A 142,209-nucleotide genomic window follows, 5' to 3' on the forward strand; every position below is an offset into this window, starting at 1 on the left:
ACTACAGCGCTATCGGTTAAACATTGACAATGGGTCTCTGAATTGATTTGGACTCTGTGAATGAAGACGGCAAAGCCTCACATATGCCTGCCCTGCAATCATGCCAACAACATATCAGCTACCATTTGGAGCACTCTCATTCAGGCAGCCCGTCCAGTATTTGCACTCTTTAAATAAATATAGGCAGCAAATTTTCAGTCTATTGTTGCTACTTGAAATTGATCATTAATGAAAGCATTTAAATATAAAGCTGCAAACTATATGAGTTCTCATCACAGTCATCCACACACTGACAAATCCTTAAATAAACAGCATGCATGTCCTTATGAAGACCTCAGAATCACAAGACTAAAATAAAACTTTCTGCCAGGAGGAAGAAACTCCCATCGAGCAAAATGTGCAAAGGTGCCAGCTGGCTGGAATCAGCCATAAGACAATATCGCTGCGAGCCAACTTCACTCTGCAGATTTCTGCTGGAAGAGAAAAATGTAACTGAAAGAATGTGAAAAAATCTTTAATGCAATCATCCTTCCCAAAGTCTACAACGAGATTTTTAAAAGGAGTCACAAATTGAAATAGTTCAGTTTCCTGGGGAAAAAAAATCATATTTGAAGAGAGCATTTTTATACAGTAAAAGAGAGAGACAAAACTTTAATTTACCAGCTGCTTTATTAGGTAGGTGGCTTTTGCTCGGACAACCTTTTACCTTCAGAACTGCTTTAATTCTTTGCAGCACAGACAACAAGGTAGATGGGTTGAATCTGAGGGGGGCATCAGAGGATGGGTACACCACGGTCATACAGGAATGAACATGGTCAGCAACAATACTCTAGTAGGTGTGGTGTTTAAATGATGGTCATTTGGTGCTACGAGACCCATCAGCCTGATACCAGGTAGGATGGATCCATGTTTGTGCCAAATTCTGACACCCACTATCTGAATGTCACAGAAGAAATCAAAACTCATCAGATCAGGCAATGTTTAACTGACTCTAGCTAATAAAACTTCTTCTATTGTCCAATTTGGTGAGCTTGTACTAATTGTAGCCTTAGTTTCCTCTTTAGCTGGCACAAGCACCACCCAGTGTTCTCTTCTGCAGCTCCATGTTCAATGTGCACTGAGAGATGCTCGTCTGTGGTTGTAACAAATCAGGAGATGAGTTGGCTTACCATCGCCTTTCAGCCAGAACACTACTGCTCACTGGATGTTTTCTCTTCTTCAGACCATTTTCTGTAAAGCCTACAGATGGCTGTGTGGGAAAATCCCAGCACCAACAACCATGCCACCTTCAAAGTTACTTAAATCCCAGTTCATTCTCACTCAGATGCTCAGTTTGAACTTCAGCAGGTCACCTCGTCCATGTCTACACGCCTAAATGCACCGAAATGCTGCAATGTGATTGGCTGATCAGATATTTGCATTAGCGCACAGCTGATCAGGTGTACCTAATGGAGAGACTGTTGGGTGTATAACTGCACCCCAATCAGTTTTACATTTATTTGCAATTTTTCTTCTTCTAATTAACAAAAAACCCAGGTGACCCTATGGTGATCAGATGAGAGGCACTGACTGATTTTTCACAGTCTGAGTCTTGCGTCATTATGTCTTCATACTTCACCAAACTACTGTATGCACATACTTACATTCCACTGAACCGTGTTCGGTCACTGATAGCTCAGACAGACTGCAGCTGGTTAAGTGGAAGAAAATGGTTGGATTATATTTTAATGGTTTTAAAGCTTTATTTCCATTTCTGATGAGTTTAAATCTCTCTGTGTTTAGTGGCTACAGGTGCAGATTCAAATTCCCTACATTTGGACCATAATCATCATTTTTGGACCATTACAGGGAAGTACCAAATCACCAGAGGTTAAGGTTTGGCCTTCATGACGTAGGAAATACGGGGGACTAAATAAGTACCTGATCTTTAAGGTACAAAGTGTAAAGATAGAATCCAGCTTGTCTCTCACATCCAAGAGAGAGCAATTTTAATCCTGTGATGATTTTTCTCCCTATAGCTTTTTAATAAATATCCATAAATGCACTTACATTCTGACTTTCACTCTGCGGTAGTGTTGATGTGACAGTTCTGGGTCATTTATGAGGTGACCACTACCAGGTTTGTCCTTCAGAGGGGTGGGAGCAGCTCGTCCTGGTACGTTAGGGGATTACACCTGAGTCGGTGACTGTGTCATGGATTACAGCTTCACCTGCACAGCACACTGTCTACAGCATGGAGTGCAGGGACAGCTAAAGACGGTGGGTGCTTGTGTAGGCTATGGTTAGTGCAACCTTACGGCAAAGAGATTATCAAATGTCTGAGAGAACAAATTACATTAAAAACGAAACTTTTTCATCTTAAAAAACAGTATAAAACATTTTATTGAAACACTGTAACAGAAAAGAACTTAAAAAAAATTACATGGTTTGTCAAACTGTTGTCACAACTAACGCCAACCTGCTCTGTTTGTGCTTCTCTAAGTAAAGGTCATTGGTCCTACAGGTTAACTAATCCCCACTCGGTGTTTACAATAGCTAAAGCCCCCTAATGGAGCTGAGGAGGAGCTGGAGGATGGTGGAGCTGCGACTGAGCTGCTAAAGCCCGGTTTACTGACGTCAGACCACAGTTGTAGGAAGCCCAGGAAGGTGCTTAGCAGAAGACAGCTTTAGACCCAAGCGCAAAGTCTACCACAAACGCGACATTTAACTCCAGTTACTCACTACTTGACTCTTCTCGCATATTTATAACACGTCACAGTACAGTATATAGTACATCCTTTGTTTTATTATACATATTAAAATCATTTCACATGGGATCAAAAGTCCAACAAATCAGAGAAACAGCTGGAAACTTGAGACAAACCCTGAAAGATGCTACAGAGAACAACACTGAATTCCTTCCTCTTAGATTAAAGACAGCCTGCTCGGCCCTCAGTAAGCACTTCATACATCAACGCGTTCGTCAGTCTTTGTCAGGGGCACAGTCAGGGGGTGCTGAGGGAAGCGGATCGCTTCGCTGTTGCGGCGCATGTACGCGTGGCCGCTGATTGGGTACCACATCTCGGTGAAGGTCAGGTTGGCCACGGTGATGGCGCATCGCCCCAGCACCTTAAAGCCCGACTTGCGGTAGAAGGGGATGAGGAAGTCTTCGCACATCAGCACCGCTCGGCGCACGTTGGGCAGGCAGCGGAGATACTGCAGGTAGCGCCACAAGAGGATGGGACCTTTGCCCTGCTGCCTGAAAGTGCGATGGACAGCCAAGATGTGGATGTGCACGGTGGAGCCGCAGGGCTTGTGGAGCGTCAGCGCTTCCTGGAGGGGAGCGGAAATGGGAGGTTTAATAATTAGTGATGATTTTTAACTGTGAAAGGACAGAGAGAGAGAGAGAGAGAGAGAAAATGCAGGATGTCTTACTGTGGTGAGCCTGTCCTGGTCCCACAGAGAGCCGATGATAAAAGCCACCAACCGACCCTCCTCAAACCAGCCCATGGATAGCTCTGGGCACAGTGTGAGGAAGTGACGTACTTCATCCAGGTGGAGGGGGCACTCACCTGACACTGAGATAAATGCTGAGAGAGAGAGAGCGAGAGAGAGAGAGAGATTGGTGGTCCGTGCGCAATAGCGGTTTGGCACAACTTTTACGCACACATTTAGACGGACCAAACCGATCAATTAATCGACTGTGGAGCAATCACAACATCTTTAGTTCATACACCAAAGGACAATGCATCACGTGACGTCGTTAAATAATTCAAATCTCCACATGAAACCACACTTTAATGTAATTATAGTAACAAAATCATTATTTCCACTCAGCAAAAAGTCCAGAGCGGATTTCTGCGTCAGCATAAGACCCACAGCAAGGATCACTTACCCTCTCGCTCGATTTCAAAGACGCTTATGGCATCCTGCGTGTTGAGCGGTCGGACTTCACTCGCGGGAAGCGTGTGTCTCCTTTGGATACCGGGCGAAACTGAAGGTGGGGACTGCATTGGCTTGATGAAAGGCTGCGCGCCCACAACTGACATTATACGACACTGCGCTTTCCTCCCGGAAAAAAAGTGTTTCTGCGCTCTCCTGCTCTCCTTCCTGCTTCGCAGGATCACCTCTGTCGGGCCCTGCGAGGACAACAGGGGGGTTTGGATCCGTATTTATAGAACAGATCTCCCGGCTGTGATTCACAGGCTGATTTGCATTTGAATATTTTGGCTGTCAATGAATGAATAAAAAAAAAACGGTCACAACAGTGTAGGGCCAATTTCTGAACCCTGTAATCAACAGAAGCCATTGTTGGTATTTACAATTAAAACCGACAGACAATGGTTGATGACTCACTGAGTCACCACTGCTGGCTTTTTTTTTCTTGGCTTGTGTACAGGGAGCCATGATGCCCCTGGAGCAGCTGCAGGTGGTAAAAGTTTGCTTAAGTGCTTTTATAGCATTTGATCAAACTATCCAGTGCGGTCAAGTCTGATAAGAAGCAGATTATAACGAAACAAACCTCTGTCATCCATCACTTGTACACTTTCCAAAGCAACAACCAGGCTGTGAGCGATACTTACCGGAAGGTGTTGACGTGTAAGTCCGTTAAGTTTGCGGAGTGACTGCTGAAGCAGCTTTGCGTCTCTCTTTTTGCGTCTCACCTGCTGCACGGCGGACAGCTCTCTTCATTATGGAGTGATTATTACTATGAGTCACATGATGAAGGATTACAGAAGTTGTTTCCACAACTCGGCGCATTACAGGCACTTTATCTCCTCTCTCACTGAACACACACACGCACACAGAGACTCCGCTGTGTGTTTTGGATAAAAAGGGAAACACTGTACTGTTGGTTCCCAACGCTCCATAATTTTATGTTTGGGCTTTTGATTGAATCACCTAAAAATGTTTAGGGGTGAAATGTCTCAGCTCGTCTGAGGGAGAAGGCTGCTCTGAGGATGGCATCCAATGCCTGGCATTGGATGGTCCACATATGTTAGTTCAAATGTTCATTGTCAAGGGGCAGCCAATCAGAACAAAGTTGGCATGAAAGCGGGAGGAACTTGTTTCACACAGAAGATGATCTGAGAGGAAGCAACTTAAGACCCAGTGTGGGATAAATAAAGATTATGTTGAACTACTAAGATACTTTATTAGAGCCCCAAAACCAAATAACTGAGAACATAATGGATCCCCTTTAAACACTGTTAAGGTACAGCACTGGAGTAAACTTACTGGACACTGTTGGTGTTCGCAGTTTGGTTTCTGTGACTTTAAAAAAGGTTCTTGTGCTCAAAAAGACGGACAGAGATTAAATTACCTTCTAGGACTGGAGGGCTTACAAAAAAGGTGTAAGATCAGCAAGACAAATTTATAAAAACCTTCTGCTGGGCTGCCGAAGTGTTAGAAGTGCTCCACCATTTTGGCTTTCTGAGGACATTCATCATACTTTACCTTCTTTGTCTTTCTGGTTTTGTTAAAAGATCCCAGCAGGCAGGTGTGTATGGGTTTGTTCTGGTTTAGATTTTCTTTTTTTTAAGGATCCGTCACTACAAACTAGCATTCACAAACTCACCACACGATGTTCTTCTTTCTTTCTTTTTCTTAAAAGCGTAGATACATTTTGGTTCTGTTAAACTCTGTTATCTCCGTTGGCATTCACCCTTTTTATCTGACCTTTGAACCGGTTCATGACTGTATTTTGTAACACTCAACCCTCACAGGTTCTCATCCCAAACACAAGTAAATTGGTTAAACTGAGGAAACACTGGCAAGGTTCTTAAAACGAATGAGTGGAAAACGGACACATCCTTTTTCTTTTCTTGAGACATCTAAAGCTGTTTATCATCTGTTCTTTAAACAGATCATTCATGAAAGTAAATCTTCTCGTTTTTATATTAGCTGTAAGATAAAAACACGGATGTGTTATTAGTTATTATGCAGTTATTTTCCTGGGCTATATGTGACTCCCAAACTAATAGAAGTTTGATGCCTCTGGCAGGGAAGAAGACATCTGTAGCATCTCATCTTTGAGTTCATCTAAATGCTCTTTAGTCAAAAGACAAAAAATAGACAAAAACATCAGTGACTGCTGAGGAAACCAGGAACGTATTGGGCTCCATAGACTTTAATGCATTATAGAACTTCTAAAGACTCATAAACTGTACATGTCATGAGCAAAGGTACAGTTGAGCAATGTGCAATACTGAGCATTTTGAAATATGAATGGAGTTTGTCTCGTATACAATAGCAGAGATATAAATACAGTTGATGTCTATTGGATTGTTTTTAACTCTTAATAACTCAAAAAGTATAAAAGTTACTGATAAGAAAAGTCATAGCACCCATCTACAAAGAACCCCACACGGCTGACATATCAATCATCGTGGCAACATACACGCTGCAGGAGGACATACACGCCAAAGAAAATCAGGTTTCCACTAATATAATCCGTTACAAATTTAATTTATGATTTTTGCTTTATGAAAATACCTTCATGAAATTAAGCATGTTTCAATATATGAACAGTATATGTGGCATAAATGGGTTTAGAGTTTAAAGAGAGCGAAAAAAGGCACAGAAGAAGAAGAATGAAGCGAGAGGACATGAGTGTGATTTAGCGCTCACGCCAAATAATTACAAGTCAACACTGACCTACTGTCGAACGTAAGAGAAACCAATGCAAGAAGCAGCTTACACTCACATTTTATACTCATACGCAAGCAAGCAATCCTAGCATAGGACTGGAAAAGCAAACAATATCAGTTCCAGTTCATAACTAATATAACTAAACTGAGTCACATGGTGCATGTATTGTAGATCGGTGAAAAAAATAGCATCTGTTTTCATTATGATGCGCTCCTTTCAAATATTGCAGTGCTATCGTTTTAGCATTTGGAAGCATTCTGAACAGCAGGGGTGTCGAACTCCAGGCCTCGAGGGCCGGTGTCCTGCAGGTGTTAGATCTCACCCTGGGTCAACACACCTGAATCAAGTGATCAGTTCATTACCAGGCCTCTGGAGAACTTCAGGACATGTTGAGGAGGTAATTTAGCCTTTAAATCAGCTGTGTTGGATCAAGGAAACATCTAAAACCTGCAGGACACCGGCCCTCGAGGCCTGGAGTTCGACACCTGTGAGCTAAACGGTGGTCCAGCAGAAGAAAATCAACTAGAGGAGCTGAGCACAGAGCTGGAGTAGTAAGGCGTTTCTTACAGTCTTTAGTGGGGCGGTGGTGAGAGCATTGGGGGTCAAACTGCTGGTGTCTTCTAAGGTTGAACAGGAAAGTCAGGATGGCTTAGGTCATGCTGCCTGTAGTTTGAAGAGGGAAATCTAGTCAAACTGGGGATGTCTTGGACTTTATGTGCTAAAGTGGCCACAGGGATGAGAAGAGGGTCCCTGTTTAAGCTGTGAGAGTCCCGCTGTGTCTGTTAGGGCTGACTGAGGGAAGGCAAAGGCTTTTCTTCTACTCTGTTTGTGGCGCTGGGGTCTCATTGGCATTGTTGTCAGTGATCTTGTTTTCCAGCTCATCGTCGGACAGGAGGTCCAAAGAAGAAGTTCCCTCGACCTGCAGCGGACGTCTGCCTGAGCGACTGGAGGAGAAGGTGATGGGGCCACCACGCCTGTAAGAGGGAGAGAAGCAGAGAGGAGGTAAAAAACAGGAAGACACAAATTAAAATGGAAAATGTCTGCTGCTGTTAGCGACAAATGGTTAAAGTAGCAATGTCACTTAAAAAAAAAAAGATCAAGCAAATGAGGATCCTGTGACTGCAGCCACTTTCTTCCTCCTCACCTGAGGCGGTTCTTGAGAGTGTGGACCTCACGGCTCAGGCCCTCGCTGGCCTCGGTGGCGTCATCCAGTTCTCTCTGCAGCTTCCTACGTGAAGCGTTGGCCCTCGTGGCCTCCTCTTCAGCCTCCTCCAGCTGCCGCTTCAGCTGCTTCATACGGGAGTTGGCCTTCTCCACCTTCACACACACGGAGACGCGAGACATAGAGCTGTTGTTAAGCTGAAGCTGAGAACACGCGCAGTGAGTGATAAATGCAGCTTATTTACAGCAGCAGTAGACATACTTGCTCTTTAAACTGGTCGGCATGGCGACGCTCATCCTCCACTTGCATGCAGACTTCTTTTAGCTTCTTCTCGGTCCTTCTGACGATCTTGTTGGCTGCCGCTCGCTCCCTTGAGTGGAGAAGACGTTCCACGCGTTAAGCTTTCTGACTGGTTTTGTTCATTAGCTAGAGCAAGAAGAGCGGTGTAGTAAATTCCTACCTTGCCTCCTGCTCCAGCTGTTCCTCCAGCTGTGCTATTTTGGCCTCCAGGGCAGTGATGGAGGCCTTGAACCTGTTCTTCACTGAACCCTCCAGCTCGCCCAGCTTGGCCCGCAGCTCCTTGTTTTGACGCTCCAGTTGCTGGCGAGCATTTTCGCTTTTCTGGGCTGTGCTGCGCTCTGCGCTCAGCTCTGTAGTCAGAGTGTCCACCTGATGGAGGGCGAGAAAGGTGGAGTAAAAAAAAAAAAATCGTCATGGAGAAACAGAGAGAATCCAAGTGGACAGGGATGGTGCACGACACAGTTTATGGTTCCTCTCTGATAGCCGAGATGGGTAAAAACCTGCCCTCCTCATCAGTGCTGCCAGACTGAGGTTGACAAAACCCCCCCAGATATTTTCATTTGGAGATGACATCTGTCGATCTTTGGTTTCACATCGATTTGTTGGCTTTTTACATTTACTTAAAAAGCTGCAGTCAACTCAAGGCAAACTGATACACCTCTGAAATGAAACAAGGGCCCATCCATCTTTCTTACATTCTTACAGCTTCCTGGAGCTCAGTAAATGTTTTAGTCCAATGAAGACTCGGATGATTAAAGACACTGAATACGCTCATACTGACATAGCGGTATGAAATCAAACCTGCATGGTTGTCTTTCTGAAGCGGTCATTGAGTAGCTCCATGTTGCCCTGCTCCTCTTCCAGCTCCTCCTCCAGCTGGGCGATGCGAGCCTCCAGCCTTCTCTTCTCATCCATCAGAGCAGTCCTGACACAACGAGAAAAATAACATGTCCTCGATGAACAGAGCAGCCGAAATACGACTGTCAGGGTCATTTTGGTTTTTCTGTAAATTATTGGTTTGGTTTTTGAGAATCATTTGTTTTGACTTTTGCACCTTTCTCGTAAGGTCATTTCCTAGAGCAGGTGAACTTACTTCCCAGAGGTGCTGTTTGAGATTTCATCTTGCAGCTCATCGCGCTCCTGCTCCGCGTGGCGTCGTCCCCTCTCAGACGCTGCTAAGTCCTGCAGGGCAGAAAAAAAAAATCTATCAGCACTTCATCAAACATTAAGAGGGACTCTTGAATGTATAAACTGCTGCTAACTGTGAATTACCAACACCCTGCATAGCAACAAACATCTGACCTCGTGTAGCTGTACAATCTCTGCCTCCAGGCTCTTGAGCTTCTTCTCGTTTTCCTTGGATAGGGCAAAAATATCGTCTCTGGAAGCTCGAGTGTCTTCCAGCTCCCTCTGGTAGTCTTTCATTTGGGCCTGAAGGAAACAAAACCAAGGCATGACTGGAGAATAAAGTATAAAAATTCAGCTGATGCAAACACGTGAATAAAATCTGCACCTGTAACTTGCGCAGCTGTTTGATGGCTTCGTCTCGAGCCTTGTTGGCTCCTTCTATGTGACCCTCTATATCCTTCAGGTCCATCTCCAGCTTCTTTCTAGCAGCCACAGCCAAAGCTTTCTGCTTCCTCTCATCCTCCAACTCCGCCTCCATCTCTCGCACCTGGAAGGAGACATCACAAGTCATCAGTGTGGAAATTATGGGGAACGAACCAATGCAACATAGTTAGATTTAATTTGCACCTGCTTGACCAGTGCTCTCTTCTTCTCATCGTTCTGGTCGTCCCGGCCCTGCAGGTCTCTCTCATACTGGGCTTTCATGGCCTGCATGTTGACCTCCAGGCGCAGCTTGGCGTCCTCTGTGGCCTGCAGCTCGTCCTCCAGCTCCTCCAGCTGAGTCTTCATCTCCTCCAGCTGCTGCTCCAGCGTGCGCTTCGACTTCTCCAGCTCATGGACCTGACACGTGTGTGTGAGATATGAAAAAGAGGAGTGAATGAAAAAAAAAAGACGAAACACTTGGATTTAAACTTAAAAAGGTCCCCTTCTAAAACACTGTGCCACTCACATTCTTGCCCACGTCGTCCTTCGAGCTCATCAGATCCTCCATTTCAGCGCGGAGCTGCTTGTTAATCCTCTCTAGCTCCTCTTTGGCTTCCAGTGCCTCGTCCAACGCTCTGGCCATGGACAAAGCTTTGGTCTCCTTCTCTCTGGCCTCAGCTTCAGCACGGTCACGCTCCTCAGCGTAACGAGCCGAGATGCTCTTCTCCTCAGCCAGCATCTATCAAGAGAACAGAGTTGTTATTTCAAGAAATAGAAAATTAATTAGTGATAACATCTATACTCTTAGCTTTAAAACAAAAAAATGTATGTACAACAAACTTGACTTGAAATGCATCCACTGACATGTTCTCACCTGGTCAAACTTCTTCTGTTTCTTCTCCAGGTTGGAGACGATCTGTCTCTGGTGGTCCAAGTCCACAGTTAGATCATCTAGCTCCTGCTGCAGACGAGTCTTGGTCTTCTCCATTTTTTCAAAAGCGATCGTCTTCTCCTCCAGACGCTGGTTGGCCAGTTCCAGGTCCTTCTGCAGCTTCTTCTTCGTCTCCTCCAGACCTTCAATTGTTCCAACATCGTCTTCAAGCTTCTTCTTGCTCTCTGACAGCTGCACCACAGAAAATAAACTTATTTAAAGGACAGTCACATTACTTAAACTTTGTTTCCTATAGCAGAAATCATGTCCTACCTGAGCCTGTAAGGTAAACATCTGTTTCTCCAGATTCTTGCGTGCCTCCTCATCCTCCTCCTGCTGCTCCTGCAGAGTGTTTTTCTCCTCTTCCAGCTGACGGATTCGACTGCTGAGGTTTAGTTTCTGGCGGGTCTCCTCCTGGAGTAGCTCCTAATAACAATGAATATGGATACAGTTATTTTAAAAGAACAGTTTCACTTAAATGACTTTGAGGCTAAAAGAGGATCCATTACAGCGTGTATATACACTCTCCAGTAATGGAGACTGGAAAAGTTATAAGCGGGTGCACCAAGGCCCAGTATAAGACAAAGAAACATTCTGTACTTGAATAAGAATAGAAATAGAATAGAATAAGAATAGAAATACTGAGCTGGAAATGAGCATAGGAGGTTCCCTTTAATATCACAGTTAACTTTACGATACCTGTGTGTCTTGCAGTTGACTCTCTAGCCCAGCGACATCTTTGGCCGACTTGATCCCCTTCCTCTCTGCATCTTCCAGCATGGTAGACACATTGTCCAGCTCAGTCTGTGTGAAGATTTTAAACCAGATTATCTGCTTTGGTCCAACAGACTTGAATACAAAAATGACAAGTGGTGAAACAAAATCTCTGCGAGCTTATATTTACAGTTTTTTAAGAATCTGTCCTTTAGCAGTCAGTATGTACTATAAACTCGTTAAATGAAGCAGCTGTTGTCCAAAGTAAAGACTAAACAGCTACAAAAGAATTCTTACAACGTCGACTTATCGTCAAGAGAAAAGATAAAGAGTCACACAAATAAATACAACTGAACAGTTACACTACAATGAAAAAGGTTAAAAAAGGTTGGTGGTTCGATCCCTGGCTACTTGAGTCTATATGCCAAAGTATCCTTTGGAGTGTGAACGATAGATAGAAAGCACTATAGAAGAACCAGTTCATTTACTTTAAGCTTGTGTACACGAACAAGAGGATTTTGCTTCTAGAAGAATCCAGATATTTTTGATAAGCTAGCACATTTAATAAAAATTTATTTTTCCTCTGCTCTGGTACCTTAAACCAGTTTCACCACCACCAACACCACCTCACCTGCAGTTTGTGTGAGCGCTCAGCCAGTTCTCCCTTAGCCCTCTCTCCTTCAGTGACCCTGGCCATGAATTCTTGCAGCTGAGCCTCCAGCTTCTTCCTCTTGTGTTCGGACTCTTGCTTTGCCTGCTGCAGGCTCTTGACCTCGCTGGTCAACTCCTTGTTGGCAGTCTCTTGGCTCTGTTTGGTCTTTTCCAGGTTAGCCTTGAACTACGTATAATCCATAATAAACATTAGTAGTATAAATGACAGAGTAGCACCTATAGTAACTTGTGAATCTGCTGATTAGAAAAAGGTCAGTTACCCTCTTTGCCTGTTCGAGCTGTTCGGACAGCTCTTCTAGGGCTGTGCCATGCCTCTGTCGCATCTCCTGGATCTGAGCCTCGTGGTTTTTAGTCTCCTCCTCGATGGCTTTCTTCAGCTCTGCAACCTCCTGTTCACGCTTGGTCCTACAAAGAACATAACAAGCTCCCCTAAATGCACCACTCTTTAAAATATGGATGAGAAATGTAGCATACAGTACCTAAGCTCCTGCTGGGCTGCAGTTGTGTCGAGGGTGTCCTCCAGTTCAGTCTTCAGGGCCTCAAGCTCTTCACTCAAGTCCCTCTTGAGTTTCTCAGCCTTGTTCCTGGCCTGTTTTTCGGACTCGAGGTCCTCCTGCAGCTCAGACAGCTGTGCCTGCAGCTCCCGAATCTGCTTCAGAGCATTGTTCTTATGGCTGACTTCTTCCTCGCTCCTGAAATCAAAGTATAAAAGTGGCTATAATAAAAAAAACACAATGCCTCTGGAGATATAGGACAACCTCAATGTTCCACTAAAAATAAGCACTAGAAACTTTTTCAGTCATTTCCTCTCTCAGGAACCTCAGGAAGGGCAGAGCAGACCCAGCCCCACTCTACATCCACGGGAACCGTGTGGAGAGGGTACACTCCATGAGGTTTCTGGGTGTGCAGATCTCTGATGATCTCTCCTGGACTGCAAATACCACGGCGGTGGTAAAAAAGGCCCAGCAGCGTCTCCATTTTTTGAGAGTGCTCAGGAGGAACAACCTGGAGGAGAGGCTGCTGGTGACATTCTATAGAGCCACCATAGAGAGCATCCTAACGTACGGCAAAACAACATGGTATGCAGGGTGCTCAGTTGCAGACAGGAAAGTACTGCAGAGGGTCATCAACACAGCCCAGAAGATCACTGGCTGTTCTCTGCCCAGCCTGGAGGCCATTGCAAACTCTCGGTACCTCAGCAGAGCTGGCAATATCATTAAGGACTACTCTCACCCCAGTAATCAACTGTTTGAACTATTACCGTCAGGCCGACGGTACAGGTCACATAAAACCAGGACAAACAGATTCAGGGATAGCTTCTTTCCCAGAGCTATCACCATAGTAAATAAGCACAAAACAACTGAACCTGCTTAACTATACCATACTTGCCACTGTCACTATATTATGCTGCTATTCATACTATCATTATATGAATGTTGCTATTCTGTATATATCTACTTATTATTGTCTGAGTACTTCGGTTGTTTTATTGTACTTTTGATATTTTATATTTATATTTATTATTGCATTTTGCACCAAGGGAGTGGCACTCCAATTTCGTTGTACCTTGTACAATGACAATAAAGGCTATTCATTCATTCATTCTTCCTTCAGCCCGTCTAATTATAAAACAGAAAAACCATTGGTTGAATGTAAGAAGGTTTAGACTTGAATAAAAGTTCCAGTGCTTATTCAGATTTGGTTCTCCAAAAATGCCGTGCATGTAATGAAACCATTGGTCCAGTGGGTGGCAGCAGAGGCAGGATCACTGTTGATTCTAATTAAAATAAATGTATGAATGTAGTATGATCTCACACTTATAAATGACCAATAATACCTCACAAATAACAATCGCACACATTCCAGTGCTGTGAGAGTCACGTAGTAAATATCAGCCGGCGCCGGGTCACCAAGCAGAGCAACAAAAAGTGAACTTTAACAATAAGACCACTGTTGTACACCGGTCTGCAGTGTTGGGAGTCTAATGAAACGCTCCATATAAAATGGCTAGTGTGAATGTTTCCAGTGCGCTGACTGCTTCGTAATGCTATGCAACACTTATCTCACTCCTGCTCTAATCACTTTAGAATTTCTATGACTCTGAAGCCCATATTTAGCTCAGTCTGTTGAACTGATCAGGACTCATTCTCCTCCGTCGTCGAGCTACCATCTCCTACCTCGCCTGCATCATCTGCTGCTCATCGTCCTTCTTGCTCAGCTGCATTTTAAATTCTTCTATTTGGGACTGAAGCTCTGATATCTGGTCCTGGAAGTCAGACGTCTCCCCATCCAGCTTCCTCTTAGCCTTCTCTAGCTCCTGTCGGGTCTTCTCCTCTTTTTTCAGTCTCTCTGATTATAAAACACAATAAAACATCGGTTTAATATAAGACAATTCTTTTAACAATCGTGCTGTAGAAGGGATAGTTTGCTATTTTACGGATGCTATGGTTCACTTGTTTACCCTCCAGGTCGACCATCATCATTTCCTGCTTGTTTTTGACCTTGCCCAGGTTCTTGGCCTTCTCTTCCTCTTCAGCTAGCATCGAGGTCACCTCATTGATTCTGTCCTCAAGCAGCTTCTTTTCCTAAACATGAAAAGAGACAGACCCCTTAATGCACAGCTAACTTCCCAACTCAAACATGAACCCACCCTTTTAGAGGCATCTTCCTCTCACCTTGAGGAACTTGGAGTTCTGGTCCTCCAGCAGCAAAATGTCCTCTTCGTATTTCTTCATTTTAGCTTCAGCTGTCACTTTCTCCAGCTGCAGCTTCTGCCTGGCAGCCTCCTCCTCATCCAACTGTTCTTCCAGGTCCTACGCACAGCAACAAACATAATGAGCAAACATATTTTGCACTGAGTAAGCCAGTTATATTTTAAAATATACTTGTTTTTTTTAACATTCCCTGCTGTTACATAAGTAATTGAGAGACAAATAATCTATTTCTCCTAGCATTAATGCCCTGATACCTGGATATGGGACTGCATCTTTTTCTTTTCGTTCTGCAGCTCTTGGCTCCGCTCTTCTTCTTCCTCCAGCCTGGACTCCAGGTCGTGGAGGATCTCCTCCAGCTCTTGTTTTTTGGAAGCAAGACGAGCTCTCATCTCCTCGGCCTCTGCGAACAGCTCTGTCTCCGCTTGCAGCTGCTCGGCTAAGATGTTCTTCTCTTCCATTAGCTACACATCGATAATGTTACTGTGTCGATTGTGCACCTCAGAGAGTTCAACATTAAAGCGAACATTTGATGATATTGCTGTAGTTATAACCAACCTGCTGATGTTTTCTCTCCATCTCCACCAGCTCACCCTCCACCTTCATCTGCTTCTCCTTCACTTTGACCAGCTCTTCATCCTTAGCCTGCAACTCTTCTTCCTGCCTGGTCACCTGCAGCAGGGGCTTCACCTGTGGGTACAAATGAACAGTAGCAGCAAAACCAGAGGGACTCTGCTTCTGCACAACACTGACTACTACAAACTCTTAATAATTATCAGCACCGAGAAATGACAGTTACGCACCTTAGTGAAGAGTCTCCACCACTGCCAGTGACGCAGCTTTAAGTAAGCAGCACAGTTTCTCTGGAGAACCTTTAGCGCACTGAGCTGCTGTTGTTTCTTAGCGAAGGCCCTGAAGCAAACAGAAGAAGAAAAGAGAGACAACAGTGAGATTTGTGTGATCAAATATATAGAAACAACTCTGTTTCTACTTACTTGCGTGCCAGATATCCTCGACAAACAGCCTGGAAGTAAATGATGATGTCCGTGATTTTCAGGTCTCTCTCTTCCTCTAAGTGGGCGAGGACTCCGGCCCTGAAGAAGATCTTACTCTGGCCAATTCGGAAAAGGTTGCCATCCAGCTCTAGGGCTTGAATCTACCATTTAGAGGAAGATGAGGTGAAGATGTGTGTTGTCTATTCATAATTTATTTATAATCATTTTAATAACAAGGTGACCTTTACTTCTTAGACCCCTCCATGTAAAGATAAATCACCGGAGTTTGGACGGGTCCTTACCATTCTCTCACAGGCCTGCTTGCCATCCATGAAGCCCTTGGGAATGGCGTTAGGAGTGAGGATCTCATACCTTGTTAAAAAGCAGAAAGAAACAAGCACCATCACTGAGTGACAAAATGTCCTTGCTAATATTATATAAAACAGAATGAAAGACAGGACCGAGTCCTTTGTTTCCCATCAGGTAGAAACTGCACACATGAATCCCTTTTTTTTAGTTACATCTGTTCAACTTCTCGTTAATACAAATATTTAATCAGCCCAAGAATAACGTGACTTATTTGAGCAGAGGCCTCCACAGTCACCAGATCTCAGTCCAGTAGAGCATCTTTTGGATGTGGTGGAACTTAAGATGCACATCATGGATGTACAGCCGACAAATCTGCAGCTGTGCGATACTATCACGTCAATACAGATGTTTCCAGCACCTTGATGAAGAATTAAGGCTGTTCTGAAGACAAAAGGTGCTCCCGCTCATTACTAACAAACTGTACCTAATAAAATGTCCAGTGAGTGTGTATTTTAACATGTAAATCACACTTTTTATAGCTGTCTGTCTCTCTGTATTAGCCCTGTGACAGAATGGCAACCAGTTCAGCCTGTACCCCACCTCTGACCCAGTGACAGCTGGGACAGACTCCAGCACCCCCAAAACCTTGAACTGGATTAGTGTTTAAGAAAATGCACGGATGGATGGATTCATATATGACAAGTTTAATTCCTAAAAGAGCCTTACACGTTTTTTTTTCTCCAAAGTAATAAATACATTTAGCTTATTTCAAACCTTAGTAGGAAAACATTAAGGTGACAAACTGAGACATAGATTAAAAATGACCTTTGTCTAAACTCCTGGAAGACGATGCGGTTGGGGAAGCCCTGTCTGCAGATACGGATCCCCTCAAGCACACCATTACACCTCAGCTGGTCCAGAACCAGGTGGGGGTCCAGTTTACCAGCCTGGCAAAGCAGGAAGAGGAAAAATAATGAGATCAATAAAAAAAACATGAGACCATGAAAAACATTATGTAAAGCTTCTGTATAAATAGCCCTTAAAAACAAAAGAGGGTTTAATGAGATCTGTTTCCATGACACTGCAGTCAGTGCACGTGTCATCCTCTCAGCCAAAAGCATCAGTGCTTCTTGCCTGTACTCACGACGATCAGTGCAAATGTTTCCCATCTCAGTGCATAAATAAGTGAAGGCATTTAAAATTCCCACAGAATTTGCACATTTGTTTGTAGTGACGCTGAAGCAGGACATTTTGCTGATGGTTAGATTTTAGATTTTAAGACTCACCCTTTTTTCATGGTTGGGGATGATGCAGCGGACAAAGTTGGGGTTGGTGTTCCTCAGTGTGGCCATGAGCTTAGACAGTTGCTCCTTGTACAGCTGCCCCACGGTGCGAAACATGCCCTTCTTGGTCTTGTAGGCAGCACCAAACGCTGTCTCATTCATGCCCGCAACCTGGTCCAGTCCCACTATCCGGTCAACTGGTAAAGAAAAATTAGTTAAAGAGGATTACGGATAACTAGATTAAAGGAGGAATCCACAGATGCAGATATGATTGATATGATCTGCTATTTACATGAAAAGAAAAGAGAAAAGCCGGCAATTTTTCTTTGATGTGTATTTTAAATCTAATGTAAATGTTTATCATGAGACGCTGCCAATAATGGCTGACGTGTTAAACTCAGCTGGGTTTGCTCTTTTCTATTTTTATAATACAGCATGAAGACAGACAACACTGTTACCAGACCAGCTGTGAGCGATGACCATCTCAGTTAGCACACTACTTAATTGTCTTCTACTCTTAAATGCTTTAAAAGCTTTTAATCTAATGGATTTGAGTCCACAAAGCAGGAGTAATGTATTTCAGATGATCTTCTAAATGCCGCACACACATGAAAATATAGCTAAAAAATGGGGGTGTGGTAGAGAATAAGAAAAACTAGGATCACTATTCCTTTTTTTCTGTCGGGTAAGATCTGGATATGAATGTCTTTTATAATTTTCTGCAAATTTCTTCTGTAAATTTGGCCAAAATAAATCAATATGCAATCACATTTCTTGCTCTGGGTGTAGCTCGGTGGTTTAGTAAACCAAAATTTAAATATGTGGTGGCACGCTGATGTCATCTAATAAAGGGAAATTCCATATAATAAACAAAAAGATCAAGGTGCTCATAAATGCTACACAATATTTCTTCTGGATGAATCCCACACACACTTCCTTCTGCATAAGACATTTGAAAAGCAGATTTTTAAGAAACATTTTCTTACATCTGTAGTTACTTACTAGCAGTTTCTGTTCTTCACTCTGCTTTTAGATTAAAGCACAGCTTAGAGGCACTATGTGCACATGATCACCAAAGGTTGCATAAAACTTCAGAAACAGACCCCATTTAAACATATTTATTCACATGTTTACAAACTGTGGTATAAACATCACCAGAGGAATTATCAGTGCTAGAAATCATATTCAAAATGTAAACAAACAAAATGAAACAAAAAAAATTCATGAATTTTCACGAAAACATCACTTTGTTCTCAGGATGCTGGCTTACTTTGCCGTTTCTTTTTTTACCTCTCTCTGCATTTAATCATTAGTTATTATTAATCCTTTTCTCACTTTCTTCGTCACCCCCAAGTGGTCACATCAAATCGCTGCCCCTCCCTGAGCCTGGTTCTGCTGGAAGTTTCTTCCTGTTAAAAGTCAGTTTACCCCTCCCACTGTCGCCGAGCGCTTACTCAAAGGGGGTCGTTGGGTTTGGCGTTTTCTCTTTCTGTGCTATTTTAGCGTCTTCACCTTACAATATAAAGCACCTTGAGGTGAGTGTGATCTGGCTTTATAAGAATAAAATGAACTGAACTGAATCTTGTCATTTTACAAAAGCTTCAGTCAGATTCACACACGTCATCACAAGAAAAAAAATAAAACCCTCATGTTGAAGAGCTATTTGAAGTTGAAGAGTTTATTTCTTTTATTTTCATCATATCTGCTTAATATCTAAGTAAACTAAACACTTTTTGTTAAACAGTACATTGTTAATCACAGCCTCCTATGAGTAATAAGGATTGACGGGATGTAGTTATTTTTCCTTTTGAAGTGTTGACCCTAATTCTGAATATGCAGCCCATTAATCCTTCATTTGTACACTAGAGCCTGAATCAACTTTAAAATGCATCCCCCTGATCAGGCACAATCCGATTTAGTGTCTAAGATTTTCGCAATTTGTAAAATAAGACTTCACAGACAATAGATGTCAGAGTATTAAGAGTGGCAGTAAACCACCAGCACCAATAGAAATACGTATGAGAGGTTTTAAAGCCATGCAAAGCTGGAGGAGAACTTTTTGGACAGATGCACGGTGCAGTCATGACAGGACAGGAAACCAATGAGACCGCCAGTGCAGAGCAGGAGAAGCAGCCAGTGGTTTACAAAGGTTAAGTGTTACTATCATTCACCTGGAGCTTCATGGAGCCCAGACACATTGTCATAGAAAGAGGCTCTCTGAAACGTCTGAATGTCTACAGCAACAGAGACACAGACAGAAGACAGGACAGTGAGAGAGAAAAAGAAAGACAGCAAGGATGCAACACACACACACACGCACGCACGCACACACGCACACGCACACACACACACGCACGCACGCACGCACGCACGCACGCACACGCACACACACACACACACACACGCACGCACGCACACGCACACACACACACACACACTTTCACAGCACTGATTAGCTGTTATTAAAGAAGACAGAAGAGTAAATATCAGTGTTATTACCATGTTATTAAGCTTCTCATTAATCAGATTGTTAATTCCACAAAATCAGAACAACAATGTTAAGGGCCACAGTTAGCACCTGAAAAACTAATAAGGTATTTACTGGTACAATTGGCAGTTTTAGCACCAAATGTCATTCAGCTCATTCGACTAAGCGGAGTGGGCTGTGGTTTAACTCACTTACCCTTAATGTTTCTGCTGGCAAAGCCTTTCCCCTCATTAGTAAAACCATAAAACACACTAGCTCTGAGAGAAAGTGTGAGAGGAGAGGAAGTATACTTCCCTCCATGAAATATGACATTCACTCAGTTATAGCATGTCACATTGGAACTTGTGGTGTGTAATGTCAGTCTGAAATGGTGCCGAGAGCTGGAGAATACATATAAATACACACAGGTGAAGACTCAATGGGCTTTTTCAGGCCACTACAAACTTCTAAATGACTTACCATCTTTCCAGAGCTCGGCCACAAACTTGTCAGTTGACTGGTGCAACAGCGTGGCTACATTGTCATTCAGAGGATCCATGTTCTTCATTAGCCATTCATCAGCTTTATAGTCCACCTAAGCAAAAACAGTGATCGGCATTGTTTAAGCACAAAAAATGCTATCATGTGTTTTTATATGTGCAAAAAACAAAAATCAAAGATGAGAACACTATGAGGGCTGTGACCTCCACCTAAAACCCACACAGGAAAAACAGCCTCAAATCAGGCTTTATTTATGCAAATTTGGCTCTAGGCCATTCATTCTCTATCCTGTCTTTTATCTTATATCCCAGTGTAACTGTATAAATAATAAAAAGGCTTTCAAAATCCACTCTCAGAGGAATGGTTTTCAGGCTCTGATTAACTGTCTCTGCTCTGTTGCTTCACCTGTCTTAAGTGACAGCTAGGTCTGGCGCTGTTTCCAGGTACCACGCAGCAGTTGTTTTAACTTACAGGCAGCACCAGATGTGCTGCGTGAGTCTATTTCAAACCACAAACTGATATAATACTGTATATGATGAGATTCACAGTTGGATATTATATTTGACTGGCAGCACAGTGAAGAATCGCGGCGGCACAGTTGGGTTGGATTAAGTGTCTGAAACAGGATAATGACCTGTATGTGTTTTTCAGAAATGTGACATACTACGAACAGTGCTGGACGAGAGTGGAACATAACAAGCAAATTACACGCCCGGCAACCTAACATGAAGAATGTAAGAGCCGCATATGGGTTTAATCAAAGTCCAGGAAAAGCAAACTTGCTATGTTTGTACTTATTTTCCTCTTCGGTATCACTCTGTCACAGAGGATTTGTTTGCCTAAGTTCAGATTTAATGTTGGATCCAGTTTTGTGAGCTGGATGTGAAATATTTATCTGAATCACCCGTTTCTCATAAGGACTAATGTTAAACTGACTGGTGGTCTTCGATGAGCTTGTAAAAATATGTGCAATTCAGAAAAGAAGCAGGTAAATAGTATTCAACACATCAGGGTAGCTGTAATATCAGATGTCAAGCGCCCCCTTTGGAATGCCGCGGAGGATCATTTTTTCCGTACAGATGGCAGAATACCACACAAAGGTGAAAGTTCACATCTCAGTTATGCAACCGCAAGGCATCAGGCACTCAATCTCACACCAATGTGAACCAGATGTGGGGTTCCAACAGCAGCGGCAGCAGCACAACAACAGCGCTATTGTTTTAACGCAGTGACCTGGTTAAACTACGCAACCACAAGTCTGTGCCACAGAGAAAAGCAGCAAAGTTGTTGGACGAGGAATGCACAGAGCTCCCAGAAGGATTTAAAGCTATAAAAGAAACAAAGATAATTGCTTTCGTTTTGATTTTTGTCTTCCAAGCCTGATATACGTACCCTTCCTGCATAGTGGATGATGCAGAAGTCAGCTTTGTCTTTGAGTTGACGTGGCTTCTGAAACTTGCTATGTGTGCCCAGCTCCTGCAGCACTTTGTCTACAAACGTCTTGTCAGTGGCCTTGGGAAACCAGCACTCCTCATCCAGCAGGGCGAGAATGCCAGGGGGGTTATTCTGAGGAGATATATTTAGCGAATAACCGTGTATTTAAAAGCAGACACGTATACACACTGTCATACATGCACACAAGCACACTGACCGGTCTCTCGATGAGGTCGATGCAGGGTTGCAGGTCGAGGCCGAAGTCAATGAAGCTCCACTCGATGCCCTCCCTCTGGTACTCCTCTTGCTCCAGGATGAACATGGTGTGGTTGAAGAGCTGCTGCAGCTTCTCGTTGGTGTAGTTGATGCACAGCTGCTCAAATGAGTTCAGCTGGTAGGAAAGTGAATAGCAGAAGGAAATCTTTTTACATGTGATTTATCCTTTCGCTGGATCATCTGTCCTGTCTGTTTTTATACTCTTACAAGGGAACAAAACTACATCTGCCAGACGTCACTTTGTATGTTGTAGAAAAGCATCTGTCACTATTAAAAGCACCACGAGCACCTCAAAGATCTCAAAGCCAGCAATGTCCAGGATGCCAATGAAGGACGCCCCCTGCCGTTTGGTCCTATCCAGCGCCTTGTTGATGCGATGGACCAGCCAGCGGAACAGCCGCTCATACGTCGCCTTAGCCAAGGCTTCAACAGCAAAGTCAGCCTGAGGTAAAACAAAGAGAGCAGAAAAGTGCAGAGAGCAACATGAATTATACACGAGACACACACAGACTCGTGTTGTTGTTTTAGTCTAGAGTGTTGGAGCATGACGTCAAACAGTGGGCCACAATTAGGACAATCCATTAGCCAGCTGGTGGACCAGTTCAAACATATGGTTTGAGTTCGCAAAAACGAAGTGTACCCTTAAGCACTCTGGAAATGAACCTTTTCAGCTGCAAACAAAAAGACAAAAACGGAATACAAACATAGCTATTATAAAACATTTAGTTTATTAAGTTCTTATAAAAACAACTTAAAATTCAACTAAACTGATTACTGATTTGGATGTTTTATAATCAGGAATCTAAAACGTTTCCAGACTTTGGTTTCCAGCTCTGAGGATTTTAATGCTGCTCATGCAATAAAAACTACTTGAAAAGTTTGAGATTTAAAACATTTTTAAGAAAATCTGTCATGATTTCCTGACATTCAATTAAATAATGAGAAGATTTGCTTAATTATTCTCACAGTTTTACATTAATCTTCTGGGACGGTGCAATGGTCCGCTTGGGACAAAGTGACAAAAACGTCATCAGAGGTTAAACGTGACGCTCTGTGTGGATGTCTGCATCTTCTCCATTTTGCTTTGGTCTGGTGATCTGGCCCATACACTACAAGGCTAGAACTACAAATATATCCTCCAGGTGGACTTCCTGGTAAGCTAGTACAACCTGTCCATAGATGGCACCTTACCTGTTCTTTGGTCTGTGCCTTCTGCACATAGTCTCGCCCCACTTTGATCCTCGGGGTGAGGATAGCTCTGGTAAACTCCATAACATTCATTCCAAGCAGGTGGCAGAGCTTCTGTGCCGCTGGGAGAAGTAGGGAAAACAAACCATGCCACTAATTTATATACAACAGAAATCAAATCATAAAGAATACAGTGAAAGTTTTTTTTTTACATAAACCTGCTGTATTTAACAGCTTTTTAAAATCAGAAACTGTGAGAAGAGTTATGTTTGTTTATTTCGACTGGATGTCGTTTACCTGTATTCTCAGGCATTGAAGCTTGATCTGTGTTTCTCTCCTTTTTAAAAACAATGTTTCCAAACTGCAGCACTGCAGAGACCACCTTCAACATGCCTGACAAAAACAGGAGGAGATAAAAACCTTACTGAGTGCCAGACAACGCCTGAGGAAAAGCAGTGTCTGAGGAACCTGGATTTCCAAAGGAATGGAGCACAGATGGAACTATAACTCACAGACAATCTCGTCATGGGAGAAACTCATGATGTGCATGGCCTCCATCGTTTCCTGGAAATTATCCTTGTCCTGCTGGCCCGGAATGGGAATGTTACCATTTGACAGGAAACGGTAGTTGTTAAAGCCTTCGAGGAGCAGATCCGCTAAAGAAGGAAAGGAAAAAAGAGATGTTCTTTATACCGTAGAACATATTTTCATTATACTGCCACTGTTCTATCAAACATTTAAACGAATATCCTCATACGTGGCTCTCATTTTTCTTAAAAACAAAAAGAAGGTAAAAACAAAATCTGGTAATTCTTTGTTTTTACATTAATTGGGCCCCAATATGCCCAAATATCAAAGAGAAATCAAAAATGCATGCTCTGGAAGAGTTTGGGTCTTAGGAGGTTAAATTAAGGATGATGGTAAAAGCAACTTTAATTGTTTTTTCTGGAGTTTGGAGGGCTCTGGAGCAGTAAGCGTGTTGGGGCTGGACTTAAGGTGATTAAAAACATCTAAGTGCTCCTTTCTGAATATTAATGATCAGTGGGTATCTGCTTAATTTTGCACAATAGGCATTTGTTGGTGTTTTACTGTGTACATCTAAAATGCATCTGCAGAACTCTGCATGGAAATTTTATTGGATGGTGATCCAGGGCAGGATGATACTATCAAACATTTCATCTCTTTCCCCCATAAACACAACATTTGATGACCTCCACTCTACATTTAATGGCAAGTTTTGAAGCTTTGGTATTAGAATAGTTTCCGTGTTTTTCCAAGAGTAGCTGCATGGGCATCTTTGTTAACTTCTGATTCCCAGTCATTCTGTTATATAAGCAGGCGTAAAATATGACAGAAGCTCTCAGTTCAGAAAAGAGCTTCAAGGGTTACTCATAGTTGGCTTTCAAGCGGAAAAGAGTTAAACAAGATTTTACTTGGAATTTGAAAGTTCTAACATTTGTCTCAGATGTTTTAGTTTTATGACATTCACTAATATCTTGAGCTTCCTAATGCTCTTATTGCAGTATCAAGGCAGGTGCAGCTTATCCTGTGTTAAGTTATTATTTATGGTGAATCTGTTTATATTAGTTTTTTAAATATTTACTGCGAGGTCCCAGTTCTGACACAATTTATGTGTCCGACTGTGGCTGTAATCTTCGTTCAGTAGGAGACAGAAGAACAAGGCGATCAGAATAAAACAAAGATTTCATCTCTTAATCTAAGGGGGAAAAGCCAGGAACAGCACAATGATCCAGCTGAATAGCAAGTTCATTTGTATACATATAAATATATATTAAATGAAGTCAGACTTAGAATGAAACTCTGACCAACTCCTTGTTTGTCTACAATTTTAACAGCACGCCAATTAAATCAGTTCACTCTCACTATCCGTGCTTTGAAAGCAGTGCACAGACACTCACTTCGAAGATGCTCTCCAGCCCCTGCCAGCAGGCGATAGAAAATGTGAAAGGTCCTCTCATCTTTGGCCTGTCTAATGGCTCTTGACTTCTCCAGAAGATCTGAGAACAAAAGTTAAGTCCTGACAAGGAAATCACAAAACTAAAACATGACTCTGTGGTCCCACTAATGAGGAAGCTCCTGTTTTGCCACATGCAGTTTGACCGGAAAGGTTTACCTCTTGCAATTTTTGGTAATCCTCTGTTTCCAGCAGAGGCCTTTTTTTTGTGTTAGAACACAGAAATTTCACCTAAAAAATTTGACTTGTGTATTTGATTTCTCACCATGAATAACAACACATAAAAATGAGGATTAACAATAACAGTGTTGCTTCTCTATAGCTCAGTGTCCTCGTGTTTATTCTGGGAAATTACATTCTTGTGGCTAAGCCCAAGCTCTGGTGATACATACAACCTTCACTGCTCTCTTATCTCACTGAGCGTCCTATGTTTTAGCCCTGCTCTGCGTTGTTTTATTTTTAAACATTGATTTATGCCTTTGCTTCTTTAGTCCTTGCAAATAATAAGGATACAGGTTTCAATATTGGCCCCAACAATGTAGCCTGTGACGTCAAAGTTGATTCTGATGAACTTTCCCTGCAAGAAACAAAACACTGTTAAGAGAAATTAAGACATTTGTTGAACTTCGCAGATAATCACGAAGCCTGTGATGCATGAGTGTTTATACGTTATTATGTATATGTGTATTTGCAGCTGTCCTCTCTTTATTTGTTCTCTCTCTGGGCACAGCTGCGTTTTAAGTACCACCTTGTAGGTCCTTGCAGATGACAGAAATGTGGTGAAGAACAAAATGTCTATATTAGGAAATACCAGGTTGACAGGTCAGAAAGAATCTCAGGCATGTGTGCGGTTTCCTGACAGTGATTGTGAGCAAGCGTGCATGAATATTTGTGCCCATCTGTCTCCTGGTATTCACTGCTCTGCATCCCAGACAGAGGGTGATTCACGAGGACCCAGGCTCCATAGTGGTTAATCTTGACCACATTGTTTACTTAGTCACAAAAAAATGTTAAATGTTTAGAGTGAAAATTGTTGCGATTACTGTAACTCATCTCAACATGATCTAAAATAAGCGAATATTAGAAGCATGACATCAGTCCACTTACGAAACAACATTTTTAATTTTAATAACTCTTCCAAAGTTGCATTAGTCAAACTGAAAAGCCCCAAAAATGTATTAAACAGCTTTGTGAGTTGGATTAGAAGACCGAGACTGCTCTCATCTAGATGGAGGAATATGAAGAAAACTTTGCAGTACTCTGCAAAGGTAACAATATTCCACCCACCGTGCCCATCAAAATCTCACAAAAACCTCATTCAGAAACGCACCCCTCCTATTTAACCTGACAGAGCCTGAACATGTGTGAATGTGCTCTTTAGTAATTTGTCTGAACAATCTGGATCTAGTAATGTTTACATATTGCTTTCAACACAGTACAAGTCTGTAAAGTCACTGCACCTTTATATACTGTATAAGCAGTACAGTATTGTGCAAAAGTCTTAAGCCAGAATGTGTAAAATTCTAGCAATATGGAGAGTCAGTTTTGGCATGACTACATTTATTCTTCAACACAACCTCAACTCTCTTAGGCAGCTTCTTTGTAATTTCTATTGCTGTAATTTACTCCTGAAGTTTCTGGAACAGTTCTGCAGGCTTCTTGACTGACATTTAAAGCTCTTGTTGACTAATACAGTTACATTTTGTCTTTTTCTATCCAAGTACGCTTTTACTGCATTGGCACTGTGTTTGGGATTATTGTCATGCTGAAAAATAAAGCCAGTGCCACCTTCCAGACGGTACTGCATGGTGAAACAAAATCCCCAAACCGCAACAGAGCCTCCACTGTGCTTTACAGATGGCTACACACACTCACTGATGTACTTCTCCCTTCACCTCCTCTGTACATGCTGATGGCATTTTTAACCAAAAGCTGCTGTTAGTATCAAAGTGCCTAAAGATATAATTTGAAATTGTGCAGACTCAACATTGGCTCATCCCACGTGGAGTTAGGTGACTCTTATATGCTTGAATGATTTACAGGTGAGTGTTAAGTAGGTCAGCAAACAAAAACATTCCTCTGAAATGGTCAGGTACAAGGACTGGACTGAAGCCAATGTCAAAAGAAAAACTCTAAAAGAGTTAGAAAGCCCGGAGAACTATTGCTTGAGACCACTTTAAAAATGCTTCGTTGAAGCAAAATAAAAATAATAAATAAAGATTCAAATGTTTGATGTTTTTGCATGAAACATTTTGAATAGATTCTGTAACTAAACATATGTCAAACCTAGAGTGGGATCTAACATTGCATGCTAAAGCTGTTTAACACGAAGACACAATGTTTTTATAACCTCATAACAGACTCGATGTTTTTCCCTTCTGGATATCTGTTCATGCACATGTGTTTAAATCTGGAAAATTATCATTTAAACAAGAAATGTGAACTCACAAAGCGAGATGAGTTGTCATTTTTCACTGTCTTGGCATTGCCAAAAGATTCAAGGATGGGGTTGGCTTGCAGGAGCTGGCGTTCCAACTCACCCTGTGGAGAAAGAAAGGGAGGTAAGCCAACTAGCTGTCAAACGCGTGCATTATGCAACTGAATATTTTCTTGTTATTGCTATTTTTTGTGTCTTCCAAAATATCCACAAATTGGCAAGGCAAAATCAAATCTTCTCAAGAAGCAGAGAGAGGAAATGTAGCAAAGTCAATATGCTAAACCAGTCTTTAGACAACCAGCTCTTTACCATGACTCTGCTGGCTTTACTTTAGTCAATTGCAGTACAATGTGAATTTTCTCTGGGGAACTCGAAAGGATTTTAGGGGGCCAAGACAACCAAACGGTTTTAGAGAACTTGTGAAACCACAAAGGCACTAAAGAGACGGTGTTTCGCCACATATCCCAAAGTGAGTGATTAGCTTGGGTTGATGAATGAGATGCTTCCTCCGGCCTTCGCATTCCTCTCGTTGTTATAATATACCCTGTAACGTATGTCTGAAAAGTCTGCCAACACTGTGATAATGATGGCTTCCTCTCAGTTTTGGAAAAAGACATTCCTATGAAACCTTTTACTCCCGGAGAAATGAGATAACCTCCTATATCCAGGGCATGACAGCCCAAAAATAGCCTCTACTGCAAATCAGAGAGTGGTTAAAATCTACTGAGGATATTCCTCTGGACTTTGATAACTCATGGGGAACAGATTAAGTTATTCCTTAACTCTAACTTGCTGCCAAGCTGGCTCTTGTTGTAAGCTGGTCAGTAATGGCCATTAAAGAAAATATGGGTCCACCTGTAGCCATCTTTGTTCTTAAAATGAAGTTATTATGCTTATTTCAAGAGCCATAATTTCATTCTTGGACTCTACTAGAGTAGCTTTTCTGTTTTACTTTGTCTACCAAACATGATTTCTAGCAAACCACATTCACTAAATTCAGCAGACATCCAACCTGGCCTCCCTCCCCTTTCCATGAGGTCTTGGAACGACATGGATTTTTCCCAGCCAATCAGCAATCAGGCTATGTTACAGATCTTGACTTTAAGGCATCTAAGAGCCCAGCCTAAACCATAACCTCATGGTAAGTGCACTGAAGTTGATTTTTGACATAAAAATGAAAAGTTTTGAAAAAAAAAATCACAAAAAAAGAAGGAAAAAAGAACCTCAAACTCATATCTTACAATTAATTAATTATATTTTGAATTTTCAACAAATTGAATGAATGAATGAATTTATAATTAAATTAATTTTTGACCAATTATTTCAACTAATTCAATTGAATTTTTAATGAAGCCAACTGGGTGGGGCTTCTGCGCTCACAGCTAGAGCCGTGTGTCTGAGATGACCAAATTAGGGACATCCCAGCTCTGTGACATCATACAGAGCCCGGTGTTTGAAAAAAGTGAACAAAACCAAGAGCAGTCAGACGCCTGAGCCTTTGGCTCAAAGCCATTACTTATGAAATTGCTGACCTCATTAGAAACTATGACCATTCACCACTCGAGCAATCTACTGAAAACAAGGACAAGCACAATAGGTCTACTTTAAATAGAAAAATGAAACTGACGCAAAGAGAGACAACAGGGAGCCAGCAGCTTACTGTTTAAAGGCGGATACCACATAACTTTAACAGGCACGGCTTGACTCATGACCCATGTCCACTTGCCGCATGTCTCTCCTCATTTCCTGTCTGCATCTTAGCGACATTACCTAATTTAAACAAAATGCCCCACAAATATATTTCAAAGACAAAGAGGTAATAGTACTTTATCTTATAGCACGGATGGAGGAAGGAAAGAGTAAAACAGAACAAATAAGGTAAATCAAAAAAGATCTGAGCTGGGTGACTGAACAAGAGCAACCTGATCCTCTATCCTATATTCCACAAAAAGCAGTCTCAGTGTTGCAAAAATTATGAGCAGAATGAGACAAATAAGTCAAAATGTGGAAAAAAAACCCATTTCTAGTGGACCATCTTTTAAGCTTGTCGCTCCATATAATACCAAAAGGGAGAAAAAGGGTTTCTGAACAAAAATACTGAGCTCGAGTAGAGTTAATACTAAAGTTTAAACAATCTGAGCAGACATATGGGCGACACATGGAAATATAATATGTGCAAAAATATACAAATATCATGAACTGCTTGAATCTTCATATGCCGCTTCAGTATGCGTGTGCAGTCTGCTACATATATCTGCCTAATGAGCTGTCTGGAACTGTTCTCCATTCAAGTATCCTGACAGGCATGAGGTTCACTGAGAAAAAGTGGGAGTAACTGATTCCAACCAGTACATACATCCGTTTACAAATGGCATTTCCATTCATATTTCTTACAGAGAGAATTCATATAGTCTCCTCCCTTGAGGTCTGCTTTACCTCTTCACCACCTCCATCTTCACTCCTCTTACAGTCTCTCCTCCTGCTTCATATCTTTGCTCCCCCTCAATCCCTGGCTCTACATTCCTGCGCTCAGAGGCCACTCTAATGCAACGCAGCGGTAAAGCGGCATTAAGGAGGTAAGCGTGGATGGTGTACACTGGCAAGGGAGGCTACTCACTCTCAGCGACTGAAAGTATATTAAACAGGCATTTACTCAGATTGCGTTTGCACAAGCGGGTTATTGGACTTCTACGAGGGCCTCTTTTTCTACAGTTATTAGATTTTCTGAAGACAAAGAAACATCAGATATTGGTTTAGGGGGAAAGATAAATAGCTACCAAATAAATCAAGCAGAGACAAGGAGAGCCAGAAAATAGTTTTGGAGAAACCACAACAAACAGAAGATGGAATTTGGGAGTTTTTTGTACTTTTCAAACTTATCTGTGGCTTAATATTTGAAAATCCATGTGAGGCTGTAACATTCAATCACAACAGTGATCATGCTCTTTAAACTACAAACATGCATCAAGGAACGAACGAAAGGAAAACATGCAGAAATATATATGCAACATTTACACATTGATATTTGAAATAAAAACATTTGCTCTGACAAAATATGAAACACGAAGTTTGAGGAGAGATGTTTAGTGTGGCCGTCATCTGATTTTCACAACGCTCTTTGTGAATAAGAACACAAAACTGTGCCAGAAAGGGTTCATTTAAGCTCCCGTAGCGCTCAATGAACAGCTTTAACAACAGGTATTTGACTGACAGATGTTTCTAATAAGACCTCTCAGTTTTCCTCAGTTCTAATAAACCCAAACCAACTGATAAAACAAAGTGTTTAATATCGTGAGCCTGCACGCTGACGGACAGATTCACTTGGTTTCAAATAATTATGTGAAAACACGAGCCAGCACAAACAAATACCTCATAAAGGAAGAAGCTTAGATTAGTCCGTCATCATCATTACAGAAGTAGCAGAGATTTAGAGAGAAGGGCATGCAAATACACACAAACATAGACAAAACGGACGGCACACTGTTTTTGGAAAAAGCTGGAGATACACTTGCCTGTAGTTTGAATGCTTTGGGAGAATCGGGCTGTTTGTTATGGATAAACAAATACAAGTGTTAAAACCTGAAGCTCTTATGTCAGACAAAAGCCATGAGAAAGAGAACACCAGTGCAAACTTAGCCCAACGCTCGAGCAAGAGCCAACATTTTAGCTTAACTTTTACTGAGGTAGGCACTTTAGGATTAAGTAGAACACAACAGCATTAAAAAAGTTTACTTTACAGCTGAGCGCTAAGCTAGTTTCATGTCTCCTGAAGCTAGCTTAGCTTCTTGAACAAGAAAACAGTTAGCTTAGCATTGGCTAAAGCTAAAATAAATGGCTAGTCACACTAGAGTAAAAACAGGATAGCAATCTGTGTTGACAACTGCATTAAATTTTTTTCACGTTCGATAACTAAATGCAAGAAGATATGGCAACCAAAGTTGACTGCTAGGTGACTGCATTTGTCGTCTAGTGGGACATTACAATCAATCTGAGTCAGTCGGTTGCAGAAACTGCAACTTGCTTCTTTGCTTTAGAGGCCTAGACTCAGCTGGTTGCTAACTGGTTGTACCCCAACAGAAAAGAAAGGTTGTTGAGTACGTTTGTTATTTTGCAATTCAAGCACCATCCTGCAGCAACCATGTCACTATTTTGTGGAGGAATTTCTGAGATTCACATCTATGACGTTGTGCCCAGATTCTGAATGCAAATAGCATGAATTTCTGTGTATGTACACTACCGCTTCATTTTTTGCCAATTTACCACTGACTGTTAATTACTGTGTATTATCACAAACAGATTTCCTGTAATTGCTAAATACACCCAGTTAACATAAATTGATGGCAGGGTGCTTTATTGCCATCTTATTGCTGCTTTATTGCTGTCTTGATCCACCAAAGTAACTTTTTATACAGCAACTGAGTGTATATGTTCACCCCCCAGTGCCCTACATTGAAGCAACCATTTCAAAGGCAGTGAGATCACAAATTTCATTGCACCCAGACACAATTACTTTGGTGCCGCGGTCTCCACTGTTTTCTCTAGTGTGACTGTACCTCACAAATGAACTACTCTGTGTGTTAATCCACGCAGAAACCACAATATAATGACTTTTCACCTTTTAATGGAGCATTACATGCTAGACTACCATTTGCCTCTGAGTAGAAACCAGCAGAGGTTCATGCAGGTTGGTGGTAACAGCCAAGAAAAGTGTTACACATAAATAACTCAATTACACTTTAGTTTTTGCATGGATTAAATAAATGAGAGTCAGGCTGTTGCTGTTTCCTGATTTGTGCCAAGCTAAACTAATGGGTTGTAAGATAAAATCACTGTATGACAGAAATCAACCTTCTCAAGCTTTCTGACATTTTTTAAAACACAGCAATAATTTGAGAGATAATTCACACAGTGATAAAGCCAGCCAGTTTTTCAATGAAATTTGAATTTTAGAGGAGAGGGGGCCATGTTTAGTGTAGGAGAAACGTAGGCAGTACGGCTCTCACAGGAATGTTGTGATCTTTGCGTCCTTTGTGTGAGGAGGCAACGTGGGCCAGGTACTGGATGACCTTCTTCGTGTTCTCTGTCTTGCCAGCGCCTGATTCACCTCTGAAAAGTAAAGACAAATACACATGAGTAGAGTGAGAAAATGTGAGCCAATACATGACAAGGGAGAAACAAACAGGTTTTGTTTCTGACCTGAATTACAAGGTTTCCCTTGTGAAGCACAGCCACATAACAGGAAATATTATGTATGAGTTGTCCACAGTTTACCAAGGTACAGAAAAAACAACCCTAAAACCTTAACCAAGATAATGTTCACTCATTTTTATTATGGTTAAGAGTGATTTGATGAACTCCAAGGACACAATTAATAGAAACAAAACAGAAAACAGAGAGAGTGACTAAACATCAGGCTATCTTGTTGTTTTTGTAAAAATCAATCCATTTGTTTGTCAGTCTGTTTTGCTAGAGAACCCTGTGGTTTGGAGAGCCAGGCTCCAAAGTTTCCAGACCCCACTTTTGGGCTGTCCTTAATGATAGCTGTGTTCAGGCACGGCCATCCGCAACTCCCACAGTCGGGTCCTGGAGCTCAGAAAACCAGGGCCAGCAGTGAAAAGAAGCCAGTGACACTACATCCATCTACATACCAGTGGCTTTAGTCTAACTCACTATTAGCTGCGCACTGCAGTTTTAGCTGCAACACTAGAACTGCACGGGCGAGTCCTCGAGTGCAGTGTACGAACATATGAATATAGGTCAAGCAGGTACTCATACAAGTGTGGTTTGATGTCTTCATTGTTTTACTAGGAAGACATGAATCCTCTTTGAATAAGTCTCCCAGAAATCATTCATTGGAATTCTCGTATATTCTCTCTTTCGCCAAGCATGTGGTTCAAAAGACCTTTGACTTTGGGAACTATTTTTATGTCTAGCTTCTCATTTTTTCACAGATCTCAGTGCTAGAGAGTCGAACTAGATTCTGAAAACTTAAATGAGAGATTCTTCAAGGTCTCAGTCTTCCTGGATATTCCCTCTTCTGTCCTATGATATGTACCATATGGACATTTTGTAACACAGTGGCTTTTGAATTGGCGCTACCTAAAGATGAATCCAATTAAAAGAACATTTCTGTGGCTTGTTTTCATGCAGTTAGACCGTACTTTTACAGTCAACTCCAGTGACTGGAAAACATCATACATAGTTAATGCATGGTTTCTTGCCACATTTGACCATTTATACAACAGTATGCATCATTACATACCAGACGCTGACTGTTCACACAAGGCCTGGATCTCCAAATGTTATTCTAAACTATGCACTATATAATTCTGTGCTATGCACTGTTATGCTTAATGGCATGGTGGCCTTTCAACTGGATCAAAGTGATCTATATTACAACAGAGCTGCATAAATGTAGGTCATAAGCAACCTTTTTCATCTGTGTTTCTTCAGGAGTAATTTTCCTTAGAGCAGGAAGGAGAGGAGGAGATGTTTCTCTAAACTGGCTGACAATCTAAACCGCAGGTGTCGAACTCCAGGCCTTGAGTGTCCTGCAGGTTTTGGATGTGTCCTTGATCCAACACAGCTGATTTAAATAGCTAAATTACCTCCTCAACATGTTTTGAAGTTCTCCAGAAGCCTGGTAATGAACTAATCATTTGATTCAGGTGTGTTACCCAGGGTGAGATCTAAAACCTGCAGGACACCGGCCCTCGAGGCCTGGAGTTCGACACCTGATCTAAACTGTGGGGCTAAACTCTTAAAAGGGCGCCTTTTCACCAACAGGGGGTGCAGTTTTCTGAATTTAGGGCATACTTTGCAACTGCTTCTCATTTGTTCATTGGCAGCATCAAACCCCAAGAAAGACAGTGGCACTTAATTACCCTCTGCCAAAGAAGATGAAGGCCGGCCACCAAACCACACTCATAACTCCCTCGGTATTGGGTAGAGCCGCTGTAAAAGCCCAGCATCCGCAAAAAGCTATTTGAAACCAATTTTTAAATAGAACATGGCAGAATAAAGGGAGCTGGCCAAATGACTCAGGACGAGAGGAAGATAAAAAGACACGGGAAAAAAATACTATAAATAATCCTCGTAAAGTACTCATAACTGTAAAAGATATTTATATTTAAAGGCATTTCAAGGACAAGCGGTCTTTATATAATGTAACTCTATTAAGGTGAAGCGATATAATCCTTGTCTTGAGACAGTTTCATTTTCCAGTCCATGAAGCTGGTTGATCTCTAGAACCACCTTAAAGACCAGTTCAACCATCTGCCCTAAGAAAGAAATTAAGACAAAAGTAGAAAAGAGAAGTTAAGAGTTGCAGTACTCACGTGCAAAGAATTGATTGGTCCTCACGGTCTGTTCAGAGAAAACAGAAAAAGAAAGAAAGCATCTCTTGTTTAGTCATTCATTTTGACTTACAGAGATAGCATTCAATGGCTAAGCTAAACATACAATGGAACATAACAGTTTAATAGTTTTCACCAGGCTAATACTGGAGCTATCCTGACTGCGAGTACATACACGTACATAAACACAGCTTGCATTTTCCTGAGAATTTCCTGAGAATAACAGGACAAACATACTGCTCCGTGAACACTGAGGTTTATAAAGGAGGTGTGTTAGGAATGTATTTTTCACCACAGCCAGCAGGGAACTGACATGCTTATCATCAAACAGAAACTCTGGGCTAATTTAAAGACTTGAAGACACGACATGTTTGGTAATATGGCAGGTTTAATCTTCCAGATGACCAGGCAGCAAATCCAGACTTTTTTAATATGATCTTGTGAAGAGATTTAAAATTTTTAAGAGATGTTAACTAACACTAACAATTTACTCTACAATACCCTTTGTATCATATATGATACATGAGTTTTTGAGACCTCTATCTCATCAACATGATCAATATTTGCCATAATTTCAAAATGTTATGGACAAAACTCTGCCTAAAATTAACATTGTTGTTAAAAGAAAGTTGCCAAAAATGCCCAATGTATCAAATGTGATAGAAAAAATATATAATAAATATATAATTAAAATATATCATATACAACATGATACAGCAAAAAAAAAAAAGAAGCGGATTTTATTATAAGGGTTAATAAAAATCTCATTTGATGGGTTGGGTCTTACAGGGTTACTCATGTTTTTTCAGATATTTTTTCAATTTTCTGACATTCAAGTCATAATCTAACCCTAAACCTAAGCAATGAGTATATGTTATTTTTATATTCATTAAATTGTTCTCCCAAGTCTTGACAAATGGGGAAGAAAAAGAATGACGTTTTTGCCTTTTTCCAAAATACCATAAAAAAGAAGAAGAATTTATTGTGAACCTTTCATAGTGTCAAAAACTAAAATGAAGTACAAAAGCTGAATCTATTTAAAGTCAAAACTGATGTACGGTGTATTATTTTTAGCCATTTCATCTAGTTTAAATAATTACTTTAGGTATCTAATGTATGTAATGTATCTACTTCAAACATTTATCAGTTTCATAGCATACTACACTTTCTAGGAATCTTCCCTGAGGTTTTCTAAGCTACAGACACCTGGTTTGGTGAAACTGAGGCCTTTGTGACTACAGGCCAAGAAGCATACTTCATCTCAAGAGACTGAGAACAAGAAATGATGAGAAAAAAACTTTAAAAACCGCAGTCATCTCTGAAGAAACAAACGATTTGCAGTAAAAAAAGATTTTTCTTGTTGTTTTAAAATGATAGCAAACCATAATTTTTCCTGACACTTATTTAGAGCCTCAAGTACAACTTCAAATATACAAAGATCACTCACCATTTACTAGTTCATACGAGAGCAGCCACTTAATAAAAACCATGCTCTCTAAGTAGCTGTTTACTGTGACTAATACCTGCAGTCATAACCTAAAACTAAACCTAAAACCATCTGCTTGTGTACCATGTGAAGAATGAAGCCTGACATCATCGCTTTGCCCTTTAGGAGACAGAAAACACAGAAGAAATTACCTCATCACATGTGCCTATGACAAAGGCCAGGGGGTAAAAACGTGCACTGAGCCGAGGAGCAGCTGCAGCATAAGGGTGGATGCCTTACTGCTAACAAAATATCTATAACACACATTTAATTATGACACGGGGACAAAACATGTAATTTTATTCTTATTTATTGTTTTGACATATGACTTGATCAAGGAAGCATCTGAATAAATTATGTTTTTAAAAGTGAAACTGAAAGGAACGTATCACAACTACAAATGCTGTGTAGTTGTGCTGGGGAAACAGCAGCAGGTTTACTGTTAGACATCACAGAGGGTCTGTTTTGCTGTGGCTACATTAGATGCTTGCAGGTAAAGTCCTGTTTTTCTCACATGTTTAAAGTACTCTTGTTGAGTGGTTCTTTTTTATGTGTGAATAAAGCTGGTTCACAAAAACATGGCGATTAACTAAAAGCTCTAATGGATAATTACAGTGGTCTCTCTAAAAGCCATCCGCTCCGCAGAGATGATAGTTCAGCTTATAGGACTTGGCACAGAAATTTACTCACACCTTGTTGACATGACTCAGTTTTCACAGGTGGCTCAAACAGTCTTTAAGGTGTTATATTTCCCTAGAGAAATGTCCTTTTGTTGTGTACTAAAGCGGAAACTTCCTTTAAGTGACAAAAAGCAGGTGGCAAATGAGTTTATGCGAGTGTGTTCATGTGAAAACATTAAAAGGGGATTCTCTTTTCTCTCCACGGAAAATCCGCTTTGTTTGATTATAAAAAAGAATTACGGATGTAAATGTAGGGCAGATAAGATGCAACACAAACATTCAAGCCTAATGTATGCAGATATAACTGGCATCATCTCCCCTGACAGTCAGGCTGCCTTTAAACTCGGGTCAAAGTTTGATAACTCATCCTGCCTGTGTTTTATAGTCTGAGACCTGATGCTCATCAGATTTACCCAATATTGGTTTAAACAAGCCCAAAAGTCCCATCGGACACTCACGCAACAGCACATAACCCCTCATGAAAATTAAAACCAAACACATACTAACTACACAGCTTCTGAGCAACATCAGGTGTTTACAGGTTTAAACAGGGGAGGTGCATGACCTCATGTTTCTGAAATTAACACCTGATGGCAATTTGAACAGAACAATCTCAAAAAATTCAGCGTGAGGTTGGATTTTTGTGTTTAAATGATGCATACAGTACAACTGTGACAAGACCAAATGGCAGTTTATGACCTAAACACCATGTGCCGGGTTAGTTCCCAGAAACATAAGTTCTGATACACAGAAATTAAGTTTTGTTCTTCTGGCAGCAGCTTGTCAGTAGTCAGTAGTAATACAATCAGACCCAGATATTTTAAGATATTGCTGTATGTGTCTGCTAACGTTTAAAAAAGAAAAAGAATAAAGCAAACTCTGCACTTGTCAACTGATGTGATCCAACACAAAAAGGCAGACAGGCTTTTTTTCTGCACTGTGTCTTTATAAGGTAACAGATGGGGCTGATGGAAGTGGTGTTTAGATGTGTGAGTGTGTTTGTGGACAAGCAACATATACACAAGCTATCAGTTCTGTCAGATGGAAAGGGGATAAAAATAACGAATCTTGTTTGTACAGGAAAAAAAAGGGATTGGCAGACACACACAAACACACACAACCTTGGACTTCCACTAGAGTCGCAGTTACTTCATTCTCTGCTTATCAGACATCTATTTACCCATCACACCTTTGATGCTCTCCTGTGATTTTTATCCAGCCATGTATTTTTCAGTCGACATCCTACACCTTTCAGCTTTTCCACTGATTGACAATCATTCCTTTAATCTAGTGTCCTCTTTCTGATTTCTTTCCTCTGTGAGGCCACACAAAATAAAGGTAACACTGACTTCACCTGCCAGAGGGGAGCTTTGCACAAAGCCTCATGTTCAAGCACACAGTGATCCATCAAGTAGAGAGTATGCAACAATATATCTGCTGCATTAATGATGGTATAACAATACGGCTACTCAGTGACACTAGATACATTTTGTGTGTATCACCATTATTATGCCTAGACTCCTGGAAGTCTAATGAGTGATAAAGCTATGCATGTAGCGCTGGTGTGTTGATAATTTTATCTATATTTCCATTGTGTATCCACCTCTAGTACTGAATCAAACGACAAATGGAGAATGTCCCTCTAAAACGTGTGCCTCAATGCTGTAACCAGCACATTTCAAAAGGTGAAACTTTTACTTTGAAGTTGAACATTCTGTTTTCACAGTTTCACTACTGCTCATAATGTAGTCTGCAGACAAGTTGGTGTTTTCCATGCAAACTACAGGATACAATGTGTCAACGACCAAAGCAATCACAAGGAGGTTTCCACTGAACCACTGTATACCTCTTTGCAACCAATTTTCACCTTCTGACTGCCAGCAACCATTCTCCAACCAGGTGAGAAAGTATGCCTTGTGACCTAGCAACTGGTAGCTGCCAGATATTCGCTGACTGCTCTCTAGGCCTGTGTGAGTTTGGGTTGCACTGAGTGTTAAGACTGCATGTAGTAAACTGTTAGAAAGATTATGTGTCACAGTTCTGGGTCAGTTTGACCCAGTATTTTGAGTTATGTTTTGGTGTGTTTTTTGCAATATGGATTGTTTTCTTATTCTCTTGTGGTGCTCTTGTTGGTGATGATGATGATGATTATGAATCTATGTTTCAGTTATTCTTGTTTCGGGATTAGTTCTTAGGTTTTGTGTTCCCATGTTTATTGCAGGTTTAGTTCAGTGTCTAGTCTGTCTCTCAGTGTCGTGTCTGCGTCTTTGTTTAGTGGTTTCTTGTTTCCTGTTTTATTGTGAAAGTCTATGTCTTATGTTAGTGTGTGCAGCTTTGCTCCCCCTGTCTCGTTAGTCCAATCCCTCCCAGCTGTGTCTCCCTCCTGTTGCCCATTCCCTGATTACCAACCTGTGTATATAAGCCCTGTGTTTTCCCGTGCTCGGTGTCGCATTGTACCATCAGATTATGCCTGTGTGTTTCTTCATGTTTTGTCTTCATGCCAGCAATAAAGCTGTGGTTTTGAGTTGCATTTTGTCTTCGAGTCCTGCATTTGGATCCTCATCTCCGTCTGCCCGCACACAGAGCCCTGACATTATGTGCATACTATTTAGTAGTCTATTTGTTATAACGTATGTTCATTGTTTCACTGTAAATGAAATGTTTGCGCTTTTGTTACATTTTAGTTGTGGTCTTCTATAAAAATCACCTGAAACAGTTTACTGTGACCTGTACTATCTGAATGAATTAGTGGGTGCATTCACCCTGCCTCTGCTGCCACCTTGGCCTTCTTGGCAGCTCCTGTTTCCTAAATCACCACAGCAACCAACGGCAGGGTCATATTTACCCAGGATGCCATGCTGGCTAGGCGTAGGTGGACCAGTCAAACTGAACATGCGCTTCCTTTCCAGTAGCTCATTACTGTCTCACTAAATCTTCACCCCCTTTGTGCTTCATTTTCTCTCAGTTGCTCTCATTTCCCCTTTTACCCCCCACGAATGCGGCAAAGCCAGATCACTCACACCACAAAAGAGGGGGGAACTTGCTGGAGAAAAAATCACTTTTTCACAGTAACAGATGTTTTTCATTTAAACACCTCATCAACTTAGCTTTTAGTTGCTTTAGTTATTTCCTCCACCACAACTCAAAGGTCATTAGTTGATGTTAATGTGAGTCGGAAATAAAATAGGCTGTTCATTCAGCTCAGCTAAGGTGAATAACGAGTCAAAAAAAGCAGATTTTTATCTGTATTACTACAATGACATATGGTAGTTTACTGAGAGGTGGAACGCTTCAATACCAAGGTAGAAAGAAGAAAGCTAGAAAAACAAATGCTTGACTGCACTATAAAAAATTTATTGTTGTTTTCACGCACACAATGAAACATTTCTTAAGACTATTTTGCACTCCAGTTAATTTAAATATGTCCACAGTGCAAACTGAGGACATATAATGCTGGCACTTGTATGCATGAATGTCGCTTAACGTTCCTGTCTTGCACAGCAGGGTTTCCCTTTGCTGCTAATAATTTATCCCCCATGAGGATTAAACAAACCCTCATTCCACACATTCCAAAGCTTTGCCCCCCTTTCCCTCCGTCTCCACAAAAGCCTCAGTCATTATCATAACCCCCCTATTATCAACCTTATTTAACCTTATGCAGCCTTAGCGCTCCTCTACTGGGTCAAGTTTTCAGTTCAGCTTTCAAACTGTGAAATATTTTTTTTGACCCCACGTTACTTTAGTTAAAAGGAGACCCAAATATTAAAAGAGTCAAATATGGTCCATCTTTTGTTCACAAAGCTTCATAACAGCACTGCTTGGAACACATAAAACATTATATAACCTTAAAAAAACCCCTTGCAGTCATCACCTAAAATGATGACTTGTAGTTCGAGTGAAAAGATAAACACTGAGACTTTCGTTTAAAGCTGTGAGTGAAATGGGTTTTCTTAAAATACTGGGCAGCCATGAGCATTACTCTGAGGGCAGAAGAAAATTTCTCATTTAAACTCCAATCTTCTCACCACAGCCACCAAAAACACTCCACATCCCAAGCTGAAACCAGACCTTAGTGTACAAAAACATTCTTAGTGCAAGAATCATAATTGTGCCCATTTATTGTCAATGGTCCTCAGCATTGTGGCTTCAGTCCAATGCAACTCAAGTATAAATCAACATAATGTGCTTACAACTGCTGCAAGCTGATGTTTTAAGTTTATGCACATGAATCAGACAGCTATCAAACACTGCACACTTGTGTTCATTTTCAATAATCCAATACTTGCAGTCATCACGTTGAAAAAACAGGAAAAGTTGACACCTCTTTGCACTCAATGCTTTCACACGCATTTTGACACAAATCACAACTTTCTGATTATGAATAAAAAGCAACGAAAAGAGTATTAAAACAGGGGGTCTTTGCAACTGGATGTAACACATTTTTTTCCACCCTGAAGCACAAGCTCCCACAATTTGCTTCATAAAAGAAGTCGTAAAACGCAACTGCACACAGTGAAAATCATAGCACCATGGCAACCACTTCACACACATTAGAAATCCTGAGTGACGGCCAGTGAGCTGCTCTCTCATAAACTGTTATATGTTGTGGGGATTACTCATGCACACTTGCACATGCTCATGCACACTCAACTCCCTGCTCACAACAGATATGAAGGTAATATAAAAATGGAGCTCTGATTACTCATAAAGGAGCAGAGAGAGAATCCAGAGCTACTTGAAACAAAAGAAAGGCTCTGGCTGTGTGTGTGTGTGTGTGTGAGAGAGAGTGAGCGCTCATTCACATTCCCAGACAGTGGAAGTAGCAAACAGAGTGATCTGGGGAGTGTCTGTGGGTACCTGCAGTGTGTAACTGTCACTTGGAAGCTTCCTAACGATTATGAGAAGCACACTTAACACAGTTAAGTAGATGATTAAGGAAGAGTAATATGTAATGTGCCACATCCTCAAACAGCAACTTTGATAAAGCAGACACATTTAGACATTATATATTATCTAAAAGGCAGTTAAGGTAGTAAAAACACTCACTTAACACAATCTCTGGTGTGGAATGGAGTAAAGAAGAAAAAAGAAAGAAAGAAAAACACACTAGGCCACAAAGTCAAGCCAAGATAATACATGAAATCATCAGGGTTACGTTATCACATATTCCCTCTAAACATGTGTTCGGACAGAAAGCGAAGTGAATGTTCGTTTTGAGCCAAAAAGAGCACTGAACCTTTTTGAAGTCTGTGTGGATTGATCCAAGACAACCAATAAACCAAATGTACAAATATTAGCTGTAAAGTAGCTAGAGACAGACGCACCAACAGTGTGTTTGTGTGTGAGGGAGAACTGGACTGTTTTCAGGGCACTTTAGACTCTGGCTTATATCAAATTATAAGGTTATTTCCATCTTAATTCCTTTTATTTCTGTATACATGTCAAGCATTTAATGTTATATTTTTATGTTTAATGGCTTAATTTGAATGTTTAGCATAGCAGTTTTCACCTCAACTTTGTGCAAATGTTCACCTACTCTTTTTTAACATAATGACAAAACTTAAGAGCACAAAACAATAAGAGAGGAAATAAACAGAAGATTTAATCCCGACTTTCTCAAGATTTAAAGGAATTATAAGAATTTCTTCACCAAATGCTCACTTTACTGTTACAACTGTTCAACTGCTCGTTAATATAAATATCTAATCAACCAAACAACTCAATGTATTTAGGCATGAAGAAATGGTCAACATATCTAGTTAAAGTTCAAATCCAGCATGGTGAAGGGACTTTGAATGTGGCGTGGTTGTTGGAGCCGGATGGCCTGGCCTGAGTACTCGAGAAACTGCTGACCTACTGAGATTTTTCCACTTAACCATTTCTAGGGTTTCTAGAGAAAACACCTTGTTTTTGCCAGAAGTCAAAAGAGAATGTACAGACCGCTTTGAATTGATAAGAAGGCAACAGTAACTCAAACATTTACTGGTTACAACCAAGGTAACAGAAGAGCATCTCTGAATACACCTTGAGCTTTGGAGCAGATGGACCACAGCAGCAGAAGACCACACTAGGTGCTGCTCCTGTCAGCTAATAACAAGAAACCGAGGCTATAATTCAAGAGGCTCACCAAAAGTGGACAACAGAAGGTTGGAAAAACATTCCCTGGTATGATGCAACATTCAGATGGTAAATGAAAAGCATGTTGTTGCCAAATGCGGTATCAACTGTTTAGGCTGATGGTAGCTATAATGGTGTTGGGGATATTTTCCTGATACACTTTCAACCCCTTAGTATCAACTGAGCATTGTTTAGACTCGAGTATTGCTGCTTACTGTGTTCCTCCCTTTATGACTACATTGTCATAAAGGGATGATTGATGCAGTGTATCCGTCTGACGGCTGCTTCAAACAGGATAACACAACACATCATGTCACCAAGCTCAAAGCACAACAAACTGGTTTGTTAAACACGAGACTGAGTTCACTGCACACAAATGGCTGACAAAACTGCAGCAACTGTGATGCTACCATGTCATGGACCAAAATTTCAGAGGAATGATTCCTCTGAATTCTGGCATATTCCTATTTCACAAGCAAATAAGGCAGTACTAGTACGCAGTACAATAAGTGCAATAAGTAGTACTAGTACACAGTACAATCAAGACATACCTAACAAAGTGTCCGTTGAGTGTTTATTGACAGTATTGTTTCCCTGGATGGGTATAGAGCAGAGTAAGCTGCAGTCAATGGATGATGGTTTAACAACATCCCACTAACGTTGTTAAGACATTGATATAGTAAAATTGTGAGCTCTGCTACTATTTGGCATAAAACCAAATTGTTAACAGGCACTGAAAAGCTTTATGACTCTCAGCTAAGGACAAAAAATGCAACATTTAAAGACATTCCAGCTTATATTTGAGCTACTGACGTTCGTAGGACGTTCGTTCGTTTACATATGGCCATTTGTAACTGCTGAGTGACTAAACAGCTCAAGTGCATTTCTCAATGTAATGCTGTTGAACCAGCTGCCAGTTAGGCATTCACAAGAACAGAAGGGCAGAAAGCCCCATCGAGATGCCAGGCCCTTTGCAAGTACCAGTCAGTGTGTGTGTGTGTGTGTCCTGGAATTTGATTGCTCCTGGTTTCCCTTGATTCCAGCACTGGGGCCTCTTGGGTGTGGAACAGGCGTTGTTTTTAGCAGGCTGGTGGTGCAACAGAGGTGGCATTAAAGGGAAATGAGGCCTGCTTTCCTACTCAGAAACTGATGTGCTCCATCATCAACTAAACACAATAATCAAACCCTTCTCCATGCCAGGAAAAAACAATTTAAAATGTGCCAGTGAGATGCATCATTTTCACACCATCAACAAATGAACAAAAGGGTGGAGACTATACTAGATCCCATTGACAGTCACAGGACATTCCCCTGTGCATCTGGCATAGGCGAATACTTCCCATGAGAGGGAAAGAGGAGGGTGTGGTGCGACGCGACCAGATAGCAGAATGAAGAGGAGGAAACTGAGATAGGAGGCAGACAGAAAGAAAACAGTACTGAAACGGGAGCTTTCCAGCTTTAAATACTGACTCGCTTGCAAACGAAATCCTAAGGATGTTTCTGTGTCACTCGTGGGATGGTGATGACAGTTGGCAGCTGAGATCACAGACAGAAATAGATTGTCTCCACCCTCTTGGAAATAACACCAGTGTGTGAGGGACCACCTGGGAGTGGCAGAGGAGGTGGTTTTATCATCATTTACACCTTCAGCTTCCCTTTCTGGAGCATGTTAGGCATGTTAGACATACATATAGTTAGGAGTGTGAGGACACAATGGGAAAGAGTGGAGTATGTAACTACATTTGTGTGGCACGTGGCTTATTTACTTTGGGATACCGGCTGATAAGAAGTGTGTTCAACTGTCTTTGGCATGAAAGGAGGAATTTGGATTTTCACAACAGCCACAGGTTCAAGATGAGACAGAGCTGCAACTAACAATTATACCGTTTTTCAAACACACTACTGGAAACTGAAGGACAGAAAATCTACAACCCTTTGTAAACAAGATTCTTGGGAATAATACCCACTTAAGCTAATCTCATAGAAAGCCTTTTTCATGGCAATATAAAATCTATCCATCCACCTCAGCTTATCCAGTTCCAGGTTACTGGAGCCTATCCCAGCTGTCATGTGGCAGGAGGCAGGGTACACCTTGTATTATTCACCAGTCTATCTAACAGAGACACACTCACATTCGCACGTGCTGCCAATTTAGAACTGCCAGTTCACCTAACATCCATGCCTTTTGACTGTGGGAGGAAGTCGGAGAACTCCGCAATGAAAGGTTCCAGCCAGCAGATTCAAACCGAGGATCTTCTTGCTGTAAGGCTAACCACTGCACCAATATATCAACCTATAAAATATACACTATTATTATTTATTAGATTACCTAGCAGGCATATTAAGACTGATATATCTAAAGCATTTTAGACTGTATCGACAGACAGTATCAGTGCGCGCTCATACTAAGAGCCAAGAAAACCTTAGCCCCAAAAACATTTGTAACACCGCATGGCTGTCTGTGAAAAAATGGTTAGAGGAAGTCTGAGAAAGTGTTGCATATGATTGGAATGTCGAGACTTCTGCATGTCAAATTAATATTCACGGCCCCACGTCCCGTCGGCTTGGGTTTGACATGTAGAGCCTGTGTTATTCTGTCTGAGCTGGACTCCACAGGGAGTAGGCTTCTGGAATCTTTCCTTTGTTGAGTCCCACAAAGCACATTTTTCAAAGAAGAGAAAATGAGGGGTATCGAGATAGACAGAGAGATAGAGACAATGTGAGAGAGAAAGGAGTTTACACCCAGTTCCCACATGTTTCTCATGAAGAGGTGCTGGAGTGGTGTGGAGCACATCTGTGGGCGATCTGATGATCTTCTATCGTGTATGATCTAAATTTGGCATCAGCTTTGAAGAGTAACCATTCAGATTATTAAATAAAGAACAGCGCTGTCCAAACAGACCATGACGAACGAGGAACAGCAGTTTACAGATCAACATCCTTTTGTAATGGTATCAGAACATAAACAGGATGAAGACGTCTGTAAATTGAACCTTTAACCAAATTGAGTTGAAATGAGAAGCACTGCATCTCAGCATCCATGGACACAGCTAATCCTGTGCTTACATGAATTCACCTAAATATGTTTTGAAGAATGATTGCAACCATAGTATGTGTTGATGCATGCTCAATCATTCAGGTGGGTAAATCTGAAAAAGTTGATCCTGTTCATCTGGATGTAGACTTTTCAGTGGGGGAAACTCATCCAAGTTTCTTCCTCAGTCTTAGACTGAAAACGCTACGTCCACATGAACAGAATCAACTTTGTGGGGCACAGTATGTCTATGAAACATGAACTACCTGCCTATTGGTGAATGGAGTCTGCATCCTGAAGCCTCTGCTTTGGTATTTTGGCTGCTGCCATGTTGGTTTTGGAAACAGGAGTGGCCATGTTAAGTTTAGTGGGTGGAGTGCTAAGTAACAACCTGTTAGGATAATAAAGTTTCACTTAACCAAAACTAGTCACTTGTCAACCAGGCTTAAAGTTGTAGGCCCATAATAATATGTAAAACATTAGGCTTTAACAAATTTGAAAAGGGTAAATTATTTTAAAAATTATCCCTTGTTCAGTTACTATGACAAGAGAAATGAGTAAACATGCTATTTTCATGAGTCTGGTCAGTTTAACATATGAGCCGTTCCACGGGCCTTCTGCTCGACCATCTCCAATTTGCATAAAAAATTTTTGGTTACAAAGTTTGAACATTTACAATTATTGGTATACATTTATGCATTATATATCAATACTATTAAAAAGATATTTTTTAAAAAATGGTCTGTTGACCCACTTTCAGGCCTTTTTTGTACACTGAAATCTGAAGCATGAATATCTTGAAAACTATTAAAGATAAAAGCCTGAAATTTTCATTGGCCTTTATTGCTATCAAAATGAATCAGAATCTGTAATTTAGTACAAATACATCAAAAAATGTTTCAGTACTGGCTAAACTAAAAGCTAAAACAACAGTACATAGCTTAATTGGCATAAAAGTTTAAAAGATCTTTAACTATAACTGAGAAAATCAGTTTGTTTTGTCATTCATATCATTTTTCTTTTATTTATATTTTAAATTTATTTATACTTAAATACATTTTTTAATGAATGTGTGGTCAAATATGATACTTTGTAGAAATGCTTAAATTTGTATTTCATATTTTAAGTAGCCAGTACTTGAGATACATATCCTGACTCATTTTGATGGTAAGAAAGGCCAGTGAAAAGGAGAGGAGATATTCATATTCAAACACTGCCTGAAAATTCCATTTTGGAAAAAACTGGTCCAAGCGGGTTGACAAAAGAAACACAACACATTAACACTACATCCATACACATGGGATACTACATGGAGTAGAGAGACATAGCAACACTGAGACTTAATCTACTTTTTTGGTTCAGTGAACACAGTGGCCATACCAGACAAAGTACTAGTGCTGTCAAATAGCAGAAACACACAGTCATGTTCCCATTTCCAACAATAGCAAATGAGGGTGGGGTTCAGGGCTCTTCCGATATGCTCAGTCACTATTTAGATCATCATTGACTAAAACAAGATTATCGCTGTTCTAGAGCAGAGTACAAATGAGAAACCTGCGATTTCTCTGAAGTCCACAGATAATGTTTTTAGTGGACCAACCTGCCTGTTTACTATTAAAACCTCTATTGCATAGTAGGGAACATAATATAAAATAACTAAGACGTTTTAAACCTTTCTACTTCTTCTTCTGTGGAACATCAAGGACAACTCCCTCATGATCATCATGGCTACCCACTGTCAAAAATCCCTCAAACCACATTATCCCTAAGACAAATTTGCAAGACAGTGGATGCACTGAGCTGCATAACTATAGATGTGACATACGCACAGGTTTGTTTTTCCCAACAGAGCTTAAGTGCTGCATAACAGTTTGCCTACAGTGAGCATAAAATTAGCCTTGTCCTGTTGGGTGTTGCCTTTACACCAAATGAAAGGGGAGAGAATGCAGTTGCGGAAGATATGGCAGCAAGTATTTGGCAATGTAATCGATTGCAGATGGCAGCCGTCGGGGGGGCTTGTGTGGTCCACAGTGGTTCTTTGTGATGGCTAGGCCTGCCATAATCCAACAGGACAAGGCGGTTTTCACGTGTTTGTGTGTGTGTTTATGCTGGTACCTCTGATATCATAGCACTAAGCTCTGCAGCCCCACAGGAATTCCAGACACACAGGGGGGAGCAGGGATTCAATCATAGGGAGGAAAATGTATCAGTGTGATGATGACTGACTCTGATAAAACGAGTGAAAGAACATGTTTAAAAAAATACAATAAATCTGAAAATGTAACAAGGTTAAGCAAACATCTAGTGGGTGTAACTAATATAAGTCAAACTTAATGTTGTGCAACAGCAACAAGTAGAAGTGGAGTAAATTCTCAAAAGAGAAATTATGAGAGTAAATGTTAACTCAAAAATGGAAAAAGTGATTTGCAGCCTTGTACTGTAGCTACACTGCTGTGCATATATTTATCTTACAGATCAGTAAATATGCACATGTAATCAGTTGCTCATTAAACCCAATGATGGAGCGGATGGAGCAGTCAGCTGCTTTTCTCTCTTGCCTTCAGAGGGTTATGAGTTTGTCAGAGAGAGAGAGCAGTGACGGCAGGTAATCGTATCTGTACTGCTGAGGCTTCTGGCATCAGTGCTATGCTTCTCTGATGACAACACTATCGAAGAACGAGGGGAATATATGACAGTGACTCCACCTTAAATCATCTCCTCACCACTCTTTTCAAACATTGGCACCGTGTTCGGGCTGAGAGTGTTAGCTACACATAGTAGACTAATGCCTATCTCACGCTTGAAATAAATACAGAGCTATAAAAACTAGAGATGCATAGGTAGGCCAAAAACAGGACTTTCACCCAGACCGAGGTAGTAATTGTGTCAATGTTTTCCAGATGCTCTTTGGTTATGTTTAGTCAGCAAATCTATTTGGTTAGGTTTAGGAAAAGATTATCAAACCCAAGAGGTTTTGGTATCCCTAAAAGGAAATCCACAAAACTGTAATAAAAAATATTTGAACAATTTTAAGTAGGGATCCATTTACTCAGGCATATGATGCATCTACATTCCTGCCAAATAAAGGCTAAAAAGCTCAAAAAATATCCTTTTAGAAAAGTGACACTATGGCATTGGGCAATAAAACACAATCCACAATTTCATTGTACATGTACAATGACAATAAAAGGCTATTCTATTCTAAATCAGTGCGATAAAGTCAAATCAGTGAACTAAGCAGAAATAATACATTTATTCTTCTTAACATACACAGTTAAGGAATTTTTACATTTCTGCCAAGACTCTGAAGTCCACCAACTTGTAGTTTAAAAAAAAGAAGCCGTGTCAGACACCAAGGATACCAAGATGACTGACAGAGAACAGCTTTTCGGACCTTGTCCCTGTCCAGGTTAGGTAGGAGAAAACTAAGTGTTTACACATGGAGGGGACTGCAACCATAAATCAGATATGATGTATGAGCCCCAAACAGAAAAATGATTTTATCATCCACGAACTCCGCAGCTGCCTGTCATTAAAGTCATCCCCTCACATATATTTGTGTGCATGTATGAGTCGGAGTATATTTGCAGTACACTCATCCAAGTATGCTGTTTGAACAAGCTTCACCCTTTCCCTGGAAGTTATAGCTTCAGTATGTTTGGAGTATAGACAGTCATTTTGACTGCCCCCCCTCCTCAATACACACACACACACACACACACACACACACACACACACACACACACACACACACACACACCTGTCTTGTCAGTCAGATCTTGGGTGTGCCCCTCACCAGCCTGCCACTCAAGCCCTCACTGCCCCAACAAGTGGCCCCATTTCCCAGGGAAGAACTCTGTACTCCAGGCCTCCCTGCCTGCACCCACACTCACAGGGCCTTGGTCCCAGCCCCCTCCAGACTGCACAAAGCCCCCATTGTGAGGCACAATGCTAACCACCCCCTCTGCCTTTCCCCTGTACCCTCTACTCCGTTTTCCCCCATAATCTGTGTCGCTTCTGCCCCTTCTTCCTTTTTGCCCATCTCCATCACTGACTCCTTTTCAGTCTTTGCTGTCTTTCCTCTTCCCTGGTAGTTATTCCTCCTTAAACTTTGATCCTGTCTGTTGGACTCTGCCATCTTTTATTCTCGTGCAACCCTTTCCAAGGATCCCCTTCAAAATTAAAGCCTCCCCCCCCCCCCCCCCAAACTCTTTCAGCACAGCCCACCTCCTTCACATCTCTGTGTTCCAAGACATTTTCCACTTCTGTGACTGTTTTGTTACCTCTGAATCTTCCTTCTCTGCTTTGCTAGGGAGATATTTCATATATAGGTGTATCTGCAACTCTGGGGAGGAAGAGAAACTAAACATATACCACGACAGCACTTTTTCCAGTATCTGCAGACCTGTTTTTAACAACACTACATGTGCTTTGGATACACATTTCAAAACAAAAAGTAAAACACACTGGGGCGATAAGGTTAAGACATTATCAAATCTCCTCACACAGCAGGAGATGGTTCTCATCCTCTGTGTTCTCATTAATTGGACAAACTGATTAGACTTTTTCCAGCGTTGTTGTAACATCAGCACAAATCAGTGCAATATAACATCACACAGATGTATTATACTGGGAAGACGGCAGATTAAAAACCTAATTAATGTCTACTATGACTTCAGACATTTGTGTTCTCACTTGCACCTCTGCTGAGAAATGACTAGGCAAGTTCAGGGCTGCAGTGCATGTGTATACATCGCAGTGCAGCTATATTTAGATGTCCCACAGTTTGTCTTACAGAGCTTAAAACCAATACAGGTGCAGCTGTGCTTCATCAAGTAAAGGGAAAATTCCTCCTAAAAAGGTTAAATAAAGGGTAATGCACTTAAATGTCATAGTTAATTAAGAACATTTATGTGCAGTTTTAATTGACAGATTTGATATAAGTAAAGTATAAGTATAATAGCTATGAACTAAAAATAGGAGGACGTCAGCAACCAATAGTGAAAAAAGCTAAATATGTCTCCTCTTCCTCCCTCAGTTATCTACATGACATTGTGATGGAGACATTCCAGTCTATCTGACTCAGTGTCGCCTGGTTTTAATATGTGATTTGTATTTGGATAAAAATAACCTACACCAGGGGTGGCAACCTTTCTGATGATAAGTGCCATCTAAAATGTCCTCAGAAGTCAATGTGCCATATAACTGCATTAGCAATAAATTTAATAATGCTCTATATTAACAGTTACACACTATATAGAACAACTTTATAGAATTACATTTGTTTGCAGATGTTTGCAGATGTTTTCAGCTATCAGCAAATAGTTATCAGCTATTTTGAAACAAAAAAAGACACTTTTTATCCATAACAAGAACTCCGTAACAGCAAATGAACTATACAACAGATCTCACAACAATGATAAGAAAAATAAACTGGGCCAATATGACATGTTTGTTAATACAGAGATACACATGTTAATGTGATCTCTGGTCTCCGAGTGTCCAGCATTCAGACGGCTACCTAAGGACACTCATGTGAGAGAAAATCTGCTCACACAGATATGTAGAGCCAAATACTGCCAATAAGCCTCTGCAATGTTTTGAATACAGTTAAACTTGTCAGGTAGTGATGTCCAGCAGGTGAAAATGCAAGCTCCATGAACACGCACAGCTATGGATCCCAGCTGCGTTCGTAGTTCTGCAAACTTTGACCCCCACAGAGTCGAGCTTTTCATTTTAATCAGCTGCATTTCGATGTCACATTAATTGGCATTAACTTAGCCAGTTAATGCCAGTTAATGCGAAACAAATCCAGCTGCTCATTAAAGCGTTCTGGTTTGGTCAGTAAAGAAAAAACTGGTCCATACGCCTGAAAGTCCCAAAAACGCATTGTGAATTCTGTCTCGAGTCTACGGATTTATACGTGTATTTCCGCGGTGCTCTTGAAGCATTTGAAGTGTCGTAAATGTGGAAATTTCAACATCGCTTGAAAAAACTGCCAGCTAACAACGTCCCGTTCACTGGTAGGCTAAGTTATTTTTAGGCAATTACAAGTTGAATCTGGTAGTTGGGGTTGTTAGCTAAGATACCGTGATAAAGAAGCTGCAGAACTAGTCTGTCTATGCAAGCTAATTTGCGATGTGCATCGCTGGCCCGGCCATTTATTTTTTAATCCACATTCTCAGATTAACTCACTGCGTGTCATGCCAACGGCTGGACTGGGCCAAAAAAAATCTGCCCAAGCATTTTGACTAGAGACCGGCCCACCAGGTATTACAGGAAAAGCCATAAAGCCTTTGAATGAAGACAAACGCTGTTGTGACAGTGATGTACACTGTCTTGTTGGTATATATATGATTTCTATACATTTTACATCAGATAAAAACTATTATTATTTATTAAAAGCTAGACATTTTAAATGAGAATAAGAAAGAAAGGTATCTCTTTGTGCCCCCCTCTCCCTGTTAATGCCCTACCTGGCCCCCTGGCAAAGCTTTGCTAGACCCACCCCTGCACAAGTTACCAGCTGTCAGCTACATAAAAAAAGGATCCTGATGTTATTTGTCTCTCAGAAACAGTTCATAACTTCCCTTCAACTCATTCATGTGACCTAAAAGGTAAACCTGTTTCTCCATCACCTGTTCAGCTCTGATGATTCAGTAAGGACATCTCCTGGTTTCATGTTTCCCTCTCACCAGATATCCAAACCGATATCAGGACCAGCAGCTTTTACAGCTGTGGCTCCAGCAAACATCAGCTGATGCTAGAAATTAATATTCAATAAATTCTAACAACAGCTGATCAAGCTTAACATTCTGCTGTTGTTTAACACGACATCCGCTGGTTTTCTCTTTCTGGCACAAAGTGGGCGATAAACAAACGAGAAAAAACCCGATCAGCTGATCATTGATCAGTTTCATGATTGAAGTAGCAACAGGACAGGGAGGGGGAGAGAATGAGAAAAGAAGAAGCAGCTGATAGCGTAAAGACGCAGAAAAACTCCAGCTTTGTGCCTTTTTTCCATTGTAGCTGAAGTACGGGACAAACTGTGTTCCTTTTCAGCGCAATACGAAACACGTAATATTTTCTCTGAATGAGGGACCATTCCATTTTTTACGGGAGTTGGCAACTCTACTAACTAACTTTGTGAATTAAATAAAGTTCAACATCAGTAATATCAAAGCACCCACCCAGCTGCATAGAAAGTCCATCATGCTAGCTAGCACGCAGTACGAGTTATTGTAACCGACTGTAAAAAGTCAGCAGAACTAAAATAAATTCCACATAAACTTGGTTTATATCTGACCCAGACAGACTGCAGGTCATAACTTCTTACCCGAAGTTCAGTTCACCTGACACTCGGACCGGCGGCCGCCTCGCGTCTCTCCTCCTCCTGCCTCCCCTTTCCCTCACCCACCTGCTGCCCTCTGTGGGAGCTCCGCCATAGCCACCAGCAAACAACTGAGTTATTTTTACACATTTGCCAGCATCTGGCCAATCCACCACCTTTCATTGTTCATGCCGTTACAAGAAAAAAAAAATCATCCGCCCATAAAAACTAAAAATCACCATCGACCCACCGGGCCATCAGTTAACCCTGGCACGCGTGCCCAGGGTTGCTGACCCCAGACCTATACTAAGGGAAATGCACTGCATTCTTTAGTGAGGGACTTGTAGTTCACATGTTTAAGAAAAAGTTTTGTGATTGCATTACTTTAATTTCTGGGGTTCTTCACTCTATAAAGGCTCACCTCCCATTCAAATCACAATGGGTTGTGTGTGAATTTACACCTGACATTAACAGTAGATTTTCCTTATACTGACAGATGCTCATCACACTGACGTCAGGATGAGAATACAGAATAAATATGGAATGAGATCTACAATACCTAAGCAAAGAAAATTTCTTTACAGTAGGAGGAGACAGTAGGTTTGCTTTTCTTTTTTTAGTTATTTCTAAACAGGTTGTGTCTACAGTACCATCTGTGTTCTCAGATGTGCTGGATCTCTACCATGTGATGGAGATCAGCATAAAAATAATCTCACTGTAAAAGAAATCTCACTGTAAAATCTGCTTTTCAAATTTGTTGATGTGAGGCTGCAAACCAGGCTGTGTTGCATACAGAAATTTTTTTGACAAGCAAACTACTCCTATGGAGTGCAGTCAGTATATGTGACTCAATCTGTGGCATTCACTTACCAGTCCTGTAAGTGAGTCGAGTGGCAGTAACATGACTGTATTATACAGTTCCAACCTGAGTGTGAGGCGCACTCTTCTCAATAGAGTGAAGCAGCAGTAAGAAACAGACAACTAACTCATAAAAGGATAAAAAATATGGATGAAAACTGCTGAACACAAAACAAAAATACATACTTACGATACTTATGGACAAATCTGTCATAAACTGAGCCTTGTGGCCTGAGCAGTTCAGAGGTGAAATAAGAGAAAACTGAGACACGGTGTTGTCAATTAAACAGAGGTCTAACCATGGTAACCCTGGCTTCATCCTGACACGGAGAAGGGATGAGAATGTGGACATTCCCCACACTTGTTCTCCCGTGTTTCCTAATCAAAGCCTGAGACAGAAGGAACAAAGAAAACTGCGCTGCCAAAGAGTTTCCAGCAGAGCTGCGGTTTGTATTTTTCATGTTAAGTGAAAGGCGACCAAAATGCTTTCAAGGACTTGGGAAATTTTTCCTCTTCAGTGTCTTCAGAGCCAAAACATTCTGGTTGAAAGGAAGAAAGGGAGTGAACAAACTAGTAAGTGAAACCGTAAAGGGGTAGAAATAAGAGAGGCCAGCTGCTCTACTTGCTGAGAGGAGAAAGAAATCAGTAGGAGATCCCAAAGACATCCTGAACAAGACTGCAGAAATATTAAAAAGGCTGAAGTAGATTCATACAGAAGCAGCCAGCTAAATAGTGCCACTCAGAGTGACACCTCTATTCAAGATCCCAGGGGTAGGTTATTTTAGTTGCATATACAGATACACACATCGGTATCCACGGTGATCCACCTCTGTTCACAGCAGCCCAGCAGTGGGCAACAGGCTGCTTGGACAACTATGAGAACTTGACAATGACTCAGCTCGTATAATTTAACACAGTGAGGTATGGAGAGCTGGAGCAGCGATGACCTCATTCCACTGCCTGGTTTGCCCTGCCTGTTGTGAGGGGTCCGAAAGAATGAACAGAGAGAAAGGGGGTCAGAGAGAAGAATGATGGCACCAGAGAGGTGTCCTATATCGAGACAAACACATTCTGAAGGCACAATAGGCCGGTAAGAGTGTGTGTGTGTGTGTGTGTGTGTGTGTGTGTGTGTGTATTTGAAGTTTTGAAAACCACATTGAAGAAAATATACAAAGACAGGAGCTATATAATTAAGGTGCAACATTAACCTCATGTATAAATTTGTTTTCCCAGAACTTTGCGATCTAACTCTACACGAGCAACCTAAAAGTTCCAAAACCAAACTTTAAAAATCAGATCCAAGGTCAATTTAGGCCTGAAATGTTTCAGCAACAACCATGTGGTAAAGCTGGCAGCGAGTTCACAACTTGACTCAGAGGAAGTTAGTTAAAGTCCCATTTGGAAGTACTTCTGATTTGATTTGATTTATTTAGTATGTGTTAGTACTGTTCCTGTTGAAACAAATGTACCTCTACAAGCAGATTTATATCTCAATATACTGGCTGGGCCTCTTCACGTGGTCTAAACTTGGGTGATTTTCTTATTTTTTAAATACCTGAATGTGACTTTTGGCCAGTTATGACTTCCCTGGAGTGGCGAGAGTCGCTGAAAGCAGAGACCAGAGACCAGAGACCAGAGAACAGCCTGAGGTCATGACAGGAAGCCTTCAGCACATCAGTCAGACAGACAAACCCTGAAGCTTTACAGCTGCAGCAGGTCCACCAGACAGTTATAGCCCTTTTTCACTCATACCTACTTGACTTCGGACGTTTTCCATTACAATCCAGCACCACCTAACATGTGTGGCGTTTTTATAGCAATGCAGCCGAAAGTCCTGTGATGTCATTTGCATGTGACACGAATGCCATAGTATGGTGATGGTATGCCTTCTGCTTTGTCTATGGATATAGGTCAAACTCAGGGACCACAGCGTTGTTTTTTTGTGTAGCCATTTCCCTCGTTGCCAGGTTTTGAATTTTAATTTGATTTTGTGGAGGTGACGCTCTCATGACTCATTGAGTGAAGCCACATCAGCTCAGATCACTTGGAGCCCTGGCCGAATAGGTACTCCAAAAAGGTACCAGCTACCAGGTATTACCACCTAATGAAAAACCCTAAAAACTGAGTCAAGCCTTGCCAAGTTAACATGAGCAGGTACTAGTGGGAAAGGCCTCTTACTGTCGCATAAAGCTGAAACAGGTACAAATAAACACGCTATTTAAAGAATCAAAACCCTGAGATGTGAAAGAAGACTCAAGAGAAACAACAGGGAGACATGAACACTGTTGTTCCAGTGACCGCGATGGCTCAGAGCAGACAGGCTAAAGCTGTCTAAACACTGATAAACTCTAATAAAGGTTCTGCTTATCACAGCAGTCCTTCTACATCAGAAATTCAAAAACAATTAGTTGGTATTCAAACTGGGTCATGGCCTTGTGTCTTGTGGGTCTTTATATTGTAATCATGCTCACATGATGACATTTTTAGAATTACAAAAAGGAGACTAGTGTGGGCTTCAATAAAAGACCATCAAAACAAGTTGTGCAACTCTTTTCCAATAATGCATGCTCTATTAACCTTTTCCTGCTGTCTATCCTTTAGCAGGCCGGGTGGATTTTGATGAGCTCCAGCTACACCGTAAGTTCAAGTATGCAACAGCTGTAGCTCAAGACATGAACCAACTATGCAGTGTATTTGCAGGATGAAAACCAATCTGTGCTGCAGGTCAAGTTAATGACAACCTGAAGACTGATGTTTTTAAAACCTGCTTTCTCACTTTGCCTCCTTCGGTGTCTGCCCTGCCTTTCTGTATCTCCTTTACTTTTGCTATAAATTCCTTTGTCACAGGGCATCAGGTCTACCAGGCGAGCCTCTCGCTACACACATTATTAGGAGCTTAGAGGCTTCACTCTCGCAACTCACAGCACATTACGCTCATCTGAAACACAGAAAGAGACTACTGTCTCTTTCTGTTGAAACAAAGCAATGATATACTAAACCTTTTAGCTGACTTGGCTTAAATTTCCAAAACAATTGTGTTTTTCAAACTGAACAAAAAGGAGAGGATCTCAGAACTACAGTGTTTCTATAAAAAACTAAATCAGTAGTATCTGAAAATCCAAAGTAAGACGTTTTGGCTGCACAAATCTAACTTTTAAAGACATAGTGCAGACTTGAATGTGCTTATGTGCTGTATACTAAAAGATACCACTGTACTATGATGTCAATACTGATATTTCTACCTAAATTATAAAACATCCCCAGTGATGAGATTTTTAGCTCAACTCTTTGGGACTACATTACATCATATATCAAACATATACAGGAGTCTGCGCTATTTTTGCTTGGTGCCCTGTGTTTGATTATGGCTCAGTGGTTCTGTGATTTCAGTGGAAGCTGAAGCACCACATTGTTTCCTTTCAAACCTGCATGTGGTTCTGCGGTATTGCAGATGGTACGATGGTTCACCATAAGAGTGAGACAGAGGAACAAGCCTTGGCTTTTGGCACTACCAAGCCTTGAGTTAAAAAGTTGAAATGCTATGGCTCTCAGCTACCATGGGGCTGAAAAAGCTATTTTATGTCCCCCTCCTAATCTGAGACATCCAGTCTAAGGCTCTCCTAAAAATGCCACCATTATAAAGTAAACTTCTGTCTTCATTTCAGCTTGGAAAAAATACTGCAGTGATTTAAAAGGCAAATCAGTTCATGGTTTGGAGAAATGATTATGTAGAGATCCAAAAACATTACATTAGCAGACCTCTGGCCAGTATTTGTGAGAACAAGCTAAGAATAAACGATGCAACTTAAAGCTTTGATGTAAAACTCTTTGCCTGGTGTTTAAAGGATAAAGATGGTGTTGAACAGCCTTGCATTACCCTACAATTACCAATTAACTGCGTGACCCCAGCCGTACACCTGGAAAACCTGCCACATAGTTAATCTGCTACTTGACCCCTTCAGTGATAACAGACACCTCTCTGACCTTGTGACCTTCCACATACATTACACAACTATATTCACACACTAATCTCCAACACTATGCAGACAAACCCAATCCTGCCCGCAAGTGAGATAAACACCAAAAGTCTTCAGCTTCCATTATACCTGTTTGCTAATAAGTTAAGTTACCTTTAAATGTGTTTATCACTTATTTTACATACTGTAGTTGTCAAGTAATCATCACAAAGTACTTTATAGATATGAGGTAGAGGTCCATTTCCAAAGAGCAGATGTGTAACATACCTTGAAGCATGCAGCGGTATGCTGATTCAGAGATGGCATAAATGTGCGGAGGCATCTCATGCCTCTTCTTCCCTCTGTACATCTCAATGATGTTCTCTGAATAGATGGGCAGGTTCTTGTAGGGGTTGATGACCACGCAGAAAAGGCCAGAGTATGTCTGTATTTAAAGATATGAAACATGGAGGTTAATATCAAAGAGTTCTCTAAGAACTAAAAGAACATATGATTAGGTCTGCTGTGAATGTTTCTCAAGTTTGCTCACAATGATCACATAAAGCCTCAATGGAACCATACGTGGATACAAACAGGATGTGTAAAACATTAAGGTCTTTTAGACTGAAAGGAGCATGTACATTTCTGGTTTTATAAATCATCTAGCCTGCATTTTATCAGTGCAGGAAGACTTGTCATTACCCACTTTTTGGTAGCTTACATCATCATAGCTGGCATGCAAGACAGTGATAGACGCAGAGCAGAGCAGAGCAGATCTGAGGGAATGCTGATAAATGAAACACTGAGCAGACACTTGTCTGTGTGCCATACCCAGAGAGCCTTTTTGATCCAAAACAGCACCGCATTAATATGAATAATGAGTTTATGGAATATTATAAAGACTCGTGTTAGAGCAAACAGTGTGCACTGCAAATGTTTAGCCTACTTTCTGACTTGCGGTGTTGCATTTGGCTATGCCATTAGCTTGACAATCTCTCCCTAGAGAGTGTGTGCGGTACGAAGGCTTCTGAGCTATGCTGTAGGCTGAATCTGACTCAACCAGAGAGCAAGGCAGACGGCGTGAAGGGCCCTGGTGGGGCAGTGGCTTTCGCTCATTCTGCAGATGCTATAGGGGATTTACATTTCCCCTATGGATGACACAGAGAAAAGACTGCTTCACGGTAGTATGACCTTCACACTGACATGCTAGGCTTATTCCAGGAGCCCACACAAATCTCCATTGTATTTACAGAATATAAAGTACAGCTATAGTGACTGAACCTTAAGAAAGTAATAATAACGCATACATTGAGTTATGCCTCTTTCAGTGAGTTAATACCTCATATATAACTAAAAAAATTAGAGCCAGATGTTGAACAAAAGATAGATGGATATTATAAATCTGTGAGGCCGAGATGGCTAAACACCCTGGGCACCAGAGTCAGGCACCTCTCTGCTAGCTACTTTGAGTTACAGATATGTTTGTGCAGTGTTACTTAACACTACTTACAAAAACATGAACATATTTCCAGAGGTGCATATCTCTACCAATGATAAAAATTCACTTGAGACCATGCCTGAACTAAGCTCATGGGTTCCAGAAGGATATCAGGGTCTGGATGAGTCAGCTCCATTTTCTTGAGAACATCAGAACAATCCTCATTTTATTTTTATTTCAACTTGATGTGGTTTTGTGAAACATATTACACAAAATGCCCAATCGTGCCCTCTCTTAAGTGTTGACGATCCAGATTCAATCTGGATCAATTCCAAAAGTTAATAACTTCTATTTTGGGCCCAACTTCACTTCTGGTTAAAATTTCAAGCAGTTGCCTTTTGAGTAATCCTGCAAAAAAAAAAAAAAAAAGGCAACAAACCAATCACTAAAACCTCTCGAGCAGAGGAGAAAAGCAAAAGCCTGGAAATAGAAATCTGATCTATGAAACTTTAATAATTTTGACGATCAGGTTCCTCTTTTGACTGTCAACATGACAAATGCAGTTCAGAAATAAATAAATTTAAAAGGAAAATGCTCCATGAACTGTTGTCCATAATAAGAGCCTTTGTTTTGAAGAGCCGTAAATATTTAAAAAGCTATTTATTCTATCGCTTCCTCAGCCATTAATATAGTACAACTAGTAAACAAAGCTACAATATTTGGAAAAGCAATCTCCTTCTGGGATCTTTTTGTATCAAAGCATCACACATCATGACACCTGCTTCATTATTAACGCTGCACCTAAGGCTGAGTACAGCTGGGACTTCTACCTGAGTGACTCAGCAGACGATCACAAAGGACCCGGAGAGCACACAGCGTACTGTAGCTGTTACGTAACAGCTCAGTCAGGGGCCTAAGTCAGCACTGAGCAACTGATGCTGTGCTGCTGATACAGAAGAAAGAAGGCGATGAAGTAGAGAGAGGCAGACGAGGATGAAGAGCAGAGCAATGATCCAGCTGACGGAGCTCCCTGTGGTCCAATCCAATGGAGAAGCAGAGGCATAAAAAAACACCTAACCATGCTCTCATCCTTTCTGTAAATTGCTCCCTACATGAGGGGGCGAGAGCTGCTGAAACTCTAACTCTCCACTCTCCTTTTCGAGGACTAATGAAAATTTAATTCCCCCGTATCTGAAAACTGGAGCCGCTATAAATGGAGAGTCTGTTCTGTTTCCATGGTTTAGTTCTGCAGCATTTAGTGCTAAAGCAGCTGGTGTGGCTGCAGAGAGATACCTGGACTTGAAGTTTGCTGTATCACATTCTATGTTCATGTTTTATTTGGTTAAAACTGCACAGGGCACTCAATGTTGAGTCAGCAATCCCTTGAGAAGGGTTAAAACATGTATCTCTAAAAGTATCACTATATATATATAACTTCTTTAACCTGGTAACATCAACAAGGTCATTAGAGACCCGCCCTTATCTATAGATTTCTTGTCCATTTGGAGGGTCAAGTAAAATGTCTTTTGTCATAAAACACTATTTTCAGCTCCTCTCTTATTCATAATGGTTTGTCACAGTGAAAAAAAATATGATGCCAGAATATTAAGTGGTTAATATTCCTCAAACATATGCAAATATGAGAAAAATAAAATAAGGATATTCTTATTGTGAAATATCCTGCAGGATAAATCCAATACGAAGACCATTAACAACTGCTATTGCCAACTAGCAGAGGACACAGCTAACTTAACACCGCCTGCCAAGAAGCCATGCCTGGCCCAGTCCAGGAAAGAGAAGGTGATATTTCCACTGTGAAATCAGATCCAGGGGAGGGGATGCCGTGGCCTAGTAACAGCTGAGCAACACATAGCCAACAGCAGACACAACAGCCGACCCCATCTGCCACCTCTGATCAGTCAGACAGCAGGCCTACGTTGACGGGACTTTCACCACTCCAAAAGCCTTTAAGGGCACTCTGAGTGCAGAGGCTTGCTCGGCGCCACTAATCTGAATCTGACTACAGTAGACTTTGACCAGTTCCCCAACGGGGGCTCTGCTTCACTGATTTCATAACAAAGCTAACAAATACTTCAGACTTGGCTTTTGAAGTAAAACACTGGTATGTCTGGTATCCAATCAATTTAACAGCAGCACCTGAACAATCAAATGTATAAACTTTAAGGCAGTGGAGCCCATTATATAAAACGTACTATATGCTATCAAAAAAGCTGAATCTATGGCATTACATCCACCACACATTTTATTTCTGTAGAAATCTAAGAGGCAACATAAAGAACAATCATAGCACAGCAACAGGTTACATGATAAACAACCTAAGTTCCTCCAGAAATAGAAGTCAGCCAATGACTTTAATCTAATCATATTAAAACATTTTCTCTACAAAGTTATAATGATGAGCCTGGCCATGCAGGTTTTCTTCTCTTTCTTAGGTTGCGCCTGCTCTAGACCTGCAGGCAGACCCAGCATTACAATCATTCTGAGCAGGGCCATAGTGTAGGAACTATGCAAATATTTGAAATCAATAAGAAAGAAATGGATTGTGGGCCAATACTGATGTTTAAAGTAAGAGTTTTCATACACATTTTTAGTGCAAAACTCCAATACATGAAGATAAGCTTTTTAACCCAAGATCGGTCAACAGAGTGAATATCAGCTGATACTTATAGAAAACCAATGCATGCCATTAAACAAACAAAGAAAGAAAATCTATGTCACTATTCTCCAGGACAAGTACGTCAGAGCAGAGAGGCAGAGTGAGAGTGGGAAAAGGAACTGAGTTGATGAAGATAGGACAGACACTGAGCAGCAGAAGAGCTGAAGTAGGCGGCAGGAGACAGACAGACGGATGGTCTTTTTGCCGTGGAAGAATGCTGAGGCTTTCTGACAGCTGAGGCTTATCTAACAACACAAAGGCTTGCTTGTAGCCCAGCTAGTGAGTAGCATGGTGGCTAGCCTGTGACTCACCACCGTACAGATAGAAAGGTGCCAAATTTAGTGAGCCAGCTTGACAGGCGGCCTGACTTTACACGAAACAAGCCGTCAGCTCTACAAAGGGCCATACAAAAGAGGCTGTACAGGATACAAAAATCACACAGAAACCAGGATTTTACTGACCAGTAACAGATGTGTGATTGTAATTAACAGTAAAGATACACACTGGAAAATTACTGGACGCCCACAGTTGACTTTTCTGCATGTTTCGGCAACAATATATAAGATTTGTTTTCTTCACAGTAACCTTAACATACAGATTGTGCATTACTGACCTACTGACTCATCTAGCTCAGCAGGAGCTCAGTCTACTCCACTTAACTTGAATTTTAAAAACTTACACAATTGAAAATGAAATAATATAACATCACAAGGGACACCAGTTTGAGACATTCTCTCAAAGCAATACAGTTTCTAATAGGGGTGCAACAATACTCGTATCAATATTGAACCGTTCGATACAGTGCTTTCGGTTCGGTACGCATATGTATCGAACAATACAAAATTTTTAATTTATTTTATCAACTTTTCTTCGGACGATGCTGTCTGTGTTGAGCGCTCAGTGGATCTGCGCTCGACAGTGCAGCCTAGGCGGAGTAGTCGAACGCAGATCCACTGAGCGCAGGGCAAGCTAGCAAGACAGAAGTTAAGCTCTCGTTGCAACATGGCAAACTGAACCTCCCCCACCCTCATTCAGATCTGGCGTTTGGAACTATTTTGGTTTTCATGTGACGTATGACCCTGAAGGTAAGTGCGTCATGGACTAAAGTAAAACAGTATGTTGGATGTGCCACGCAATGCTCAATTACATTGGTGGGAACTAGTGCGTTAGCGCAGTTTGCTCGTTAACGTGTTGGCCGTCCAGCCCCAAGCACGGGGCGATCCGCGGTAGCTCGTTAACGGAGATTTGCCGTGTTGTGGCGTTAACGTCATTTCAACGGGATTAAGGCTGACAGCACTAGTGGGAACACAACGAATATGACTGCACATTTACTCTGACATCATCCTAGTGCAAAGACAAGTGGAAGCAGACAAAAACAACAAGCATGCATGCTACAAACTTCACCCGAGTCATTTAGACAGCCGTTAGCACATGATTCTCCTTATGGGGACCTGATATGTTTAATATGCTGCTGAGAATATAGCCCAGAAGAAGCGTATAGTATAGCTTTTAATTTGGAAAGAGCCATTTCTCTGTAATAAACTCTCTTTCCCAAAGATGAGTGATTTCAAAACTGTACTTTTGAGTTAAAATATATATTTATAATTTTAATAAATGACAAATTAAAAAGGCATGAACATTTTTTTTGTATTGAAAAAAATATCGAACCGTGACACCAAAGTATTGAACCGAACCGAACCATGAATTTTGTGTATCGTTGCACCCCTAGTTTCTAAGTACCTGATACATAAAGACATGGTACAGTAAGTCATGTACTGTATAAACATACACAACAACCTGCATTGTCTGCTAGAATGTGGATTGTGATATTGGGGATTATCAACATAGGTCTTCTAAGTACAGGTAGACCAAACTACAGAGTCCCTTTAATATTAGGTTACTGAAAACAGTAATTGTGTCCTAAAGGCAAACCTATGAAAATATTTCACAGGTTTAGAAAAACAGTTAGTATAGACCTCAACTTGTAAAAGACTTGCAGAATCATATTATGACTCAGATACAGAGGTCTTTCCAATTATCTCAATTCAAAGCACAGCCTTGGGGTAGGCATTATATTATGTCTGCAGTAGATATATCAGAGCTCTGGGGGGTAAGTCAAACACACTGGAAAGAAGTTTCAAGCACAGGGGGCTTCTTTTTCTAACAGTGAGCTAAACAGGAGAAAATTCTCTTCCTTTTAGAAAACCAACACAGTCAGACATATGTTTTCAATTTCTCTTAGGCAAGGGGACAATTAACAAGCACCAAAGCCAATTCTGAACCCAGAAAAAAACAGAAACCATGACACCATGGTATTAGGAAGAAAATGAAGAGGGAGCTGGTGGAATGACATGGAAATTCAAGCCATATGGGAAATTGCTGAAATGCTTTCTTCCATTTTGGTAGCGGCAAATTATAATAATACTTTTAAGCATTTGACGATTGCAATGCGTTGCTGCATTCACTTTATCACATCTTGTTGGATGAAAGGCTCATTTATAAGTGCAACGAGTCACCCAGCAGCGCCCGAACCACAGTCTCTCAGGTAAAAACTAACCCACATTCTATTCCTGGTAAACATGTCACTAAATGGGTCAAGATCGCGTCACAGAGCTGCTTCATCTGTGGTGAAACTGGATTATGGGGACAGAAGCGATGCAGTGATAGAGACCACTCCAGACTCTGTGTAAAAATTCACTACTACAAAACATTTAGTTATACAGACACCAGAGATTTTCCTGACTGGTCTACATGTGTCATATATTTTTTTAAAAATGGCCATGTGGATGAGAAAAACTGAACTGATAGGGTTGTTTTGTGATCTGAGAAACAGCTAAAATAAAGGAATGTGGGGGTTAGGTTGACACCAGCAAGGTTTATGGCAAAGGTCTGTCTTTAGCCAAGGTGAGAGGGAAGTTATGGCACTTAAGACCACAGAGCTCTGTCAGTCATTCTGTGTGCAAATATGTGAGTGTGTTTGTGTGGTCATGAGTCACTCAGATGAGCTGCTTTTTTCCCTAAACAAAGATGGATGAATATCAGATCTCACTTTTAACCAAGACTGTAAGACAGGTGACTAAAAACGAAACAACTGCCTGCAACGAGCAGAACAGCCAGAGAAATAATTTTGAGGTCAACCATCCACCAGTGTGTTGAGTTTACAGTAAACTGTTAAGAAAAAAAAAGAACCTTTTGAAGGCTCCAGGTCTAAGTCACTCACATATATGAGTCCAGAGTAGTAGCGGTCCTTCAGGTTGTGTAGCACAGACGCCTCATTCAGGCAGGTGAGTTCAGCCATGTCTTCCACCTTGCTAAACTTGGGTGGGTTCATCTTCTGGATGTCATCCTTGTTGATCACCACCTTTTTACCATTCTCTGCCAACTCCACTAGCACTTCCTCGCCACGCTCTTCTCGGATACCCGCTGCCTCAAAGCCATGGCGCTCGGAGGGGACCCACACTAGCTTCTTGGCCGTCCAGTCAGCCTGTGTGGCTGGGTTGTAAACCACAGCCCGGTCCACAAACAGGTAGCGCTCTGGGTCCTCTTGCCCACTCCGATGAGACATTTTAACTGGGAATGATCACCACAATATGGCCACCTAGAAGAAAAGGGGGTGCAGCGATAAGTTGCAAAACGTGAAATTTAGTCAAATTTTACATCTCACCCTATGTGATCAACAGGAGTGTGTGTGTGTGTGTGTGTGTGGGGGGGGGGGGGGGGGGGGGGGGGGGCTGATATAACAATTATCACAATATTTTGTGTGGCAATATCTTATCAATACAGTGACACCAAATATATTTTATTAAATATATTAAAATACTCAACTCTACCAAAAAAACAAAACAAATCAAAACAAACATCTGACACTTAGCTTGACAAAGCTACACCCTAATTCAGAGCAAGCTAATGGCTCAGTCACACAATTAAAAGTAGGACAGCAACCTCCTTACATCTACAGTAGTGGCTGCCTGGTGACTGTATTGAATTTTTTCACATTGTGCAACTTGTGGTGACTAAATGGTTACCCAGAGCTTGAGACAGTTGCATGCCGACCACCACTTTTGATCGCAATGTGATTGCACTGGTCACTTCATAGGAAGTAACCTTTCTGCAAACAGCTGCACTGACTGTAGTCACTCTCAGGGTGAGTGATGGAGGCTTGCAGATAACTAGCTAATTTATAAATACAGACGGACTGCCAACATGCTGCCATCAGTCTGAATGAGTCATTGTCAGCTAAACACTGCTTAGTGCAACAGTTAAATATACATTTCTGTTAAATGTGAATTTCTGTCTATGTAGACAGCAACAGTGATTTTTGAAGATATATTACAATTAACTGGTGTATTATCAGAAAAGGACTGCATGTAGATGCCAACTTCACCCCATTCAATAGCAGACTGATTGCAGACTGAATCTGTGGTATGGTAGGTTTTAGTGAATTAATAAATAAATAACTGAAGTGAGATAACAAGTTCAACTTTGAGGGCATGATTTGCAGTTGAAATAATGTGATATATACTACTGCAATTCTCAGCAGATGGCAAACTAGTTCTGTTAAAATGACATCGCATTATGAACTTAGTGTCTGGTGATTCCCACTTGTAGTCATCACTATAGATCCAATAATGGCAGAAACGTCCAGTGACACTAATACTTATGAATCTAGTAGAATTCACTGATCATTATACATCACATAGATATGCATGAATGTAAGTATGTCTCTTGATTCATAGCTGGTATAACAAAGTAATACAGTGAAGAAGGGAACTCATATGTCAGACAATCAAATAAAAGTTGCGAGTCACACTTCAGTGTAGGTTTGGCAGCCTGGCACTGCACAACAATAATGCGCGTACTGCGCAGACTACACCGCTCTGCCAGAAAACCAAACGGGACAGATGGACGACGTACTGTGAGTGGCACATACAATAAGTCGCTCTCGTTCTCCAGGGAGCTCGCTGTATACAAAATAACCCGAATTTTAACACCTATCCAAGTAGCTCTGGAAACTATAAACGCCTGAAACATGCAGCTGAAGTCGCCCTTCCAAATATTAGGCTAATAACTGCGTAATAAACCTGCGCAACTGATGGAGCTAGCTACATAAGTGGGTAACGGGAATAAGTCACGACACGGTTAATTTAAAAGAACGAGTAACAGCAGCTAAAAGTTATTGTCTGGAGAACAACCATTAGGATAAACAAAAATAAGGCTACTGTCGGATAAAATTATTGTCATGAGCCAAAGGAAAGTAGAGTCATAAAGCTAGCTTAACAGTCAGTCTGCACTTTTTCTGTTACGTATTAAGAGTTTAGGTGTTACCAATTAACACGTTTCTATGGTGAGAGAAAAAAGAGAGAAAGAGTCCTCGAGGTCAACCAGAGCGCTTATGACGCCGAGCGGTGGATTTTGAACCCCGCTACTCAAATAAAGACTACAGCCAAAGTAAGTTTCCAGAGCGACCTCCATCCCCTATCCCGGAGGCTGCTCACTCACTGACGCCGTAATAATCACCACGCGCTCCATCGTTCTTCGCCCTCTCGGCTGGCGCGAGCAAACTTACCTGCAGCAGTCAGAACCTGTTCACAAAGCTCCCCCTGATTCGACCCTGAACGCAACTATACAGCTGCTAGCCACAAGTGAAATGCAGGCATGTATCTGGGCTTCGGTATGCACCACAGTGCACAGTGCTGCCTCCACACTGGGGCCCCTCCTAAAGAGAGCAGGCTTGACCACCGCTGCTCCCGCCTACGGTGGACTGTGCGCACTAGAAAGTGATCGCGCAGATCAATACGCCACACTGTCGCACTCTGGTCAGGATTCAGCCGCTAATAAATTTTTATGTGCGTGCCTTCACGCCTGTCAGAATCCCCTCAATGGCATTAATGAAGGCAGCAATAATGAATACACTGTCGGGCATTATGCTGCGGTGGATACCTCTTAAGATCTATCCCACAAATATCTAGGCACTGCACACCCACTACATGCAGCCTAGAAGCGATTGGGCTCTCACTTTGCGGTCTTTCTCTGCCCTTCTCCACTATTGGCTGGAACAAACCAACCCCCCAATTTGCTGCAAACCACTGACAAGCATAAAAAAAACCAAAACATAATAACTACTGCAACTGCTGCTTGCATGCATTATAAAAACTTCTCAATTTGCCACGCATTGTTATTGTTGTCCAACACCTCATATGTTTTCTAAACAAAAAAGCTAGAAAACAAGAAGGGTTAAGTACTTCTTAATAAAACATAATGTGGCTTTTGACTGAAACAGCTCCCTCTTGTGTCTGAAAGCAACATCAGCAGCAGCACCAGCTCACACAATCGTGCGACTTCATGAGTTTTATTACAAATGGAAACATGTCACCAGGGGCGAGAAAAACATGTGTTTTCTGTAATTAAATAGTCACTTTACTAACGAAGCAGTGGAAAACATGGTGTCATAACAATGAAGGTTTCAAAAGACGGTAAAGGCGTTGTATGTCATAGTTCTGTACAGTCTGTTAATCTTGGGGCTCTTCAGCGTCCTCCCCTCCAGGCTCCTCCGCCACGCTTCTTCCCTCCTCCTACTCCTCCTCCTCCTCCTTTAACCTTCTTCCTCACGCCGGTCGCCTGTTCCGTGTCATCGTCGTCTCCGTCCCCTCTTTTTGGCCTTTTCCTTTTGTCGCCTTGCTCCTTCATTTCCTGGGGAACACAAACGTTTTCTTAATGCTCATGTACACTAATAGCTGACTATATTCTATATACAGGCATTTTAGGTCAAGACAGAACAAGGTTAATTTAAAAAAAATCTAAAAAAAAATCAAACATTTCTAAATATGTATTTTTGAAGAAAAGAAGAAAGAGACTGAGTTGGTTTAAAGTTTCAAACATTAGTTCGTAACTTTTAGTTTTTGCTTGCAGTCATTGCTCTTTTAAATATATGGTTACACTTAAATCATTACACTCCCCAACAACTTTACCACCTACACCTGCCCGTTAATGCAAATATCCAGTGAGGTCAGTTCTCTGGTCATCTGCTTCGAAATTTGAAGCAGATGAAAACAGAAGGACAACAGAAGATTGGAAAAATGTTGCCTTGTGTGATGAGTGTTAAATTCTGCTGCCACAATTGGATAGGAGGGTAAAAGTTAGCATAAACGACATCAAAGCATGGATCCATCCTGCCTTTTATCAACAGCTCAGGTTGCTGGTGGTGTAATAATAATAATAATAATAATAATAATAATAATAATAATAATAATAATAATAATAATAAACTTTATTTATAAAGCACACTTTTTCAAACCAAGGGTATGCCAAGGTGCTTAACAAGTAAGATAGAGAATAGGAGGAGGATAGTAGAAATAGGACCAAAGCAAGTACTAAGTATGCAAGCAGGTAGCTGTCACTGATACATAGGAAAGCAACAGGTACAGAGCAAACAAGAATTTAAATGAGCATAAAAGTGCATAATATAAAATCATAAAAGAAATATTAACTAGAGGGAAAGGCAAGATTGAATAAGTGGGTTTTTAGTCGTGATTTGAACAGTGCAATGGAATCAGATGTGCGTAGGTCGGTATTCCACAGTGCCGGGGCAGCCAGAGCAAACGCACGGTCACCCCGGGACTTCAGCCGAGATCTGGGTTGGGTCAGAAGTAGTTGAGTGGCAGATCTGAGTGTTCTAGCAGGAGTATGTGATTTGAGAAGTTCACTAAGATAACTTGGCGCTAATTTATTAATAGTTTTTAATGTAAGGAGTAATATTTTAAATTGAATATGGTACTTTACGGGCAGCCAATGCAAGCTAGCTAGAACATGAGTAATATGGCAAAATGTCCTGGTACCAGTCAGTAATGGTTTTGGGGATATTTTTCCAGCACACTTTGGGATCCTTAGCACCAACTGTTTACTGTTCATACACCACAGCCTGTCTGATCACGTCCATCTGTTTATGACCACGCTGTATCCATCTTCTGATGGCTGATTTCAGGAGGATAACACACTGTGTCACAAAGCTCAAATCACCTCATGTACAAACATACCACTAAATACTGATGCGTTGGCCAGGCAGGCTCAGACGGGTTTATGCACCATTGTTTTTCCCAATCACTTCTGCACACAGCACGTTTTTTTCTTCTTCAAATTTTAGGCTATATCTTGCAAATACAGAGAAAAGACACAATAAAGACAGGATGACTTACTATTTTGGCAAATCTCTGGGCCTCGCTCACCCTCTCCACCAGCATCATCACTTCCTCCTCTTGGGTTGGAAAGGCTGGAAGTTTCTTCCCAATCAAGCTTTCAATTCGCTGGAAAAGCTCCACATCATACCTATGGTTATATGGACACCAGACACATTTACTTGCCGCAGTGACCTTCCTCTCCAAACCACAGTATTGCACAACTTACTCAACCATTCAGAAAATTATGTCAAAATGGTATAAAAATGGCAATACGTGGAAACAAAGCAGAGATGTTATTGTATATGGAATGACTGGTGACAATAAAAAGGCCCTTCTTACTGAGTGACGAAAGTGATGGATTTTCCAGATCGTCCTGCTCTGGCTGTTCGGCCAACCCTGTGAATATAGTCCTGTGGGATCAAACACATCCACAGATCAGCTCATCGGTGAAGTGAAATAAATCATCAAACGCACCAGCAACATGATTATCAGCGCCTCGGTACCTTAGAGTGAGTGGGAATGTCATAGTTGATGACGCAGTCGACATGAGGAATATCCAGTCCTCTGGATGCCACGTCAGTCGCCAGCAGCACCGACCGAGACTTGGACTTGAACTTGTTCAGAGCTCCAAGACGTTTATTCTGCACGGCGAAGGAAGGAAGATCCAGATCCCATCACAATATCCACCAGAAAGAAAAAGGGCAAACTTTCACTTCCTTAAAAGCTCCATTTGATAAAAGTCTGTGTGAATATTTACACACAACTCATATCATACATTAGGTCACATTTGCTGTAATGCCACAAAACCAGAAAGATGGCTGACATCCAGCCAAACGGGACCAAAGCTGGTCAACATTCACTTTCATTCATGAGTGAAAGAATGTTTTCTTGGTCTACAAAAACAGCATCTTAGATGGTGCAAAGAGCTCTACTCAAACGTTTAAGTGAACTGCAGCCTGATTTGAATGTAGATTTGCTTGTAGACTGTTTATGGTAAACTGCAGACCATGACAATGACTTCCAGATGTTTCCAAATGGTACAAAAAGTACACTAACTTGCACGTAAAGTTAATTAAGCATGACCTTAGCATGCGTTGAAAGTGTGATCATAAACCAAACTGTTTACAGGGTTTTATAGCATGCAGAGCAGCAGACACTACAATGAATGCTAACATCTCAGGTTAAATCCTTATACTCAACCGAGTCTCTGAAGCTTTACCTGACTCATCTGCCCATGTAGAGGGATAGCAGTGATGCCGAGGTTCCTTAACAACAGCGCCACCCGCTGGGCTGTGTTACACGTGCTGCAGAAAATAATAAAGGAGTTCCCGGCCAGCTCGTTCAGGATGGAAACCAGGTAGCAGTCCTGTTGGCAAAACCAAGAGCTAAAATTACTGAATATAAAACAGCTTCAGCAGGTCACAAACACAACTGTCAGCACATGGTCAACACATGTACACGTGTGCACCCTACCTTGTACTTAGATGGTATAAAGATGTAGTACTGCTGCAGTTTGTCTACTGTGGAGTATTTCGTAGACACCGCGCACTTCACAGGATCTTTCAAAGCTGCTCTCTCTAGTTTCTGGACCTGTAAACATATGACAGAAGGTCAGGCAAAGGCTACTCTGGCAGGTGCTTATTACTGTCCCCCATAATGTGCAGGACAAGGACGGCTAAAAGAAACGCGACTAACATTCTCCGCCATCTAGAGTTGACAAAGAGAGAAGAACACAAAGATACCTTTTTGGTCATGGTAGCCGAGAACAAGAAAGTGCGTCTTTCTCTTGGGATCACCTTCAAGATTTTATCCACCTGGTAAAATAAATAATAATAGATATAAAAATGACAGTCTACATGGGCTACATGCTTCTTGAAATTTGTACAAGTTAAATTCTCGAAAACCTTCTCTCTTTATAGGCAAAGAGCTTCACAAATGGACACGTCACAAGCGCAAATCTAGCCTGAGGCGTTGGAGGTGTGGAGCCCGTAGCCAGCAGGTTTTTAATATAAAGCTCAGCGTATCGGCTATTTGTAATCTTTTGTAATTTTACCAGCTCACCGCTAGTAATGTGAAGTTTAGGTTAATTTCACTTTTTGGATTTAAACTGCCACAAAGGTTGTCACATTCACTTTAAAATGCTTTCATCAATAACCTTTGAGCCTGCCATTTAACAGCACACTGAGGAGGATGTGGCTGAGGTGCTACAGTGAGTCGTCTAGCAATAGGAAGCTACTGACCTCAGTTTCGAAGTCCATGTTGAGGATTCTGTCGGCTTCATCCATGACCAGGAACTTCAGCGCTCGTAGAGAGAAGCCCTTTGTGTTCTCAAGGTGATCGATCAAACGACCGGGTGTGGCTGGAAAAAAACAAAACGATTTTTTTACTTAAGTGTATCATCAAAATCAGTTTACGAAGGATACAAACATTACAACAGTGGGTGAACATAAGCAGACATGTGAAGTGTGAAAAATATGCAACGTTCTTAAAGGTAAAGTCTTACCAATAACGATGTGCGGCTTTTTCGCTAACACCAGGGACTGGGACATCATGTCGATTCCACCGACTATCACGGCTGCAACGGAAGAGAGACGGATTTAGAGCACAGAGCCTCCCGCACCACTGCAAGCCGCCTCACCTTTCAAGGACACGTACCGCACTTAACGCCGATACTGGAGCCCAGGGCCTCAAACTGCTCAGAGATCTGAAATGCCAACTCTCTGGTGGGGGTGAGAACTAGTGTGTGAAGCCTCTGGGGGGAGGCCAGCAGCGACTGGAGGATAGGCAGAGCGAAGGCACCAGTCTTTCCTGAACCAGTCTCCGCCAGGCCAATAACATCCTTCCCTGCAGGTCACGAGGAGACAAGAAATGTTACGCACTTTAACCTTTAGAGATTTAAACAAGTCCTGAGATTCAGACTGAAGCGCTGCTCCTTTAGCTTCAGTCTATGTTTAATCATAATGATTCACAGAGAAATATGGAGAAGTTTCATATGTTACACGTACAGGTATGAGGTGTGTAATCACGGTATGAATTTGAGCACAAACTGATTTCCAATCCTCCGCTGAGATTTCAGATTCAAAATCCCTGGGCCATGCATTTAGCCCATCATCTCTGATTAACAGCTGTCATTGTTACTTCAACTTGGTTTTTTGATGGTCTAGTACAATGACGCACAAATGGTGGCTATGCTAATGCCAAAACAAAGCTGAAAAGTAGCCATGCACAAACATATAAAAACAAGTTCATGAATATTTGAACATTCCCGAGCTGGTAGTGTCGGAGTAAATCTGCCTCTTTTAATAATTCAATTTACTCATGTCCTTTCTTCACTTTGTAAAATAAACATTGGTCCCAGTCTTGTAGAAAGTTTTCTTCTTTCTTTTTCTGTCTGTATGTGAGTTTTTCCATCACAAGGATCTCCTCAACAACAACCACCCATTGTCTACAGCTCATTGTTTAAAACCTTAGGGGACTTAAACAGCATGGACGCAAATGCCCTCTAAGATGATCCAAGTAGAGGATCTGAAACAATCGTTGGAATTACATTAAAAAAGAATTTTATCCCAAAAGGGTTTTATTTTTCCCGATGTCCAAAAATGTGCGTATGGTCCTGTTCCGTGTGATCATGTACTGTTACTTGAGTAAAACTGACAGAAAGAGGTAAGCGTGATTTCTCACCTTGCAGAGCTACCGGTATAGCTTCTATCTGGATCTTCGTGGGGCTCTTCCATCCCAGCTGATCACAAGCCTCGCAGAGAACCTCAGTAACACCCTGTCGGAAGCAGACAACAGGTAGAAATCTTTGTAATACGATCGTAATTGTGTACTAGCGCCGTATATGTCTCACAGACATAACCCATACATATTTAAAATGATAAAATAGGGTTAACGTAACACAGCGGAGTTGTAGCTAACTCGAACAGCAGTGGTCTCTCCGTGTTAATGTGCCTGAAATGTTTCTTTTCTTTCGCTCGCTGAAGCAAACCTACCAGATCCTTGAAGCTCTTCACCGTCTCGTCGTTTTCTCCGCCATCACCGTGATCGCTTCCTTCATCGCTGCTCGAACCTTCGAGTGTTTCGTCTGTGTTTGGCTTCACGCTCTCCTCGTCCGCCATGCTTTTCGCCCCAACGTGTCGTCAGTTCCGCACTGCGCAGATGCGGAAACGAGTTCGAGCTTAAGCCGCAGTGGATGATGGAAGTTTGTGTTTACGACCGAAAACGCCAGTGATTGGCTAAAAATACGACATGGGAATTTCTGTCGCGGATTGATTCACACTGAAACAAGATTAAACCAGTTTTTTGAGTTTTTATTTGGCTGAAGATCAAACAGTTTTACACTTTTACTGTTGTCAGTGGTTGGAAAACATTCTATAACTTTATTTTGATGTTAGGAGATCTGCAATAAAAAAAACAGAAAAAAGTAACACAAGATTGCTTCTAAGGTCAAGTTGCAAACAGGTGGTTGGAGGAAAAACACAATTTCAGAGTTAAAAAACAAAACAAAAAAACAAAACAATATGCTGGATGTGAAAAAGCACTTCTGTGCAGAGCATAGTGTTCTTCTCTTGAATTGACTATGCAAGTTACTCAGTAAAATAAACAGATTTCTTATTCTTTTTGAAATGCACATTCTTGTTGATGCAACAAAAATCTAACCCAGATCAAATGAATATGAGCCTGTAGAGAACAAAGCTGAGGGTGTAGTGGCCTTTTGCTGGTAGGTGACAGACAAACTGATTCTAGCTGAAAGCTTGAAGACGGCTACCTCTATAACTCTGCACAGAAAACACAAAACAAACACACTGCTGTTGTTCAGCTTGCCACACTGATCATCATTATCGGCAGTACGCTCCTGAGTCTTAGAGGAGTCCCTCCATCTCCCTCATAAAGGCTTCATACACCTGGTCTTTAGTCTTCATGTTGGGCTGAGACACAGCACCCATCTGTGATGGATTGGCCATAGGAGCTGTTGTGGTGTGCTGTTTCTGCCACTGGCCTCCTCCCACACCTTCATCTCCCCTCCTTCCTCCAACAGAACCCCCTGCTTTCTCCATGGGCCCAGGTGCTGCTCCTGGCATTGTTCCAACCTTGTCCCTACGCACCCTCAGCGCTGTGGGCACAAAGCGGGTCACCTCTGCCTTGGGATTGATAATTTGAGGTTTGGCAGAGATGGTAGCCCCGCCTGCACCGGCACCTGCTGCCAGGTTGCCTCCTGCAGCTGCGACAGAGGTGATGTTTGCGCGTTTTTCGATGGTGGGAGGGTGGTGATGGCTGGGGGGATTGCTGCCCGGATTGGTGCCTGTGGAGGCAGCAGCTGTCCCAGGCGGAGGGGGCATCTGCATGACACCAGGTCGCATGGGCATGGCAGGGGGTTGCAGGTTGGTCTGTAAACCGTCCTGGCTGGATCCCGAGCCTTTTTGCCGCTGAACAATGTTTGGAGGAGCACTCAGCACATTGGAATTGAGAGGTGGAGGGAAGAGAGACAGAGGTGGTGCAAGAGGACGCGGAGGCCCTCCAGCTCTTGGGGGAGGAGGCGGGATACCTACAAGGAGAAAAAAACATAAATGAGAAATGCATTCAACAGAAGTTCTCACTATTTTATAACTTTAGCTTGCCTCCACACACATGTGCCTACCTGGTGGTGCTGGGGGTGGTAATCTGGGAGGTGGACCACGTGGTGGAGGGCCTGGTGGAAGGCCAGGAGGGGGGCCTGGTGGAGGACCAGGTGGTCGACCTGGTGGAGGCCCAGGAGGCAGAAGCCGAGGCATTGGAGCCCTCATTCCTGCAGGCATGCCAGGAGGCCTCAAGAACGGAGGAGCACCTGAAGATAACAGAAGATCTCTTTGAAAAAACGATGCAGAGCACTCACACTTAGAGAAGTAGAAGACCCCCACAGAACAGGCACGGGAAATTATTCTAGTATCACTTCAGAACTGAAGCAATCAATCTTTTAGCTAATCAGAATGCGAACCTGGTGGGGGGCCAGGAGGTGGGCCAGATGGTGGACCAGGAGGCCTCATTGGTGGTGCCGGAGGTGGACCAAGTGGTGGAGGTCCTGTCATCGGTGGCCCTTGCATGTGTGGAGGCCCTTGCTGTCCCGTGGTCCCAGCTGGAGGGGGTAGTCGCTGATTGGCCATGAGATGAGACTGATTGTCCCCTGGAGGGCCTCTGTCCTCGATGTCAGAGCTGTCTGATTCATCTGTGTATTCTTCCTCCACCTCTTCTTCTTCCTCCTCTTCAGGAACTGACTGACCTGAAGACAAAAAATGAACAAATAAAAATGGCATAGCATATCATCATACAAAGAAAAGAAACTGTGAGGAGCACTAGCTTAGTAAGTGCTTAGCATTGACAGTACCTGCCATCCTTAACATCATGGCTTGCAGAGGTGTAATGGCCTTGGTCTTCTTCACAACCCTCTTCTTCTTCCTTTTTCCTTCACGGGGTGCCTCTGCAGGCATATCTGCAAAACGTACGCTACGACCTACAGTAGTCAAATAATAACAAATTCAGGAATACAACAGAATACAAACAGTTATAAGATCAAGAGATAAATAAAGGCAACAAAGACGTGAGTTGAGGCTTAAATGTGTTGAAGCAGTCAGAAATAGGGCTGGGTATCGTCACTGATTTCTAGAATCGATTCAATTCCGATTCACAAGGTCCCGAATCGATTCGATCCACGATTTGATTTAATTTGATTCAATTCGATTTGAATCTGGGAAATTTTGACAGTCAGAAATATTATAATTCAGATCAGTACATTTACATATTTTTGTATCTATAAAAAGGAAGCTGACACACGCAAGACTTTATCAAAGGTGTGAGCATCACAGCAGATGCCTTTGTGTCAAAGTAGCTGAAGATAAAACACAGAAAAACATGAAGGTGATTTTCCTGGCCTGGGATTTTATAAAAATATTCTGCAGTACATCAAAAACGAAAGAAAACCATTAATCAACACATGAACATGACCTCTGAAGTTACAGCGGTTTTATTAGAGACACGGCTAAGCGTTTTGCATTTTGCATAATTTTAAAAAGTTTACATTTGTTCAGTATTGAACGGCAGAAATTAGGTTTTCTTTTCGGAAGTACATAAAACGAAGAAGAAAAAAAAAACGTCGGCGACAGCGCTGTAAACAATGGTAGACTTGTGCGTAACAAGCAAGCGAATAATGAAGAAAACAGATTTTTAGACGGGAAACTGTTGTTGAAGTACAGAGAGAGAGAGAGAGGGAGAGGGAGAGAGAGAGAGAGAGAGAGAGAGAGAGCTGTGCATCCTGGTCAAAGCAAAACAGTAAAAGTAAGAGTGAATACATGACGATGTTTATGTGAAGCGTAGTTTGGATCTTCTTTTGCTGCTGGTTCGGTCAATATTGTTTGGAGAGACATCAAACTAACAGCTTTAGAATCAGCGCATAAAGGGCGTGAACACAAAGCGCACACCCGCCGACAGATCAGAATCAGCGAGCTGTCGGCTTTCAGCCCCAACTGTGAGAAAGGCGACATCTAACTGATTTTGATCCGCGGGTCCGCGCTGTGTGTTTAAGTCTTTGTGCAGAATCCGTGTACCTGCTCTCATTTACTGTCTTAGCTGTTTAGTGATTGTTGAAATTTTGTGAGATTTCACCTGAGATTCTGGCATTTCGGGCAAAATAAATTTATATTAAAAAATCGATTCAGGATTTTAATGAATCGATTTTACATTATCCAAGCCAGAATCGATTTTAATCGATAAATCGATTATAAAAACCCACCCCTAGTCAGAAACACTCACCACCATGTCTTTCACTTCTGTCTCTATCTTCTTCTCGTTCTCTCTCATCGTCCTGCCTGTCCAAGCGCATTCTCTGTTCGCCATCTCCCCCTTCATCTCTCTCGTCTTCGCTGATGTCTTCAGAGTCGCTGTCGTCGTCAATATCGTCCTGATCTCTGTCGCTTTCACTCCCGCTGTCCCGATCTCTCCCCAAATCCATTGCAGAGTCCTTTTCAAATCCAGGAATGGAAGGCTCTGTTCAAAGCAGAAATAATGTAACAAGAAGAAATGTTAAATTATAGGTGGAAAAAAATCATTTGATTATCAGAGGGAAACTGGCTGTATCTCACCTGCATCTGTGCCGTAACCGCGTCGAGCAGGTCCATACAGTGCCAGGACCTGAGGAGGTGGGGGGCCAGGTGGAGGCCCAGGGGGCTTCTTCCCTGGAGGTAAGCGTGGGACACCTGGCACTGTTGCCAATGCTGGTCCAGAGGACAATGGTCCTTTACTAAGACATGCATAAAAACAGAATTAACTCAACTGCCCATTAAAATTCTAAAATGTCCCATACGGAGTTTAACTGCTGAAACTTTTACTACTCATAGAATGAGTCTTACCCAAAAGTGGAGCTCTTCTTCAATATGGAGGGAGGCTGAGCCCCTGGTAGTGGGATGTCCTGGATGTGGATACTGGATGGGGCATGAGGCATGTCTGGTAGAGGGATACTGTCAACCTCCACCAACTCTGCATTCTGAAAAAGAGGAAACGTCACACAACAGAGTAAACAGAGAGCACAACAAAGGATAAATAAGGTAATGGAGCACACATCTGAAGCAATCAAGCTCAAGACAAATAAAAGACTAGTAATGGGTTTTGGTGTCTCCCCCAAAATATTCATAATCCTGACTTTTAAAATTTTTTTGCAGCCCAACAAGGCGCACACAAGCCTGTAGGAAAATGTGCATACAATATACCTCTCATTCCTGCATCAATTCATGCAAGAATTATTATAAACTGAGGAACCCCGCCCCCCAAAACTGTCATGTAGTTTCCAACACACCTTGACTGAGTCAAAATAAAGAGACAGCTGCCCTCTTTTAGTCTCATAGTCCAGTTCAAGTTTGCGTAGCTCTTTGTAGGTTTCAGGATTCTCTCTTTCGTACAGACGAACAATGCGCTCAAATGTCTCACGCAACTTCTTCCTCTTGTCCCGCAACACCTTCTCATTCAGCAATGGCTGCTGAACTGGGTTGAACTCTGTTCAGAAACAAAGTAATTATTTTCATTAGAAAAGCAGCAAATTAATTGTAGAATTCAGATTTTGACTGTGATTTTCTGCTGTTACCTAAAGGCCTGAAATACTTAAATAGACACACTAATTATATATAGCACAAATCTACTGATACATGTGTTCCACAAGCTCAGGTCCTCTACATGTGGCAAACATACAACTAAATAGTTACAACTAAATATATATCTAACATCTAAATTGCATAAACTCTGCCCTGTCATCTCACCCATCTCATCCAGCTTCTCCATGTCTCTGATGATCTGTCTGGGATCCTTCATCTTCAGGACTGCTGCTCTCACCATCATCCTCTGCTTCTTGTTCTAATATTTCCAAATGAAAACGATGTTACCATCATATTATCACAGTATTATTATCCTGTATTGCATATTTAGAATTATCTTTTTTTGAAGTGAATGGTTCTAACCTTTTTTAACTCCCTTTTTCTGGCCTCCTTTCCTGTAGAGGGGGGGGGGGGGGGGGGGGAGAGAGAGAGAGAGAGAGAGAGAGAGAGAAAGAAATGATCATTTTTATATCTAATCAGCAACTGAGCAATATCCAGCAGATCAATTCATGATTGAATTAGCGCCAGTTTGTTATCAGCACTTACTGGCCTGGTCGGTGGGATTCATAAACTTCCCACTCTTGGTGGAGGAGGTTGAACGTCGCCCCATTGTGACGGTGGGTCTCCTTCACGCTGCCATGTAATACAGCAAAACAGAAGAGAAGTAAATTGTAAAGCAAACCTTACGTTGTTATTTTGTGGTACGTTCAAGAATAAGTCGGATTTTGTCACAACCTAAAACAACACTTTTAGCTCATATTTATGAATCACTGAGACTTTAAACAATGTTTGAATTCATTTTTGACAAATTGCAGCCTCCTTTTTGTTAATTCTAATTTCGATATCAAGGCAATTTAACCAAACTATCTGCAATACACGCCTTAAAGAATTTTACTGTTAGCTATTATTAGCAAAGAAGATAAGAAAGTTGACAATCAACGCACGAGTCAAACTATCTAAGCTCCCCCAACATCTATGTGTTACGCTTTTGCACAATTAAACTATTGAATGAGCTGATAAACACCACAGACCCAATCAAACTTTTGTAACACACACACATACATATATGTTAAATCATGCCGGTCAAAAGCATTTGCCTGGCAGGTTAGCGGCTAACGTTAGCTTGCACTTATAGCTAGGCCCGCGTTAGCAACGAAAGCAACACAGGAGGGAAAAATTCACTGTACCTTTTGTTCAGTAAAAACTCACAGGGCACAACGCCCTACACACACGTACACCTCTGTGTGCCAAAAGCAATGTAACACGTTTTGCGTACGTCCTGAAAGAGAAATCCAAACCCCCCAGGATTGAATATCACACCGTGGCTTCGCTAACTGTCCGCCATGTTTACTGCCGCGAATGAAAGCGGAAAGGCGTCATTTGACGTCATCAAAACAAGCGAGCAGTTAAAGAAAAATAAAACTAACTGGACGAACGGTATTATTTAAAGCTTATTATTTAAAACACTTCATAGCATTTGCACATATACTAGGACTTTATTATATTCATATTGTGTGGCGCAATGTAACTCTAATGATAATGAAGGGTGATTCTCGTTACAGGTTCCAAGACTGCACTCTAGCGATACTGCCCCCTGATGGTTACAAGCAGCAATTACAACCTCACTGCACTGATGTGCCAAAAAGTGATCGTATGGCAATCACTGTTTGCGTGTTTTTTATGTCTAGATCTCTTTTTATGTTTTTATATAGTTGCTTATATTGTTAAATAGGTTGCAGTAAACAGAGTTTAAAAATGGGTTATATGTTATATCAACTTTTAAAGCAGCTCTATGAATCTACTTTATTGTACCTACATTATATAGATCCCTCCAGTCCTTTTCGGCCACTTGAAGAACATCACAGTTTTTTAAAGGACTGTGATTTTTTTGTAACTTCTGCAGTCCTCCAGGCCAGACCTCGTTTGAAAACGACATTTTTAATGTCAGTGATACTTTTTACCTGAATAAATGAAAGCTGAATAAAAGTCACATCTGATGACAGGAAGTTTCTTTTTGGATCAAAATGAATTGATCTTATTCATGAGAGAAACGTTTGACAGATTATATGACAGCAAGTCATTTACATCTGTTACCATCAATTATTTTTTGGCAAATACCAGAAATCACTTTGGCAAACGATCACTTTTTGGCACAACACTGGGCACCGGTCATTAGAGAACATGAATGATTATTGAATATTTAGTATGCAAACAGAATGACATAAATCTCTAGCATTCTGCACTTTATTCAACGAAGTTAAGTAATGTGTTGTCTTTAAAAAGACAAAGGTGTGAGTGAATTAAAGTTGGATGTTATGTTTTGTTCACAGTGCCTGAATATATATCATGGTCAAGAAGGACTTCAAATAAGCCATTTTGAGTCAGATAAATAATAATATAAGTAGTGATTTTCCAAGATAAAAGTCCTATGAAGGTTTACAGTTTTCATCATGTGATCCAAAAATCTGTGTTCTGATTATGGTTGATGCGTTTTTAAAATCAGTCAGGCAGTCATAAAATAGTTTGAAGAGACAATTCATGAATGGAAATGCAGATGTCATCCTGCATCACATCACATTTTTGTAGTACCGTGCAGTGGATTTTCTCAGCAGTGACCTTAAACAGTTGTCCAAACACACAGTGGAATATATCTATAATACACAGAAACACAAACTTGTGCATAAATTACATTTTAATCATCAAAGTCACATGTGAACTATTTACAGAAACATTTGTCAGTCATATATTTACAGTGCTTTTATCTACAGTTGATTTGTGTGTTTCACAGTTTTGTAGCAGTCCTCCTGCTGCTCTACATTCACTTCTCCTTTGCTCTTTTGCTCGGTGGATGTTGAGGATTTGGCTAACTCGAAATGTCAAAATCATATTGTGGGATTTTGACTTTTTGCCCATACACCATGTCAATTTCTTCAAGTCCGTCCTCGTTAGTTGATGTCTCCACCATAGGACGATTCAGTCTCTCCCACAGCTTTTTCTTAATGCTTCTCCCCAGCTCTAGACTGTAGGGACGTTTGCGGCCATTCTTGGACCTGCAAGAAGAAATTCAATCAAAATGATGCATGTGGTCAAAAACCATACTGTAACCATTTTAGAGCTGGCGATTTTAAAAAGTGACAGGACATTTGGAGACAAACATACATCAGCATGCTATCTACCACCTCATGGTAGACTCGCTGATAATCTTCCACTGAGAGGTTGTGGATTTTTAAAGGGCTGTCAGCGGAGGTGGTTGGCTGGTGGTCGGTACTGCATGGCTCGGGTCTGGGGGGTAATTTTTTTGCCACTGGCAGGTCATCATGTGAGATTGCAGAGGGAGGCACTGAGGTCCTTGGAGGTCGGGAAAAACTGGATGCTGGGCTTCGCTTCCTTTTCCGGGGCTGACTGACTGTTCTGTCACGGCGCCGGGGTCTCTGGGTTGAATTAATAACCTAGGGAAAGGTCAGAAGCACACAAGGGAATGTCAGTAGTTAATAGCGATCTCATTTTTTTCAAACAAGACAAAAATCTAAATTTGATGAACCACAATGAAGTCCAAACTCCAAAACCCTCAAATGATTCTGTTCCTGAAATTTTACACATCCAACCTGGTCCTTGCTGCAGCACGGTTGTTTCCTGCAGGCTCTGGGTTTCTTCGCATCATGGGCCTGGCATGCAGTGTTTCTCTTACAATAATTATGGTCTTTGAGGTGATCGGGCACAGTAAGCTGCAGGTATACACAAAAATGACAGTAATGCAGACATCAGTTAGTAGTTCATGAAACATTTAAAAAATAACAAACCCTTTCATATGTCCATAAACGACTTAAACCACTTGCATGGTTGAATTTTTTTGCCACTGGCAGGTCATCATGTGAGATTGCAGAGGGAGGCACTGAGGTCCTTGGAGGTCGGGAAGAACTGGATGCTGGGCTTCGCTTCCTTTTCCGGGGCTGACTGACTGTTCTGTCACGGCGCCGGGGTCTCTGGGTTGAATTAATAACCTAGGGAAAGGTCAGAAGCACACAAGGGAATATCAGTAGTTAATAGCGATCTCATTTTTTTCAAACAAGACAAAAATCTAAATTTGATGAACCACAATGAAGTCCAAACTCCAAAACCCTCAAATGATTCTGTTCCTGAAATTTTACACATCCAACCTGGTCCTTGCTGCAGCACGGTTGCTTCCTGCAGGCTCTGGGTTTCTTCGCATCACGGGCCTGGCATGCAGTGTTTCTCTTACAATACTTATGGTCTTTGAGGTGATCGGGCACAGTAAGCTGCAGGTATACACAAAAATGACAGTAATGCAGACATCAGTTAGTAGTTCATGAAACATTTAAAAAATAACAAACCCTTTCATATGTCCATAAACGACTTAAACCACTTGCATGGTTGAATAACTTGTCCACAGTGATTGTAACGACAAAAAATATCCAACATGTTCACATAAAATCATGAGAGCTAAAACCAGGACAAGTTTTTGAACAATGCAGATGCACAAAATACCTTTGTAACTGGCTAAGCTTGGTCACGTGTGGCACTTATATGGTTTAAAATGACGTGTAGGATATAAAGAAAAGCAAGCTGCAATAATAGGAGAGCCCTGCCTTGTGTGTGTGGGGTAATGAGTTCAAGATCATCATTAGGCTGTGGTGTAATGAGGGACCTCTACCCAGAGGTGACTGTCTTGTCAGGTGAATAATTGTAGCATAAGCCACAATGAAGAAGGAGATTAAAACTTTAGTTAAAAAAGCCCAAAAGCAGAAGCTTTGAGTATTTTAAAGATGATCATAATTACATGTGGCTCCTGTAAACATGTGAGAGTGTGTATACATTTGAGAATTCAGATGATGCTGCAGAACATTGCTTGCAAATTTGTAAATAAACATTTTGGGGATTAGCTTTTCTACAGTGAATAAAGTCTCAGTGTTTACTGTTTTTATTCCCCGATTTTAGTTTTAAATACAAAATAAAGGCCCCCAATCAGGAACATGCACAGCCCACCCCCACACCCCCCAAAAAAGCTAGAAACAGGCCTGGTGATCATTATGCACTTGAGTTAATTCGAGATGTAGGATACTCTACTTATTAGCAAAAACTGAACATTTTTATCCCAGCTGCAAACTTTGGTGACATGTCTGCCACAAGATCATTTAATACACACTAAAGAAAACATTATTATAGGTAACATGCTAGTTTAAATGACGTTATGCACAGTTTACCCGTTTATAGCTACAGTGCAACAGTCTAACATGCAAGTATAACTCCCACGTGCAAAGGCGATGCAAAGGAGTTTTTAATGCTTTTTATCCACATTTATGTCGTCTATATTTTCACGTTGCCCTGTTGCAAAGTGAACTCTTTCTGAGTAAATATTCAAAACTTATTGAAAATGGTCATAAAAGCTCACATTTTCCATGATGGATGATGGTTGCTGGGTCGCTTTCCTCCGTGACATGGGAGTTGGACACTTGTAAGGCTGCAAGAAGTCTTGAGCAGAAAGTTGTCTTACTTTTGCAGAAATTTGCAGAAATCCCTTGTAGCTTTGCACAACACGTTGAGTGAAAAGTGTCTGAACTATACCAAAAGATGCAATGCAAATAGAACCTGGAGACGCATAGCAACCACGCAACCTGTCATGTTAAATCACGCATTTTTGTACCTACTATTAAAAATCACTGTAATAATTGTTTTTAGTGAGTTTTTCCATCAGTTCAACCTCAGTTATGGCGGCTTTATTAATATTTAGGCATCCACATAATTACTCCATCAAAGTGGTGCGTATGATCATATGAAAATACGTCAAAACAGCGCAAAAGTGGTTTTATTTGCCACATCATGTCACAGCAGCTCATTGTATTTGAAAACTACTGGATTTCATAAGTTGTGCTTATTTTATAAATGGCCCGGAGAGTAGCAAATTCTCTCTTTCTACTCACTGTACCGAACCCGCTGCACTACCCACGTTCACCAATAGGTGTCACCGTTTTACCGTGGAACCAGCTATGTACAGCTCCAAAGTCAATCGCTATAGAGATCTGTTGCAGAAATAACTTCTTTCCAGAAGGTGTCTTTATAAAAATCACTGTTATGCTCTGTCAGTTTGCAGTGCCTTAGTCTCTGGTGACATTTTTGTTGGCTCATGCTCATGAATCCACAGGCAACGCACTTAGGGTTGCCAACTCCCTGAGAAATAAATAAGGGACACCTCGTGGCCAGGGCCGGGCAACCCAGTTGTCTTCATTCTTCCCAGTGTGGTGAATTTTTTAGCTCTTTTTTTGTGTGTGAAATTATTTTTTTAACCATTTGACTTGAATTTGATTTAAGTAGATGCGTATTCTTTGTGATATCAAGACATGGGAAACAAAAATCATTTAGGCATTTATTTTTAGCTCAAAATGAAAACATTAACACAATAAAACAGGTCTCTTTCTTAAACAGAAGTCTTTCATGCTTAACTTTTGAGAATAAAAGTAAATCTTTCTTTAAAAGAACTCTGTCCTTCTTAACTTAAAATTATATAAATTAATAGAAAACAATAGAAAGAAAAATATTCTTGTAACAGTGCACATTTAGTGCATTTAGTGCAATTGGCTTCAGAGAGGCATTATTTCAGCTTTTGCTCCCGTTTGTAAACCCACTTGTTCCCATGATTACGCATCATAACTCATCATCATTATTCATCTATGTATTACTTTTATGTATTACTCATCTATTTGTTGCAATCTATCCTTGCAGTTGTTTATTACACAAAATAAATTATATTATCACACTTCTGGCCACATAGCGCTGATATTCACTGCACATGCCCATTTTAACCTTAACCAGAGGGTTTAAAAACAAACAAACCAGTGTTTAAATACCATATCTGCTTCTGCCGTGGCCTGGTGGACAAAAACTGGTTAAGGGTTCCCCGAGCTTTCACGCCCCTCATGTTCTTCATGTGCCCACCATTAGAAGCACGCCCATGGAAAAAGTGCGCCGGCACACAGTGCAGTGCGCTTTATAGGTGTTATCGTGCACTTTACAGCCAGGTGTTTTCCTTTTCCCATTCTTCCCTGTACTTTTGCAGCCTTTTTTTTCTTTCTCTGAGAGGAACAAACATTGCTGGTCTAATGCTGGGCTTACACTGTGCGATTTTTGGCCCATTTTGAGCCGATTTTTGAGTCGTGCGACCAATTTGGTGATCGGCCCGATCTTGGCCTTCATCGTGCATGTGTAGTATACGTGGGGTAACGAGAAGCGATTAACACCTCACGACCAGCTCCCGATCATCAATCGCTCGTGAGGGTGTCACCGCAGCCGCTCACACTGCTCACGCGCAAACACGTAAACGTCGGTGAAAAAGACGGAGCAGCACGGCTGTGCAGCGTGTGATCTGGACACAAGCGATGGAGGCACAACTTGTAGAACTTTGGAAAGCTCATCCGAGCCTTTTCGATGTGACATCACCACATTATCACGACCACAAAAACCGTGAAAATAGTTGGATTTACATTGCTGCTCAATCACAGCTGCCCGATCAATGTTTTTCATTAGCAATTTAGCAAAGTTGATGGTGGTGTGTGTCTGTGTGAGTGAAAGACAGAGAGGGAGAGCGAGCGACAGATTTTCTGTTATAACCTTCATTTTATGGAGGCACAGTGTGACTCAGGTCGCATCAGAGCATCGGGCGGTATAGTGTGAGACCCTGCATCGTGACCTACGAACTTATAACCCATGCGAGCCAATCGTGTAGTTTGAAAATCGCACAGTGTTTGCCCAGCTTCAGGTGTACTGTCGTCTGAGACTTGCACCGCAGTGTCGGCGTTTGTTTCCCCGTTGGCCATGCTTTTTGTTGTGGTCATCTGTTGTCTTCCGGTATTTTCTCCGCAAGCGACCTTTCCTCAACCAATGAGATGAGCGGTAATCTGAATTATCATACTCGAATTGTCATAAGTGCGCTGTCAGCTCATTGGTCACAAAGCAGGAGCGGGGCTGGGAATTATGTTTTCAAACAAAGCGTTAATTACATTAAAACTTATAGACTACTTTTGATTCTCACTGTATTACGGGACAAAGTGCGTCCCTTTTCAGCTCAACACGGGACGTGTACTTTTGTTTCTAAATACGGGACGATTCCGTTTTTTAAGGGACGGTTGGCAACCCTAAACGCACTGTCTGTCCCAGCCTCAGAAATGGATTTAAGACGTTTTAGTTTGATATATCACCCTGTGGTCAGTTTTTGATTCGTTTTGTTGCGGTCTTCAAAACAGAAAACAGTTACATCTGAAAGAAGATTTTAAATAAAACAAAAAGGGACAATTATATAATACATAATAATACATAAATGTAAATTGTCTGTTTTTTATACAGCACTTTTCTGCTCCACTTGCACACTCAGAGCACTTTATGAAACATGCCTCATTCACCCATTCACACACACATTCATACCCTTTTATAGTGTTTTTTAAATAACATTGACATACATTCACACTCTATACTGTTTATGGCATACAGTATCTGCTCTGTTGTTGCATCACTAAAAGAACTTTTTTTTCTTGAGCTCTTATCTGGAGCTCATCTGAGTTTATTTCAGATTGTGGGAGGAAAGAAAACGAGAACGCAAACCCCAGCTCATCAGGGGGTCTGAACCAGGGATTTTTAAAATATTATTTTATTTTTGTTGCTGAGAGGCCACAATTCAAATCATTGCACTGCTGACATTTGTGCACTCAAATACTTAACCCAAATTATAGCCAGAGTTTATGTTGCTTAAGCAACATGAACCCAGATGGTTTAAAAAACAAAAAATCGAATGGCATTACAAGACTGGTCTGTGCAATGTGGATTTCGGTAAGTGTATAAAAGAGGCAACATTTCCTTGTTCCATGTGGTCATAAAGAGAAAGAGAAATCCAAACCCCCCACTAAAGAAATCAGTATTATGAATGAATTAAACATATTAATGAAGAAAGGTGCTCTATCAGATGATGAAGAAATTAAATTGAAAAGACTAAAGGAAGAAATAGATCATGCATATATTAACATGGCTAAAGGGGCTTTTATAAGGTCCAAAGCAAAATGGCTAGAACTAGGTGAAAGAAATTCTAGTTACTTTTTTGCTCTTGAGAAACGACACCAAAGAAGAAACAATATATCTGCTCTTAAGATTGATAATAACATAACCACTAATTATTTAGATATCTCACAACATGTTGGTTCATTCTACAAAGATATATACAAATCAAATTGTAATATCAATGATTGTGATAGATTTATCGAGTCAGTTAAAAATTTTGCACCAACTATCTCAGAAAACTTCAAAACTAATTGTGAACGTCCCATAACAAAATCAGAAATTTCAGAGGCAATTCAAACAATGAAAAAGGGCAAATCTCCAGGTAATGATGGTTTGTCAGTGGAATTTTATTTACAGTTCTGGGATATCATTGTTGATCCTTTATTAGAATTGTTTAAGGAATGCCTTGATGGAAAAGAAATGTCCACAAGCATGAAACAGGGTATTATAACTTTAATTCCTAAACCTGATAAAGATCTTCTTGTTATAGAAAACTGGAGACCTATCACGCTTTTGAACATAGATTATAAGATTATCTCATTGGTCTATGCCAAAAGATTAAAGAAAAATCTTGATGAGATCATAGCTGAAACGCAAACCGGATTTATGACCAACCGCCATATCAGTTCAAACATAAGGCTTATTTTTGACCTATTAGACTACTCTGACAATATAGATGATGATTCCCTTATTGTGTTTCTTGATTTTTATAAAGCTTTCGATACGGTAGAACATTATTTCTTATTTAAAGCACTCAAAACCTTTGGTTTTGGTCCAAACTTTGTGTCAACTATCGAAATGTTTTATAAAAAATATTGACAGTTGTGTTATACTATATCCAAATACTACTAAAAGATTTCCAGTCATGAGATCTGTTCGCCAGGGTTTCCCAATTTCACCCGTTTTATTTCTGATTGTGGCTAAACTACTTTCATTACACATTTTAAATAGCCCAGTCATTAAAGGTTGATCTATTTTTGGTAAAGAAATCAGAGTGACTCAACTAGCAGATGACACCGTTTTATTCTTAAAAAACAAAGATCAGATTGAAAATGCTATTTCATTAATAAATGATTTCTCAATTGCCTCTGGATTAAAACTAAATAAATCTAAATGTCAAATTTTATGTTTGTACCCATCAAATGTCAAATCCTTATACCATATTCCTGTCAAAAACTGTGTTAGATACCTTGGTATTCATGTCTGTAAGAATGACACAGAGCGTCAACAACTCAACTTTTCTCCCAGGATGGAAAAAACTAAAACTATACTGAACTTATGGCTCCAAAGAGACCTATCAATTTTTGGTAGAATCCTTTTGACTAAAGCTGAAGGTGTTTCCAGATTTGTGTATCCAGCCCTTTCCCTTAATGTGTATGATTCCACATGTAAAAATGTTAATAACTTATTTGTTAACTTTGTATGGAAGAATAAGCACCATCATCTAAAAAAATCATTGCTTTGTGGACCTAAAGATAAAGGTGGTTTTGGCCTTCTGGACTTCATGGACCTGAACTATACATTTAAGGTGAAATGGCTAAAAGAATGCTTAAAATCTCCTGGATCATTACGGCATTTCATTCCACATAACATTTTTAGAAATGTTGGAGGTTTACAGTTCCTATTGTCTTGTAATTACAGTATATCAAAGTTACCAGTTAAATTGTCTGCATTTTATCAACAGGCATTGTTGGCTTGGAAATTATGTTATTCACATAACTTTTCTCCACATAGATCTATTATCTGGAATAACGAATGTATTACTAAGAGGAACAAATCACTGTATTTGCAGAATTGGATTGATAAAAATATAATCTATTTAAAAGACTTATTTGACTCTGAAGGCCAGCTACTTAGTTACAATGACTTTATTACAGAAAACATTCCCTATCAAATTTAAAGATTTTAGCTCTGTAATAAAGTCCGTTCCCAGCGGACTGACTGAGTTGATGAAAAGCTACAAAAAACAGAACACACCACATGCATCCGTTAACACTCTTTATATAAATGGTATTGATTTCTTAAGCAAGAAATGCATCAATAAACATATTAGAGAATGTTTGTATAATGCGAAGAAAATAACTCCAAGAGGGAAGTTTTTTTGGAATGCTATTTTTGATAATATCAACTGGGATAAAGCGTGGCTTGTTCCTTTTAGATTTTGTATTACAAACAAAGTTAGAGAATTACATTTGAAAATATTACTTAACATATATCCATCCAACACGTACATTTCAAGATTCTGTGACATTGATAGAAAATGTACCTTTTGTAAAACTGAACTTGAAAGTGTTACTCATTTGTTTTATGGCTGTTCATATAGTGCTACATTTTGGAGAGAGCTTGAAAATTATATACTGTGCAAGACAACATACGAAATCAAAATTGAAGGGAAGAACATTATCACTTATTTTGAAACTAAAGAAAAAGAAATATGTGCCATTGTCAATCTTTATATCTTATTAGGGAAATTCCATATACATAAATTTCAAAACTCAACCCTATCATTTAATTTGTTTTTGATTGAAATTGAATATTCCTTAAACTCTCTTAAATTAACTTCCAATAAAAAAGGTTTGTCATTGATTGAAATTCATTCAGAAATGTTTAACGAATGAGCTGTCACAACTTTCAAGTACAAAGTTATGAAGTCTGTCACATTTGCCCCCCCCCCCCCCTTTTTTTTCTTTCCTTTATTTATCCTTATTTCATTGTACTGTATATTGTTACTCTTGTTTGCCTTGTATGTCTACTGTACAAACTGAACTGGAATGACTGACTGTTCGCTTTATAATTTCAATAAAGTTTGGGGGGGAAAAATAAATAAAAATAAACTGGACGAACGGTATTATTTAAAACTTCACTTAATAGCATTTGCACATATACTAGGACTTTATTATATTCATATTGTGTGACGCAAACTAACTAATGATAATGAAGGGTGATTCTCGTTACAGGTTCCAAGACTGCACTCTAGCGATACTGCCCCCTGATGGTTACAAGTAGCAATTACAACCTCACTGCACTGATGTGCCAAAAAGTGATCGTATGCCAATCACTTTTTGCGTGTCTTTTTATGTCTAGATCTCTTTTTGTTTTTATATAGTTGCTTATATTGTTAAATAGGCTGCTGTAAACAGAGTTTAAAAATGGGTTATATGTTATATCAAATTTTAAAGCAGCTCTATGAATCTGCTTTACTGTATGTCACGGTTGTTAAAGAGTGGACTCAGGTGCAGAGCTCAGAAATAATGAGTGCATTTATTTACAGTGCAGCAAGGTGACAACAGTTCAAATGTGCAACAATGGAGATAGTGCGTCCCTCCTTCCGTGTAAGCCCGTGCGTGGTAGTGAGTGCCCGTCTCTCCTCCAAGTGCTTCCTTTGTGTCCGGAAATCCTCCGTCAATCCCTGAGTGAACACACACACGACAGCAAAGGAAGATCAGACAGTACTTCAATAATGTTAGCGACTCTAAAACACTACCAGGCTTAGTGCAATACTCCAGCGCCGTCTGTCGCTCAGCCACACCATTAAGTAACCCTGCTGAAGATGGTAGTTGATTGGCAGCAGCTGGTGGATTGACTGCAGGTGCGGCAGCTCCGGGCGACAGCACTTCCGGGTCGGAGGTAGCCTGTTGCTAGGTTACCTCCTAAAACATCACAGCGGAGCCGGAGGGGAAGACACGGCAATAGGAGAGACACATACACACGCACACAAATATACACACACTGGCAGGTCGACCGGTGGGGTCAGATCCTGACAGTACACCCCCCCCCCCCCCCCCCCCCCCCGCCCCCCTCTCTAATGGGAGCCTCCCAGCGACCTACCAAACTTGTCAGGGTGCCGGCGGCGGAATTCTCTCACCATGGCGTCATCAAGAATTGCGGACGCGGCACCCAGGAATGCTCTTCCGGACCATACCCGTCCCAATCCACCAAAAACTGAAAGCCCCTACCGCGGCGCCGGGCATCCATAATGCGGGTGATGAGCACGCCGGGGGGCCGTCGATAATCCGGGTGGGTGGTGGGGGCCCGGGAGGCGGGCATAGCGGGCTGGTCTGAACAGGCCTCACCTGTGAGACATGAAAAACATCTAGTTCGCATTTTACCAGGCAGGCTCAACCGAACCGTCACTGGATTCAACACAGCTTGGACAGGAAACGGGCCAATGAACCGAGGAGCAAGCTTCTTAGATCCAGTTCGGAGAGAAACATGCTTGGTCGAGAGCCATACCTGCTGGCCCACCTGGTAGTCCGGTGCCGGGGTGCGGCGGCGATCGGCCAGTCTCTTGTTCTGGGCCACTGTTCTCAAGAGGGCCGCTCTGGCGGCGCGCCACGCTCTCCGACAGCGCCGCATGTGGAGCTGGACAGATGGATTGGCCAATTCTCCCTCAGAGATGGAAAGAAGCGGGGGTTGATAGCCCAAGGACGCCTCGAACGGGGACACTCCGGTGGCCGCCGACGTACTGGAGTTGTACGCATATTCCACCCATGCAAGCTGCTCGCTCCACGTCGATTGGTTGGAGGAGATGACACAGTGCAGCATAGCCTCCAGCGCCTGATGAGCCCGTTCCGTCTGGCCGTTGGTCTGGGGATGGAAACCCGAGGACAGGCTGACCTGAGCCCCTAGTTCCGCACAGAACTCCCTCCACACCCGGGACGTGAACTGGGGACCACGATGTCCCGAGGAATGGAGCCGAAAAACATGCTGGGTGAGAAGGCGAGCCGTCTCCAGAGCAGAAGGAAGCTGTGGCAGGGCTATAAAGTGGGCAGCCTTGGAAAACCGGTCAACAATAGTGAGTACAGCAGTGTTACCTGAGGACGGAGGCAGTCCCGTAACAAAGTCCAGAGCAACATGCGACCAGGGACGCATGGGAACAGTCAAAGGGCGTAGGAGGCCAGCAGGCGGCGAGGTCGGCATCTTGTTCTTAGCACACACAGGACAAGCCGCCACGTACTCCCCAGCATCCTGCAACAGAGTGGGCCACCAAAACAACCGGCGCAGGAAAGAGACGATGCAGTTCTTACCCGGATGGCAGGCAAAACGGGCGGTGTGGGCCGACGCAGGAACAAACAGCTTGCCCTCTGGGCCCGTGCCAGGATCCGGCTCCCGTCGCTGGGCGTCCCGCACAACCCGCTCAATCTCCCAGGTCAAAGCGCCGACGAAACAAGATGGGCAAGTCCTTCTCATCGCCCCCGGCCTCAGGCGTAAACTGTCGAGACAGCGCATCAGCCTTGCCATTGCGAGACCTGGGCCTGTAAGTGATGGTAAGGTCAAAGCGAGTGAAGAACAGGGCCCACCTGGCCTGTCCGTCGTTAAGGCGCTTCGCAGCCTGGAGGTACACCAAATTTCTGTGGTCTGTCCACACCACCACTGGATACTTGCTCCCCTCCAGCCAGTGTCGCCATTCCTCCAGGGCCATTTTAACAGCGAGAAGCTCCCGGTCACCAACATCGTAATTCCGCTCTGCGGGCGACAACCGGCGAGAAAAGAAGGCACAGGGATGCATCTTACCGGCCACCCGCTGCGAGAGGACGGCCCCCACCCCGGAGTCGGAAGCATCCACCTCCACGAAGAATGGAAGCTCCAGGTCAGCTTGTACCAGCACAGGCGCAGATGAAAACAGAGCCTTCAGTTGAGCGAAAGCCCGCTGAGCGTCCAGAGACCACTGAAACAACAACTTGGGAGAAGTAAGGCAATCCTGCTAAAGTTGCGAATGAAGCGCCTGTAGAAGTTGGCAAATCCGGGTCGGAGGTAGCCTGTTGCTAGGTTACCTCCTAACACATCACAGCGGAGCCGGAGGGGAAGACAGGGCAATAGGAGAGACACACATACACACGCACACAAATATACACACACTGGCAGGTCGACCGGTCAGGGCGCTGTCAGATCCTGACACTGTACCTACATATGGGGCGCCGTTTGTAAAGTGAAACATGCTGAAACTAACGGCAACATTTTTCCACATTTAGCTCAAAACAAGTTCTTTTTTACAACATTTAGTAAAATATTTGTAACTTTTCATATTTAAAACAGAATTTTAAATGTTAAATCTAAATGTTAAATATTAAATCTAAATGTTAAATCTAAATATTAGATTTAAATCTAAATGTTAAATGTTAAATCTAAATATTATATTTAAATCTAAATGTTAAATCTAAATATTATATTTAAATCTAAATGTTAAATGTTAAATCTATATATTATATTTAAATCTAAATCTAAATGTTAAATCTAAATGCTAAATGTTAAATCTAAATGTTTAGGCTAACATGCAAATTTATTGCACGGATCAGCGGAAATACCAAAATAAAAGCTTTCCGAAAACCACTGGTGCAAAAGTCTGCCGGTAGTGGTTGTAATGATAACAGCAAATCCTTATTTGCCTAGTATCATGTTTTATGTTGTTAATACTCCTAGACTGTAGGGGGAGCTAGAGAGCCAGAGGAAGTTACCTCGGAGTAGACTGTGATGGCGAAGCTTTGTTTACATGTGAACCACAGTTCGATAAAATACCTTCTCTTCAAGTAATGGTGTCATTCTTAAGAACCCACAACAACATAAAGAAACAAGGCAGTGGTCAGACACGTTCTCACTCCCTAAGCGTAATAATTTTAATTTTAATTTAATAATTGTCAACATTTTATGCTTTCGGGTACCCAACACGTTCCTAAATGACGGCATCGGAAAAAGGAGAGCACATGAGAACCGTTTGGACTCAATCTACACATGTTCGTTCATTTTCTAAAAATCGCTTTGGAAAACACTATTTTACGTCATTTAACTGCTAGTAAAGGTTAGGAATAAGGTTAGGGATAAGGTTAGGTTTAGGGCTGGAACACATGGCTGGAACGTCTATTATGGCGGGACCGTCATTCCACTGGAATTCAGCCACAAGCCGGAGCCGACAATGAGAAAGCACGTCCGGCGATTTAGCTGAAAACATCGGAAGATCCGTTTTGTCGGCTATCCAAAGGTTCAGCAGTAGTGCACTCTTAGCAGCTGCAGTCTCCACTTCACAATCGCTGCAGCACATGTCCAGCAAAATCGCTGGACATGCTCGTAGGCAAGAAGTGAAGCAGCACATGGCGGGAAGAAGTGAGGGGGAGAGCAGACACAATTTTGCACCGGAGGTTTTCGGGAAGCTTTTATTTTGGTATTTCCGTTGATGCGTACAATAAATTTGCATGTTAGCCTAAATATTTAGTTTTCTGTAACATTTAGATTTAACATTTAACATTTAGATTTAACTTTTAACATTTAGATTTAAATATAATATTTAGATTTAATATTTAACATTTAGATTTAACATTTAACATTTAGATTTACTATTTAACATTTGATGAAAAGTTACAAATATTTTACTAAATGTTGTAAAAAATTACTCGAAAAAAACATGTTTTAGGTAAGGTTTTGAGCTAAATGTGGAAAAATGTTGCCGTTAATTTCAGCATGTTTCACTTTACAAACGGCGCCCCATATTTGTAGACCTGTTGACAGGGAAAGAACTGCGAGTGCGACTGCCTTTAGAAGAATTGGACATACTGCTGGAAAACTGAGCACACACACAATCTTAATTCAAGTGTGTGTTCAAATTGTCAAATTTGATGGGAAGAAAAGGATAAGCACAAAGGCAAACTCGACACATATACAGCTGCAGTAATTTGAGCAAAGAGCTGGGTTTTGGGTTTTTTTTTTGGGGGGGGGGGGGGGGGGGTTGTATAAAGGGACACAAAATGCTTTAATTGCCACAACAAACCACTAAAACTGTATTTCTTTTTACTTGATATTGTCAATAAATACAAGATTGATCTATGTGACATGCCTTAAAAAAACGAGTAAAATTGACAGTGTTTATACCGGAAGTTGTTACATTCCAACTTATTAAGAAAAACTCTGTGGAAGTGAGAAAGGAAAACGCTGCCACTCGGCATATTACCATGTTGCCACCTCTTAAAGAGTTTTTAATATATTTTTTAATCATAATAAATCAAGTAAGGATTACATTTTCTTTTCTTTGTTAACAAAACATCTACTGGACTGCGGAGTAAATGGGGACAATCTTGCAGGATAAAAAAAAGACGAACTCTGCTGTGTTTCTGAGTAACCGTGTTATGGAGAGAAAAAGAGCAACAAAATTCAAAGTGCGGCCGACATGACCGCAGCCGAACACGTGAGAGCTTACTGGACCAGTTTCTCATTGATTCACAAGTCCAAATGTTTAGGAAGACATCCCTCTTTTTATGTATTCTCCTTTGAACTTGTACAGTATCTTAACTCAATTAAGAACTCCACTAACCCAAAAGCTATAAAAACTATTGGTGTTTGTGAAAAAATTAAGATCTTTCAATCACTTTATTCTTTGGCTTGATCAGTTACTTTCCCCCTAGCATATTTATATTGTTGTTTCTGAATACTGTTCTTGTATTTGTTTATCTATGCATACAATTCTTTTGTAAGTACAACCAGGGGCGATTCTAGAATCAGAGCTTTGGGGCTGCTGAGCACCCAGAGAGCTGCCCAGCCAGGCAAGATAAACCTGTCTCTGTCAGTCCCTGCATCCTTAAATGTTGTCCCAAGTTCTCTCTGACTGTCACTTTGGTGCATTTAAACCCCTGTTCCTCCCTGTCCTCATCGTCTGTTGTATTCATCTCCATTATCAGTCATCATAATTTTACCATCTCTGTGTAAGTCTGCAAATTTCTTTATTAAATCATAAGATTCTTAAATTCATCAAGTCTCTCTGTGCCTGGGTCCTCGTCACAAAACATGACATCACTGTTTTGTACATTTTAACACAATTTAATCCCCACATTTGTGAAAGAAAAGCAAAACACTTTTTTGAAAAGTCTATAACAAAACCATCAAATCTGATCAAGGTTATTTAAATGCTGCTAAAGAAGAATGGATTGGAATAAAAAAAATACATATCCTAACCTTAATTACTGGGTGAGAATAATGAATGATGCTCATAGTGAGTAAGAAGTAAACTAACCGAGTGCATTTTTTGGACAGAGATTCACTTTTAATGTGTATGTATAATATAATACAGATACATAAAAAACACTCCCAAAACAGAATAAATTGTTACAAATAAATTATTACATAATATTAATAAAAACTATAAAAATGGAGGCAACTTTGTCTGTGGTAGAATGTATACAATGTATGCAGATACTGATTTTACTAATTTAATAATAATAATTTTGTGTTGTAAGATTTATGAGTTTCATGCTTTCATAGTGGTACTTAGGAGAGCTTGACATTTTATCAGGTGGTACACACTGTAAAAAGTTTAAGAAACACTGAGAAGTGTATGTGTGCTTTTGGAAAACATTTTAAGCTGCTGTACAGAATCTTTGAAACAAGCTTAAAACATTTTTAGAATATAAACAGAGCATCTGCTTCTCTTTACAGCTCCTCACTCCACCAGGGCTGTTTGGCACTTTCTGATAGTGTGCAAATGTGATGTACGTACTGCAGCAGTCATACAGACAAGTGGACGGTCCAAAAGCTGGCCTACCTATTACTGGCTGAGGTTTTAGTAGAGTTGTGGCTGAACCACATAAAAATATATCATTAATTTTAATCTCCCCAATTATTATAATGTTATGTTGGAATATTGTTAAAGAGGGTCAAAATGTTTCAACCCAGTTTGTTTTGCAGATTCTGTATAGCAGCTTTAATATAGGGAGGACACAACTTCCAGATTGTGTGAGTAAAATCAGGGGGTTTTTTTTCTCTTTGTCAGTTTAACAGTTTCTGTTGTGCCTGTCACTGTTCCCTGTCTGTTTTCTTACCTGGTTCTTCCTGACCTTGCCCTTTCTCCTCACGTTCCCCTCTTTCCTCTCTCCCTCTTTGGACTGACAATCACACACAAATAGATTGTATTCAATTAGATGAAAAATTAAATTAATATGAAAAAATACTATTAAGATCACTAATAAAAAAAAGTCCTCTCTCAGTTTACTTTCAACCATAAGGCAAATAACCAAACCACATGAACATCTAATAAAATATATAAATATTGAAACACTGATCCAACATTATTCTTGATTCACGGATCATTTTATTTTACACTTTTACCTGAATGTGGCTCCTTTTTTTTGAAAAAACGTCCTCATATCCATTATGAACCTGGCTGTCTCTCTGTACGCACACACACGCACACACACAACAGGAGTTATAAGGTTAATGGGCATCAAGTCAGTTAGCTAGTTAGTATCCATTTCAAACAGGACAGTGGTAACAACTTTAGGCTACGGAGAATTTAAAGTTTTAGATTTTTAAATAGGCTGTATACATTTCAATGCTAGCAACAGGACGGTGAAATGTCGCTGAATTTACTACAGAGCAGGACGGATTGTAGGGTAGCAAACATCGTCGGAAAACACGTTTTCAACACTGAAGGTTACCTGGTGTAATGTTTTTCAGCTAAAAAGAAACATGGTCTGACTCCTACCTAACTATATAAAGAGTAACTGAAGGTTAAATGCAGCTAATATGTCCTGTTTTAATCCAGGCACTTACATCTCCGCTCCGCTGTGTCTCAGCCACCATCGCTCTGGCAGCAAGAGCGCTAGAGCCAGAGCAGGGGCGAGCTGGAACAAACCATTTTGGGAGGGGGGGTTATCGATACTTTTGTTGTTAAAATGTTACGTCTCAAACAAGTACAGTACTGTATGCTTTTTTATATTTTTAGTAGTGTGTCACACAAACAGCAAATATTGTCAAAAAAAGTAAGAAATCTTTGGGGGTGCTTTGATTCATTTTGAATCAAAAATGGGCTAAAATCGCCCCTGAGTACAACACCATTATTGTGGTGCTGTTTAATTCAATTTTGTATTGTACTGATGTTTAAATAAAGGTTTGAGAAAAAAAACAGTTTTCTTCTGCCATGCGCACCCGAGTTACGAGCTTAACGCGGGCGTTTGCGCATGCGCGAATTCTCGTGCATTCGAACGACTTACCTCATAGAAGGTTTTGATGTGTTACGTCAAAGAAGTCATTTAATGTGGTTTTCCTTTGATCCGGGAAAGTCCTTAAATAGGAGCCAAGCTAAGTCAAAAAGTTATCACTACCAGAGACCCCCTCGACAGTAGTTACATGTCAAACTTACCACGCTCTTTCAATTCAGAAAGTTTAGCATTTCAGGAAGATTTTAACAGAGAGAATCCGTGTGAAATAACAATGTCTGCAACACAGGATTATAATACTCAAACCCCACTGGTCGTATCACCAGATGAGCTGTCACCGATTATCGATAACGCCTTCAACAAGCTCGATGATGTACAGTGGACTTTAATAGAAAATGGAGCTTGGGATTCTGATATTCAAGCAGTTTTGGCTGATATGATTTCTGAAATCATACAGATCACCTCAGCCAACATTTTGAGACGTGCTCTTCCCGTCATTCAGAGCGATGCATCTGCAGAAATAGAAACAAATGCATCATTTGGTGACTCCATCTCAATCACTATTGCAAACCTGCTCAATATCCCAAAGCAGATATGTGGCAGTGCTAAAAAGCTGACAAAGATGGTTGAGGAGGAGATTTCAAATAAGGTCAAATATATAGTCGCCCTGGTCAGAGAGCACGTCAATTTACCATCAGACCCCGCTGTTTACGTCAGTGGGGCAATTCGGAATATTAGAAAACTGCGAGTCATGCTTTCTCATGCTCTCTCATGCTTGAAAAGATATGCAAGTAAACTGAAATGCCCGTGCATGGGAAAGGAAAGCGATTCAAGTAAGTCTGAGTCCAGCAAAGATAGCATTGAGTCCAGCATCTCAGTCAAATCAGCCACCCAGGAGGTTAGTGAGATTCTGACCAAATGGTGTCAAGATTCAGATTTGACAGATGATGAATTATCGGATGATGACAGCGATATGGAAATTGAGCCACCCGCTAAAATAGAGCAACTTTCAGAAAAGAAAGAAAGTTCAGAAAGTGGGGAATGTGCAGAAGCTGAAAGGCAGACAGAAAGTATTCCACCTGAGACCCCAGTAGAAAAAATTGCAGCTGACATTGTCAATATTATACTTGACAATCTCCAGTGCACTGACACTGATTATTCTTGTCACAGTGAGAAATGTACCTCACTCAAATCTGGATTCAACGGGGGAATCATCTTTGATAAGGTGAGAGAGTTTTTTACCTCACGTGCTCGTTCCGCACCGCAAAAATCACGCAAACTGCATTTTTCCAAGATTGCAGGAAAACATTTTGAAAAGATGAAAGGGGAGCTGAAAACAACAGTGAAGAAGAGCAAAGACTATTTTATTAGTCTGTCAAAGGTAACCCACTCCCCTGAAACTGAGAGAATGGGTTCCCACGACAGTATGAGTGTCAGCCTCCCAGGTTCAGCATGCGAAACTCCTCGTTCAAATTCTAGCATGTCTGTCCGTGCCCCTTCTAGAAGCTCATCTACTCTGGGAAACATGATAAAATCTGCTACTCCAACCAGCTTTAATGTCATCAAATCTGAAATTAGTGACATATACAGCGAGTTCACAAAAGAGAAAGAACATGACATTATCCAAGAAAGGCTCGAAAACATTAAAATAAGCGAGAAAGTGAAGAATTTCTCGAGAGAATTGACAGAGAAACTGTACGACCATTTAATGATAAGTCGTATATACCAAATTCCCACAACTGTTATGGGTAGAAGTCTATCAGACTCCGTCATCTCCAAGACACCACAGCAAGTAGCTGAATCGAGAGTTTTCTTTTCTCCTGAAGTCCTCTATGTAATCATAGAAGACGCAGTTGGAAAGTTTTTGCAAAAGATTCTGCTTTTGGTTGATGGTGAAACAATAGATGAAATTGTTCAGAGCGAAAAAGTGTCTGATGCTGTTGAAGAGATCCAAAAGGTCATTGCAAAGGGACAGAAACGGGCAAGAGACACAGAATCAGACTATTCTCAGAAAAGTGTCAGAGAATCTAAAAAACCCTGTCCTTCTAGACCAGCGTCTCTGGAAAAGCAGGTCAAGTCACCAGAGAAACACTCAACATCCTCTTGTTCAAGTTCAACACCAGTTCTCGAGAGGATGGAGAAGGAAATGTCTGGAAAGTCAGAGGACAGATTCTCACAGGATATACCCTCGGAAAAGTCTGAGGAGAAATTCTTGGAAAAGTCTGAGGAGCAAACCTCAGAAAAGTTAGAGGAAAAACTGTCTGAAATGTCTAAAGAGAAACCCTCAGAAAAGTTGGAGCAAAAGCTCTCAGAAGTGTCAGTGTCATCTCAGGCAGCAGCCGAGAACCTTGCCATGTGTCTTATAGCTAGACTCGTGGCTCAGTACAAAAAGAGCCTAAAAAAGCCGCTTTCATTACCTAACAAAACTTTAGGAGACATCATTGAACATCTCAGCAACTTGGTGCAACCTGAAATCAGCATTGAGGAGTCTATAACAAATCTGGACAAGAATGTGAGTCAATTGACCAAAAAAATGTTTAAAGGACTCGTCAAGGAGTTTGGCTCCACAGAACAGGTCATGAATGCTGCTTTTGCAAGTGATAGTTCATTTGATGAGGCTATTTTGAAGCATTTGAAAATCAATTTGGGTGTCCTCACAAGTCCTCCAAAAAAGTCCAGAATTGCCAGGTTCTTTGCAGCAGTGGGAAAAGCTATTATGTATCCCTTCAGATGCTGTTTTAAGGGCAGCGATGACTAAAGACCTTGACTTTTCCACTGCCTTGCTTCAAATCAAAATTCCTAAAAGTCTTTACAGTTTTCCTAAAAAACTATTATATCTTCACTGTGTCTCCTTTGTGTTTTCCATCGTACCCAGCCAGCCGCAGCAGATGGCTGCCCCTACATGAGTCTGGTTCTGCTGGAGGTTTCTGCTTTTTAGAGCAGTTTTTCCTCCCCACTGTCGCCAAGTGCTTGCTCATAGGGGATCATTTGATTGCTGGAATTTCTAAAGATGGTGTTTTGAACTGTAAGGTAGAGGTCCTACAGGCCCTCCACCTTACAGTTCAAAACACCTTCGGGAGACTTCTTAGTTAATTGGCACTAAAATTAAATTTAAAAATAAATAAATAAATTAAAAACAAGTTGACTTTTGTTGTCTTTTCTTGATGTCAACCACAAATTAGAAAAGTGTAGCATATGTGTACTCTGGTCATCAGTACTTGTATTTTAATGTATTACAGTATAATTTGATATAGTGATCATTCTGTGACAAAACCAAACCTTCTGCTCAACTGTTCACAATAGAAAAGTTTAACGTTTATAATGATTGCTGTAAATTTTAGCTTCATATATCAGATACTTTCCTGTTTTCAAATATTGGTTAAATGTTAAGAGATATATTCTAAAACACTTCTTCAGCTGAGAATCAGAGAGGAGAAACACACAGTTTTACTTGTTGCTTAGCAAGGGCAGCTCTGAGCTCTCGCACGAGAGTGAGGGCTCAGGGACTCGCAGCTCTGAGACTGCCCTGGTCTTTATTTTATACATCAGTGGGTGTTTGTTCCTTACATTGGAATGTGGATGTGTATATGTATGTGTGTGTGTGTGTGTGAGAGAGAGAGAGAGAGATATCAGGGTTTGTATATGGACGCAGTGCAGCTGTTCCCTGATCACCTGCAGGAGTTTGTATATGGGACGCCGTTTGTAAAGTGAAACATGCTGAAATTAACGGCAACATTTTTCCACATTTAGCTCAAAACAAGTCCTTTTTTACAACATTTAGTAAAATATTTGTAACTTTTCATATTTAAAACAGAATTTTAAATGTTAAATCTAAATGTTAAATCTAAATATTATATTTAAATCTAAACCTAAATGTTAAATCTAAATGTTAAATGTTAAATCTATATATTATATTTAAATGTAAATCTAAATGTTAAATCTAAATGTTTAGGCTAACATGCATATTTATTGCACGGATCAGCGGAAATACCAAAATAAAAGCTTTCCGAAAACCACTGGTGCAAAAGTGTGCCGTTAGTGGTTGTAATGATAACAGCAAATCCTTATTTGCCTAGTATCATGTTTTATGTTGTTAATACTCCTAGACTGTAGGGGGAGCTAGAGAGCCAGAGGACGTTACCTCGGAGTAGACTGTGATGGCGAAGCTTTGTTTACATGTGAACCACAGTTCGATAAAATACCTTCTCTTCAAGTAATGGTGTCATTCTTAATAACCCACAACAACATAAAGAAACAAGACAGTGGTCAGACACGTTCTCACTCCCTAAGTGTAATAATTTTAATTTTAATTTAATAATTGTCAACATTTTATGCTTTCGGGTACCCAACACGTTCCTAAATGACGGCATCGGAAAAAGGAGAGCACATGAGAACCGTTTGGACTCAATCTACACATGTTCGTTCATTTTCTAAAAATCGCTTTGGAAAACACTATTTTACGTCATTTAACTGCTAGTAAAGGTTAGGAATAAGGTTAGGGATAAGGTTAGGTTTAAGGCTGGAACGTAAATTATGGCGGGACCGTCATTCCACTGGAATTCAGCCATAACCCGGAGCCAACCATGAGAAAGCACGTCCGGCGATTTAGCTGAAAACATCGGAAGATCCGTTTTGTCGGCTATCCAAAGGTTCAGCAGTAGTGCACTCTTAGCAGCTGCAGTCTCCACTTCACAATCGCTGCAGCACATGTCCAGCAAAATCGCTGGACATGCTCGTAGGCAAGAAGTGAAGCAGCACATGGCGGGAAGAAGTGAGGGGGAGAGCAGACACAATTTTGCACCGGAGGTTTTCGGGAAGCTTTTATTTTGGTATTTCCGTTGATGCGTACAATAAATTTGCACGTTAGCCTAAATATTTACTTTTCTGTAACATTTAGATTTAACATTTAACATTTAGATTTAACATTTAACATTTAGATTTAAATATAATATTTAGATTTAATATTTAACATTTAGATTTAACATTTAACATTTAGATTACAAATATTTTACTAAATGTTATAAAAAATTACTCGAAAAAACATGTTTTAGGTAAGGTTTTGAGCTAAATGTGGAAAAATGTTGCCGTTAATTTCAGCATGTTTCACTTTACAAACGGCGCCCCATACCTACATTATATAGATCCCTCCAGTCCTTTTCGGCCACTTGAAAAACATCACAGTTTTTTAAAGGACTGTGATTTTTTTGTAACTTCTGCAGTCCTCCAGGCCAGACCTCGTTTGAAAACGACATTTTTAATGTCAGTGATACTTTTTACCTGAATAAATGAAAGCTGAATAAAAGTCACATCTGATGAAAGGAAGTTTCTTTTTGGATCAAAATGAATTGATCTCATTCATGAGAAAAACGTTTGACAGATTATATGACAGCAAGTCATTTACATCTGTTACCATCAATTATTTTTTGGCAAATACCAGAAATCACTTTGGCAAACGATCACTTTTTGGCACAACACTGGGCACCGGTCATTAGAGAACATGAATGATTATTGAATATTTAGTATGCAAACAGAATGACATAAATCTCTAGCATTCTGCACTTTATTCAACGAAGTTAAGTAATGTGTTGTCTTTAAAAAGACAAAGGTGTGAGTGAATTAAAGTTGGATGTTATGTTTTGTTCACAGTGCTTGAATATATATCATGGTCAAGAAGGACTTCTTAAGCCATTTTGAGTCAGATAAACACTCGGTTCGCAGCCGAGTGTGAAGCAGCGGGAATGAGGATCAGCACCTCCAAATCTGAGGCCATGGTTCTCAGCCGAAAAAGGGTGGAGTGCCCACTCCGGGTCGGGGATGAGTTCCTGCCCCGAGTGGAGGAGTTCAAGTATCTCGGGGTCTTGTTCGCAAGTGATGGGAGAAGGGAGCCGGAGATCGACAGACGGATTGGGGCTGCAGCTGCAGTAATGCAGACGCTGCACTGGTCCGTCGTCTTGAAGAGGGAGCTGAGTGTAAAAGCGAAGCTCTCAATTTACCGGTCGATCTACGTCCCTACCCTCACCTATGGCCACGAGCTGTGGGTAGTGATCGAAAGAACGAGATCGCGGATACAAGCGGCAGAAATGAGCTTCCTCCGAAGGGTGGCTGGCCTCTCCCTTAGAGATAGGGTGAGAAGTTCAGCCATCCGGGAGGGGCTCAGAGTAGAGCCGCTGCTGCTCCACATCGAAAGGAGCCAGCTGAGGTGGTTCGGGCATCTGACAAGGATGCCCCCTGGGCGCCTCCTGGGTGAGGTGTTCCAGGCAGGTCCCAACGGGAGGAGGCCCCGGGGCAGACCCAGGACACGCTGGAGAGATTATATCTCTCGGCTGGCCTGGGAACGCCTTGGTGTTCCCCCGGATAAGCTGGAGGAGGTGGCTGGGGAGAGGGAGGTCTGGGCCTCTTTGCTTAGGCTGCTGCCCCCGTGACCCGGCCTCGGATAAAGCGGATGAAGATGGATGGATCTTTCAAAATAAAAGTCCTATGAAGGTTTACAGTTTTCATCATGTGATCCAAAAATCTGTGTTCTGATTATGGTTTATGCGTTTTTAAAATCAGTCAGGCAGTCATAAAATAGTTTGAAGAGACAATTCATGAATGGAAATGCAGATGTCATCCTGCATCACATTTTTGTAGTACTGTGCAGTGCATTTTCTCAGCAGTGACCTTAAACAGTTGTCCAAACACACAGTGGAATATATCTATAATACACAGAAACACAAACTTGTGCAGAAATTACATTTTAATCATCAAAGTCACATGTGAACTATTTACAGAAACATTTGTCATATATTTACAGTGCTTTTATCTACAGTTGATTTGTGTGTTTCACAGTTTTGTAGCAGTCCTCCTGCTGCTCTACATTCACTTCTCCTTTGCTCTTTTGCTCAGTGGATGTTGAGGATTTGGCTAACTCGAAATGTCAAAATCATATTGTGGGATTTTGACTTTTTGCCCATACACCATGTCAATTTCTTCAAGTCCGTCCTCGTTAGTTGATGTCTCCACCATAGGACGATTCAGTCTCTCCCACAGCTTTTTCTTAATGCTTCTCCCCAGCTCTAGACTGTAGGGACGTTTGCGGCCATTCTTGGACCTGCAAGAAGAAATTCAATCAAAATGATGCATGTGGTCAAAAACCATACTGTAACCATTTTAGAGCTGGCGATTTTAAAAAGTGACAGGACATTTGGAGACAAACGTACATCAGCATGCTATCTACCACCTCATGGTAGACTCGCTGATAATCTTCCACTGAGAGGTTGTGGATTTTTAAAGGGCTGTCAGCGGAGCTGGTTGGCTGGTGGTCGGTACTGCATGGCTCGGGTCTGGGGGGCAATTTTTTTGCCACTGGCAGGTCATCATGTGAGATTGCAGAGGGAGGCACTGAGGTCCTTGGAGGTCGGGAAAAACTGGATGCTGGGCTTCGCTTCCTTTTCCGGGGCTGACTGACTGTTCTGTCACAGCGCCGGGGTCTCTGGGTTGAATTAATAACCTGGGGAAAGGTCAGAAGCACACAAGGGAATGTCAGTAGTTAATAGCGATCTCATTTTTTTCAAACAAGACAAAAATCTAAATTTGATGAACCACAATGAAGTCCAAACTCCAAAACCCTCAAATGATTCTGTTCCTGAAATTTTACACATCCAACCTGGTCCTTGCTGCAGCACGGTTGCTTCCTGCAGGCTCTGGGTTTCTTCGCATCACGGGCCTGGCATGCAGTGTTTCTCTTACAATAATTATGGTCTTTGAGGTGATCGGGCACAGTAAGCTGCAGGTATACACAAAAATGACAGTAATGCAGACATCAGTTAGTAGTTCATGAAACATTTAAAAAATAACAAACCCTTTCATATGTCCATAAACGACTTAAACCACTTGCATGGTTGAATTTTTTTGCCACTGGCAGGTCATCATGTGAGATTGCAGAGGGAGGCACTGAGGTCCTTGGAGGTCGGGAAGAACTGGATGCTGGGCTTCGCTTCCTTTTCCGGGGCTGACTGACTGTTCTGTCACGGCGCCGGGGTCTCTGGGTTGAATTAATAACCTGGGGAAAGGTCAGAAGCACACAAGGGAATGTCAGTAGTTAATAGCGATCTCATTTTTTTCAAACAAGACAAAAATCTAAATTTGATGAACCACAATGAAGTCCAAACTCCAAAACCCTCAAATGATTCTGTTCCTGAAATTTTACACATCCAACCTGGTCCTTGCTGCAGCACGGTTGTTTCCTGCAGGCTCTGGGTTTCTTCGCATCACGGGCCTGGCATGCAGTGTTTCTCTTACAATACTTATGGTCTTTGAGGTGATCGGGCACAGTAAGCTGCAGGTATACACAAAAATAACAGTAATGCAGACATCAGTTAGTAGTTCATGAAACATTTAAAAAATAACAAACCCTTTCATATGTCCATAAACTACTTAAACCACTTGCATGGTTGAATAACTTGTCCACAGTGATTGTAACGACAAAAAATATCCAACATGTTCACATAAAATCATGAGAGCTAAAACCAGGACAATGCATCAAGGTCAGTGTAATAAAAGACGTGTCAACTTATGGGCTCGTGGTGTTAGAGCTTCACTGCTGCATACCCCCAAATGACATGTCAAATAATAATTTGCATAAGCTAAACAAACACCAAAGTCCATGTTGTATTAAACTCTAATTTCTGTTATAATCATTGCTACTTATTGCCGTTTTTGAACAATGCAGATGCACAAAATACCTTTGTAACTGGCTAAGCTTGGTCACGTGTGGCACTTATATGGTTTATAATGACACGTAGGATATAAAGAAAAGCAAGCTGCAATAATAGGAGAGCCCTGCCTTGTGTGTGTGGGGTAATGAGTTCAAGATCATCATTAGGCTGTGGTGTAATGAGGGACCTCTACCCAGAGGTGACTGTCTTGTCAGGTGAATAATTGTAGCATAAGCCACAATGAAGAAGGAGATTAAAACTTTAGTTAAAAAAGCCCAAAAGCAGAAGCTTTGAGTATTTTAAAGATGATCACAGTTACATGTGGCTCCTGTAAACATGTGAGAGTGTGTATACATTTGAGAATTCAGATGATGCTGCAGAACATTGCTTGCAAATTTGTAAATAAACATTTTGGGGATTAGCTTTTCTACAGTGAATAAAGTCTCAGTGTTTACTGTTTTTATTCCCCGATTTTAGTTTTAAATACAAAATAAAGGCCCCCAATCAGGAACATGCACAGCCCACCCCCACACCCCCCAAAAAAGCTAGAAACAGGCCTGGTGATCATTATGCACTTGAGTTAATTCGAGATGGAGGATACTCTACTTATTAGCAAAAACTGAACATTTTTATCCCAGCTGCAAACTTTGGTGACATGTCTGCCACAAGATCATTTAATACACACTAAAGAAAACATTATTATAGGTAACATGCTAGTTTAAATGACGTTATGCACAGCTTACCCGTTAACAGCTACAGTGCAACAGTCTAACATGCAAGTATAACTCCCACGTGCACAGGCCTAAATGGGAGTTTTTTAATGCTTTTTATCCACATTTATGTCGTCTATATTTTCACGTTGCCCTGTTGCAAAGTGAACTCTTTCTGAGTAAATATTCAAAACTTATTGAAAATGGTCATAAAAGCTCACATTTTCCATGATGGATGATGGTTGCTGGGTCGCTTTCCTCCGTGACATGGGAGTTGGACACTTGTAAGGCTGCAAGAAGTCTTGAGCAGAAAGTTGTCTTACTTTTGCAGAAATTTGCAGAAATCCCTTGTAGCTTTGCACAACACGTTGAGTGAAAAGTGTCTGAACTATACCAAAAGATGCAATGCAAATAGAACCTGGAGACGCATAGCAACCACGCAACCTGTCATGTTAAATCACGCATTTTTGTACCTACTATTAAAAATCACTGTAATAATTGTTTTTAGTGAGTTTTTCCCTCAGTTCAACCTCAGTTATGGCGGCTTTATTAATATTTAGGCATCCACATAATTACTCCATCAAAGTGGTGCGTATGATCATATGAAAATACGTCAAAACAGCGCAAAAGTGGTTTTATTTGCCACATCATATCACAGCAGCTCATTGTATTTGAAAACTACTGGATTTCATAAGTTGTGCTTATTTTATAAATGGCCCGGAGAGTAGCAAATTCTCTCTTTCTACTCACTGTACTGAACCCGCTGCACTACCCACTTTCACCAATAGGTGTCACTGTTTTACCGTTGAACCAGCTACGTACAGCTCCAAAGTCAATCGCTATAGAGATCTGTTGCAGTAATAACTTCTTTCCTGTGTCTGTATAAAAATCTCTCTTATGCTCTGTCAGTTTGCAGTGCCTTAGTCTCTGGTGACATTTTTGTTGGCTCATGCTCATGAATCCACAGGCAACGCACACTGTCTGTCCCAGCCTCAGAAATGGATTTAAGACGTTTTAGTTTGATATATCACCCTGTGGTCAGTTTTTGACATTCGTTTTGTTGCGGTCTTCAAAACAGAAAACAGTTACATCTGAAAGAAGATTTTAAATAAAACAAAAAGGGACAATTATATAATACATAAATGTAAATTGTTTATTTTTTATACAGCACTTTTCTGCTCCACTTGCACACTTAGAGCACTTTATGAAACATGCCTCATTCACCCATTTACACACACATTCATACCCTTTTATAGTGTTTCTTTTTAAATAAAATTGACATACATTCACACTCTATACTGTTTATGTTTGTTGTTGCATCACTAAAATAACTTTTTTTTCTTGAGCTCTTATCTGGAGCTCATCTGAGTTTATTTCAGATTGTGGGAAGAAAGAAAATGAGAACGCAAACCCCAGCTCATCAGGGGGCCTGAACCAAGGATTTTTAAAATATTATTTTATTTTTGCTTAAGCAGCATGAACCCAGATGGTTTAAAAAACAAAAAATCGAATGGCATTACAAGACTGGTCTGTGCAATGTGGATTTCGGTAAGTGTATAAAAGAGGTAACATTTCCTTGTTCCATGTGGTCATAAACAGGTTTCTCCTCATTCTAAGAAAGAGTTGGATGTTTACAAAATATGTGACGGCGTCACCATTTAGTTAGAAAAACAAAACAAAGCTACACCGTCAAAAAAAAGTTCTGCAAGTGTTTAAACCATAAAAAAAAACAAAGTAATCATTTAAAGCACAAAAAATGATGGAAGGAGGTTAAAGTTTCATTGATTTTTGAGATTATGAAGCTTTTGCCTCAGGCCTGTGTCAAGAAACATTAAAGCTATGGAGCAGTTCCAATAAAAAGTTGTGCTGTTACATATTTGAAAGATTACCCACACAAATGTCTGACAAAGAAATTGTTCATCCATCAGTGAAAGCACAGAAGATACTCTGTCTATTCATTGGCACACCTTCAAACCTGGTGAGAAGACGGTAAGGTAAGAAGTAAAAGTGCAGGGCACATAAGGAAGGTAAATAATAAATATGCACCTTTACTGGCGTAACGCAAAAACAGGAAAAAGTCCCAAAGAGCTAAGCTGTGCACAAGGAAATAAAACAGAACAGGAATCCAACACCTGAGCACAAGAAAAAGGAAGACAGGTGAACACCATAACAAAGGGGAAAGTCAAGACTATCCACTACGTTGACAAAAGTATTGGGCCAAACTCTTTGAATCTTTGAATTTAGATGTTTTCAGTCCTGTGGCATTAGGCGTGTAAAATCTAGTACCAAGCCATGCAGTCTGCCTTTATAACATATTGTTTGTGAATGAACGGGTTGTTCTTAAGAGCTCACTGAATTTGAGTGTGATAGTGTGATAGGATGCAACAGTTGCAACAAGTTAGTTTGTGAAATTTCTTTGGTCCTACATGTACAACAATCAGCTGTTAGTGCTATTGTTGCAAAGTGGAACCACAGCAACTTAGCCATGAACCTTTAGAACTTGTTCTCGCTGAGTGCTGAGTCTATAGCGTGTAAAAATCACCAACGCTCTGTCAACTCAAAGCTGCAGAGTTCCAAACCTTCTGTTAGATTCCCAAAAGGTTGAAGAAGTCCTTTGGATGAGCGATGAAACGTTTCTCCCACTGAAAACGCTACGTCCAGTTGAGCAGAATCAACCTTTTGGGATTTACTTACCTGGATTATTGAGCATGCATCAAGGCTCCTGTGAGATTAACATCAGCAGAGAAAATGTGTGCTGGGAGCTTCATTTATAGGTTTCCTGAGTTCCTATGTGTGAATGAAATATAATGTGAAGTTTTTAGTTGATGTCACAGTGGTGGGTTTGATCACCGGGAAAAATGAGGTGGTTTACAGCAAGGAGCTGGAACATTTGGCTGCTTAGTGTGGATATAACAATGCCACCCTTAACTCCATGAAGACCAAGCAGTTTATTGTGGACATCAGACAACAGAGGGATAGCTTCACACTCCACTTAACATCAGAGAGAGAGAGGTGGAGTGTGTCTGTAGCTTTAAGCTTCTATGAGTCCACATCACAGAGAGCTGGGCATCTCGTATACCCAGCTCTCCTCCACTCCCAACATACCGTGGAATGGCAGCTTGAAGAAGGCTCACAACACCATAAATGACTCCTCCCATCCAAACTACAAGCTGGATCTAAACCAGGGATGTCAAATTTATACTACAAGGAAATTGCATTAAATTGGCGGGCCTAATTATATGATGAAACACAGGTGAGAGTAATGACGATGGGGCTTTCAGTCAAAAATGAGAGGAACAAAAGCAGGAAAAAGGCTTGAAAAAGACAGAAAAAAACCCTAACCTACAGACTAAAACAGGAAATGACAAAAACATGAAAAACTAACACATGAAGACAAACATTCAGGCCGGAGGCTTGAAAAACCAGAAACACAGCCAATGTAACAAGGATCAAACAGAAACCTGAAACTATGACATGTTGATCATTGTTGGCTCGCAGACAGACAGGCCCTCAGGCTGGTAGCAGAAGGGTAGAAAAACACATCTTCTCTCACAGGATGGTCACATAAATCAGTCAACCTCAAAGAGCAATTAATATTACTCCCCAACATTATCATATCTGCTATACATAAATAATAATAATAATAATGATAATAATTAAAAGAATGCCAAATATATCCAAGATACTGACAGGTGAGGGGATAAACTTTCAACAGTTAAAGCAGCACATCATCTGCCAAAGCCAGTGGTCTATTTTTCATATTTCAAGTAAGCAGTCTGAATCTGTGCCAAGATCTTCATTTCCTCATGCTCCACCTCTTCACCAACTTTCAGGAAATTCGCTGACAGATAAACAAACAGACAAATAGCTCTATGTGTCTGATCATATTGTAATTAAAGCATGGGAAGCCCCAAGCATCCCAACAATATGGTAATTTTACTTTTGAACCACTAGGTGTTCTAGTCTTTGTGGCTGTACTTCTATTATTAAATTTCTCAAAAGGGATTCATGTATTTTTTCTTAAACCAACAAGTATTTATTTGTACTTCATGCTCTGTGTTGATCAGTATATCAGTACTGGTGCTGATATTAAATGGGTTCTGTGGAAACCATTCCACACGACTGAGCGAGAAGCAGTTTGCCTCTCAGTACCCTTCACCGCACAAGGAGCCATTTTTGGTAACTTAAATGGACATCAACATTGACCTTGTTATGACTCACTGTGATTTCGTAGAACCAGGTGAATTTCTTCCAGTCAATCAGCAAGGATCAGGTTATGTGGCAGATAATGCTGTGATATCACTGCATCAGATCGATCAGCCTGAAGTACTTCAAACTTCAGCGTTCTTCAAGAATTCAGGAAACTGGGTGTTTTTGGCCTTAGCTACTCACACACTTGTCATCATCAGAGATGGGCACTAACACTAGGACGTGCTACAGTATGATATGTATGTTTGTATGTTATATTTATGAAAAATGCCAGTGAGAAGTAAAGTGATGATAAATCACTGGTGCTGTAAAGGTTCTATGTGTTTTCCCGAATGGTTTTTATATACATGCTTATTGGAAAAATGTATACCCTAAGTGGGTGAGGAACTATATATGGTTACTTCAGGATGTCCAAAAAACTCACTGAAAAGCCTTCAGCTAATCCAAAATGCTGCAGCAAGAGTACTGACAGGGACTAGAAAGAGAGAGCAGATTTCTCCTGTTTTGGCTTCCCTTCATTGGCTTCCTGTTAAATCCAGAATTGAATTCAAAATCCTGCTCCTCACATACAAGGTCTTAAATAATCAGGCCCCATCTTATCTTAATGACCTTGTAGTACCATATCACCCTATTAGAGCACTTCGCTCCCGCTCTGCAGGCCTACTTGTTGTTCCTAGAGTATTTAAAAGTAGAATGGGAGGGAGAGCCTTCAGTTTTCAGGCCCCTCTTCTGTGGAACCAGCTTCCAGTTTGGATTCGGGAGACAGACACTATCTCTACTTTTAAGATTAGGCTTAAAACTTTTCCTTTTTGCTAAAGCATATAGTTAGGGCTGGACCAGGTGACCCTGAATCCTCCCTTAGTTATGCTGCAATAGACGTAGGCTGCCGGGGGATTCCCATGATGCATTGAGTTTTTCCTTTCCAGTCACCTTTCTCACTCACTATGTATTAATAGACTTCTCTGCATTGAATCATATCTGTTATTAACCTCTGGCTCTCTTCCACAGCATGTCTTTTATCCTGTCTTCCTTCTCTCACCCCAACCGGTCGCAGCAGATGGCCGCCCCTCCCTGAGCCTGGTTCTGCCGGAGGTTTCTTCCTGTTAAAAGGGAGTTTTTCTTTCCCACTGTCGCCAAAGTGCTTGCTCATAGGGGGTCATATGATTGTTGGGTTTTTCTCTGTATCTATGAAGCACCTTGAGGCGACTTTTGTTGTGATTTGGCGCTATATAAATAAAATTGAATTGAAAAACACTGTAACATGCTCCAATAAGACTCTGAGGGCTAAACAGAGGACTTATTACTAAATGATGAGCGATTTTAGTGTTGTAATAACATCACTCACAAATTGATTATCTGCACTTTATTGTTGAGGTTAAGGAGCAGCAAAAGAGCAGATACTGGATGCGAATACTTTACATGCATTCAAACAAAGAAACGTGCAATTCAGAGTCACATGCACAGGAAGAAGACAGTGCTTTTTGGAATAGAAATATCCTTTATTGAGAAATTCAGCTGTTCCAGCAGCAAAGTGACAGGCAGATGGAGCATTATTTATTTAACAAGCATGGTTAATGGCACTGAATATGTACAAAGATTATATATTCTTGTCTTTTTAAAATGATTTTTTCTACTCACTCCTGATTTGTTATTTACAGTGCAAATTGTTGCGTGTACAGACTTAAGATTAAAACACAAATAGACACAAACAAATAATACGTTGTCACATTTATCTTTACATTTATGTAACTTCATGTAAGAAAATCAACTTTGTGTAATCTGAATCCATTCAAAAGCGTCTTTGTTGCAGTTTATTGGCTACTGTGATGGTATTGACTTTGGGTAATCATAAATGCTCAGTCGTTCCCAAGTCCCGTTTTTGGTGTCCAGCCAGTTGCTGGGAGAATAGACCCCTATCTCTCCTTCCTCCACTTTCTCATTTTCCTCTCCAGAAGGACACAACTCTTCCTCCTCTGAGCTGCTTTTCCCGGCGCTGCCTCCCCTGTCACGAACCTTGTCTTCATTAATATTCTTGTAGCAGAAACTGCAGATCCTCAGCTTTTTAGTGGGGTGGATGTGATCGATAACGGCACGCTGCTTGGAGCATGAATTGCAGACCAAGAAGCCGCAATTCCTGCAGTGGTGTCGACGATTGACCCCACCAAACTTTGTAGAGAGGCACCGCATGCATTTGCAAGCAGCCGGATCAGGAATCCAGGAAACAGCAAACTTCTTGGAAGGTTTGCGGCTGGTGGCCTGCATTAGGCTGGACTGGCATTCATTGATGTGCTCTATCCAGGCCTTCTTCTCCTCGTATGAAGGGGCGGACACAAAAAAAGACTTGCTCGGTGTTCGGATCAGCCACTGATGCTTGAATATGTCACTGTCCTCCAGGTCTTCCAGCTCAATGTCCTCTAAAATCATAGTGATTTGATAACAACATAAAAATTACATGGATAAAGTGGTACAAGCAGAAAGCTGAACATATGAAGTTAAACTAGCACAGCACACTTGCTATTTTCTACCTGCCAGTCATATTATGAACAGTATTCAATAGTGTTGGCTCTTCTTGAAGCTTTTGTCTATATTTCTTTCTCTTCAGTCATAAAATTGTTCTTTAGCAGTTTCACATTAATCTTCTCACAGTAGGTTAGCTGCAGGAAACGCAGATGAATGTCTCACCTAAAGGGATGATCTTCTGCTTTTTGTACCAGCGACCAGGCACAACAACGCTGCCGTACACCAGAATATCAGTGAAGAGGAAGAAGATTTTCTGCTGTATCTTCTTGCGACCCTGCTTTAACACAGTTCCCTCTCCGATTAGAATCCGGCCCGGCTTGGACAAGGGCTTCCCCGCTTGATGGAATGAATTCTCCACCGCCTGCACACGCTCTTGGTTCTCTCGTTCAAAGATTGGGTGATCCATCATTTCTTTGGCGTGAACAAGTTGTGCAGCTTGATAGTGTCTGAACTCCAGAGTGCCTTTTTAAACTATTGGTGGTGATGTAACGGGGCGGTCCAAGTGACAAACATGTTATACCGGAAGGCAAGAAAAGGGAGTAGTGAGGCAGTACTTACTGGAAAAATAGAAACTGGTCAAACAAAACAATCAAGAAAGAAAGAACATGTAAAAAAAAAAGTGGAGTCCCTGATTGTGGAAAGATTATACAGTATTACATATTTATAAGTTGCTTTAAACGAGGGAAGCTCCCTTTTGTGCAACAACAACTTTTACTTGCTATTTCCAAAACAAAATCTTAATTCTTATTTGGCAGAAGAGTGTACGGTAAAATCAACAGTATGATTGTCTCCCTCTGCAGAGTCACTTCACAGAGAGGTGCAGGAATGTCAGAATTCTTTTCCCATCCTTAATGAAAAAAACAAAACAAATTATGCTTGCACAACATTGCTCAATCAGCATTTTGAGCATTTTTATTGAGAATGCGAACATAAGTTTTGACCCTTTGGGTTAGGGGTGGGATGCCCGGCAGGCTGACTTTATGATTCTTTTCGTCTTGCTGAAAGACTTCTAGAGTGAGATGTTTTCATTTTTAAAGTTTTTTGTTTTTCCATATTCTCACGGACCTTAGGGAAAAAAAGCATTTTTTAAGCTCTAACTCATGCAATGTGACATTTTATGTCAGGGTAACCTGTAAAATGCTTCTTGATGAAACAACAGATTAAAATGGAATAACAAAGCAATCAAAGAGTTAAAATTCATTGTAAAACAGGTTATGAAACTCAGCCACCCACATTATGTAAAACAAACACAGTGCACTGCTTTATGCTGCCAAGTCCTTGGCATCTTTAATTCAGTTCTAAATATAGAAACTAACTATGCAAATTAGGCAGACAGGAGGTCATTTTATTTCATGCCTAAAGTCTTCTATGTGGTGTGCACAAGGCAGAATTCCTGGATGTTTCTGTTATCGCAATGGGGAAAAACAGTTGCCAGTAAAATTGTCAGTTGTGGACTGAAAGTAAAAGATAACCTATTTATTAATGAATAAATAAAAACAATGCACAACAATAAATGATAAACAATTATTAACTCTTTTTTTTTGCCTGTACTTAAGCAATGGGGCGATCGTGGATCAAGAGTTGGGAGTTCAGGAGTTCGCCTTGTAATCGGAAGGTTGCCGGTTCGAGCCCCGGCTTGGAAAGTCTTGGTCGTTGTGTCCTTGGGCAAGACACTTCACCTGTTGCCTACTGGTGGTGGTCAGAGGGCCCGGTGGTGCCAGTGTCCGGCAGCCTCGCCTCTGTCAGTGCGCCCCAGGGTGGCTGTGGCTACAATGTAGCTTGCCGTCACCAGTGTGTGAATGGGTGGATGACTGGTTGTGTAAAGCTCTTTGGGGTCCTTAGGGAGGTGGAGAGTCAACTGGACACAAAGACATAGACAAACTGGCACACACCAGACACAAGCTTACATTCCCACCCTCATGCAAACAAATACAAATACTCAGCACTCGCCCAACGTGGAGACAAACAGGAACGAACACCCATTCACACTCTCCAAACGTACTCTATACTCCCATGTCCAGGTATCACCGCCCTCAGGGGGGCAATCAGCCCTCTGACCCAGGAGATGCTACCCTTTTCCCTGGGATGGAGGCAAGCAGACCGCCCCCGGCCCAGCAGCCGCAGGGATGGCCCAGCGTCCCAGACCCCGACCAGACTGTCAACTCCTCCCAGGCCCCTGCGCCGAGTAAGCAATCATTAACTATTAAATATATTGTGTTAATTTGTAGCCACTAGTTAGCTTAGCGCAAAAACAGCACACGTCGAAATGAGCTAGCCTTGTTCTTTTTGTTTCTAACAATTAAATGCAACATGTCAGTCTATTAATTATCATGCGATAAAGCACATGTGCTTCAGATTTCACTTTTAATTTGCTCAGATTCTGGACTCTATGAGCAGTTCAGCTATGTATCCCCCTGCTAGGGGGTTCTGTATCAGGCTGGAGAGGCCCCAAAAGTGAACATTTAATCGTTTAAATGTGAGGAAGCCAGAGTATCCGGAGAGAACCCAAGCAAACACGAGGAGAAAATACAACCACCACAAAGAAAGACCCCAGCCTGATGGTGGAATCAAACTCGGGACCTTCTTGCTGTGAGACAACAGTGCGGCCCATCTCATCCTATGCATCTTATCTCAGGTGACCATTAGCAACAATGCTGACTAGGGTTGCCAACCGTCCCTTAAAAAACGGAATCGTCCCGTATTTAGAAACAAAAGTACACGTCCCGTATTGAGCTGAAAAGGGACGCACTTTGTCCCGTAATACAGTGAGAATCAAAAGTAGTCTATAAGTTTTAATGTAATTAACGCTTTGTTTGAAAACATAATTCCCAGCCCCGCTCCTGCTTTGTGACCAATGAGCTGACAGCACACTTATGCCAATTCGAGTATGACAATTCAGATTACCGCTCATCTCATTGGTTGAGGAAAGGTCGCTTGCGGAGAAAATACCGGAAGACAACAGATGACTACAACAAAAAGCATGGCCAACGGGGAAACAAACGCCGACACTGCGGTGCAAGTCTCAGACGACAGTACACCTGAAGCTGGGCAAACACTGTGCGATTTTCAAACTGCACGATTGGCTCGCATGGGTTATAAGTTCGTAGGTCACGATGCAGGGTCTCACACTATACCGCCCGATGCTCTGATGCGACCCGAGTGCTCACACCGTGCCTCCATAAAATGAAGGTTATAACAGAAAATCTGTCGCTCGCTCTTCCTCTCTGTCTTTCACTCACACAGACACACACCACCATCAACTTTGTTAAATTGCTAATGAAAAACACGGATCAGGCAGCTGTGATTGAGCAGCAATGTAAATCCAACTATTTTCACGGTTGTTGTGGTCGTGATAATTTGGTGATGCCACATCGAAAAGGCTCGGATGAGCTTTCCAAAGTTCTACAAGTTGTGCCTCCATCGCTTGTGTCCAGATCACACGCTGCACAGCTCCGTCTTTTTCACCGACGTTTACGTGTTTGCGCGTGAGCAGTGTGAGCGGCTGCGGTGACACCCTTACGAGCAATTGATGATCGGGAACTGGTCCTGAGGTGTTAATCGCTTCTCGTTACCCCACGTATAGGCCTACTACACATGCACGATGAAGGCCAAAATCGGGCCGATCACCAAATTGGTCGCACGACTCAAAAATCGGCTCAAAATGGGCCAAAAATCGCACAGTGTGAGCCCAGCATTAGACCAGCAATGTTTGTTCCTCTCAGAGAAAGAAAAAAAAAGGCTGCAAAAGTACAGGGAAGAATGGGAAAAGGAAAACACCTGGCTGGAAAAGTGCACGATAACACCTATAAAGCGCACTGCACTGTGTGCTGGCGCACTTTTTCCATAGGCATGCTTCTAATGGTGGGCACATGAAGAACATGAGGGGCGTGAAAGCTCGGGGAACCCTTAACCAATTTTTGTCCACCAGGCCACGGCAGAAGCAGATATGGTATGTAAACACTGGTTTGTTTGTTTTTAAACCCTCTGGTTAAGGTTAAAATGGGCATGTGCAGTGAATATCAGCGCTATGTGGCCAGAAGTGTGATAATATAATTTATTTTGTGTAATAAACAACTGCAAGGATAGATTACAACAAATAGATGAGTAATACATAAAAGTAATACATAGATGAATAATGATGATGAGTTATGATGCGTAATCATGGGAACAAGTGGGTTTACAAACGGGAGCAAAAGCTGAAATAATGCCTCTACTGAAGCCAATTGCACTAAATGCACTAAATGTGCACTGTTACAAGAATATTTTTCTTTCTATTGTTTTCTATTAATTTATATAATTTTAAGTTAAGCAGGACAGAGTTCTTTTAAAGAAAGATTTACTTTTATTCTCAAAAGTTAAGCATGACAGGCTTCTGTTTAAGAAAGAGACCTGTTTTATTGTGTTAATGTTGTCATTTTGAGCTAAAAAATAAATGCCTAAATGATTTTTGTTTCCCATGTCTTGATATCACAAAGAATACGCATCTACTTAAATCAAATTCAAGTCAAATGGTTAAAAAAATAATTTCACACACAAAAAAAGAGCTAAAAAATTCACCACACTGGGAAGGGTGAAGACAACTGGGTTGCCCGGCCCTGGCCACGAGGTGTCCCTTATTTATTTCTCAGGGAGTTGGCAACCCTAATGCTGACGTACACCAAATTACCACTGAAGAGTAAGAATATTTTCTGATGCATCTTCTTAAAACCCCGCTTGATCAGAATAGTTCCTTCTCCAATGAGATCCAGCCTGGTTTAAACCAGGGCACTGTTGTGCTTTGGAATGAATTCTCCACGGCCTGGATAAGTTTACGGTTCTCTCATTCAAAGCGCTTCTCATCCATCATGTCTTTGGTATGAACAAGTTGCGCTGCTCAAGAGTCTCAGTTCAGGCTTCAAAAGCTTGCCAATAAGTTGGGTTTTCAGAATGACAAAAATGTTATGTAAGTGTTTTGGAGTTTGTACGTGCTTTGTCTCTATATTTATTTCTGAGTATCAGGGAGGCGGAATTTATTATTTGTGCTGTCACACTAGAAGAATTGTCAAATCTTATGCTGCTGTACATTTAAAAATCACAACCAAAATGTGTTAAAAATGTATTTTATATGTGCAGAGAGACGTGTTCTCATACTGAAGATATTTTGTTTGACCTCAGAAAAAAAAGGTTAAAAAAGCGTTTTAGTATAAGGCACAAAATGAATGTAGATAAAAGCAAAAACAGGGTAAAGGAAATAATAATGCAATGCTCTGTAGGAAGCAGGAAACGCCGACAGTTTCAAAGTCAAACATGCGGTGAGACTTGTTGAGCAGCTCAGCTGAGCAGTGTTTAAAAATAAACACACTGCCCAGCTTTATGCTGGAAAGTCCTGTTGGCACTTGCATATCAATATTTATGAAACTTCTTCTTTAACTATCTTAATGGGGGAAAACAAATGCCAGTAACATTGCCAGTATTGGCAAGCTTTTAAAGCCTGAACTGAGACTCTGCCAGTAACATTGCCAGTAAGTTGCTCTGGACTGACAGGAAGTAAAAGATAACCTAGTTATTATCGAATTAACAAAACATTTTGCAACAGTAAACTTTAAAGTATATGATTGGAAACGTATGTTTTTTTTTTTATTTTTCTTTACTGCTCCCATGAAAATGTGGTAAATATATCTACGCTGTCATGTGAAAGAAGAAAGTACGTCCTCTTTCGAGTCTAAAGTTTTACATATCAGGACATTGTTTAAAAAAAAGACCTGTAACAATGACATATGACATATTTGTTCAGTCCTTTTTCCTCTTGTCACAACTTAAAACATTTAATGTGCTAAATGAGGCCTGTAGAGACTGAAATGTAGCTCTTGGGTTTGTTCCATTTTTGCACTTTCTGACCTTGGTGGGATCTCCACTCCAGAGCTCCAGACCAGCAAACTGCAAAAACTTTTTTTTCTTTTAAAGATTTTACTTTCGTTTTATATTATTAACACAATTTTGTGTCAGCAGAAGATACAACACGAATGCAGGTTAAACAACACTTTAACAACACAACAATGTAATCTACGATAGAAAGAGTTAAAGTTTCAAAAACAAACATGTTGGGAAACTTGTTAAGCTTAGTCAGCCACCTGATTCGAAAAACAAAATACCTACCCATCCTCTATGCTCCTCTGTGCAGGTTAAATAATAAGTCAGCTGTAATTAAACACCTCTAAATGTAACAATGCAAAACAGAAAGAAGCAGCATGGTGGTGGTTTTTAAAACTTTTAAAACTACGGTACGGCTTCACTAACCATACATCTGTTTAGGTTCATCTCATCTCACATCAACCTGATGGAATTTTCTTTGTATTAATAGAGAAACTGATCGAAAAGTAAGAAACAGAAGCAGAACGAAAGTACCGCAGAGTCGAACATTCACAAACATATTCATGTGCGTACACATTCACACGTTGTTTATGATTTGTTTTTCTGCTTGTCTCAGTTTTATTTATGATTTGTGGCATAGACAACTCATTCTGTGCACCTCGTCTCAGCTACGTTAACTGGACTATCTCTGTCATCGATTGCTTTCTGCACAGCCAAACATAAACACCAAGAAGAAAACAAGCGAACTACCGGAATACAGGACTAAAAGGAAGAAATTACATCATGATGCACAACAAACCCGTCTGACTGGACACCCCGGTGCTGCCGGGATGATGTCGGGAATGCACAGATCTATCAAAGGAAACAAACAGACGGGGAATCACACGGCACAAAAGTTTCAGAGTTTCAGCGATTTTCTTTTGTGTGAAAATGTTTAAATAAATCAGGAACCACATTTCTGAGCCACTCTCAGGCCCTGTTTACCGTGGACACTGATATGTAGGAATACCCTTTTGATAAAGGAGTAGGACTGGATGTGATTTTTAAAGTTACTGCAAACTGTAATCACTAAAAGTATTCTTTTTTTAAAATAAACAAACTGAATACCTTAAAAGAACTGCAATGTTATATTATATAGATGATAAGAAAATGTGCTAACATGCAGGATGTTTGTTGAGGTGGAGAAGGCTGGCGAACTTGTCCCATAAAGGTTCATTAGCCTTGCATATTTAATATAGCCCACTAGGGACATCTAGTGGCCAAAACCTGACAAATCTGTTTCATGAGCTACATGAATGATTCCTAATTCAATACAACAAACAAGGTTTTAGAAAAGAGCACACACAGCAGAATGATATTCATTTTTATTCCGTTTCAACTCTACAGGTGGAGAAAAATGACAGAATTACAGAGATATTCTTGAAGGTGCAGTTAGGAAAGAAAGTAAATCCACATGCTGGTGTTTGGTTTCTTCCAGTCTGATCCGTCTGCCACACTTTTAGACAATTTGCTTTGCAGCAAAGAAAAAGCCGAGCTCAGAGGTGGCAATGCAAGAAAAAAGGCAGCTCTGGTGCGCGGTCAGCTGTAGCCTCTAATAGGGGATTGGTCCATAGTAGGCAGTGTAGGCGGCGATGATGCCGTTTATGTCCATCATGTGCTCACAAGCCATGTTGGCCTCACACACTTCTCTCAGGCTGAATGGAAGAGAGAGGACACACACACGGTTATTTATGATGTTTCATACCTTCATGAAAACTTTCCATATCCAACCCAACCCTATTAAAAATAAGGTCATGTCTGTCCCGTTTGTAGCAACCGAAAATAAAATAAATACATAATAATATAATATATAAGATAATATATATATATATATATATATATATATATAATATATATTTATAATATAATAATAAAGGTCAATCAATATGGCAAGGCCATGATGATCCACTTGGTAAAATAAATCCGCTTGGCATCTTTCTTGGCCTTAAGACAACAATTCTGATGGCTAAAGATCCAAACGGGACACAAAAAAGAAAAGAAAAGAAAAAAAAGATCATGTCTAAAAACATGCAGCAATAAGGTTTGTAGATAAGGTGTGCGATACCTCTCCAGCTGTACCAAGGATAACTGTCCAGCAGCTCTCTTCTGCCTCACCACCGTGGAGGCCTGCTCCCTCTCCACAAACAAACCTGCACATCACAGTCATAAGACATCTGTCAACCTGCTGTTGTTTATGAAATTAATTTAAAAAATGATCAGTATAGCATAAGAACAAAAAAAAAAAAAGTCATACAAAAAAACCAAAAAAAACCAAGAGTATAGAATATTTTTTGCAAAAAGTCATTCATCATTCTTGGTATATCATTTCACTCATGCAGTGCCTGAAAGTTTGAACCCCTTCTCCATTAAACTCTGGAAGAATAGACTGATATTAATCATACCCTCCTCAGCAGGGTTGTCACCAGCAGGCTGAGGGTCGGTGGCAGCATCTATCAAACAGGAGGGGAAAAATAAGAACAGACTAACTTTAAAAAACTAATTTAGTTCAAAGGTTTAAGGTTAAAAAATTACATCGCAAATATTGCTACAGCTCTTACCTGAAGCGACACAGATAACTACCAAGAAGCAGAGAGCCAGGATAGCCACGGTCTTCATCTTTTCTTTCTTTTTTCAGCCTTCAGTTTAAGGGAAAATGACCCGAGCTGTATCGCTCACTTCTCTCCGTCTTTCCTTCTCTTAGACATATATATGTGAAAACACACTCGGTTTATAGATGTAGCCCTTGTGTGATTGTGTTTGGTGATTGGTTAGGGAATCATGTATCACACACCCACACAGATGCAGAAATACACACCTCTGCAAAAATGAAGTATATATATATGTATATGTAAAAAAAGAAAGAAAGAAGGAAAAAGGCATCCACACTCACAGCGTTGCAGAATAAGGGGTCCAGAATGTGGGTAATGTTTTAAAGCATAGGTGAGGAGCCACATATATCTGCCACTGGAAGGATCTTTCAATCAACATTATTTTGCAGCTTCATTTGACCTACTTACCAGATTTGTGTTAAGAATCACAGTTTCCTTTTCCTCATCTTTGCAAAATTTGCAGTCGTCTCTGTTAAAATAAAAAACAAACAAAAAGCAGACAAAAAACAGAAAGAATGAAATCAAATCAAATCACTGTCACCGATATCTCATCATACGTAGTGGTAGTAATATAAAATTTAATGAACTCTTTCAGGAAAGCAGCTCGGACAGGTCAGACTTTTAAAGCGCCCACACACTTGTACATTTGGTTCAGTAAGTGCATGAGGCAGAGAAAAGCCATGGCTTACTCACTAAAAAGGAAAAGCCACTGTCCCACATTATGCTGCATTATTTTAATCTGAGGGCTTTCTTTTTATTGCAAACCACAGTGATTTCCTACATAGAGAAAGCAACATTTAGAAACAACCATGTTTGTTTGAAGCTTTGTAGACGGGCCATTTAAATGTGCACAGATATTTTTAGTTAAGCAGAGGAAAGCTGCATGATGTCGAGTGGAACATGTCGTTTGATTTTTAATTAAAACACGACTTCCCACAAGCAAAGTGCCTAATACTCTCATGCCACTCATAAAATGTAATCCTTTTGTGGGGTACACATCAAACATCTTTTGTTTCAAGCAGACACTGCAGGATTACCTGTGGTTCAGCAGCTCCTCTCTTGATGTCATACGATATTAGCAGGGTGGGCAGAACATTCACACTGTTGGGGGATCCTCATATAACAGGGTTATAGTTGTGCGTTGGTGCCATCATAGCTTTGCAGAGCAGATCTACATGCTGTAGCTCTGTACAGCCACTAGGAGGCAGTGTGAAAAATATGTGGCATAACCTGTAAGAGGTGAAAGTCAAGTGAAAAAGTGTTAAAATCAATCTGTCTGCTGTAGGCATCGTCTATGTTTCTCACACTGCATTTTTTTTAAATGTTCTGCATGTCTTCCTCTTTGTGGTGATATACCGCTCCAGTTTAACTAACTTTTTAATAAATATTCATCCTACACATAGCATCATCACAACTTGGCTGTGTTTTGTTCTACGGTGTGAAAAAAAGAAGGCAACCAAACCAAAAGATGAGCTTTTGCTTAGCGTCTGAGGAACTGCTGGGGTTTGAATGTGCTGGATACCATGACTGGAATCACTGAGAACCTACACAGATGTTATGCACTGTTAGTTTTGTTGGATAATTGCATGCAAGCACTTGGCATTGTTTGCTTACCAAAATTATGTGCTCTGCAACACGAGTGCAGAACCAAAAATCCTACATCAAATTAGCCTCCAGCTTTAACATAGGCAAACGGAGCCCTCTTTAACTGGTCTCAGCTGTGCTGGCTTGTTAACTGCTGACTGTGTTCAGCTGTTGGTGTTCCTTGCTAAACAGCTCACTACCTAGAACCTTCAGGGAAGTTGTACCTGGAAAACTTGCGTTGGCACCAGACCAGGTGATGTGGATAGGAAAACAGCTTTGACAGGGGGCATTTGAGTCAAGTCACTTTGCTAATACATAAAACTGAAAAAGAAAATGTGCTTCCACTAACACTTGCAATGCATAATTATAAACATGCACACAAAGTACACTCACAGAGACCACAGTTACAAAAGTGGACCACATGTCTTAGGAGCTAGAGAGAAAGAGGAGAGACTTTTGTCAAGGTGCAGAAGTCGATCACTGAGCTCACCACACACTAGGACAGCTGACTGTGGGCGCACAATATCTTTAACATTTCAATTCCCATTTGTTTTGCAGCTTTTGAGTACAGTCACGACTCAAATAGTACAACTAGCTGCACAAGCTGATGAATAACATGTTTTTAGTTTCAAAGCATAACGGATACGTCCTAAATCTGACTTGCATCCATCCACTCAATGTCCTCCTCAGTCATACGACTTACCACGACTGCTGCAGAAACGATAGTAGTTGACTGAATTTAACTGAAAAATTAAACGGAGCTTGCACTTCAGTAACTTATCAGCAATGTGGTTGTTTTTCACATCCTTTGGAAACAATGGCAGCTGTTTTCCATTCGTGAACTAGAGCCTTGTTGATCAAATCTTGGTATTTGGCTTTCTTCAGGTGGTGAGCGATAACTAACCCGCCCTCCCAGGTCATTTCAAGTTCAGTTATTAAGATTTTTTTGTGCTTCAGGACCGTAGAATCAAGTTTAATCAGAGGAAGGTCGCAGAGGTCTTTCTGTCCTCCTCAGGTCAACTCGCATTTTTCCACTCACAAGTTTAGAAAGGACGACATTGATCTGTTGTTTCTTGGCTTTGACCCTCTGTAGGCTGTCTCTTGTGCCTCCAGCTGTAACAGCTGTTTTAAGAGATCCAGTCGTGGTACCCTGGATTTCCTCCAAGGTTAGCGATCACATGGTAGTTTAATGGTGTACTAGAAATCATAATGTCAATGCTCTACTGAATACCGTCCCAGTAACACAAACATATCATTTTTATTTTCAAAGCTGAGCTTTTTAAGTTCACTTTGTGACATGGATGCCCTTTGTTGCCATTTCTAACTAGAGATTTCGAAGCTGGACCGGTCCGGACAGTAGTAGAGCATATGGGTTGTAATTTCACAGTCTGGGTCAGTGCTGGTGCCTTTTGTCTCGTTTCAGTGACAGACTACAAGGATTTACCCTCAGGACAATTATAATTATACACTTTCGTGGCCATGTGGCAGCACAGACAGACAAACATCCAGTGTAACTCTCATTTTACTTCTACAGCATTTTGACATCTGCCATGTGCTGAGCTGTCCTCGTGTCTGTCTGCACATGTGCAGTACATTCTTCGTAAGACTGCAAGAGACCAGACACCGACTGTGCATACTGAAATCATAATGTAACTCCTCAACACGTCAGTTGTGTAACAACACATTCAGTCAGGTTCTGTAGAGCTTTTTAGATACTTGTACTTGATTTCTTCCCATTTTACTGCACTATGTACTTCTGCTCCACTACATTACTGTACTTTGTTTTATAGAAGAACTCACCAGATTTACATTTTATCTCTAAACCATGTGATAAATACTAGAATAAGCAAGTGGTTTCCAGTATTTATAGACTGTTATTCTTGTAATGTGTCTCATATTTATGCACAAGGCCGTATTTAACTTCCCTAATGCTTCTTAAGCACTCCCAAATATTGTTATATTACATATAACATCTGGCATATATTAAAAAAAACTTTGAGAATCCCCAAAGTTCTCACAAACTCATGTGGCAAGCAAACTGCAAAAACAGGATTAAGACCAAACCCATTAAAAGTCATTTTTTTTGTTTATTGACAGCATAAGTAAGTGGAGATTGTAAGAATTGGTTAGCGGAAAGTGAGCCAAACGCTTCACTCGAGCGTATCCCGTAAATCTCATAAATGCTGGGATCATGCAGTGATACTTGATAAAAGTCATCCTGAGATTACACAAGAAACAGGCTGTAAATTTCTACATGAGTATAATGATGGGCTGCTGTGGGATTTGAGCCACATTGACTGGAAGTTCTGGTGTTTATATATAAAAACAGTTTTCTTGCCAAAAGAGCCCACAAAAACAATTACATAAATTATCTAAAGACTGATGATATGTGGACTAAAGGACCAGATGATAATGAGACTTTTGCATGTGAGGTCCAGCTTAGTATCGGCGAGTCACAGCAGGCCGCCGTGGTTGACTTCTAGCGCCAAAGTATCTGTTGTAGGCATGCTGGGCGCCGTAGCGATAGGCATAGAAGCGGCAGGGGGAGTAGTCCTCGCAGATCTCTGCGCGTCTTTCTGCTGGAGACTTGAATGTCCTGGGAATTAAAACAAGAAGGTTTTCAAGATGAAGAAAAGTAGAGGAACTCTAAACAGAAATGAATTTAAAAATTCTCTTTTATCCTCCACTCCAGGCTCTGTGTTTGTGTCCGTGGATTCTTGAAGCACATGTAGATGTTTAATGGTCCAATTAGGGTTTGTCTTAATGAGGCACAGTGCCCTATATGTATGGAAAGCATGCATTTTCTGTGGGTTTGTGGTTTTAAACATGCAGGAGATAAAGTGCTCTGCATTGCATGCCTGCCATGGTTTTAGGTTTTACCTCCTGAAGTTGTAACTGCCGAAGCCATTCCCTCTGGATGGGATGTATATGTTGCCTCTCTGTGGTGGGATGAATGAGTTGGCTCGGTTTGGAGGCACAAACAAATCTGAAACCACAAAACTTTACTAGTGAGAAAATTTTATTTCAATCAGCATCTGGCATGCCGGTCATGCAGCGGATCAGGTGAAACAAGGGCTGAGGGCGTGTTAGTAAAGACTAAATGAGGATTAAATACATCACATTTGTTAGAATGGCATGCATGTTTTTCCAGAACCGAGAAACAACATTTCAATCACCTTCAGCGGATTCTGTGCTTTCATGAGAGTCTACGGGAAAAACATGGAATCGGGTTAATCATAAATGATGAATGTCTTATTTCACTTTGTTATATTGCTGGTTATGAATAAATAATGGCTGCCGAGCGATAGCAAAGTGAGGGCGTCTGGGAGGATCTATACCATAGCAGATGCAGAGAGAGACTGCAGCACAGAGTGCCAGAAGACGAAGAAGGCTCCTCATCCTGGGGTTTGTTTGTCTGCCTGCCTGCCTGCTGGAAACAAAGCAGACAAGTATTTTTGGTAAGTCGTGGAAGTGCTGAAGTAAGAGTTAGATAGGCAGTAGGGAAAAAATAGAAAAAAATGAGACAAAATGAGGCAAAGGGAAGGGGGTAGAACACTTTTTTGCATTTTGAGGGTGGGTAAACAGACCAAAACCTCAAGCTGGGGTAAAAAGTGACAACATTTCTGTGGGTTTTGTGCAGATAAACAACCAATATATGAAAAACCAATTTAAAAAAGTCTCTGTGCATGCTGGCCCCACAAACACAAAACCACAGATATGAGTCAAAAAGTCTTTTCACTGTGCTGGCCTTAGGTTGAGGCCAATCTGCACCACGCGATGAAACCTCAGGTTGCAAGGAAGAACAGTAAGAGAATAGCTGTGGCCACGAGGAGCTGCTTAACAGCCAGCGAATGAACAGACTGGAATTATGAAGTTGAGGTTGGCTCGGGGTGTACGCTCGCACCGCACGTGTCTACATGTAAACACTCAACGTGTGTTTACATGTAGACCTGAGGTAAGGTGAGTGCCACCTGTATAAACAGCAGTGCCAGATGTCTGCAGAAAAGCTTTCATCCCCACGTTCTGTTTGTGGAATTTGGATGGTGCGCTTGTTTCGGCAGCGCTCTTTTTCACTATCAATAGCAGCTTTCATTATACATTCAGAAGCACACACACACACACTGACACATGATCCCCTCAGGCATATTTGTCTGCAGTGTAAGCCAGACCCACAGTGGGCACAGAAACAGCGAGCCTGGGGCCTAAAGTTCAAAAAGCAACTCCCAAAGACTGGCAAAGATAGCTAAGTGAGTGTGAGTGTGTGTGTGTGTGTGTGTGTCTGTGTGTGTGTGTGTGTGTGTGTGTGAGGTGCTGACAAGAGTGTCTACAGAGTTTAATGCCTGTCTGAGTCTCAGTAGGAGTCCCAGCTTCCTTCCCTGCAGACAGAATGTGCACACATCATTGGAAAAAGCCAAAGAACCAAGATGAGGGTGTACATTAAAAACTCTTTAACAAAAAGAAAAGGGCCACAGGCCTACTTTTCTATTTTCATTTGCAGATAAATTAAAAAAGAAAAGTAAAGTACTATAAAAATAGTCACAAAATAAAAGCTACGTTTGCCTGATTGTGTCCAAAACTCAAAACTTCTCCTACTTTTCACCTGCAAAGAGTTTTAAGAGATCATTTGCTGTAATTTACTTACCTTGAAGGAAAATTATGGAGTGAAGTTTTGGAAACTGTCTCAATACTTTCTCCTCAGGAACATTTCCTAATTCCTCACGGCAAAGCTTTTTATACTCATCTCTGTCCCCCCACCCCTTCATTTTTCTGTCTCCATCCACCTCCCTTTTAGTCCTCGCAATTTCTCCTCCCTTCCCTTACTATCACCCCACACCCACCCACCAACCCACCGTTTTTTTCTACCAGTTAATCAGACCGGGGTATTAGCTCACTCTCTCCTCAACTCCTACGCTTTTACCGAAATAAACAGAGCTGGTGGTGATGGCAGGAGAACTGGAGAAAAACAAGCCGGGGGTAAACAGAGAGACAGAGAAGAGGGCGAGGGAAAGGGTGGCACGGTGACAACTAAGCTGCTTCATAGCAGGTACATGATAATATTTGCCACTGTTTGCCAGCATGCCTGCATGATGTGAGAGATAACAAAAAAGTTCAGACATAACATGAAACGGTTGCAGATTGTGACCTAAATATGTCTCTGAGAGCACAGAAATAGCACATACGACAGTGCTGGTCTTTTAAATCTTCCCGCTGCCAAGCACATTTTAAATAAATGGTTTAAAGGAGAAGCGTTTAGGATTGTGGTCAGCAATAACTGTAACTCCTCTTTTGCGCTACCATAAAAGAAGCCCACTGTGTAAACAGATAATAAGTGACACTGAAGTAAAGCACAACTTTAGTAATAGTCAGACTGGAGATGTTTCAAGGGAAATTTTATGAAAGGAAGCTATTGTATAATAGTGGAAGGGGTTTTCCATCAGAAGGAGAACATGTCACAGCTCTGGGTTAGTGCGAGAGTGTAAGGTATCACACATAAATTTAGAAGAAGTTAAAGACCCTGAGTTTTAAGAAAACATAATTAACTGTGTTTTTGTCTTCAGCCCCTGTCTAAGAATGCAATGGATGTTCCCTTTCATTGTTATGAAAACGGTGCAAAGCATTTTGCTGAAAAAGGACACCAACACAGATTTGCCAAAACTGCAGTTTCTCAATGCCCACTTGACGTTGGCTCCAGTGTTAAAATGTTAACCTTTACTGCAGAAAAAAGCATGTTCATGAAAACATGTCTTGGTCTCTATATTCAGTTTTACCCTGCTAACAAGTGTGCATTAATTTATTTTATATATCGCCTGTTTTAATATTGTTAAAACTCAAGTTTTGCATCATTATATTCAGTCACTCAAACAGACTTGTATATAAAAGATGGACAACTGTGCCGTGACCCACTGGTTTTGAACTCTGGATTTTGAAGGTTCTCTTCCCATCACGATGTTGGAGTTTTGAAGACAGAAATTCCATATTTGAAAATTCGAATGTTTGGGGGTGTCAAATTCATAGGCTGCATCCTCCTGAGGACCCGGTCTCCGGGTTGGCTGGAAGTGAGCGGCTGTGAAAACGGACGGTCTAGCATTCAGTTTTGCGTCACCAGCTGTCTCACTGGAGTTTAATAAACTCAGCTGCCTGCTCCTTGCTATCTAAAATATAACAGGAAAGTGGCGTAATACTTGATCATCTCACAGTTCTGTTTAATCAGTTTTCTGTTTGACATTTATTCAGCTGTGATCTCAGCCAAACCGATTTACTCTTGAGCAAATAAAACACTGAAAAAAAGCCAAACAATGACATTTTTAAGGTATCGAAGTGACTTATATATCATGTTTAACCTGAGTAGCAAAAGAGGTCTGAAAACAATGTGCCGGGAGTTCGCTGTTCTAGCTATCGAGCTGGTGGGTAACAGACATCCCCAAAAACGTCAGAGCACTTTTGCAAATATGTGATGTCTTGATAAATCGAGCAGATATTTGACGTTTACACAGCTACATTCTCGCCTGAAATATCTTAAAAGTTTATTTTGCGACCCAGAAAGAGTAATAAGAGTAATATTAAAACTAAGTAGCTGCTGCCATTGCTGGAAACTGGAATTGGCTGGCCCACGCTATGAATTCTGGGATATGGTGGGCTACGAAGGATACACCCGACCCAGCCTTTGAATCTGGGAAAAAGGAGGACGCATTTGTTGACTGCATTTAAATTTGGACAGCCTTTGTCGCATTGCTGTGATGTAATCGGCCTACAAATGAGACCTCAGGAGGATGCAGCCTATGAATTTGGACACCCCCTTCGTGTATTAGCTAATGCTAGCAAGCTAGGTTAGCATGCTGCATGTCACACAGATGTAAACAAATTGTTGCTATGTAACAGATGAATGAAGCACTTTCTCACATCAAAACTAACACACAATAATCTGTGATGGTCTGCATCACGCAGTCAGCCATGATACTAAACACAGTCGTGACAAAGAGATTCAGTTCAGCGATTAGCTGAGGTGCAGCTTAGCACCACTGATTAGCTCTATCTTTAAACACTGGGAGACTTGTCCGTCCAAATAGCTGCGACCCTAAATCCAGAATCCAAATAGATGAATCAGTTGTTGTGAAGGAGCAAACTATCCACACAGGTAAACCTTTTTTGTAGGCTGAAAACAAGATTATTAATTTTCTAAAGTTGGACATTTTCACATGGGAGTCAATTGGATTTGACTCATTTTAGGAATCAGAAGCTTTTTTTGGCACTTCTGCAATTACTTTATTTTTCAGCCACACAGGCAGCCACTTGACTGGACCTCTCCACTGGGCTTGTGGTATTGGCACCTTTTGGAGTATTTTTAATGCAATTATCTGGTAAAGAATGTGGGCTACTGTGAGGATAATTTCACTAGCAGTTGCTTCAGTTTCAGTGGGTAAAAATTTAGTATTTAAGTATTTTATAGCAGTTTGTTTGAACACGCCAAACTAATTAGTAGGTATCTCTGTTAATTTGATGTACCTGTACAGCTCGCAGTGCCGCTTCTAACCAGTCTTTTTGTCTGGCTCCAAAAATACACCAAGGGCCAATGGAGACCACTAGCTAATGGGTGACTTCACTGTGGCATCACATTGCATCTTTTATATAGTGTATGATCCTATAATCATATAGTTAACACCTGCTCAAGTTCAGCTCAGGTGTATTTAAAGCAGGAGCAGGATTTAAATTGATATATAGTGGGCTGGCCAATCTATTAAGAACGGATCATATCTACTGAAGCATGCGTGCATAAGTCGCACTTCATCAGTCAGCTCCCCAAAGGCACCTACATTAAAGTTAACGTTGCAGTTACACAATACCCCTATAGTGCCTATCTGAGAGTTATGTAACACCACCATCACATTTGACTCAGCCAGAGCTCTCTGTGAATAGCTGAGGTAGAATCCGCCTTCACCAATGATAAACAAATCCAAACAGGAGGTCAGCCTATGCCAGGAACCAGTGCGGCTCAGACAGACAGATAAACATTAAGATAGACATAACGATAGAGATAAGAAGAGGAAGGGTGCTTGGGTTCAAAAAAGCAGAAAGAGAGAAACTGAGTCAGATGGTGCAGGGACAGAGAAAGCACATGTTGCTGTGGTTGGATGTTTTTGGCACTTCGTCTGCAGACACATTCAGTGATGTGGTCATATTAGGCTGTTAACTGTGGAACCGCTGAGCTGCAGCTCCGATCTCTTTCCAAAGAGAGGGGAACAAAAGTGAATGAGAGGGATTTCTCCATAGTCTCCATATTTTTAGTTGTTTGCATGTTAAGAGGGGGATTTGGAGATTTTGGAGGTTTGCTAGTTAACAGCTCTAAATTTGCTCTTAAATTTGGAGACGGGCAAAAGGGGATCAGATGGGTGATTGAGATGAGGCGGAGAGGAAAAAAGCTGTCAGATGTTCTCTGTTTTGTTCCAGTCATGCTACCCCAGTGTTTTCTCTCTGACAATTGATAATCCTTTGATAATCTTGTGGTACTTTTCCCTCTTCTTATCTCACTCTCTTTTCTGCAAGTTCCTATCCTGACCTGTCACCTCCTTGGTCACACCAGGGCACAACAACATCAACAACAAAACACACACTATCTATCTCCAGAGAAATATTTAAATTGCACGTTAGGAGAGCCAGAATCATGTTTTTGTAAGCAGCGAAGTGTGCCAGAGTCCCAGACGCACAAAAACTGGAAAAACAGGATGGGAGTCAACTGGTGGGACTGGTGCATGACTGCTGTGAGTAATACGGTTCACCTGTATGGCACATCTGTGCTTGAACTGGCGATAGATGGAATTAAATGTGGTTTTAATGAAATCGAGTAGGAGGGAGACACAGAACAAGCTTGAGGGAGGAAAATTACTGCATCAGACTCAGTTGATTCTGAACATATGATAGCAAGATACATGTCCGTGCAAGGCGTGCAGGAAACTGGTGGGAGGAAGGAGGAAAGAATGAACGCTCGGCCGAAGGAAATTGAAATGAAAAAAATAAATAGATTAAATGAAAGAATGAGCGTGGAGTTCTGAATTAAGAGAAGGCCACAAATGTGTACGCTAACCAAGTCATGTCTGCATAAACACATATTGTAACCTAATTGGGCAGGGTTGCATTTCCCTCAGTGGGCGAGCAGGTGAACCTCAGGCTGCTCTGTGGCTCGCTCGGCCAGAGCGGGCAGAACGCAGGCAAACACTCGCTCCATATTTTTGTTCCTGCTATTTTTACCCTTTCCTTCCTTAACGGGCATTGCTGTGATTCACTTTACGTTCTGTTTGAAAACAGTAGACACATTAAGGAGTGAGTGACTCACACTGAGTCAATGAAAACATCATGTGATGTAAGCTCATTCCCCGGCCCTACCCGTGGGATGGCTGAGGGATCCGGCCAGACTGGATGAAGGACAGACATTAGTCAGGGCTGTCCTCCTCTGATGGCTGTGAATTTTGCCATGTGAACGTCAACAAAACTTTCTACGGATTTATTGATGTTGCATAATACCGACATCCAGCAGGGCACACACATCTTCAGGTGCGTCAGTTTTTACTGATGATATTATATCTCAGAATCACAACATATTTACAACATATTTACAAAATACAGTGCACATATACAGTTCAGGATCCTGACCCAGCCTCAGAGATCTTGATCCACCAGCATGCCCTGCCTCTATATGCGGCAAAAAAAGTCATTAACATAATATTTCCTTGCAGCACTGACTGAATTTAAGTTTAGTACATTGCTGTCATAAAAAATAGGGGAATCCCAAAGCAATAAAAAATACTGAAAAATAAGGCACTGGTGGAGAAAGCTGACTTCTTAAAGTCATAGGATAGTCATAGTGCTGGCTGGTTTTTCAGCTTTTTTGGAAAAGCCCTTGCATGTTTTGGTGCATCTGAATGTCTGTATGGAGAGTAAAGTAGCAGGTTACGGGTGTGTGTGTGTGTGTGTGTCTGTGTGTGTCTGTGTGTGTGTTTGTTTTAAAGGACTTACTCCTGCTCCTTCCCATTACTATACATTCAGTGGGCACTTCATTAGGTACACTTTGCAGGTAGAGGTTGGACCCACCTTGGCTTCAGTCGGACAGCTGTGATTATAAAGGGATGGACATAACAAGCCTGAGGGGGGCTGTGGTGATGGCACTATGGGGTTCAAAGTGTGACAAGTAAACATTCTCCTCATCATTATGTCACCACCAGGCTGAACCACAAGGCAGGCTGGATCCATGCTTTCATGTCGTTTGTGCAAAATGACTCCATCCGAATGTTCATCATACCAGGCAGGTTACAACCTGCTTATTGTCCAATTTTGGTGAGCCTTTTTGAATTATAGCCTTAGTTTGCTGTTCTTAGGTGGCAGGAGCATCACCCAGTGTGGTCTTCTGCTGCTGTAGCTCATCTGCCCTCGAGGTTCAAAAGGCCTAAATGCACTGAGTTGTTGCCATGTGACTGGCTGATTAGCCCTTACCCTCCATGCAACAGCCCTGCTCCCCTCCTGAAAGCTGAAGTAGAAAAACTATATAAACCAGCTGCTTTCTTGAACCTCTGTCAGCGTGCTTCATGGGATATTTACAGTAGACTGCTGTTTTTCTCATATTAATGCTTAACAAAGAACCAAATGAGCATATTCCCCTAAATGTCTTTGAATTTCACCTTTGCATCTCTAAAAATTACACATCAGCTAAAAAGCTAATCATAGGTTCTGACTTTCCTTTCCTGCACCTGCCTATATCTATGATGCCAACCAGTGCTAATGATGAAGACAGTGTAATCGAAGATGTATGATGCATTTCTCTGTCTAAATCAGTATTTAAGGTGGGCTTCAGGGTTGCAAACTGCAAATGAGGCATTATATTTATGCTCTCATAATCAGGATGTCCTTCTGTCAAACACTGGAATCACAGTTGAACTCCAAAACAAAAATCATGTTTCCTGCTTCAAGCTAAAGGGTGGAGAAATGAGAGACAGCATGGGGAATGCTGGTGTCTTAGCTCTTGCTCTTCATCTTCTGTAATCTCTCTTATTGCAGGCAGATCACATAAGTACACACAACTCCACTTAGGAAATAGTTTACCTTGATACCAGAGCATAGCATCAGGTTGAGTCCTGCATAATTTGGGCTTTAATCTCTGGTGAGGAGTCGGTTTCACAGATAGTTGTATAACATAACACTTGGGAAAAAAGGCTATATGTTAGCTTTGGTGTTACATTTATTGCACACAGGCTAAATTGTTTAAATAAGTCTTGTTAATAAAGGGGGTCAAATAAGGAAACTTTGCTGCATGCTTGTGTGCATCTAACTGTGTGGGAGCGCATGTTTCTGTTTCTGCATAGCTGTGCATCGTCTGGGTCTATTTCTCATAAGAGCACCATCCAGCTTTTTCCCTTTTATGTGCTGTTTACTTTAGTATCCCACTCCACCAGAGACACACACTCTGCCGTGGAGCCAAGTCCAACAAACAGACCTGCGGGGTTTGTGACCAGCATCCACCCAGCCTGCGAAGAAGTTCACACGTAAATCCACCGAACGACAGACACCACAAAGCGATCGCAGACTGTGGCTCTGTAAACAATGTGAGAGAATGCCATGAGCATTTTGCCCTAAGCCCATGGAGGAATTTTCTCAACCAAGATGAGACAGTGATTGCTATGCATGACCACAAACGCCCTAACTGCAACAATCTGCTCGGCATCTCTTAAGTAACAAGCAGCTTCTCTTGTCTCATCTTTCTGCCTCTTTCCTCCTGCTTCTACCTGCCTTTCTTGCAGTCACACATTCCACTTCTCTTACACACTTTTCTTATCAGGTTGTCTGCCTTTTTTTTTTTTTTTTTTAGAAAAATGTCAAACGGTCCCAGTTGCCACTGTTGCCCTGCATCCTCCCCTCTTGGCTCTGTGCTAATTATCCAAAGCTGAATTCTTGGACTGTACATTGGTACATGGGGGTTCTTTACACATGACCTTCAAGCTGTCCCCCATCAATCAAAGTATATAACTATGCAGAAACGTTCATATGAAATGTTTGGGAATGTTTGTTTACCTAGAGACCTCTTGGTGATCCCTGGACAACCTCCCGTTGTTAGGGAAAAATGGGATTCCTGACTTGGTTGGTGAGTGATTGCTCGCTGTCTCAGGGTGAAAACAGTCACAAAAAGGTGCAGTTGCTTTTGTCGCTAGCAGACTGCTGCAGATATTTATTCATTTTAATGCACCACATAGACTATTTATTGTATTTTTCGAACTAAGTTGACTATCGCAGAAACGCTCAAACAGAGCTTCAGAAACCAGTGGATGGCTTCAAAGTAGTTACAGCCGTCTTCTACATTTGTTTCAAAACATACAACTTTTACTCTGAAAGGAAACATCTCGGGTTCTGGTTTGCATCACGCTCTTCACAGTTTTACTACAGCTAAGTGAATTTTTGCTGCGTGTTTGCAGACATGTTGGTATCTTCCATGTAAATTATGATGGTGGCGATCTGCTACTCACCAAAGCAGTTGCAATTAGGTTTTTGGTACAGCACCATGTATGCAACCACTTTACATAGAAACGGCAAGCAACATCCCATAACCACTTGCCAAGGTAATGGTTACAGACTGGTCTCTAGACCTGCGTTACTGGGACTAACGTGCTTTTTAGGTGATCGCAGATCAATCTCTATAATTAATCGCTGTTGCCTGTGTTCATGTGACGGCACCATACTACCATAGCAATTTGTTATCTTGCTTGCTTCTGTTGCTGTACATTTTCTTTTATTCACCCTCTGATATTTCAGCTTCATTTAATCGCCTGATTTTGTTAGGCATGCTCTCTCATTCTCCTCGCCAGTAACTTTGTGTCTGCTCTCTTTATCTGTCCTTTTCACCCCAGCTTTCTATCTTTTCTCTTTCCCTTCGTGGCAGCAAGGCTCAGTTACTGTAATCACATGCATGCAGCCACTAACACAACAGGCCAAGCAGTAAACTGGTACTTCGTCTGCAAAGGACTTGTGACACGCATGCAGCTACTGGCCCAAAGGGTCGAGGACCCATAGCTGGACTAATAACAGCTCCTTAAAACCAGAGTTTTTGTGATTTCAGATGCCGATTTAACTTGCTGCGCTTCAAAATGTTCTCATTCACCAAAGTAAGCAAATTGCAGAGTGTGTAATTTGGACTTTTACATTGTTAGAGGGCAGCTTCCTGTGAAGCACTTAAATAAATCCTTGGGATTTTTAAAAAATTATTATTATTTTTAATTGAAATAAATTGAAATAAATCATGACATCACAATGAGCCACAGATGTCTGAGTTTGGTGCCATCTGGCAAAGGTTAGTGTGCTCACAATCACAGTGAACTAATCTGGTAAACATGAGCTAGCAATCTAAAGTAATCCAGAGAGAGATTGTTCTAGCAAGCAGTGCCAAACCCACAAGCTCGTCATTTTTCTGTCTGTGATAGGATAAGGGGGGAAAGTAATTTGTTCTAATAAACTGTTAACAAAAAAGCCTCTAAAAGTTTTACTTCCACCATCAAAGCTTAATGTACAAATATTCACCATGGAAGAGCCTTGGTTGTGTCAGGAGTCAGGATGTCTAGCATTACAAAATTACCTTCAAGCAGGGTCAGAGGTCTGAAATACGAAGCAAGAATAGGGGCTTGGCAAGGTAACTTCAGGTTTGACCCTGAGCTTTCAGCATTATGAAAGTAGTGAAAGATCCAAGTCCAAAAACACAACCTGAAAGCAAAAACCAGGGAACCTGGAGCAGGTGAGCACACAGCACTGAGGGACAACACGACACGGAGACAGTTTATACACAAGATAATGAGGCTATGGGGAAAACAGGTGGAAGACACAGCAGGAACAAATCAGGGATAACAAAACAAGGGGAAGTTAAATAAAATACAAACCACAAGAGACCGCCAAAATAAAACTACTAATCAACTGCACCAAAACAAAGACTTAACAGACAAATTTAACATGGAAAGAGAGACAGACAACCAATCGTGAGCACAAGGAAATCCAAACAACATTAAGGGAAAACCATGAACATAAACTACTTCCCAAAACCCCAAAAGGTATAATCAACTCTCAAATCTCTGAATCCAAGACTGAGGGAGCATAATAGAGATTTGTAGGAGGAGCTTTGGTGCAAGCAAGTTTTAATTTTTAAAAAATCTTTAATAGATACATTATGTTAAAACAGCAAATCTTTCTCTTTCCTTGCATTTAAGAGGCTGCCGCTGAAAGAACAAGACGAAAATGATGTTATGCACATCAAATGACAGAACTTGCTCATTTAACATGCAGATCAGATCCATTTACTTCATGTTCTAACAAACGAGCTGCTACTGACAAGTCTGTTAACACAGTCACAGCACTGGCAGTAGTAGTGCTTGGTTTAATTTGACCTGCTCATTTTTCAAATTTTTTATATTATTTTTTATTATGATTTGAATTTCTTTGTAAAAAGTGCCACTGTGCTGCCTTTAGATTTATCCATGTCTGTGATTGGTCACATGCTGTCAACGCCTCCTCTTTCACACGAATGCAGTCGCAGCTTCATAGATCAGGAAACTCTGGGTTGAATTATTGACTTGAGAACAACCTTCGTGTGGCTGCTGAGCCAGATTACTGATATTAAGGTAAAGTCAGGAAAGGATGATACACACTGAGTGAAGCACTTGCTTTGTACTGCAGAAGTTGCAGGAAAAAAAAATGCAGCTCCTCCTGCAGCCACTTGAGGCTGGATCCAAAAGTGAGCTCAGTCCCCACAGACTCGACCAACTTTAGAGATGAAATTAACATGTTTGCACCATGTTATTAAAATATGATTTGGGTTTCTACAGCTCATTTATTTCATTATAACATTTCATTATATGAGGGTGATTTAAAAAAAAAAAAAAGGAAAACAAAATACAAATTTAAACTTCATTAAGGCTTTAAGTTTTGTATTTTTAGTGGTGGAGGGCTTTGAGTGAAGGGAGGGTGCTCACTGTGCCGCTGGCTTGAACTCAGTTAAACTTAAAGCACAGAAGTGGAACTTTTTAATGTGAATCAATCCACAATAAAGTTATGTGACACATATGTCTGAGCTTTTCTGATGTAAAGAGAAAATGAATGGAAAACATTCATTTTTGAAAACTGGGATCGTAGTCAACATGAGCAATATTTGTCTATCTAACTATTCACATTGCTACAAGATGAGTCATGAGGTCCATACCCCTGGTTTCCTGTTTAGGTAGCGCTCTCCGGTCTCTCTGAGCTGTGGCTGAATGTTAGGCTTCTTTTATAATAAACACCAACATGGGTGGACGGCGTGCACTTCACTTTATTTACTCTGTTCGAGGCACATGCAGTGTTCAGTACTCAGCCAAACCATAAACAGCAGCACGTAGAAACCAAACTTTTGCAAGAAGCTTTAACACGGAGCTGAAATGTTGCACATAAAATGATAAAGTGCTATAACTGATAATAAAATAATCACCCCTGATGCATCTATCAGCATGTGGGTGATAGTAAAAAAAGTACTTGTAGCCTTAAGAAGAGAATACACTTTTATAAGCACCAGTCCATTTACCATTTACAGTGCCACAGTACATATTATAATCCAGATCAATGCACAGTTTTATCTATGCATGTATTTATAAGTAAAGTAAGCATAGCTCAGGTTTTAGCAGAAGATCCCCCGTGCACTGTTTACAAAGTGTATATATTATTGTGCAGAAGAGTGCAAGTTCAGCTTGTCCACAAAACCACTTTATTTATTCATAGCTGACTGTGGTATGCATGAAAAATGTATAATGCTGAGCTTTGACCAAGAATGCAGCAGTGAGAAACTTTAGTAATCTGTCCTCTTTAACCTCCCCTGAAACTAGAAGTGGTTTTCACCTGCCTGCTGTGCTGAACGGAGGGACTCTCTGAGTGAAGTCCATACGCCTCCTACTGGTGGAAGAGAGTAATTACCGGTACACGAATGTGACTCTTATCTTCCTGTGTATTTTCAAAGCACATAAATAAAACAGATGTAATACAGAGAGCTAGCTGATTGAACTGCAGCTGAGTGAGTGAGCTCAGAGACTTTCTTCATTCTCACCTGCTGGCTCTGCAAATCCTCAGTTAAACCTTTATTTACTTATTGTGTCTCCAGTATTTCTTTTAAAATAAGAAAGCCACCAAGCGATCACCACGAGAACCTTTATTTTAGACTGATTTGTGTGAGTGCTGCAAAAATCCAGTTCCCACACAGTGCCAATATGGACGTTTCT

At 41.1% G+C, this 142,209-nt stretch overlaps 10 protein-coding genes across 13 annotated transcripts; 1 reads left to right on the forward strand and 9 right to left on the reverse strand.

Annotated features, from left to right (window-relative positions):
* Positions 1-2,435: 2,435 nt before the first annotated feature.
* Positions 2,436-4,631, reverse strand: LOC102789416 (serotonin N-acetyltransferase-like). The gene is made up of 4 exons (XM_006797906.2): positions 4,563-4,631; positions 3,875-4,118; positions 3,415-3,569; positions 2,436-3,312 (listed from the first exon to the last, which is right to left on the reverse strand). Exons 2-4 carry the CDS (start codon positions 4,026-4,028, stop codon positions 2,944-2,946), a joined length of 678 nt encoding a protein of 225 aa, XP_006797969.1. The 5' UTR covers positions 4,029-4,118; positions 4,563-4,631; the 3' UTR covers positions 2,436-2,943.
* Positions 4,632-6,091: 1,460 nt separating this feature from the next.
* LOC102789722 (myosin-10) lies at positions 6,092-68,436 on the reverse strand. 2 transcript variants are annotated; one of them, XM_087839596.1, is made up of 42 exons: positions 68,034-68,436; positions 65,688-66,065; positions 58,641-58,797; positions 34,874-34,901; positions 32,540-32,642; positions 31,049-31,078; positions 27,548-27,640; positions 25,613-25,676; positions 25,044-25,142; positions 23,637-23,780; positions 23,422-23,517; positions 23,128-23,246; positions 22,226-22,378; positions 21,878-22,051; positions 21,619-21,792; positions 20,206-20,320; positions 17,262-17,455; positions 16,801-16,922; positions 15,969-16,038; positions 15,667-15,827; positions 15,475-15,583; positions 15,230-15,361; positions 14,929-15,135; positions 14,636-14,773; positions 14,422-14,545; positions 14,138-14,309; positions 12,440-12,652; positions 12,221-12,365; positions 11,920-12,126; positions 11,274-11,378; positions 10,848-11,000; positions 10,518-10,766; positions 10,170-10,382; positions 9,848-10,060; positions 9,606-9,767; positions 9,395-9,523; positions 9,186-9,274; positions 8,894-9,017; positions 8,253-8,461; positions 8,054-8,162; positions 7,775-7,947; positions 6,092-7,604 (listed from the first exon to the last, which is right to left on the reverse strand). In XM_087839596.1, exons 2-42 carry the CDS (start codon positions 66,030-66,032, stop codon positions 7,448-7,450), a joined length of 5,973 nt encoding a protein of 1,990 aa, XP_087695722.1. In that variant the 5' UTR covers positions 66,033-66,065; positions 68,034-68,436; the 3' UTR covers positions 6,092-7,447. The 2 variants fall into 2 exon arrangements, with proteins under 2 accessions (XP_087695722.1, XP_087695723.1); XM_087839597.1 differs by lacking the exon at positions 31,049-31,078.
* A 364-nt stretch (positions 68,437-68,800) lies between these two features.
* Positions 68,801-74,778, reverse strand: ddx47 (DEAD (Asp-Glu-Ala-Asp) box polypeptide 47). The gene is made up of 12 exons (XM_006797909.3): positions 74,634-74,778; positions 74,323-74,416; positions 73,297-73,485; positions 73,145-73,216; positions 72,882-73,000; positions 72,384-72,455; positions 72,115-72,231; positions 71,861-72,007; positions 71,145-71,282; positions 70,981-71,051; positions 70,660-70,789; positions 68,801-69,157 (listed from the first exon to the last, which is right to left on the reverse strand). The coding sequence occupies exons 1-12, from the start codon at positions 74,757-74,759 to the stop codon at positions 68,993-68,995; spliced, it is 1,440 nt and encodes a 479-aa protein (XP_006797972.2). The 5' UTR covers positions 74,760-74,778; the 3' UTR covers positions 68,801-68,992.
* A 152-nt stretch (positions 74,779-74,930) lies between these two features.
* On the reverse strand, positions 74,931-81,132 carry wbp11 (WW domain binding protein 11). Its single transcript, XM_087839598.1, has 12 exons — positions 80,942-81,132; positions 80,301-80,387; positions 80,118-80,149; positions 79,920-80,013; positions 79,463-79,659; positions 79,020-79,153; positions 78,753-78,910; positions 78,424-78,657; positions 77,003-77,128; positions 76,616-76,897; positions 76,280-76,465; positions 74,931-76,186 (listed from the first exon to the last, which is right to left on the reverse strand). The coding sequence occupies exons 2-12, from the start codon at positions 80,362-80,364 to the stop codon at positions 75,504-75,506; spliced, it is 2,190 nt and encodes a 729-aa protein (XP_087695724.1). The 5' UTR covers positions 80,365-80,387; positions 80,942-81,132; the 3' UTR covers positions 74,931-75,503.
* A 1,305-nt stretch (positions 81,133-82,437) lies between these two features.
* Positions 82,438-85,357, reverse strand: LOC148102884 (uncharacterized). The gene is made up of 6 exons (XM_087840235.1): positions 85,165-85,357; positions 83,912-84,031; positions 83,591-83,755; positions 83,360-83,479; positions 82,914-83,203; positions 82,438-82,804 (listed from the first exon to the last, which is right to left on the reverse strand). Exons 1-6 carry the CDS (start codon positions 85,210-85,212, stop codon positions 82,618-82,620), a joined length of 930 nt encoding a protein of 309 aa, XP_087696361.1. The 5' UTR covers positions 85,213-85,357; the 3' UTR covers positions 82,438-82,617.
* A 14,440-nt stretch (positions 85,358-99,797) lies between these two features.
* LOC148102885 (uncharacterized) lies at positions 99,798-102,862 on the forward strand. Its single transcript, XM_087840236.1, has one exon. The coding sequence runs from the start codon at positions 99,921-99,923 to the stop codon at positions 102,486-102,488; it is 2,568 nt and encodes an 855-aa protein (XP_087696362.1). The 5' UTR covers positions 99,798-99,920; the 3' UTR covers positions 102,489-102,862.
* A 3,590-nt stretch (positions 102,863-106,452) lies between these two features.
* On the reverse strand, positions 106,453-109,794 carry LOC148102886 (uncharacterized). The gene is made up of 6 exons (XM_087840237.1): positions 109,358-109,794; positions 107,928-108,047; positions 107,607-107,771; positions 107,376-107,495; positions 106,930-107,219; positions 106,453-106,820 (listed from the first exon to the last, which is right to left on the reverse strand). The coding sequence occupies exons 1-6, from the start codon at positions 109,403-109,405 to the stop codon at positions 106,634-106,636; spliced, it is 930 nt and encodes a 309-aa protein (XP_087696363.1). The 5' UTR covers positions 109,406-109,794; the 3' UTR covers positions 106,453-106,633.
* Positions 109,795-114,743: 4,949 nt separating this feature from the next.
* On the reverse strand, positions 114,744-116,289 carry LOC102790585 (pleckstrin homology domain-containing family F member 2-like). Its single transcript, XM_006797910.3, has 2 exons — positions 116,028-116,289; positions 114,744-115,759 (listed from the first exon to the last, which is right to left on the reverse strand). The coding sequence occupies exons 1-2, from the start codon at positions 116,272-116,274 to the stop codon at positions 115,164-115,166; spliced, it is 843 nt and encodes a 280-aa protein (XP_006797973.2). The 5' UTR covers positions 116,275-116,289; the 3' UTR covers positions 114,744-115,163.
* A 6,895-nt stretch (positions 116,290-123,184) lies between these two features.
* Positions 123,185-124,414, reverse strand: bglap (bone gamma-carboxyglutamate protein). The gene is made up of 4 exons (XM_087840238.1): positions 124,313-124,414; positions 124,157-124,204; positions 123,820-123,904; positions 123,185-123,409 (listed from the first exon to the last, which is right to left on the reverse strand). Exons 1-4 carry the CDS (start codon positions 124,368-124,370, stop codon positions 123,307-123,309), a joined length of 294 nt encoding a protein of 97 aa, XP_087696364.1. The 5' UTR covers positions 124,371-124,414; the 3' UTR covers positions 123,185-123,306.
* A 3,596-nt stretch (positions 124,415-128,010) lies between these two features.
* Positions 128,011-130,657, reverse strand: mgp (matrix Gla protein). Of its 3 annotated transcripts, none has more exons than XM_006797913.2 (5): positions 130,590-130,657; positions 129,286-129,377; positions 129,124-129,153; positions 128,828-128,933; positions 128,011-128,543 (listed from the first exon to the last, which is right to left on the reverse strand). In XM_006797913.2, exons 2-5 carry the CDS (start codon positions 129,344-129,346, stop codon positions 128,387-128,389), a joined length of 354 nt encoding a protein of 117 aa, XP_006797976.1. In that variant the 5' UTR covers positions 129,347-129,377; positions 130,590-130,657; the 3' UTR covers positions 128,011-128,386. The 3 variants fall into 3 exon arrangements, with proteins under 3 accessions (XP_006797976.1, XP_006797975.1, XP_006797977.1); XM_006797912.2 differs by having other exon boundaries at positions 129,286-129,370; positions 130,590-130,642; XM_006797914.3 differs by having other exon boundaries at positions 129,286-129,373; positions 130,590-130,642.
* Positions 130,658-142,209: the final 11,552 nt, after the last annotated feature.

This window comes from Neolamprologus brichardi, chromosome 4, assembly GCF_056152115.1.
Source record: "Neolamprologus brichardi isolate AB-2024 chromosome 4, ASM5615211v1, whole genome shotgun sequence".
In the NCBI taxonomy this organism is placed as follows: Eukaryota; Metazoa; Chordata; class Actinopteri; order Cichliformes; family Cichlidae; genus Neolamprologus; species Neolamprologus brichardi.

Coding starts and splice junctions, on each gene's coding strand:
- LOC148102885 (XM_087840236.1), top strand. CDS start 99,921: ATGTCAAACTTACCACGCTCTTTCAATTCAGAAAGTTTAGCATTTCAG.
- wbp11 (XM_087839598.1), bottom strand. CDS start 80,364: ATGGGGCGACGTTCAACCTCCTCCACCAAGAGTGGGAAGTTTATGAAT. Junction 80,014..80,117: donor GAAAAAGGGAGTTAAAAAAG/GTTAGAACCATT, acceptor TGGAAATATTAG/AACAAGAAGCAGAGGATGAT. Junction 77,129..78,423: donor CAGAAGTGAAAGACATGGTG/GTGAGTGTTTCT, acceptor TGACTACTGTAG/GTCGTAGCGTACGTTTTGCA.
- LOC102789416 (XM_006797906.2), bottom strand. CDS start 4,028: ATGTCAGTTGTGGGCGCGCAGCCTTTCATCAAGCCAATGCAGTCCCCA. Junction 3,570..3,874: donor CTTTGAAATCGAGCGAGAGG/GTAAGTGATCCT, acceptor TCTCTCTCTCAG/CATTTATCTCAGTGTCAGGT. Junction 3,313..3,414: donor ACCAGGACAGGCTCACCACA/GTAAGACATCCT, acceptor GCTCCCCTCCAG/GAAGCGCTGACGCTCCACAA.
- LOC148102884 (XM_087840235.1), bottom strand. CDS start 85,212: ATGTCACGGAGGAAAGCGACCCAGCAACCATCATCCATCATGGAAAAT. Junction 83,756..83,911: donor CGTGCTGCAGCAAGGACCAG/GTTGGATGTGTA, acceptor ACCTTTCCCTAG/GTTATTAATTCAACCCAGAG. Junction 83,204..83,359: donor CGTGCTGCAGCAAGGACCAG/GTTGGATGTGTA, acceptor ACCTTTCCCTAG/GTTATTAATTCAACCCAGAG.
- mgp (XM_006797913.2), bottom strand. CDS start 129,346: ATGAGGAGCCTTCTTCGTCTTCTGGCACTCTGTGCTGCAGTCTCTCTC. Junction 129,154..129,285: donor CTCTCTCTGCATCTGCTATG/GTATAGATCCTC, acceptor TTTTTCCCGTAG/ACTCTCATGAAAGCACAGAA. Junction 128,544..128,827: donor GGCAGTTACAACTTCAGGAG/GTAAAACCTAAA, acceptor TTTAATTCCCAG/GACATTCAAGTCTCCAGCAG.
- LOC148102886 (XM_087840237.1), bottom strand. CDS start 109,405: ATGTCACGGAGGAAAGCGACCCAGCAACCATCATCCATCATGGAAAAT. Junction 107,772..107,927: donor CGTGCTGCAGCAAGGACCAG/GTTGGATGTGTA, acceptor ACCTTTCCCCAG/GTTATTAATTCAACCCAGAG. Junction 106,821..106,929: donor GTGGTAGATAGCATGCTGAT/GTACGTTTGTCT, acceptor TTCTTCTTGCAG/GTCCAAGAATGGCCGCAAAC.
- bglap (XM_087840238.1), bottom strand. CDS start 124,370: ATGAAGACCGTGGCTATCCTGGCTCTCTGCTTCTTGGTAGTTATCTGT. Junction 124,205..124,312: donor AGTTATCTGTGTCGCTTCAG/GTAAGAGCTGTA, acceptor CCTGTTTGATAG/ATGCTGCCACCGACCCTCAG. Junction 123,905..124,156: donor TGACAACCCTGCTGAGGAGG/GTATGATTAATA, acceptor TGTGATGTGCAG/GTTTGTTTGTGGAGAGGGAG.
- ddx47 (XM_006797909.3), bottom strand. CDS start 74,759: ATGGCGGACGAGGAGAGCGTGAAGCCAAACACAGACGAAACACTCGAA. Junction 73,001..73,144: donor AAAGCCGCACATCGTTATTG/GTAAGACTTTAC, acceptor GTTTTTTTCCAG/CCACACCCGGTCGTTTGATC. Junction 71,283..71,860: donor TACATGGGCAGATGAGTCAG/GTAAAGCTTCAG, acceptor TTCGCCGTGCAG/AATAAACGTCTTGGAGCTCT.
- LOC102790585 (XM_006797910.3), bottom strand. CDS start 116,274: ATGATGGATCACCCAATCTTTGAACGAGAGAACCAAGAGCGTGTGCAG. Junction 115,760..116,027: donor GCAGAAGATCATCCCTTTAG/GTGAGACATTCA, acceptor CTATGATTTTAG/AGGACATTGAGCTGGAAGAC.
- LOC102789722 (XM_087839596.1), bottom strand. CDS start 66,032: ATGTCTCATCGGAGTGGGCAAGAGGACCCAGAGCGCTACCTGTTTGTG. Junction 23,247..23,421: donor TTCAATGCCTGAGAATACAG/GTAAACGACATC, acceptor TACTTCTCCCAG/CGGCACAGAAGCTCTGCCAC. Junction 16,039..16,800: donor TTCCAGGAGTTTAGACAAAG/GTCATTTTTAAT, acceptor CTTTTTAACAAG/GTATGAGATCCTCACTCCTA.